General features: G+C 43.5%; 1 protein-coding gene and 1 long non-coding RNA gene across 2 annotated transcripts in view; one reads left to right on the top strand and one right to left on the bottom strand.

Moving 5' to 3' along the window:
* Positions 1-49,399, bottom strand: part of LOC115099489 — a 65,298-nt gene extending 15,899 nt beyond the window's left edge. Inside the window, exon 1 of the long non-coding RNA XR_003858798.1 lies at positions 49,282-49,399. This is a non-coding gene — a long non-coding RNA (uncharacterized LOC115099489). The remainder of the gene's footprint in view (positions 1-49,281) is intronic.
* A 27,713-nt stretch (positions 49,400-77,112) lies between these two features.
* On the top strand, positions 77,113-128,873 carry LOC115099574 (vesicle-associated membrane protein 1-like). The gene is made up of 4 exons (XM_029617307.1): positions 77,113-77,279; positions 94,910-95,030; positions 122,405-122,563; positions 128,805-128,873. Exons 1-4 carry the CDS (start codon positions 77,113-77,115, stop codon positions 128,871-128,873), a joined length of 516 nt encoding a protein of 171 aa, XP_029473167.1.
* The last annotated feature ends 15,306 nt before the right edge of the window (positions 128,874-144,179 follow it).

Raw genomic sequence — 144,179 nt, 5'->3', positions numbered from 1 at the left:
TCCATCCAGAAAGAACTGTAGTCTCTAAAACCTTTCATCTTCGTCTAAAGACCAGCATCTGCAAGTCATCGCGGGAGTTATAGATAAGTACACCAAGTATTACACGTGTAAAAGTATTTAAGACTTTAAAAACCATGGAATCTGCAAACTCTATTCAACTTATTAACACAGAACTGATATTAGTAACATTAGTGGTATTAGTATTATTACAGTTATATATTTATCACATTTGCTTGAGGACACTGAAAGTTGATAACCTCTGTAAAAAAAAAACCCCATTTATATATTTAATAGCATGGTAAATATTTTATAAAATAGAATTTGAAATATTACTATACTTATCTGAAAGTAACTTGTTTGGAATGTTTTAAAACCCGGGAGCGATCTCCCGTTCTCGGGCCGTCGGCTGCCACTCATAAAGATGGCGCCGGTGGCCCTTTGCCCTTACCATGTGACAGGGAATCCGTGCCATTGGCCGGCTCTTGTCACATGGTAGGAGCACTGGATGGCCGGTGCCATCTTTAAAGATGGCGGTGGCCATCTTTACGATGGTGGCGGCCATCTTTAAATATGGTGGTGGCCATCTTTACGATGGTGGAGGCCATCTTTAAAGATGGTGCCGGCCAGACAGTGCTCCTACCATGTGACAGGGGCCGGCCAATAGCATGGATACCCTGTCATATGGTAAGGGCAAAGGGCCATCGGTGCCATCTTTATGAGTGGCAGCCGACGGCCTGAGAACGGGAGATCGCTCCCGGGACCACCACTAGACCACCAGGTAATTTTAAAATGTTTTGGGGGGATCGGGACGGTGGGAGAAGCTAAGGGGTCATTTTTAAAGGGTCGGGTGGGTTTTTTTTTATCGGGCCATCGGCGCCATTTTTGAGTGGCAGCCAAAATGGCGCCGATGGACCGAGAGCATAAGAACATAAGAAAATGCCATACTGGGTCAGACCAAGGGTCCATCAAGCCCAGCATCCTGTTTCCAACAGTGGCCAATCCAGGCCATAAGAACCTGGCAAGTACCCAAAAACTAAGTCTATTCCATGTAACCATTGCTAATGGCAGTGGCTATTCTCTAAGTGAACTTAATAGCAGGTAATGGACTTCTCCTCCAAGAACTTATCTAATCCCCGCGCCCCCACTGGACCACCAGGTACTCATAAAAAGCTTTGGGGGGGGGGGGTTCGGGAGGGTGGGGGAAGGTAAGGGATTCGTTTTATAGGGTCGGGGTGGGTTTAAGGGTTTTTTTGGTGTGCCAGTTTTCCACGCCCTCCCCCCTCCCCCGATTTACGATTTTTCATGATAAATCGGGGGAATTTCTATTGTATTGCGACTCAACGATTTTTGACGATTTAAAATATATCTGACGATTGTTTTAAATCGTCAAAAAACGATTCACATCCCTATCACTAATGAAGAAGTTTATGCAAGATTTCTTCCAGAGTCCAGCCTGAATTTATCATATGATTACCCTAAGACAGCTAATGGTGCCACAGTCCCTTATTCTTTCTTTGGTAATTGTTTGTCTCTGTTCTGTATGTGTGATCGAGGTGAAAAATTCTGCTAGTGTATGGTTTCTGTGTAGGGTTCTGTTTTCAATAGGAGTTGTATAAGACTTCTAGATCCTCATGTAATAGTTGAAGGGCTCTCTTTCCTGGATAGGGTTGTTGTTGTTTGAGAACTGGGAGTTAATATTATTTTGACATTGCAGATATGTTTCTTGGGGTAAACTATATTCTTGGCAGGCTGTGATAGCTTATATTGGATTTATCCAATAAAAATACTGTATATGAGCTAATGAGACAATATAGGTCCCATTATTAAAGCTGTTAAAACTTTTGAAATCCAATATTATTTATACTATTTTCGCACAGACACACTTGGCTCATAACACACAAATTTGAACTCATCTTATAAAAAAAAAATTGCATGATGCTTTTGGTGCTACAATAATTAAGAATTCAAGACCCATCTACAGATTTAACATTAATCCTGTTGATCCCTACCGATGCAGTTGTTGCGGTCAGGGGTGGACCTTTGTCCTGGGGCAGAGGTGGAATGCCTCCTGAAAGAGAACAGGAGGAAACTGCCCCCAGGGGGCAGAGCACTGAAGGAGACAGAGGCTAGGAAGAGCTTCACCACTGGAAGCCCGAGGTTCCCCCAGGAGTAGCCTGTAGGGACCCGGGCCGCTTGGACTTAGATGGGCCTCGCAGAGTCTCCTAAGAGAGTGAAAGTCTGGTGTGTCCACGGAGACAGGGGGAGCACGATTGGGTTCAAAGGTGGCTGCTGGTTGGAACAGGAAGAATCAGAACAGAATGAGGAACAGAGCCAGAATCTGGAGACTAGGTCAGGCAGGCAAAGGTCAATGTCCAGAGGTCAGTCCGAGGATTGGTCAGTAAAGCAGAGGTCAGGTACCGGAGGTCAGACAAGGTCAAAGGCAGGCTGAGGTCTTGAGGCAGGCAGCAGGCAGGTCAAGAGCAAGCTGAGGTCTTTGAGGCAGGCGGCAGGCAGGTAGGTCTGGAACAAGCTGAGGTCAGTACCAGTAAGACAGTCCGAGGGTACTACCTTGGTAGACAGACAGACAAACACAGGAACACGCAGGATGCAGAAACGAGTCAGGAACAGAAGGATCCTGGAACGAGACTAGGAACAAGTACAAGCACAGAGGCAATCTCAGAACAAACTGACCCGATTGCCAAAGCAAGGAAGCAGAGACAGGAACTTCCTTATTTCGGGAGGTCAATCAGGGCGCGCCGCGGAGCTAGGACCCGCCCTTAGCCCTACATGAGTCTAGGCAGTCTGCGCACACATATGGGTGTGCCCAACATGGCCAAGGACGCCAAACCTTGGCGTGAGGCCCGGCGTGCAGTGGAAGGCCCGGCAACTGCTGCCACAGGACGCCAGGGCTTAGCAGGACTGGCAACTACCATGAGGGAGATTGTCCCGGGACCCGCTGTGGAACCATGAAGGTAAGCAGGCCCGCACGCGGGGCGTGTAACAGCAGTTCTTCCAGCAAAACATGACTGTGTTGAGGGACTGTACTGCTAAAGAATGCACCTTTTGTATTTAAGTATTGTGAATAAAAAAATTATTAGAGGAACTTATCAAGTGCGTTGTGCAATATTGAACAGCTTCTTACAGATTATCACATATTCCTTATTGACAGCTTCACTTGCATTTGTGATTTTGTCACTCAAATGTTTCATTGTACATTAGTTCATTCCAGCTAGGACTATGTATTAAAAATTCCCTCCTCCCAAAAGAAGAGCTCTCTTCATTTTGGTTGCAATAGCTAAAGTTGAAGTTATACAATTGCTCCCAAGTTACAAACTTGTGTTAATTCAACCCTTTTATATGTCTTTATTTTGTTCAACGATTTCCCTTCCTTTACAAAAGCATGGAGATCCCAGTAAAGCTTTGCTGCAAAAATATATAGAAAAGGAAACCTGGTGTAGCTAAGCCACTGTGAATCAGAGAGAGACATTAGATGGTAGACAGCACCTTATTCTCATGTTAAGCAGATTCAACATAGCCCTAGCAAAAGCATAAATATTTATATGACTTACAGTAATACGTGCTGTAATAAATGTATATTTATGCTTCACTTTAACTGCCTGGTATGTACTTGTGAAACGTCGCATGCTCAGTATGCTCTCTGTTCCTTCTGAAATCAGTAACAATGCCTTAGCTAGCATACTAGGATCTTGCTTACATCAGAGCTAGAAAGCCATCTTTACTGCCTGACCAACGTGAGAAAAGCAGCAGATTAAAGAGGTGCACCAGAATCTTTCCGAACAGAACAAAAAAAAATATGTGAGTACTTCTGAGACTAAGCGGTTAATTCTGAACTTAATAGCAGGGCTTTAAAAGTGTACGTTATTTGTGAGATGCTGCCGACGTGAAGAAAGGTGCGGCAGCCTGGACCGCTGTCCATCATTCGTGGTGCTGAAACTCACGCTACTGTGCTGACAGACTCTTAACTTACATTTCTCTCTCCACAGATCACATAAAAATAGCACTGTGACTTGTGGAATACCTCTGTTCGTATAGAGTAATAAATATTCCCAGCTTATATGGATGAATTCCTGTATGCAAACTTTCTCTTTAATATTTTAGCTACCGTTAGATCATTGTATCAGAGCTTACAGTTTTCTTTTGTTTTACCGACAAAGTTGTTCATATTCTTTTGCTATTCTGAAATGTTTAATTTGAGGGGGCTTTTTGGTCGAAGAAATAATACATGTAATAGTAAACTGAGAGGTGGATTAGCCAGTGGATTGGAGATCTACAGGTTGCCTCCATGGCAATTAAACACGGAAACCTATTTAACTACTAAGAGCAGTTACTCTCTCTCTATTTTTTTTTAAACTTCCTGGTTAATGTTTGATTTTATAGGGTGAGCAACTACAGTACTTTCCAGAATTTCCACTAATATACCACTATAGTGTAGTACTTGTGAATTTCTAAACACTGTACATCTACATGAAAAATAACTGGTATGGACTATAGATACTATGAGAGAATATGAGCTGTATGAATCTGGCAATCATGTGTAAACAATTCTTCATAACTGGAATAGTTCACTCAGATGTAGGATAAATATTATTTTGGAGCTATTCAGCTACATATATAGATATTTAGGAAGTCAAAGCATCTCAGACAGAGATGCCATTTCAACTATTAGTGATTCTGATAGAATTCAAAGCAAATATAGGTTATGTATGCAACACAGCAGGAAGCATTGTATCGGAGCAATGCTGTATTTAATTGCTGTATTTAATTAAAATGACACTAATGCTCTGCATTGTATGTTCTCATAGATTAGATTTGGAAATGTTGCCTAGGTCTGTATAAGTATGTGCTGATCCTGTTAATTACCCAGTAAGATAACTTTTACATCTCAAGAGGCAAGAGTTTAGAAAAGTGAAGTAATATTATAAGTATTGTACCATAGTTGATTTAAAAACCTTGGTTTAATATGATTTCTCTACTGATTATTAATTGTTCACCAATTCACTGTGTTTAATTTATTAGGGATGTACACACATTTTTTTTTTCGTTGGTGTTTCATTTTTGGGTCTGGGGTGGGCCATTTCGGTCCACTCTCTGAACCTGAAATCTTTTTTCGTTCCTATTTCAGAAAAACCCAGAAAAAACAAAATAAAACCCCACCCAACCCTTCAAATTATTTAACTATAATCCCCTCCACCCTCCTGACCCCCCCCCCCCCCAAGACTTACCAAAAGTCCCTGGTGGTCCAGCGGGGTCCCTGGAGGGATCTTCCCCTCTCAGGCCATCGGCTGCCAGTCATCAAAATGGTGCCAGTGGCCCTTTGCCCTTACCATGTGACAGGGGCTACCAGTGCCATTGGCTGGCCCCATCACATAGGAGCAATGGTTAGCCCATGCCATTTTTTAATTTTTTAAGTTGGCACGGGTCATCCATTGCTCCTACCATGTGACAGGGGCTGACCAATGGCACCGGTAGCCCCTGTCACATGGTAAGGGCAAAGGGCCACTGGCACCATTTTGATGACTGGCAGCCGATGGCCTGAGAGGGGAAGATCCCTCCAGGGACCCCGCTGGACCACCAGGGACTTTTGGTAAGTCTTGGGGGGGGGGGTCAGGAGGGTGGAGGGGATTATAGTTAAATAATTTGAAGGGTTGGGTGGGGTTTTATTTTGTTTTTTCTGGGTTTTTCGGCTGCCAGTCATTTTGATGACTGGCAGCCGATGGCCTGAGAGGGGGAGATTGCTCCTGGGACCCCTGTTGGACCACCAGGGACTTTTGGCAAGTCTTGGGGGGTTGGGATGGTGGGGGTTTGTAATTAATTAAATTTGAAGGGTTGGGGTGGGTTTGGGTTTTTTAAAATGTGTCCTTTCTCCCCCCCCCCCCCCCCCAAAATAAAAATGATAGGAAAACCACACAAAATTTCGTGGGTTTTCCTTTCGTTTTGTCAGCCCCCCGAAATACAACGATATAGGAAATACCGTCTTTATTTCCTATTTCATTGCAAACAAATGCACATCCCTGTTATTTATATCTGAAATTATGCAGAAATGTCAACACACATAGTTACTAACAGATGTAATGTCTTTGATAAAATAATATTGAATATTTCAATAAATGTCATGGATTTTTTTGGATGGGAAAATATATCTAGTTATCAAGTCATTTTTGTAAACAAATGTAAGTTTAGCAGTAATAGTAGGTTGCCCTTATTTTTATCCTAGCTTGACTATGTCAGTTTCTATACAATATGCAGCTAGGATAAGTTGTATTGAAAAGCTAAAAAGAAAATGTATGTTCCTGGTTTAATTGCACAACTATCCTCATGTTCCACATACATTAAGTTTTTGATTTGTATTTTACTATGATTTTTTTGTCCTGGCTTGCATTTCCTCCATACCTTAGCTTTCTGCCCTGACCATGCTTACTGCCATGCATGTTGGGTGGGGGTGGAGGGGGAGAGGAAGAAGGGAGGATTAAAGCTAAAGACACCTTGCACCCTCATTCATGGCCAACATAGACTTTCCCCTGATTATACTCCACCCTGCCCCTCTATATCCCAGTCATGCAGCAACTGTTTTTGGTAGGGGACAGACACTAGCTCCCTTCAGAACCCAGTACAAGAGAACACTGAATCTTATTTGTAAGTACCACTTTAGTGCAATGGCTGAAACTCCCTCCCCTTACCCCCCCCCCCCCCCCCAGCTGCTGTAATCATTGTCTCTTCAATGCTTCCTGGCCCTGATAAGCAAATGGTCAGTTAGGGACTTACTCATTTAATTCTGTATGACAGCACTGGCAGTGGGCCTGCCCCCACAGTGAAATTTAATATTTCTCTATATCACAAAATAAATCCTTGAACCTTTTATTTTATAGCTGTATAATAGTGAATCTGAGTTTATATCTTTGATGAGAAGAAACTTTAGCTAGGTAGTTGAAAGTATCCAAGCTGTGGCTTAAGATGTCATTATCACATATGGAATTAAATTATTACCAAATAGTCTTACTTCTAGAGGTATAATAATATATAAGAAAATATTGACTCCCTTAGTTCCTAGATGTACGATTACCAAATGGAAAGATACCAATAGTATTGCCTTTTTTTACCATTTTACTAAAATTTAACATTTGACATATATATTGATAAACCAAAGTGCATCAATGTTAGGAAATTGACTGTTGTAGTTTGAGGCAACCACTAGAATGTGAGCTATTATGAGTTGTTCTTGAGCCTTCTTCTGAAATGAGCAATCTGTAAGTATGTTGCATTCCAACATTTGTCAATATTTTTTTTCCACAATGAATGTAGTATTCCAGCCTTTTAATGCCTACATGTAGTTTCAGTACAATTAGTCTTTAGTTAGTATGTTGGATAATAGTCTAATGAATAACACTGTATTGTACTACATAGGACCACTTGAGTTTGAATCCCAAACCCATCTCCTGTCCTTGGGCCAGCAGGTATTGAGTGCACTATGGAGACATCAAACATATTCCCAGATGATCACGTGCCAAGCAGTTAGAGCATACTTGAACTAGGCTCTGAAGAAAGTTCTGGTCTATTCTCTTTAGAGTAGTTAAGGGTACATGCACAGAGATTTAAAAAAATCCCTGGCTGCTATAAATCAAATCTCATTGAGGCTCAGTTTCAGACCCTCCCCTCTCCTGCCATACATGGCATTGAGTATGGTTAGATTAAGAAGCTGCTGGACTGGAAGCCCAGGAGTTAGAGAAAACTAGTCAATCCTCTAGGAAAAAATATTCAATTAGGATTCTCACTAATGCTGTTAGTTTACTTTCATGGATCATTAAATAGAAATTTTGTATTTGCCATTTTAAAAACAGCAGTTCTTTGACCAACAGTAGATGCCCCTTCCAATTTAGAGTTTAGGAACGCTTGTTTTAGAAACCTCTGATTTCATCTGATTTGTAGAGATAAAAACTAGTACACTTTTATTTCCAATGCTGTCCTTCATCCTCCAACAGTATAGATATATGTTCACTAAAGGAATTCACAGTTTCAATTGATAAAACATTCTCTTTCTGAGGATCTTTTCCACTTCTAGTCCAACAAGTGATAGCTAATGGCTTACATCATAAAGACACCAGGCTTTCATTACAAATGCAGGACTTTTTTAATTGCCAGTTTAGGTGGAAGTACTTCCAATATAAAGCCAGTTGTATTTCTCTCTGGGATAAGAGGCACAGATTACCCTGTTTACAGTGAACAGCTGTATTCCAGCAGTTGCTAGATGGCTGGTAAAGAAAAAGCTCAGGTTTAAATCTAATACATCAGAGATGTTCTGGTTGGGCAAATCACAAGTACCAGATCAAGAACGAGGAGTGCTTATGACGACTCCCCCCCTTGCTATCAGCCAGACTGTTTGGACTCAAAGATATTTTTGGAGGCAGAAAATGCCTCTTTGACCCAGGCAACATTCGGAAGCCTTTAAAAGATTAGAAAGCTCAAAGCTTATCTAGAAACACCTGATTTAGAAACAAGAATGGTCAAGAGGCTTTGTCCTTTTTTAGATTCTTGATTTTTTAAAACTGGGATGCAGGCTCTGGTCATTGCTCAGTTGGATTTCTGTAATGGTCTGTGTGTGGGCCTCCCTGAGAAACTCATGCAATGGCTAAAATGCAAACACCCAGATTGTATCTCAGAGCTCTTGTAGGACATCTATGGCTCCAGTGTTGCATGCACTTTGTTGGTTAGCATGTTTTCTGCACATAAATCTAGATTACAGATCCCATTGTCAGAATTTCTGCTTTTGCCCATAGACTGACACAAGCACTGGAAACTTTACTCCAACACAGGGGTAAAATTGCCAGTGCTAAGAAAACACGAGTTAAGTGGTGCAATTCTCTGCATTGGGGGGTAATAGTTAATGCCTTCATTTGCATGGGATTTCCAGGTGAGGGTAATAAGCAGGATGCATATTTTTACATGCATATTTTTTTGTGTGCAAAACTCCTTTCCACATCAGGAGTAACATTTGCACCCAAAATATTTAAGTACAACTAAGGGTAAAACTGTGTGCTCTGCTGAATGGACCTTATTGCATTGGTCTCTTATGTAGGAAACAAATCCAGAACCTCCATGGCTACAGTCTCAAAAATGCTTCCCATTCCAAGCGCAGGACCCCAGATGCAGGTTGAGCTCCATAGTCTCAATGCGTGGATGAGATGATGGTGCAGGGAAGAGGGGAACTGGGGAATATTTTGGGGAAGGGACAGGCTATTCTGCTGAGATGGGATCTATCTTAACCAGAGTGGAGCCAGGCTTCTGGCATTAACATTTAAAAAAGAGATAGATCAGATTTTAAACTAGCCTATTGGGAAAAGCCAACAGTTGCTCAGAAGTGCATGGTTTGTAGGGATGTAACTTCCGAAGATACTTGCAAAATAGGGAAGTTAGAATATCCCAGATGAGAGGTTATTATTATGGCTGAAGTAGGCCAGACAGACATAGACAAAGAGCACCCAGATGTGAATGACTTTAAACTGCCTATATCATTTGCTAATAAGCAGGTTGTGAAAAAGAAATTAAAGTACAAATAAAAAACATACTTTAAATGTTGCATGTGAATGTCAGAACTCTAAACAGTAAGATTGGTGAGTTAGAATATATGGCATTATAGAAGGATGTAGACATTATAGGCATTTCAGAGTCATGGTGGAAGGAGGATAATCAACAGGACACTGTGATACCAGAGTATAAATTATACTGATGTGATAGGCAGATCAAATTGCTGGAGGGGTAGCACTAAATATAAAATATGGCATAGAAGGAAACATAATAAAAATCCTGAATGAAACAAAGTACACTGTGGAGTTTTCATGGATACATATTCTATGTGTGATGGGTGAGCATATGGCAGTGGTGTATATTACTGGCCACATGGCCAAAATGAAGAAACAGACTGTGAAATGCTAGCTGAAATTTAAAAAAACTCAATTACATTTGACAATAATAATGGGAGATTTAAACTACCCCGGTAAGGACTTGGTCAAGGTCTCATCAGGACATGCTAGAGCAGTTGTTTCCACATGCCATAAATGACTGCTTCATGGAGTACCTGGCCCTAGAACTGATGAGAGGTGCAGCTACTTTAGATTTAGTTCTCAGTGGGGAATTGCATGACCTGGTGCAAGGGGTTACAGTGATGGTGGCCTTTAAGCAATAGCCATCCTCGTGCAATTAAATGTGATATATTCACTGGAGGGGAGGGTGTTATGTAAAACTACTACAGTAGCATATAACTTTAAAAAGGAAGACCATGACAGAATGAAAAAATTAGAAAAAAAACTAAAAGGAGCAATTGTAAGGGTTATAAAACTGCATGAGATGTGAACATTGTTTAAAAATATCATTTTTGGAATCCCAGATAAAATGAATATCATGCATTAAAAAAGGTTGAAGGAAGATGAAACGATTGCCAGTGTGGTTTAATGGTGAGGTAAAAGAGGCAGTTAAAGCTAAAAGCGCATTGTTCAAAAACTGAAAACAAATCCAAACAATGAAAATAGGCATGAGCAAAAGTACTGGCAAGTTAGATGTAAAACAGTAATTAGACAGGCCAAGAGAGACTTTGAGAAAAAGCTTGCCAGTGAGGCAAAAACTAATAATAACTTTTACAGATATATTTGAAGTAAAAAGTCTGTGAAAGAGTCAGTTGAGCTGCAGATAACTGAGGAACAAAACACATGCTCAGATAGGGCAAGGAAAGAGCAGAAAAATGGAATGAGTTCTTTGCCTCAGTCTTTACGGAGGAGGAGGTTGGGAACATACACACAACTGAAATATTCGTTAATGGTAGAGATTCTGAACAACTACAACAAATATCTGTGACAACAGAGGATGTAATAGATCAAATTGGCAAACAAGAGAAATTACTGGGACCAGATGGCATCCACCCCAGAGTTCTAAAAGAACTAAAACATGAGATTGCTAAACTGTTAATAGTAATCTGTAACCTATCATTTAAAACAACTATAATTCCTGAAGACTGGAAGGTGACCAATGCAATGATTTTTCAAAAAGGCTCCAGGGCTGATCTGGGAAATTATAGACCGGTGAGCCAGATGTTGGTGCCGAGAAAAATGGTAGAAGCCCTTGTTAAAACCAAAATCACTGGCCACATAGTTGGACATGGCTTAATGGGGAAGAATTAATATGGTTTTAGCAAGGGGAAGTCTTGTCTTACCAATTTCTTTTTAGACTTTTTTGAAAATGTAAATAAAAAGAATGTGCGTTTGTTTGAAACAAAAATGGAAAATGGGATGAATGAGTCCATTTTTGTTTCAAAACAACCAAACAAATTCAAGCCCCAAAACCTGCAAACTTGTTCCAATTTGTTTTCTGCAAATAGTGCACACAGTTTGCAAACTATGAGCTCAATATTCAGTAGAGCAGTTAGTGGACAAGTTATATGGCTAAAGTTAGTCGATAATTGGTCCTGTATGTTCAGTGGGATAAACGTCCCACTGAATGTACTTGTTTAAATTTATTCGGCTACATGTAGCTGGATAGCTTAAAAACCTAATTGGAAATGTTTGAATATAGCTAGATATGTGCTGGAAGCGTAAGCTACTTGTAGCTTATGCTTCCAGCACTTGTCTTATCAGATTAACACTGGAAATGCACTCCACCCATAAACATACGCTCCATCCTCTCAGGCATATATACAAACATCCCCATCCTCCCTTATATGCACTCACACCGACACCCACCATAGGGAATTGGAAATAATGGACACAGCCTCTAAAATCACACCCTTCCTCGCATTCATACACACTCTCTCTCTCACACACACACACACACACATACACACACTCCCAAACCACACCTCCATAGCCAAAGCCCCTATCTACATAATTATTTACAAATTTTTATATACCGTCATTCGGTGGGTTCCATTATAATGGTTTACAACATTTTTATAAAAGTATCTAATCCAAGTTTAAATTCCTATTACAATACATTTCATACATATAACAAGTGCTAAACACATAAAAGTAATTAAGATTAAAATATACGTAAAAAAAAACTAAGTACAAATAAAACATTTCAAATTATAATGATAGTTGGATGATAAATGGTAGGTAATATTGGCATAAGTAAAGAGTTATAGGACCCATGTAATAGTTCTACATAAAATATAATAAAACATTTCAATGATAGAAATAAAATCAACTAATAGTATATACATACAGCCATACACCTAAAAACCCCCAGCCACAACTCTGCTTACATACACACAGAGACCTGCTGCACTTTAACCCTCATCAATTACCCTTGCATACCTCAAATATGCACATCCATCTCTCCTCAACACCTCCTACAACTAAACATCCCATTTACATCCCCCCCATATACATGCACACAATCCCTGAACATATCACAGTCCTCCCAAAATATACCTACACACATAATTCCCCAGCCACAAATTCTCCCCACACTCTCTCACAACCACATTTGCTACATACAGACACACAGTCATAGCCAAAAAAAGCGCACATCCCACAACCCCAAACATGTACAATTCAGCCACAAGTCCCTCCAACCCACAAAAATCTACGCGCACCTTTGTACATCCATCCATCCAGATACAGTCCACACTACACAGAGCCCTGTACCCTCCAAATATACAAACCCAAACACACAACCACCACACATCCTTCCCCCACATACACGCACAAATCTGCACACATTCATTCCTTCCCCCAACATCCCACCTCATGCACCCTCATGCACGCCAAGTACATCCCTCACACACACACGCATGCATACCCTTTCTAAGAATCTATTTTGGGAAGCATTTCCACAGCCCTGTCTCTTCTGTCTTTCACTACTTGGTATCCCTTGCAGGAGGAGAAACTTAGCTTGGCATTGCATTTAACTCTGCACAGTCCCTCTGTTCCTTCTCTGCCTTTGCTTGCTATTTCGTTTTCTCCAAGCTGACTGCTGCCCCATTGGCTATATTATGGTCTCTTGCATAAAACCAAATGACTGTAAAAGTATTTCAGTGGCTCAGTGCTGATGCAGGCATGCACAGTACATCAGGGAACCGCAATAGAAAAAAAATGTTTTTTCAGGTATATGCCAGAATTTCACTGCTGAAAACTTCTAGCTATTTTGTTTGAATCAGGTGTGTTACCACCACTACACCAGCAGTTTAATCCAAGTAACCCAGCAATCCACAATGGACTCTTTTGAATGCAGTGGAGTCAGAACATCTGGTATTTCATCAGGAATTTGCCTGCAAACCCATGGGAGCAGCCATGTCCAGAAGAAAGGCTTCTATGACCTGCTATGGAACACAATCTGATTAGTTTGTGCAATAGATGTGATGTCATCTTGTATAGTTGCCAGAATGATCAACCAGTCAGTTGAACATGAGTCAATTTGCGATCTCTGTTAATATGAGTTAACCCCAAAATACAGAGAATGAAGGAACTTTAAGAAATGACTTAGCATTGAAATGTTGAATGTATATTGCATGAAATACTATACAGAACACAGTGGGGAAAGATTTCTATGCACGCTATCCCAAAAGAAAATGGAGAAAGCACCTGTGAATGATAGAGGTTTGCCAGCTGCATTCATTTGAGAGAAGAGACTAAGAAAGGGAGAAAAATGCCAGGGAGATCTGTAACTATGGATAGGTATTTGTTCAGTTAGTTTGTTTTGCAATTTAAAAATAGAACTTATTTGCATGAATTCTAATTAAAACAAGGGCGAGAAGAAGCAAAAATAGAGAGAGCATATTGTGCAAAATTAGTTCTGTCTTGTAAATTCACACTTTTTTTATATTAATCAACCTTGGGAAAAGAGGGATATGAAATGTGTTTTGATCTGGAAGTGTGTCTCAGTTAACTCTACTGTAGGACAACGTGAAAATATTGCCAGACATGTGGTAGCCTTCTGTCATGCCCCCAGACCATTGTGAATTTCATTATGGACATCTGGGTAGATCTTTGATGAAAGCAGAATATTGCAGATGTGCACTGCACAGGATAGAACCCATTAATCCTCAGGAAAGGAAAATAATAGACTTCCAGCTCTCGATCAGCTTGCAGTATAATTATCCTTATTTACTGTTATGACAATATTTTACAACAATGAAGAAACAGTGAATGCTAGAGTAGAATGGAAATGGGTAAAATAGGAAGCCGAGTTCAGGGATCAGAATGAAACTCCGTTCACTTTTGCTTCAGAGCAATGGGCTGACACTCGGCTTCTGCATGTCTCACAGATTATTTATTAGTGTTGTCCCTGGCACTTTCCTCCTGCTTCTTTGGGCTTCCAGCTCAGTTGCAACCAGGGCTGGGATTTTGCACCAAAGTGGATACACAGGGGTTTATTCCCTTATTAATTTTCTGTCACCTCCCGCAAGTGACCATCCTCGGCCGGGGACCGTGCTCCAGGGCTCCTTCTGGAACCCTCCTTTAATAGGGCTGGACCAGACATCTAGCCTGGTCTACCTTAAAAACCATAGACAGCCAGGTAGCTCTGAGGGTGGGTCCCAGAGAGCAGGAAAAAGAGCTTAGGCCCAGTGGAGAACAGAGAGGTCCTGGGTTCCCAGGAGAAGGCAGTTTGTGTAAGATTCCTGTCCTGAAGGTGAATACTGTGCTTTTGCTGCTGGAGGTAAGCAGTTTGGATGGGCTACTATTTTGTGTTATAAATAAACCATTTATTAAGAAGAGAAGGCTGGAGTTTTGTGTATGTCCATGTCTTCAGCTTAATTCAGCTCGGCTATGACACACCTGCCATAAGGAGCCCTGAATCCATCCATCGTGTCTCCATTTCATGATGTCTACAATGCTGCACCCATCCAGAGGTTATGAATGCTGTCTCCTTGGCGTCCTGAAGCCACAGCTGAGCCAGGAAGTGGAAGGATTGAGCTGGGAGTCAAACCTAGGTGCCTCTGCATGGCAGCGCCACCTACACTGAGCTACTGGGCCACCCCTGACTCCAATTCTACATTATTGCAGCAATATGATTAGCCAGTATTTTTTTGCTTACTAATTTCTGTCTATTGCAGCTTCTGGAAGAGGAAAAAAGTACAGAATCCTCTTTCCACCCATGGTGCAAGCAAAATATGCTGTGAAACCTTTGCCCTTAAGGTTTAAATGACAAAAGCCTTACTGTATATGTTTGTATTATGAGATGACTGAAAAGGATTTTCTATTATTATTATGTTATTGTATGATGATGTTTTATGTATTGTTTTAAGACTTGTATTTATTGTTATATTGTTAAGCACCTCGAGCACATGTTTTAAGAAATGAAATAAATGAAAGGAAATGAAAATAAGGAAAAAGTAACTTCCGAGCAAATTTTTACAAGTATGTCTTATTTCTGTGGAACTTTATTTCTCTCCGAAAAACTTCAGGAAATGAACCCCTAGCTTCATCATTCTGCAGAATGATGAGGTGTGAAAAAAAGGGCCTGGGGGGGGGGGCGATAGTGGGCAGCCGGCCGCATCATGGTGGGGCGGTTTTGCCCGCCGCGGTGCAGCCACACCACAAACTATCGCCCCCATAGCGCCACAAGAAAAGGTGTAGTTATTTCCCACTGTGCTGCCGGAGATAAGGTGAAAAACATTATCGCTCGCAGTGCTGCCGGGAGATAACTCCGCCCAAACCCCACTCACACTCCTCCCCTTCCCCTAATTAGAATAATACCACATGCCATACCGGCACATTGCAGAGTAAAGAATAACCCTGTTAATGCTTTATTAAAGATAAAGTGATGATAATAAAATCATTAAAGGCTTGGGGAATAGATGCCCTATTTCAAGTGTTGCTGGTGGCTTGTACTTTTATGCTCAGTCCTTAACGCAGGCCCACATACACAGCAGATTCTATTTTCAACCCAATTTGCTTAGGACAGTACAAACCCTTCCTGTAGCACGTATTTAGATGGCAATTTTCAAAGGCATTTACCCTTGGAGATCGGTATTTACTTGATTAAACAGAACATTGCCCTTCTCAAAAGCAGCAAGAAGCATACATTGAGCCCCAGGAAAGAGAGGTATTCTGTGGGCATGTTTAGCTCAGGGATGGTTAGGGGCGATATAGCTTGTGCACAATTGATTTTCCAATGTGCACACTCTATTTTGCTCCTCTGCCACTCCCAGGTACAAAGCATATGGAGTCTTTTAAGGCACACATTTCGTACTTGCTAATTTCCAAAGAAAGATAACGCAGGTCTTTGAAACATTTCCTGAAGTACATATGTGGTGCTGGGCCAGTGCGCAGATCCTGGCACTGCTCCTGGAGTGTGGGGGATGCAGGGCCCAGCTCACCTGAGTTGTGGAGACCAAGGAGTCCCTGGCAGGCTGCTTTGCATGGGTGGCAGGGTTGGCACTGCATTAATGGCGTCATCACATCTAGTGACGTCATTGCCTTGAGGTGAGGTTCCGGCGGTGACATGCCAGGGTACTGGGGATGGGCCAGACTGGGTGGACTAGGCAGGATGAGGTGCCAATAAGGCAAGGGACGAGCAGGTGACACCCACGGGTTGCACATTGGACACTGTGAATCAGTGAGATCGGGCAGGGGCAGAGCAGAGAGGTTAAACCTCGGGATGGCATAAGTGAGCATTTTTACCTGATGAGTGCATTCCCTCCCCATAAGGCTGCTCAAAACCTCAATTACTCAAACAGTAGTCGATTCACTGATATTAAGCTATAATCTGGACTTTCTAAAAATAAATAAATAAATAATAATAATAATAATAATAATAAAACAAAGGTGTTTGAGTCCTTCCTAAAAGAAAAAAAATCTATTGGCAGAGATCAGCCCCGGGACTAAAACAACTTATGCCCAATAGCATCAAATCAGTAGCCCTGGGCCATCGCTCGTCCTGGCAGAGGAGGGAATGGGCCACCAGCACTGCATCACCCTCTGAGAAGTCAGGGAGTATGCTGCACACCATTCCACCTCCAGTGGGGAAGGGCAAGACGGACACAGGGGATATCGAGGAGGAGGTAGGACCCTGTCTTGTGTCCCAGTAGTGAGTGCATTTGTGGAGAGGTCACGACAGGATTTGGGCTGAGCAGCAAGGGTAGAGGGACCTGAGCCTAATGGGGAGTTGACTTCCACAGGTGGTGACTGCGACTTTTGGTCACACTAGCCAGCTCTTCTGCCAGCCAGGTGGACATTGTCATGGGGGAAGCATGCTTCGTCCCACCCCTGCAGTTTCACTCCAACTGAGAATGGGTGGTACACAGCTGGGGGAGCCCAGCTATCCAGCTCCTTCCTACTTGGTACCATCCAGCCAAGCATCAGAGTGGAGGAGTAGCCTAGTGGTTAGAGCAGCGGGTTATGACCCAGGTTTCAAATCCCACTGTCGCTCCTTGTGATCTCGGGCATGACACTTTACCCTCTGTTCCCTCAGGTAGAAAATTAGATTGTAAGCCCTGTAGGGGTAGGAAAATACCTATAGTACCTGAATGTAATCTGCCCTGATGAACACTTTGAAGTGCCGAAAAGTGGATTATAAAAATAAATAAATAAGCATCAGTCTGGAGACCAGCTGAAGCCGTGTCCACTGCCTGGCCGTGCACTGGGCCCCATTGTTTTTACCCCAGCCATCCGTCACAGGGATGGCAATTTGGAGCTTTTCTGGTATCAGGATCCTGGTCTGTTGCGTAGACCCTATAGCCTCAGCCCGAGCCTGGGGATTCCATGGCATCGACCCCACAGCTCCTGCGGGTTCTGATTGCCCCGGTGACTTGTGGGGAGGTTCTCTCTGATCCAGGATTGGTCCCAGCATCAGGAGTGGCTGTAGGCCGCTCTGGATGCTGTTCTTGACCCTCCAGCTGACCAGGCAGTGGCAACTCAGGAGTTGGAGGGTGAGTCTCATGTCACTGCTGTGGTGATCGAAGATGTTAAGGGTGTGGGGTGCAAATACAAACACAGGGGCAGGAAGCACTCCTGCTATTCCAATTCATCTGGCAGTCGGAGTTTCTCCTCGGTGTCTTCCTCAAGTTGAAGATGTTCTTCGCTGGTGGAGGACATGGGGAGCACTGCTGCTTACAAGGGCAGGGCTGCCTGCACTAAACACCTCTAAGCAGTTTTGGCAGGCTGTTCCGTGTTCCCTCTGGCACCGCATCAGGCGCTGACAGTATGTATACATTAGCTTGCTAGAGGAGTACACGAAGAGAAGAACTTGTGAAAAGGGTGTAGGGAGCATGATCCACTTGCCCGTATCAAGAGGGCAGTGAGGAACATAAACAACTGAGTACGTTCTTTCGCTTACCTGTCATTGATAGTGGGCAGGGCAGATCCCTCTCAGCAGCTGGTGATGTGTTCCTACTTGGACATGGTTGTCAGCGCCGATTCAGCATATCAGAGGTTTGCCTGGCTCAAGTATCAGAAGCGGTTCAGGGAAAGGGTGGTGGAAATGCTGAACATGTCCTGGGGCTCCAATGATGTAGAGTTATGGCTTACATGACAGCGAGGAGTTCGGATGCACCAGCGAGCAGCCACTCCTATTGAGGCTAGGGGAACTACCAGGGTCGGGGGGGGGGGGGGGGGGGGCTCAGGGCACGCTGCCTCAGAGACCTGTTGGCGTTTCAACAAAGGGGGGATCTATGATACAGGATTGCAAATACAAGCACATCTGCCCCACTTGTGCTGACAGTCCCCCTGCCACCAAATACCCCAGAAAGAGTCCTGGAAGTAAAGGGAAGTGATGCCTTTGGAAGAGCCCCCAACCCCAGTACAGTGGCCCCTGAATCAGCAGGCCACTTTTACATTGCAGGAGAGATTCAAAGATGGATTTAGGCTATGCTATGGGGCCTTTTGGCCACAGCCCTGTGCAAACATGTGCCTTTTACGGCCTGGTTCACTGCTGTAGTGAGGGAGAGGTTGGCTGCTGAGCTGAGCTTGGTCAGGATAGCGGGCCCTTTCCCACGGCCCCCTGTCCTGAGATGGTCATTTCACTCCTTGTGTGGTGTCCAAGAAGGAGTCGGATAAGGATAGATTGATATGCAACCTCTCTTGCCCAGATGGCAGAGCCGTCAACGACTTCGTCCCACAGCAGTCGTGCTTGGTGGAGTTACGCATCCTTCAATAGCGCACTGGACTGTTTGGAGAAGGCCTTCATGGCAAAAGTGAACATTGAGTCGGCTTTCAGGGTCCTCCCTATGCACCAGACAGCTTCCCTCTGCTGGGCTTTTCCTTTGATGGTGCATTTTATTTCGATAAGGGAATGCCGGTGGATTGCTCTATCTCTTGCGCTTACTTAGAGGCTTTCAGCAACCTTCCTTCATTGGGAGCTATCTTGTCGCACGGGTTTAACAAGCCAACTCCACTATTTGGACAATTTTCTATTAGTCTGTCTCAGCAACTCTGACACGTGCTGGGATTTATTCAGTGACTTTCAGAGTATGGCATAAGACCTTGATGTCCTGCTGGCTGCTGACAAATTGGAACTGCTGACCAGGTTTTAACATTCCTCGGCATTCAGCTGGACTCCATTCAGATGATGTTCAGACTCCCTGCTGACAAAATCCAGAAGATGCATGTGCTGATCAGCAGTATGCGCCAGACCTGCCAGTGATGCTAGTGTAACCTTGTAATATATGTATGACACTGTTTTCCTGTAGTTTATTACTTCAGGGTTAACCATACAAGGTTAAGGCTGTAGAGACCTGCAGTTCAACTGATAGCCCAGCACCAATAATGAAGTTACATACCACATTAGCATATAACAGCATTAAACTTTACTGAACAATTAACAGATAATCATTCTGCTCACTCCGCAAACACATGCAAACTGTAGTAGCTTAGACATGAAATACTGCTCACAGATTTCAACTGGTGACAATTCAGCAGCTATCTCCAATCTTTACACAGTCTTTGCATTTATTTCAAAGTCCCAGCTGGTGTCCTACTGTGAAGCCGTTTGAATGCTGAAGGGCGGGAAATGACGTCAGCGCTTCTTTTGGTCCTAACGGCTGAACCCTCAGTTGCAAAGGGAGCTCTCAGTCCCTGGCAATTCAAATTACTAATCCTTCACAGCATGGACCCTTAATTAAAAGAGACAACTTTCTTTTAGTTTCAGGGCAGAGCAGAGAACTTCCTCCGTCTTGCTCAGGAAGCAATGATCTGTTTGCACATGCTTAAATCCTAACAATTTGGACCATTATACAGGCAAAATAATAATGAAACTCCATTTCAAGGCTCCTAAATAATCATAACTAACTACAATACAATTCACATCAATGCACATATGAATGGACTTTTTTATCCTTTACCTTAATTAAAACAGACAACTTTCTTTTAGTTTCAGAGCAGAGCAGAGAACTTTCTCCATCTTGCCCAGGAAGCAATGATCTGTTTGCAAATGCCCCAAACTGACTGCAGTGTGAGTTTGCACCCAATTGGCAGTTCTTCAGTGTCATTCTTCTTTTTAATTAAATGGGTTACACTAGCATTCGCGCACTCTCTCATTGTGAGTCTGGCTTTTGTATGTAGGGAGTGCATTTTTATGGGGAGGGTGTTTTTTGTGTAGGCTGATCTTGGCATTCATGACAGTCAAGAAGAGGCATCACCAGATAAGAGTCACGTGCTCACAGCAGGAGGTCTGACAGTATGGGAATGATTCCTTGCTAATTTTAATGGCACAGTAGTTTGATTGCCTCCCCCATTTCCAGCGCTGACATAGAACTAGATTCAGATATCTCAGGTAGCGTGGGGTTTGGCTTGTATTGTCAGGGGTCCTAGCGTGCGAAAACATGGCTGGAGGACTGGACTCAGTCAGGGATCACCTCAAATTTCACCTTCCTGGAATTGTTCCTGGTTGTGATATTGGTTCAGATCTAGGGTGAGTGTTTGGCCAACAGGAGGTTGATATTTTGGTGCAATAACCTCATTGTGGTCCAGATCATCAACCACCAATCTTCTAAATGTGCACCTGCATCTGAATTGCCAAGGGTGATGATCTTTTGCAGCTGAACTTAGTAGCATGGGCGAGGTACAACCCTGGGTTGCACAACAAAATTGCTGATTGTTTTTCTCGTTGGAAGTGGGAAGAGTTCTGGAGGTTGGCATCAGATGCTGAGGAGTTGGGGACACCAGTGCTGATACACCTTTGGACCATTGGAGTGAGGATACACTCAATTTGCTGCACCAGTCCACCACACCATCCATCTGGTGAGCAAATGTGAGGGGTTACAATACGGTTATGGACTTTCTGGACACTACAGACCGGTAGCACAGAATGTCCAAGGGTACTGTGCAGGCCAATCTAGATGGCTTTACCTTTTTTGCCAAGGCTCAAGGTTGGCCTTACCAAGTCAGGGACTTCGTGATTAGGCGAGTTCTGGCAGGTTGGGCCAGATCAATGCCTAGCATCCTGGACAACTGTAGACTGATCCTGCATGATCACTTGTTGGAGCTCTGGTGCATTTTTCCATCAGTGGTGACAGATCCTTTTGAGTTAGCTCTGTTTCACGCTGCTTTCACCATCACCTTCTTTGCTGCAATCAGAGTTGGTGAGCTGGTGGCAGCAGCAAGCTGCAACAATGACAGTTCCAGCCTCCACACCTCGAACATCTTGGTCTGTGAGATAGGTTGCTGCTCAGGATCCCAAAAGGGTCAGGGAGCTTTGATTGTCTTGGCAGGGATGCAGGGTCCTCCCATATACCTGGTGGTAAATGCCTCACACTTAACTACCCTTAGGTAGGCTGGGGGGGATGCATTACTTAATGCTTGTGAATCTGCTCCCATTGAGCAGATAAACCCCCAAATGCCATTTCGAAGTGCACACTATGTGTTACTGGGATGCAGATGGACCAGTTTGCAATGCACACCTTCTGAATTGGGCCACCTCTAGCACTGCTGCATCTGGTCTCCTAAGCTCCACTATATAGTGCATTGGCAGGTGGCACTCTTCCACTTAACTGTCTTATATCAGACAGATGAATGGCTACCTGGGTCATTGCTCATCCTAGCGAGTTAGTTCAGGGCAGCAGCAGATTAGGTTAGGTTGCGTGAAACGCCTATGGTTGCATGTATTGACAGTTTGTGGTGTTCTAGGGTTTTTCCAGTGGCGATGGATAGTATGGATCACAGGGCACTCTTTTATGTTCTGGGTGGAGCAAGAGGGTTGTGTGGTTGACATCATAACCCGCTGCCAGTTTTTGCACTCTTGGTTGTGAGGGCAGTGGATGCAGAAGCTGAACAAACACATAGGCAACTTAATCAAGCATCGCTGTGGTCATCATATCAGGCACAATTGGCTTTGCATTGAGTACAAGACCTGTTCCACATGGCTCAGGACCTCTTCTTGTGCTTTGAAATAGACCATTCATAGGGTGCTGTTTTGGGTTTGTAACCAGGGACTACAGCTGTAGCATGGGGGGATGGTCCTGGGAAAGCCATTCTGGCTACCTGGGCCCTATGGTGGGGATACCTGAGCAGGGATGGGGGTTTATTATTGGAAGTAATGCACTGAATGGCTGTTATATTCTCATCTATCCCAATAGGGAATGTCTGCCATCAGGGTCGGGCAGCCCCAGTATGGCAGCAGACCATATGTCCCATATGATTGGGCAGTCACCTTGCTTGTGTGTGGTGGGATGACCAGAACGTCCATGAGGAACGCCTCTCAGAAGGACAGGGCTTTGCTTGCCAGTGGTGGGCCCGGGGTCCAGAGGTGACGCACTGCCTGCCAATCTCTGTTAAGGCTCGGGTACTTAGGATTTTACTGTACCACTGTTTACCTACAATAAAGCTGCGGCCATTTTTCATCAGTATGTAGTCAGTTTTGATTACTGTGTGTGGTTCATTGGGAGTACTGCCTTCACCCCTCACCTTGATGACAAGCTGGTCGCAGCTACCCAGGTAAATATGTTAAAAAAAAATTCCAGTTATTTGCAGCTAACTAGGCTATTTGAAAATGCACTTTCTTTATTTCTTTCTATATAACTATCTCAAAGGAAATGTATGTATGTATTTAATTTTCTTTTATTTAAAATATTTAACTGCCTATCATTCATTCTAGGCAGGTTATAAAATAAAACATTCACAAAATTTTATATTGAACAATATAAACAATAACAACTGAACAATAAATCAAATTTTCCTCTCCTGCATAAGCACTTATGATTAATAAACAAAACCCTCCCTTGTCCAGGTAGAATGCCACAAATGCCAGGAGAAATTAGACATACTACATTAAAAAGTAACCTAACTTGCAATCACTTTCATACTTCCAAATGCATGACTCAAGTAGAATGTGTTCAGCTTTTTTCTGCAAGATTTCAGGCATGACTGCCTTCAGATCAGCTGGTAAAGCATTCCATAATACTAGGCCTGACACTATAAAGGTTCTATCCCTTGTGTGACAAAGATGTAGTGTACACACAGAGAGAATCTCAAAAAAGACCACTGGAACAACCACTCCCAAAATTACCATTACCCCAAATGGTAATTGTCATTATGAAGGAATCAGGTTGAGAGAATGATGGCAATGGTTGACAGCAAAAGAAATGGGTTTGAAGAAGATACAATCTTTTTAGGGAATCTGGAATCCGATTCTGGCTTCTATGCTTGTCATGTCAAGGCTAGATTTAACATAGATAATTGTCTGAAGACAATAGAATTTTAAATCTAAAGTTTAGAATGCTTATTTGTAAAGCTAATTTTGAGATAGAGATACAATATATTCACCATTACTATAAGTCGGGTTTAATGTACCAGGTGAAGCTGTATAGGTAAAAGAGAATATGGGTGGGAAAGAAATTGGTTATGGTTAATGTTAGTATAAATATGTTTACAATTTTTTAGGTCAATTTTCAAAAGCATTTAGTTAGATAACTGTGAAGTTACCCATCTAAATGAAAACTTAGGGACTTCTCCGGCTAAATTTTAGCTGGATAAGTTAGGAGCTAACTTGGATCAGCCCATACACCTGTTCCTAAAATTTGCCATTATCCGGCTAACTTTAAGGTAGGTGGGCATATTCTGTGCCACTGAATATACAACACTAGTTAGCCAGATAAGTTTATCCAGCTAACTAGCCAAGCTGTACAGCAGCTGAATATGGACTGTCCTATGTTTTTAGCTTTCATTTAAAATGTGAACATCCATTTTAACAGTGAGTGAAGGTAAGACTGTAATTTATTTTGCAAAATCTAATAAAATACAAGAATCTTGCAAATTTAGTTTACAATTTAAGGGGAAGAAACACATGATAAAAGAGAATAAAGGAAATACCTAATATGGAAATTTAGATAAAGCTGGACTGGTGATGACTTACAAAAAGCTATGCAGTCTTAACATCTCCATCAATGGTCATATCTTGGGAGGAGGAGCATCCACTGCTATTTTACTAGACAAAAAAATAATGTGGAAGATCAAAAAATATAAAACTAATGTCCTGATACTTAATACTTTTAAAAGGAATATGTAATAGAAGGCGGTCCCAGCCGTGATACCTTAGGCCTCATTAACAAAAATTGTTTTTTCTTTTTTGTGTAGAATGAGCTACGTCAGGAAACACAAATCTTAAAACCCATAATCAAGACATCTCTCTGCCTAAAAAAACCAGTATACGCCCACATTGTCTGTCTGAATCCAGAGCCAATTGTACCAACAATCTAGCAGGGACTGGTGCATCAGACCCCAACTTTTCCAGGAAACCAGATAAATCCAGACTGTCAAAGGACAGTTAAAATTGTTGAACCCCAAGGAAACTCCTCTTGATCTGAGGAAGGTAATATATTTTTGTTGTTTCTGGGGGGACTTCTCATGGAAAAGGTCAAGTAGGATCAGATTAGTTCTCATCACTGCAATCCAAGTGGGGTTGGGGGGGGATCTAAAAGCCTCCCCACTCTGTTCAAGTCCAAAAAATACTTCAAAAGTTAAACTGGATACATCTTCTGCCCTCACTGTCTCTCGCAGCAGGATCCATCACTGGTGCTCACAGGTCTTTGGTCCCCTGGTGAGAGCTCTTTCACCCCAAAAGGGCATCAGGTGTAAAAATGTATCTCTTTGTAAATTAGGAAGAGAAGGACCCTCTGGCAGAGAGTGCATGAAACCTGGAGGCCTCACCAGAGTGTAAACCTTAAATATCCTTACTGTTCAAAGGCTTCCACAAACTGATCCCCAAAGAGTTCTAGAGTGGCTGGGCTAAACTGAGGCATGGTTATTCCGCTGTGCATATGCAGAACCCAATTAAAGAAAATGACCTTGTAACTCTTGCTCCTACTTTTAAGAGTTGGTATTATCTTTTATTTATATCTTTTATCTCACCTATTTTTTCTAATTTTTATCCTCTATCAACTTAATAGTTTGTTTTGTATTTTTTGTTTAATTATTTATTATTTTATAGTTACAAATTTGTTTGAAATTTATTGTATTGACAATTGTATTTTACTCTTTTATATTGTAAACCATTGTGATTGAATACCCGATACGACGATATATAAAACTTAATAAACTAAACTAAACAATCACAGCCATCCATGTGTGAGGAGCTGATGGGGGAATGGAAGGCTCATGTTAGAGTGTTCTATGCAGAGACTGAGTCACTTCTCGTGGCCAGACTGAGGGTTGGGTTGGGGGGTTGCCACATAGAAATAATGACATTTGGGAAAACTGATCAGACAGATTCCCATGCCTGACCATATTCTCCAAACTTTCATTCTTATTGTAAAAATTCAAATCTTTAATTAAAATCTGGTTATTAACTTCCAGTTATTTTATCTGTTCTTTGCAAGTGTCACATTTATTCTCTTTTTTTCACTTCAATACACTCCAAAGACACTTTTAAGATTGGTCAGACAATTGTTTAATTTGTCCAGTCAGAGAAAGCTCTATTACCATGATGGCCATCCAAAGCATGGTAAAATTAGGAGTTGAGAGCACTTTAGATAACCTTCTTCTATTAACTGCAAACCTTCATGGAGAAACTGCCCAGAATGTTTTGTTCCTTCACAAAATTCATCCTGCTGAGCTGCTCTGGATCCTACCAACTCTTCCAGCTTTTCTGTCTCTGCTGTTATACTGCATTGATCTTCTGAAGCTCCAGCGTCTTGCTCAGTACTTCCTCCCTTGATGGCACAGTCTGTAAAACTTCATTGGTATGTGACCATGTCAAGAAGACAGGACCCACGTTCTCTGAAGATGCTGCTAGGGGATACCATGCTTTGGGAGAAAGAATCACCACTTCTAGGAAGGACGATAGGCTCGCCATTCCTTGCACCACTCCCAATTAGCACATCCCAGAAGCCTTGAGAGTTCCAAATGTTTCAATCAGGCCCTGGAGAGCAGTTGTTTCATATCTGGGTTCAGAGGAGAAAACTTGAAGCTTCCCCTTGCACTTTACCATGGTAGGTAAACACTCCAGTCCATATAGATGCATGCAACCCAAGCTAGGTTGCTATCTCAACTCTTCTCCTTCTGGCGCTTTTAAACTGCACTCATTTTTTAAAATCAAATCCACAGAAAGTCATTCATTTAAGATATAAAACAATGTATTTTCTCATCTTTTTAGAAGCAGTGCTTAAAAATGTATTTTAGCAGTCCGTATTCTTTGGAACAGAGCAGTCTTCTGCATATCTTCTTTGCACTAAAGTTGAAACTATGTGTAAACTTTTTATTTTACAAACAAATTCCACCAAGCCACCAAGTTATTCTCTATAGATTTTAATGTTATAAATTCTACTTGATCTATGGAAAAGTTAGTATTTACCAGATTTGCGGCTATTAGCACAATTTGTGCAGCATTCTACATATGACCGGCAAATATTGTTTCCTCACATTCCCCAGCATTTTCTACATCTTCTGCAAACATTCTGTCATAATGTCCCTCTTTTCACTTGTAACCCATCTGATACCTTTTATCTTTTACTCTCTTCTCGACTATTGTTATCCTCTGGCCATTGGTGATGTCACACGCTATCCACATCAGCTCTTAGAGAGCTCTGCTGTGTGCAGTTCTTTACCATCTTTCTCCTCTTCTCCTACATCTCTCCTACTGCCTTTGTTGCATCAGATTCTGGTCAGAGATAATGCTGTTAAAAGTTCTATAATCCCTTAGAAATGTATCTGTGGCCTTGCTCCTCATTATTTCCCTTCTTTTGTCGATCTCATTCTTTCTGTTCACAATCCTCCCTTGTACAAAAGGACAGCTTCTCATTTTCCTGCCCCAGACTTAGCCAGCTAACTTTTTAGATGGGTAAAGAGTTAGCCGACTAAATTCAGGCTGATTAGATTGGTGGAAGTCTAAATCACTCGTTTTGTCCAGCTAAATCTGGGTCTTATCTGGACAAACTACTTTGCAATGTTTTCTTTTTCTCAGTATTTCATTTATATTCTTTTATATTTTACTGAGGAGTATGATTAATAGAAATCAGACTTGTGGATTCCAGTTCAGATTTTAAAGATTTTAAGCATTATCTAGAGAAGAACAAAATCTGGTGGCATATAAACTCTTGCAACCTTCTTGCAAAAATAATAGACTGCTTGAAAGATATTTCTAAGCATATTTTCTCAGAATCACCTCTGGAAGCATCACAGGCTGAAATCACAGAGCCCAGTCTGCAAGTGAGGCAAGCTTCTCGAACTGTTCTCTTTCCTTGTTGGTGGTCCAGCCATGAAGCATTAGATTCTGATTGAACTTTCAAAGGACGAGTTTACTTTATTCACTGCCTTTGTTAGGTTAGTTCCTTGAATAGCGGAGGTTTTTTTCATAGCGAAAAGAATATGTAGTTAACATAAGGTATTGCTCATATCATGTCATTATTTCAGCATTAAAGAAATATCTAGCAAGCTTAATGCGCTTTGGTACAATTGGCCTATGGAGAATCCTACCAGCCAAAGCCTTATTTTTTTTTTAATTTCGTACCCAAGTAAAGAAATCCTCTGCTAAGCAAAGCACTGGCATTCCATCAGTTTGCATGGGAGCGGGCAGATGCACGAGCATCAACGTGCTGCTAACACAGAGTTGCTTCCGATCGCTTTAAAGGCCAAAGTCACAGAACCCAATTTGCAAGTGAAACAAGCTTCTCAGTTGGTGTGAGTCACAGATTGAATCTGACCTGCATGGCTGCTGCAGCCTGGTCTTTTGCTTTCCTTGCAGATGGTCTGCCCATGCAACAAGGTTATTTTGTGCTAGGCCAGTGACTAACACATTACATTTGTGTCCGACTGGAATGCAATCCTGATGCTATCTTTACAGCGCCACAAGGATGAATTGTTTTTCTTGTCTATTTTAAATTTTCCATTCGAAAATGATTCTGAATCTGACATCTGTATAGTGCTTAATATGAACCTCTGCAATTTTCATGAAACATAGAACCATATGAACATTGAGCAATATGCCTTATGCATTATTACTATAAAATGATTAGCCATTGTGTGAGAACTGCTAGAGGAAGGGGATCTCTCCATGAATCATATTGCGTGGTTGCTTTTCACATTTTGCTCTGAGATTGAAATAAAATAGTTCTATACCAAAAGAGGTACACAAACTATTCTCTGCACCCATAGTGGAGCCATTTGTTGTGCTGCTGTTTCATCTCAAACACTAGCATACATACTTTGAACTTTGATGAGCATAGGAAGGCAGCTTATCAACAGCACCATTTTTAACAGCAGGGAGGATAACTTTCAAACAACTCTGCATGGACCCATATACACACACATATATACATCTGTGCAGATTGCTATAGTACTTTAGAATCTGCATGGATGCATCTGGGTAGCTTCCAAAATTTGTGTATCCATGTCCCCATAAGTATATACATATGTTTCTGTATGGACTTCTGATTTTGCCAGAGTGGGCTCATTTCAAAATGGCCCCTCTGCAAGGCAACCTAATTTTACCAACAGGGACATGGCTAAGCTGGCATTCCCATTGGTGAGAAATGAGTACCAGTTCCTTTCTATCTGGGGGGAGGGGGGGGGGGGGGTGTTCCACCGGAATGCCAGATCCATACAGCAGGCCTGGCAAGGCCTACAGGAAGAGTTCAATCGTGAAGCTTCCTACCCTTCAGGGTAAATACTTAGGGGTGGATTTTAAAACCCCTGCGCGTGCCGGCGCGCCTAAGTCCCAGGGCTTTCGAAACAGGAAGGGAGGGGGCGTGTCCGGGGGCGTTCCCGAAACGACACGGCATTTTGGGGGCGGGCCTGGGGGCGTGGCGCCAGCCCGGGGGCGTGGTCAAGGCCTCCGGACCACGTCCCCGGGACCGGAGGACGGAGCGGGGATGCCGGCGACGCGTGCAAAGTTAAAGGGGGGGTTTAGATAGGGCCGGGGGGGTGGGTTAGGTAGGGGAAGGGAGGGGAAGGTGGGGGGAGGGCAAAGAAAAGTTCCCTCCGAGGCCGCTCCGAGGCCGCGCTGGGCTCGGCGCGCGCAGGTTGCACAAATGTGCACCCCCTTGCGCGCGCCGATCCCGGATTTTATAAGATACGCGCGGCTACGCGAGTATCTTATAAAATCTGGTGTACTTTTGTTTGCGCCGGTGGCGCGAACAAAAGTACCGGCGCGCGTATTGTTTTAAAATCCGCCCTTTAGTGTGAAATAGGAAGGTGGGTAGGGATTAAGAGGGGTATAAAATCCCAGGCTCATGGGCAGCACTGGCATGAAGCATTAATTGAATGCACTCACAGGCCTCCTGTCAAAGTAAAGAAGAGTGTTAAAAACCTACCTCCTTATAACCTTGCCATGGATTGACAATACCTCTCTCCCAGCAAGGACCCACTGATTTGTGGCTGCATCATGGCCATTGATGGTTTGGAATCTAAGAAATACTCCAACATATACCTGCCTGACACTGCTTCCAGCACATAACAAACCCTTAGCACTAGGTAGACACCATGCTATAAAGAAGCACTGTTCAGAAACCAACACATATCTGGGAACCTATATATAGCCTTTCAACTCCCTATAGCAATTGGATGTTTCTCAGTTGGGATCACTTCCCATTGGCTCCACCTCTCCCATAAAAGGAATGCACTTTAACAGTTTCTATGCTGCTGCATATCACACCCCTGAGGACACCAACAGATGACATGACACACTCTTTGTTTCTGTTCAAACACCACTAGCTTGGAGGAGGAGAAAAAGGAGGAAGAGGGCCAAGCCCTCCTGCTACAGCAGCAGCAATAGCTGTGCCTGCTACAGGAGACCAATAGACACAATCACTCCCACCACCATAACAAGTGGATCCTGCAGCAACCTTTCCCTATTTGGTCACCCTAGGCCTCAGCCTGAGGAGGCAACACTTCATCTCCCTACCTAGTAGGACCACCTCCTTGTTTTGCCCCGGGATCTCTGAAAGTCATTTCTGAGGCTGCCCAGCCATTGCTGATCAGAGATGGCCAGATCATTGGGCAACTTCCTCCAGATTTAAGCCTGCAAGCTCTGTGACTGGATCACCCATTCCTAGTTCTGGCGCCTGGGCTCTAGTTGCTATCAGATAAGTAGTTCAGAGGATGGGGTAGGATATCTGTTGCCTGAGGGCCAACTTTTGGAGGCTAGTGAAGGTGGTGGAGTACATTGCCAAGCCTCAAGAGGGCTTCCTAGCCACTCTTAAACTGTTGGGCATGAGGTGATCACCATAGTTCCCAACCCATTAAGCCAATCAGGATCTTATTTATTTATTTTAAAGTTTTTATATACCGCACTGTGGGGTAGAAGTCTATCCATCTAGGCGGTTTACAATAAGACATACACAGTATTGTAACATACATCATTTAAAATACATCACATTTACATTAAATTATTAATCGTGCAAATGCTGTAAGGTTCAGAGTAGAAAAGTTTGTTATTGTATATTAGAAGCACGTGTGAAAAGGTAGGTTTTTAGCATTGTTTAAAATTCTTTACGATCTTGTCTTCAGAGGTTCATGGACCCTTTTCTTTTATGTAAATATTTTAATCCCTTTCCTCTTTTTTTGTTTTACATTTTGTAAATAATTTCACAGTTTAACATTTTACAAGCAAGTTAATTTAAAATGTGTGTCTTTTTCTTATGCATGCAATAGACCATGTCCTCCAAGAGTCTAGCCCCTTTCAGGACAGCCCACTGTACTCCCCCTCTCATCCACACACTTGCATGTGTGTTGCTTGCCTTGCTGCTCTGTCTTCCACTCATCTACCCTTACAGCTGCATCTCTTAAACTCCAAGTTATTTGGGTGAATATTCAATACTTAGTCCCCCTGAATGATCTTGCTGAAATGGGCACAACATATCCAAGCTGCCAGTAATCACTTCGCTCTTATCTCCTCAAAGTGCCAGAGCCGTGAGTGCTGATAAGCCATGGCTATAGTCTCTAGGGGGAAACATTGTCTCTGCTTCTCCACTACTAACTACATTGCACAAGGAGACAAGATGCTGACTTTTAGTGACCTTTTCACCAACAGCAAATATTCCAGCAGAGAAGAGTTGTCATATAGATGTGCAGGTAAGAGCTCCTGTCACCAGAAGCTGTCTATGTCAAGTTCTAATCATTCCCCTCTGCCTTCCAAAAGCTGTTGATGTGATTGAAAGTTAAAAGGAACAAAGTAATCTTATTCCACAAATGCCAAAGTGGAGTACTGCAGGTGTCCGACGTCATTATAGGATGGGCCCTAAACATTCTCCCTGCTTTCAGCAGCTTTCCTTCCTGATAGGGGCCAGCTTACCTCCACAAACATTCATCTGCAAATCCCCGCATTACCATGCCCACCCTTATATCTCTAAAAGTCCCACATGCCAAAGGAGCTCTGTCCTCCAGAGCACCCACTTCCCCTGGCCTTTATCATCTACCAGACATGTAGGCTAAAGGAGTATTTCAGGGCTTTCACATTAAAGCTCCCAGCTTTGAGTCATGAAGGACTCCTTGCTGTTTCCATTACCTCATCCTCTCACCCACCCATACCACTTATAATTTAGAAGGAGCCAGAGAAAGCAAACCTTCAGAGTTTGAGGGAAATCAGCTGAAGTAGGGTCAGAACAATCAGTTCCCTCAGCTGATTCCCATCCAGATCTCAGTTACACTAAATGAAGATTGTAAGGTAGAAATAGCTAATGAAATCCAGTAGAATGAAAAATGTCATAATGCCTCTGCATCGCTCCATGGTGAGGCCGCACCTTGAATACTATGTACAATTCTGGTCACCGCATCTCAGAAAAGATATAGTTGCGATGGAGAAGGTATAGAGAAGGGCAACAAAAATGATAAAGGGGATGGAACAGCTCCCCTATGAGGAAAGGCTGAAGAGGTTAGGGCTGTTCAGCTTGGAGAAGAGACAACTGAGGAGGGATATGATAGAGTTATCTAAAATCATGAGAGGTCTAGAATGGGTAAATGTGAATCAGTTATTTACTTTTTCAGATAATAGAAGGACTAGAGTGCACTCCATGAAGTTAGCATGGGGCACATTTAAAACTAATCAGAGAAAATTCTTTTTCACTCAAGGCACAATTAAGTTCTGGAATTTGTTGCCAGAGGATGTGGTTAGTGCAGTTAGTGTAGCTGGGTTTAAAAAAGATTTGGATACGTTCTTGGAGGAGAAGTCCATTAACTGCTATTGATTAAGTTGTCATAGAGAATAGCCACTGTTATTACTGGAATTAGTAGCATGGGATCTACTTAGTGTTTGGGTAGTTGCCAGGTACTTGTAGCCTGGATTGGCCACTGTTGGAAACAGGATGCTGGACTTTGTGGACCCAGTAAGGCAATTTCTTATGTTCTTATGTTATTAGAAACTAACACCCAGATGTCTTGTAATACACAGGATTCCTATAGTACCCAAATAGTTTATAGTAAATGAAGGCTCTCGCTCTCTCGCTCTCTCTCTCTGATGTAGTAGAAACAACAGAGAATAAATCTAAACCAATTAAAGAAAATACAAGAATTCAGATAGTTTTCATCCACATGTCTTGCTTTACTTACACCTAATATAAAGCTTATGGACTTGGGTTAGCAGATGGCTCCAGGTCATCAAACTAGGACTGGCTTGTCCTGTCCTAATGACCTGGAGCCATCAGCTTATCCTTTTATGCACCAACACAACACAAGCATATAAGAACAATGTCCATGTAATACCCTTATTTTAAAGGCACTTTACAAATGTGTATATATATAGTGAATATTTGCATGTATAAGTTCCACGTGAAAAAATGCCATTTTATAAAACTTCACATGTACTTTTTATATGCATATATCCTGCACCTTTATACATGTATTTATATTTGTTTTATGCACAAATGCGGATATATAAAGGCAGTTTTTATAGCCTATCTTCATAACTGCACCATGTCTGGAAGAAGGGGAGACCTGCTTAGTCAAATTTTCAGCCACGGGAGGTAGACCACCTTGTGAAGGAAGTCATGAAAGTCAGCATATCTTGTATGGGAAGGAGATTTGGAAAGTGGGACTACTGAATAAAGTGGACATGGAGGAATGTTATCTTCCACCATAACAAGAGATTGCAAGACCTCTGTTACAAGTGGCAAGACCTCTGATCCAAGGTCAAAGATAAGCAGTCCACAAGATTAAATTCACCCAAGCTGAATGATTGATCCTCAGCACCATTTCAGAGGCCACAGTGACAAGGGTTGGAGAGCTGGACACCTCATGTTCTCAAGGCTGACAAGGTGAGCAATGCTTGTAAGAAAGACGTAAAAAGGTGCTTGCATATCAATAGTATTATAATCTGTCTACCATACATTTATATACATATGCACCATTTTAGAAATCGTCCATGGTCCAAATGGCAGACAGGGCTTGCAGTCAAGAGCTACACCTGTCAGTCCTCCTTCTGTCCATGCTTGTAGGTGACTAAAAACTGCATAATGGTAGCTTTGACACTTAAGGGAATGCTAGATTTGAAGTTTGTAGAATTGCAGAAGTCCATAGAATGGAGCCCATTGAGCTGTCCTCCATACCAATAAGGAAGGTCCAGTGCTGAGAAGAGGAAAGAGCAGATAGCAACAGTTTGAACATTTTACCTCTTTGCAGGCGATCAGATGGATGATGAATCAGATGGGCCTGGACCCAGTGGCCTTGGAAGGACTGAGCAACATCAATGAGTGCTGCAGGAAAACCTGGAGAAAGTGAGTATGAAGAGGATGGATCAGTACATTCCAGTGCACTGAGGGGATGTAACAACAGAAGCTGAACACTTTCAGGCTTTGTTGGAGGAGGAGGAGCCCAGGCCCAGATATGGCCAGCTAGGTACTGCAGAAGTCATGTGGCATGCTGTATATGAGGGGGAAGGCAGACCATTTGAATAGGGCAGCTTCTTAGGTTGCGAAGATGAAGAGGTGCATTGCATTTCAGTGGAGAGCTGCAAGCTGCTACTTATTAATAGTGTGGCAGACCAGATAGGAGGTCTAAGGGAATACATCCAGGGCCTGAAGGAAGTGGTGTGGGAAGAAATGCAGGGTGTCAGAGAAGAGAAGCAGAGCCTTGGGCAGATGCGGCAGGAGGAAATTCAGGGCATGATAGCAATCTGAAGGGAAATGCTGCAGTAGATGCCACCATGCCAACCATAGCCTGCATGGAATGTTCCATGGTAGCCACTGAGCCCCTGAATGCAGCCTCCACCAGCATTTGCACCACCATCACCCACTGCTGCTGTAGTGATGCCAGCTTGGTGGGATGCTATCCTCATTGTCCACCACCATCCTTCTATAGCCACACCACCTATGGAGGAGCACCAGGCTGGGCCACTCCAAGGGACTCGAACCACCCCCCTAAAAAAGAGGGTGGCCTAGGAAGCATTAAAATATTGTATTCTATGCACTTGTAAATATATGTACAATTACCACTGAAAATTTCTTTGAGTCAGTGTTCCTTTCCTCGACAGATAGCAAACAGCAACACAAATGGAGCAGTATGAGGAGTAAAGGAGATTGTGTTATAGCAGTGGTTCTCAAACCTGTCCTGGAGGAACCCCAAGCCAGTCAGGTTTTCAGGATATCCGCAATGAATATACCATGCTGAGCAGCCACCAATTAGCCAGTATACTGTTTATCCATCTAAATAGCTGGAAAAGTGAGGAGTGAGATGGAGGCATTTCAGAGCACAGCTACTTATCAGCTAGCTTAGTCAAATAAGTGCTGATTTTTAGCCTTATCTGACTTAGCTGGATAAGTCTAGGACAGCCGAATAAGAAATAGGGGTGTTGGAGGTGTTCCGGGGCAGGACAGAGTTAGGCGAGTAACTTATCCAGCTAAATGTGACTTTAAGAGTTACCCGGCTAAGTTTTTGGCCTAATTCTAGACATGCCCGAAAACAGGTCTAAACATGGCTCAAAATATAGTGTAAAGAAAGTGGATTTGGATACATTGGAGGCTGGGGTTGTATATGGAGCAGTAAAAGACTATACTGCAAAGATGAATTATATTTGTCAGTGGCAGGAAAGAAGATCCTAAGTGAAAACTTCAGGCCATACTTCATCAGACATTTAAACTAGAGGTTGGGGGTGGCAGAAGAAGGCCAATGAAATTGGAATGTCACCCCCAAGCATTACAGGAAGTGAAAGGAGAAAATAAAATCAGTCTACTCAATATTCCATGCTTAAGCAAAGGAACAGCAAACCAAAGGAAAACATGTTAGAAAGCTATGACCATAAATGCTTGTAGTCTGGGTAATTAAATTCCAGACCTGTAAGACCTAATGGTAGATGAGACATGGTAGATGAGACATGATTCAACGAGTCTAATGATTGGGGTAAAGCCATCCCAGGCTATAACTTGTTAAGTAAGGACAGAGAAGACCAAAAAGGGGGAAGAGTAGCTCTTTATGTCTGGAAGAAGCATTATGGGCTGTTTCCATTTATACTGGTGTTGTCTACAGGCCTCCGATTCAAATAGAAGAACTGGACAGAGACCTGATCAAAGATGTCCAAAAGGTGGGAAAGAAAGAAGAAGTGTTGCTCATTGTAGATTTTAATCTGTGAAATTGTAATCTGCTGGACGTGGCTTGCAATATCCCTGCTGCAGAATCTGCAAGAATTAGAGAGATAGTGGATGCCCTTCAAGGGACTCTGCTCAAAAAATTGATAGTGGGACCCATGAGAGAGTAAGTGACACTCAACCTGATACTCACAAATGGGGATAATATCTCTAATGTCTGGATAGGTGCTCAGTTGCTTTGGCACTAGATTACAGCCAGGACAGAAAGAAGTCACACGAAGACCCAAGTTTTGAATTTAAAAATGCAGACTTTGACAAAATGGGGACATACCTGCACAAAAAAACTAGAAGTCTGGGAGAAAATGGATGAGGTGAAATAACAGTGGGCCAAATTAAAAGGAGCTAATACAAAGGTAACAAGCCTGTATGTTTGACCGTTATTGGTTGACAAGACCTTGGGTGGGAGTGGGGTAGATGCAATCTAATTTACAGAAGAGAATCTATGGGAAGAGTTAGGAAAGCTGAACATGGACAAGGCCATAGAGCCGGATGAGGTACATCCCAGAATACTAAGGAAACTCAGAGACATACTGATGGGTCTGTTGAAAGACCTATTCAATAGATCCCTGGAAACAGGAATGGTGCAGCAAGACTGAGAAGTGCGGTTATGGTCCCACTTCACAAATGTGAAGCAGAGAGGAAGCTGGAAACTATAGACCAGTTAGCCTCACCTTGGTAGTGGGAAAATTAATGGAGACTCTACTGAAGGAAACAATAGTGAACTATCTATAATCTGATAGGTTGCCGGACCCGAGGCAGCATGGATTCATAAGAAGGTCCTGTCGGACAAATCTGATTGATTTTTTTGATTGGATGACTAGAGAACTGGATCAAGGAGGAGCACTTGTTATGATTTACTTGGATTTCAGCAGAGCTTTTGATACAGTTGAAAATGAAATAAGAGGTGCATGGGGTAATCTGCACAGATTTTCGGTTACTACCCTTAACAAAAGGCATGGAGGTAACCTGCGTACAGCACCATTTACTATCCTTAACAGATGGGGGTAACTGCATGCAGCAGCTGTTACTACTCTTAAAAGAAGGCATGGGAGTAACCTGCATGGAGTGGAAGCTACTACCCTTAACAGAAGGCATGGAGATAACCTGCGTACAGCCACATTTACTATCCTTAAAAGATGGGGGTAACTGCATGCCGCAGCTGTTACTACCCTTAACAAGGCATGGGGTAACCTGCATGAAGTGGCTGTTACTACCCTTAACAGAAGGCATGCGGTAACCTGCACGAAGTGGCTGTTAATACCATGAGCAACTTGCTGGGCAGACTGACTGGATCATTTATCTTTATCTGCTGTCATTACTATGTTGCTTATGTAACACGTGATAGTGAACTCCATCCTGTGGTTGCCTTTTTTTAAAGGGTCTGTAATGCCTTGTAAGAGCCCCTCCCCTGTATCCAAATGCCCTGATGATCCATGTGGGAACGCGACCGACCTCCCTTGAGACCTACGCCCAGCTCATAAATGTAAGCAAAAGGATATTAGTAATCAAGCCCAGCCCTCAGATTTAAACTCCTCCCCTTTTGTCCAAAGTGTACTTCCCCCCTTCAGGAAGCCCACCTCCACACTCTCTGGACCATTTATCATGGGGGGTTTTCTGGGGCAGAAGCAAACCCCATTCCCTCCTGTCCTGCCAGCTCCATCTATCAAAATGGCATCAGCTGATGCCAAACAGTACTTTGCTTAAGGAAGTCTTATATTTGTTCACAGTTAAACAGAGTAAACATGGGAGATAAAGATCAAATGGTCCATCCAGTCTAGCCAGCAAGTTGCTCTTGGTAATAACTGCCACTCCATGCAGGTTACCCCCATACCTTCTGTTGTTTGAATTGAGCCTGTAATATTTGCAGGGTACAGATTTTTGCCCAGGCCATTTCCTGGTAGACTTGAAGTTCCGGACATTACAAAACAAAAATATACAACAAAACCAGTATGACCAACAAATCTGCATCTACACCCAGTTGATGGCTCAATTATATATGAACTCTACACATAATACCATACATTTTCTTTCTTATTTCTGAGTAGCGTGCCTTAAAGATAATGAGAAAATGTGCTGGGAATTTCTTTATTCAGAACCAAAATAAATGCAGTGAGCTGCTTTTAACTACATTTCCTAGACCTGGCCTGCATTTACCTTTAATTAGAATTCTTTTTCTTTTTGGGAAAGCTAAAATGTTTCTTTATGGAGCTCATAGAAAAAAGTGTAATAGTTCTGAAGGAAAAGTGTGAAGGAAGGTGAGAATATATGCACTGTTTAAAAGCAACACCTCTGGCTGTCAGCCTGATGATGACGCTAGATTTTTACAATTTTAATGAGGTCAATAATCAAAATTAAAGCAAAATTAAAAGAGATAACTTATCTGACTAAAGTTATCCAATAAGTTATCTGGGATATTCAGCAGGATAAATGTTCCACTGAATATTGACAAAATTATCTGGTTACTTTTAGCTGGAATTACTTTAAACTCAACCATCAATGTTTGAATATAGCCAGGTGGTTTTAAAGTTATCTGGCTCGATAACTTTAAGCTTATATGTCTATATTAAAATGAAAAACAAGTTTGGGCCAGCAGCCAGAGCTCCCTCTTCCCTTCCGAGCAGAATAAAGGTTGTAGCCAGCAGGCTAAGGCCTAGATTTTCTAACCTACCGCGGCGTCATGAATCGTGGGGGGCGGGCCTGCGATAGCTTTCTCACCCAATAGCGCCATCATAAAAGATGGCGCTATTGGGCGCGAAATAGGCAGCGAAAATGCTCCTTACCTTTTCGCCATCCATGCTGTCTTCGAGGCGTCCTCCCCGGTGCCTCCCCGACTCCTCCTGTTCCGGTCTTGACGCTGCCCCTTTTTGCGTGCGATTGCTTTGAAAAATGACCCCCTAACTCCCCTTCCTCCCTCAAGTCTCCCAAAATCTTGGAAATTTGGCAGGCCAGTCACTCCTCGGCAATTCAATTTGTGGCAAATATGAGTTCCCCTCACCTGCCACTTCCTTTTCATCCCCCAAACCAACCCCAACCCTTCCACCCCTGCCAGTACCTCCTAATATAGCCACATAAAATTAAAGTTATCTGGGAACATGTTCATGGATAACTTTAATCCTCCATTTGTGCCCATGTCTAGAGATAGTTGATTAACTTATTTGACTAATTCCAAATATTGGAATTAACCAAATAAGTTATTTGACTAGCTCAACTCCACCCTGAAATGCCTCCAAAATACCTCCCACTTATCCAGATAAACTTTATCTGTATAATGACTTATCTGTATAAAATTTATCCAGTTAATTCTGGTGTTATTCAAAAGTTGGCATTTACACAGAAAATTCTAAAGTTATCCGGATAAATGCCTTGGAATACTGAGCTCAATGTGAATCTATATTCACAACCACAAGTAGCAAGGACAGCACTTCACCTTGGCTCTAAAGGAACTGGTGAGCATACAAGGGTCTAGGTATGAAATGTGCCTTATCTTTAGAGCTAAAGCCTGAAGAGAGGTGATCCGCAGTACTGGATTATTTTATTTTATTTTAAATAATATTTTTATTTATCCGATCTGAGTCAGAATCAATACAATGCCCAACTCGAACTATTTTGAATATAAATTTTCAGATTTTATTAAATTACAGAAATTTTAACAATTATTAGATTAGATTATTTTTTTTTACTTTTAATTGTCCAAATTTCTCGATCCGTTTCGTATTCACCCACATTCAGATTTATCCATTCCTTATTCATTCTTCCACTCGTTACAGTAATATATTATCTTCTGACATTTTGTAATATAACTCAGCTATATTGTGACATTTATCATTCCATTTGTTAATTGTGACTAAAATAGGTGTTCCAGAACATTCCAGATCATGGGATCCCAATTTTCAAATGATGGGGGGGTGCTAAACTCACCACAAATAACCCCTCCCTGGACTTAGTAAAGGAGTTTGTTCAGTAATGGGGATGCTCAAGCACCCATGTGACCCACCCAGTTCACACAATATGCCTTTAAATGATGTGCATGGGTTGGGCCCCTAATGTAGAAACTGTTATGTTCTTGATCTAGCATGAGAAATCTCATCCAGTCTCCTAATCTGGGCCTGCTTCCAGTCCACTAGGATAATTGTGCTGTACACCACCTTTCTAGGAACTAGGTCTTGGTTGATCACCTAAGAACCATGACTATTATATTTTCTGCTCCTGAAGGAGGGTCAGGATCTCCTGTTGTAGGCATTGCCCACCACTGAAAGAAACACTTAATACCGACAGCCAGCAAAAGAGAAAAATCTTTATTAATAAGATATCTTAGGAAGGAGGTAGTGCAGTGAGGAAAGAGCTGCTAATAACGATCCAGGGGTGAGGTTTGCTTACCCAGCCCCGTTGGAGCACCTGAGGATATTTTGCCTGCTGAAATCTCTAGACTGACATCATTAACTTGAGACGCAGGAGGGCTTTAAAAACGCCCTTCCTGTGAAGTATTCCTGAGGTGGTGCGGTGAGGAAAGAGCTGCTAATAACGACCCAGGGGTGAGGTTTGCTTACCCGGCCCCGTTGGAGCACCTGAGGATATTTTGCCTGCTGAAATTGCTGGACTGACGTCATTAACCTGAGACGCAGAAGGGCTTTGTCTCATTTGGTCGGTATTTTGTCCTTTTACTCTTAAAAGGGACTGAGTTGGTTTACCTTGAATATCTGTAACTTCACCGAGGCCTCCACTTGATTGATCCAGTATTTTTTCAACAAAGAAGAGTGGGAAATAAAACCTCTTAAAATACCTTAAGTGTGAAATTGATTGGAAAGCCTCATACTAAGCGTAAGGGCAGGATACAAGCCGAGGCCTCAACAGCTCAGGTCCCAACGCAGCCTACAATAGAAGGGATTTTTTTTCCCCTCCAAATAAATATCTCCGGGAGTGCTGTCTGTTACGTCTGTACTGCCTGGTGAGGAACGCATCCAGGCCCTGTTGGACTCACAAACATCATTAAGCCCCGGAGCTCCTGAGACCCCCATCTCACCCCTGCAGCAGGCAAACCCAGCAATCAGGTACATTTGACAATTGGAAGTCGGTGAGTGAATTGTTACCTGTTGAGGCAATTACTGAGAATAAACCTGCTGATATTGTGTCTATTGGAGGCATGGTAAATCCACTCCAGCAGTGATAGCAAGAGCTGGGCGCGACTGGAGGGGAAGAACCACAGCCAATACCGAAGACTTCAACACTTTTGAGGCAAATGGATCGGACAGTGCTAGCCCTGAAAGGGCAGGAATACTGTCAAGAAGCTACAGTAGAAACACGCACTTCAGTACCCTTGAGAATATCTGGAAGGCACTAGTCTCCCTTGAAACCTCAATTAGTAATTTATCCAATATAGGGCCTCATTTTCCAATATCGCATTGGTAATGCATTAGGGGGCGTTACCAATGCAAATGAGGCTTCTTTCGTGCAGTGGGGAAACATCGCGTGCGGCGATGTTTTCGCCATTCACGAAAACATTAGCGCCGCACACGATGTTTTCCCAGTGTGCAATGATTCTTTCATCGCGGTGCACGATATTTGCTAGAGAGAGAGAGAGAGAGAGAGAGAGAGAGAGAGAGAGAGAGAGAGAGAGAGAGAGAGAGAGAGAGAGAGAGAGAGAGAGAACCTTACTATAGTGCCTATGCCCTAGACAGGTATTTGAATCCCTATGGGAGGGCCACCTACTAACTCGGGGTGGGGATTAGGTAATGAGCGTCGGGGGTTGGGGGCCACTTTCGCATTCCACATGAGATCTACGGACAGAACAGTGGTCTCTAGTGCAGATTTGCTGGCCGTCGGAGTGAGGACGCTCACTCCAAGAAGTGGTTTGGGCAACGTTCTCTCTACCTAGCTTGATGGACACTCTACCTGGGCAACAACATGCTAGGTGGAGAGAATGTTGCCCAAATCTCCTCTTGGAGTGAGCGTCCTCACTCCGACGGCCAGCAAATCTGCACTAGAGACCACTGTTCTGTCCGTAGATCTCATGTGGAATGTGAAAGTGGCCCCCAACCCCCGACGCTCATTACCTAATCCCCACCCCGAGTTAGTAGGTGGCCCTCCCATAGGGATTCAAATACCTGTCTAGGGCATAGGCACTATAGTAAGGTTCTCTCTCTCTCTCTCTCTCTCTCTCTCTCTCTCTCTCTCTCTCTCTCTCTCTCTCTCTCTCTCTAGCAAATATCGTGCACCGCGATGAAAGAATCATTGCACACTGGGAAAACATCGTGTGCGGCGCTAATGTTTTCGTGAATGGCGAAAACATCGCCGCACGCGAATGAGGCCCTATAGCCTATCATGGGGCCTACACGTCTTATCAGTTTTAGTTTTTATTATGCTGCCATTATCTTTCTGCCTCTTCATTGCCTCCAACAGGTTTATCTCCACAGAGACCCCTCGAGGCATTAACACATTTCCCCGTTTGTCATATTTAGTATGACAATCTTATGCTCCAGTATCACTGGCCTCCATCTCGTGTTGTACCCAAGTAGCTAAGGGTTAGGCTAAAACTTGTACCCATCATAGGGGTGGAAGCTCTGGGCATCTGGATGGGCTTTAGGTTTAATTGAGGATGATTTGTAACATCTGGAATTCTTATTCTCCTTGGGGCTCTAAATTATCATAAAAGGCAAAAGGCTGGAGGAGGATCATTATGCCTGAACACAAACCCAGGGGCCTATTCCCAGTGTCACTCCTCACCTCAGTTACTCATCTACTTCTCAGCCTGGTCAGCCATTGTCTACTTTACTTCCTTGTCTGGTGTTGCAGGCTTTAATGTGTGAAGAGTGGATCTGAGCTTTTTTCCCTTTAACTTTCACTGCTGTTGGTATAATGAGCAGGACTTGGTAGGGCCCCTCCCAACGTGGTTTAAGAGCGTTTGCCTGGAGGATGTTTTGGATCAAAACAGCATCCCTAGGCTGTAGTCCATGTACAAAGTCAACTCGAGGTTTAGCAGTGCAGCATTGATCTATTGAAATATCTTAGAAATAGCTTCAGATAATACTATGTAATAGGAAATCATTGAATCTGTTAATGAAGATGTCACATTCCATTAAGTATTGGCATGGGGTGCCCAATAACCATTTCAAATAAGCTCAGGTTGGTGGTCTAGGCTGCTATACTTCTCATACTAAATAAGACTGCTGGCAGTACCTCCGATCAGGGCAACCCAGTTTTATTTTTCACAGCTTTTGCCAGTCTAATTTTAATAGTCTGGTTTATCCTTTCAGCTTGGCCAGAAGACTGGATGTGGAATGCATAGTGAAGCCTATGTTTCATACCATAGCGGTAGTCACTTATTATGAAATTAGGTATACCCCACATAGGTATATATTCTCTTAGCAAAACTTTGGCCACTGTAACAGTTGTAAAGATAGCCTCAACCCATTAACTGAATTGTTTCACAATGACTAGATAGTACTGGTATCCTTGGACTTTTATTTTTATTTTTTTTAATTCTGAAGGTCATGCATTCTCTTCTATATGAGATCTTACAAGTCTGCATGAATGAAATCCTAGGAATGTCATGTGATGTGAGTGTATGTTTTTCTTTTTTCTTTTTTTTGTGGATTAGCCCTGAGGTGAAAGCCTCTTGGAACATCCTTTCTCTGCATCAGCCCAGAGGTAAATCCGGCCCTAGGAAAGGTGATTCCCTTGCTGCATTCAGTGGAAAAAGCCTCATGCTTTTAACATGTGTCTCGGTGTTAATCTTGTGCACAGGGTTAGTACAGGATGTTATAGAAGTGTATGATGGTGTTTCTTTATTTTAACTTGGACTTTGCTTTTCATATCAGGAAGTAATCCATAACAGTATTATCTACAAACATCTGTGCTGGTGGTAGAGTTGCGTGGGCCCCTGCCTTGACAGCTTCGCGGATACAGAAATAAATTTATCAGTTGCCCTGCAAGAACGTCTCATGTCCTGATCTTTAATTAATATGTATTTGAGAATTAAATTGACAGATGTTAAGGTCTGTTTACGAATACTTCCTATGTTATCCATTATTCTCTGCTGATTTATACCTATGAAGGTCATTATTGTAAACCTTGTGATCTTTACATGGAAGGACAATATATAAAATGTCTAAATAAATAAATAGATAGGTATGTATAAAATAGAACTGCAATTGCACAAATGGGCCCCAAGTGACCATGTAGTTTGCTGAGGAATTTTAGTTCCAGTAGTAACATTATGTTTTGCCCAAATTATACAGTCTTGCACAAATTTTACTGCAATTAGCTGAAACCCAGGGCTGTAACCATACCTTACGAAAAGCTGAAACCATCCCATTTTTTTTCCATTTGTTCCATTGTATGATACATTGGAGCAAGATAAGGTCCCAAAGATTGGGAAGCAACTGGGTGACCATAACGGGTAGGGGTGCCATCAGTTCCAGCATGACAGCTGAGCATCCCTATTACTGTGTGATCAAGATCACACATGTGCCTCCATCATCTCTTTTGTAAAATCTGTAATGCAATGTAACAGGACAATCAGTACATGGTAAGCTCTTTGGGGATGGAAAAATGAAGATGACTGGCAAAGTAGGAGTGGAAAACTTTATAGAAGATATAGGAACACAGCACATGCAAGGCCTTGCTTTAAAGAGTACCTCAGAAGCAGGCCGATACAGTAAGATGTGCGGGAGAGCCGGCGAGTGCCCAGGCCACTCTCCTGGGTGCGTGATTCAGTAAATAAAGATATGCAAATTATTTATTTATTTATCTATCTATTTATTTATTTATTTTTCTATACCAACATTCTATATGGTATATCACATCGGTTTACATATAACAGAATGTCTAAGGCTGGCCTTAATGACAAGATACAGTATAACATATTAAATTGAGAACCTAGTTAACTATATACAGCAGGTTAACTGATAGTATAATAAAATACCATGTTTGTTAACTTAACTTATTACAATATATTCAGGTTAAGGTTAATTATGTACAAGGCTGGACTGGGATTAGGTTAAGGTTAATTATGTACAAGGCTGGACTGAATTATGTACAAGGTTAATTATGTACAAGGCAAGGTTAAGGTTAATTATGTACAAGGCTGGACTGAATTAGGGCCCACGGCAGCTGTCAGCGGGTTTGACAGCCGACGCTCAATTTTACTGGCGTTGGTTCTGGAACCCGCTGACAGCCATGGGCTCAGAAAATGGACGCCGGCAAAATTGAGCGTCCGTCTTCCAACCCACGGGCCATGGGCAGATTTTTAATTTTTTTTTATGTTTGGGGCATCCGACAATATCGCTATGATATTAAGTCGGAGGGTGTACAGAAAAGCAGTTTTTTATGCTTTTCTGTACACTTTCCCTGTGCCGGCCAAAATTCTGCCTTTGGACAGGCGTTAATTTCTGAAAGATAAATGTGCGGCTTCCCGCTGCACATTTTACTTTCTATATCGCGTGGGAATAACTAATAGGCCCATCAACATGCATTTGCATGTTGCGGGCGCTAATAGTTTCGGGGGGGGGGGGGGGGGTTGGCTGCGCGTTTTTGACGCGCTATTACCCCTTACTGTATAAGGGGTAAAAATAGCGCGTCAAAAAAGCATGGCCAAACTGGGGCTAATCGGCCCGATGGTGAGACATTCAGCATCGTGCTCCATTCTACAGTACTCACCAAAACCTTTTCATTGAAGGCAGAATTCCACAAGTAGCCCATGAACCACATTTTTCAAGATGCGGTCTGTGGTGCATCTTCCTTGTCCACAGTATGCAACCCCCCTCTCTGGTTTAGGGGCCAGAAGGACAGGGACACACAAGGACCCCAGGGCCAATCCTTTCACTCTCTCCCACTCCAATACAATCCCAGACCCCAGGACAGAGTACTCTTCCAATTGGGGGTGGGGGTGGGGTGGGAGGAATAAATCCTCCAAGGCCCAGATGGACTGGGGTGACTCTTAATTCAGTGCTTTCAACTTCCAGGGATGTGAGTGCCAACCAAGTACACTCTAGGCTCAGAGTGAGGGTCCAAATGAAATCTTCATTTTCTGAATTCCTAAATAGCAGGGATGGCACTTTCACATCGGATCTTGGCATGAAAAGGTGAAACTGACACTTCTCCAGTTGTTTCTGTGCAAATGTCTCTTGGAATTAGGCAGGGCAATTCTCCCCCTCCCGGGCTTGGAATAGCACGGTCCCCAGCTGGACAGGTATCCTTAGTTGGGCGGAAAAATACTTCCAAAACTACTGATGGCAGAAAAGATTACAGTCTTTGCACAAACATCTCCCCAAGGTGAAGACTCTGCTGGGGGCCTCCAAAGGTTACAAAAGCTTCTGTTCTTCATCTGTCATGTTTGAAAATTCTGCCTAAAGTTTGCAGATAAAAAAAAAAAATCCGACTTTTATCCTGTGCAAGTGATATGACAATTCCCCTCCTATCTGTCTTTGTGGACAGTTGTAGAATTACCCCTATGTGTCTCTGTACAGTGCTGCATATATCTGGAATAAATCCTAATAATAATAATGAGCAGTTCTTCCATCTGAAAGCCCAGCAGGAAATGTTGATATCCCAACCTGAAACTAATGATCTTTAAAACTTGCCACGTCTCCATTGCCCACTCAGCAATTCATATCTGCTATTATAAAATGTCTAGAGTACATGAAAAGGGGGTGGGGGAGAAACTTTGTGACCATCTGTTGTTGCTCTGAGCACTGCTGGCAGTGCTGGTTGTCATGGAAACCATGGTTTCTGCAAGTGGTGGCCACCGCTGGTGCCATTCTCGCCAATCAGAACCCAGGACCCTCTTCCTGCTCTTCCAGGCCACACCCCCGCCCGCTGGCTAATTTTTGTAATTTGTAAGGAGCTTTGCTCAAATCTTCTCATTCTCATCCTGGCACCACATGGCCAAATAAATTGGAAGACTGCTCTGCATGTTGGATTTGTCTGAAGAGCACGGTACAGGAAGCAGATCCATGCCATTTCATAAACATTTGCAAGGGAAAGGGTCTGCAAATGCAAACCTTCGGATAGGAGGGCAGAGACTTTCCTTGATCACCAGCGTTAAGGGAAGGACCGGGGCCACCACGGAACACGGCCTGTATTGCTGCATTCTGAGTTTCTATCAAAACTGCCGAGAATTAGTTTCTGTGGCTGATGAGTGTTTGTATAAGAGAATGAACCATCTGGTGCAAGCTATGGGTTAAAATGATCAACATAATTCTTTTGCGCTCTGGTGACTGTTCCAGAATTCAAAGTATTTACTTCTTTTTCAATGTTTTCACTGTGCACAGAACAAAAAAAAAAAAAACACAAAAAAAAACCCTGAGCTGTAATGTTTTCTTTCATTTTAAATGATAGACGGACTAAGCCTTTGCAACATTAAAAGGTGCACCTACACTGAAATTTCTCTCAATTATGCTGATGCACACTGAAATAGAAAATTCATGTGAAAACACTTAGAATGATCGAGCGTGTACTGATTTTGCTTGTTTTTTTTTAACGTTAGTTTTCTATGGATATGTCCTTCTGGAGTATGCAGATGTAAAACAAACGACTCTGACATTTGTGTTTCATGCTCTCCGGTACTGAGTGCTCTTCTGCCTCAGGGCTTAATGTGGGGGAATGGCCTGGAGTGCAGTTCTGGCTCTTCTTTTCAGGCTTAAGAGGCAGAGCAGCAGGGGTTTTCTGCCCCAGCCCTTCCCCCTCCAGGCAGCTGCAAGGAAGAGGAAGAGGAGGGGGAGAGCCTGGAGCACTCTGCTCCCTAAAGCAGCGTCTCCCCTCTTATTCCCCCTCCCGTTTTGCAGGGAACAGAAAGGAAAGGGGTGATACTGAGGCAAAGATTGCAGAGCAAAGAACAGACACAAGCATAGTTTGAGTTAGCACAAGTCTGAAACTCGCAGGCAGTAGTGCCATTTGACAAGGCTTCACTCCTGGGCTTGAGGAGTGGCCACTACTGCACGCAACTTTCAAACTTGTGCCAATCCTACCCCTTTTTTGTATCCGTTACCGAGGGCTTAATTTCTGGCAGAACACATTCTGCCACCTTTGTTTCCGGGACCCAAAAAAAAACCAAAGCTGGTGGTGTAAATCAGTTCTGGCTCTCCTGAGGAAACAAAGCAGAGCCGGTAGTTACATGGATAATTTATGGCCCCCTAGCCCTTGGAAGAAGCAGAGAGTGCTGGAGCTGCTTACCCAGAGACATGACTTTCTCAGCTATTGGTGTGTGTGTGTGTGTGTGTGTGTGAGGAGAGAATTCACATCCGGCCCTGGCACCGCCCATGTCACCTCCATCCACAGATCCACTTCCTTAATATGGGTAGCCAGGACTGACGCTTCTGCCAACGCCCGTCCCTTCAAAACCAATAAATACACTTAATACAGGTTGGGATCAACAGGCCGCAGCTATTATTAAAAAACATCCCGGAGCCCGAGCCAGCTCACTGTAACAACCAATTACCCACCCATCTGCCACAAAACCAGCAAGACGGGTAATAAGAGGCTATCCCAGCCTGTATGCAAGTTATAAAATCGGGCGTACATGTGTGCTTGCTCCTTTTAAAATCTACCCCATACTGAATAGCTCAATAGGTATGAATAAGTTAGCAGAAGCATTACGCATCCTCTTACCTGGAACTTGCTTAAAATATATAAACAATTCTAACTGACTAGACCCTAGGCATGAACAGGAACTAAACCACAGTCTCACCAATTAAAGGAAACATAGTCCATATGCCTATATGTAAAAAATCACCTGAGGTAAAGATTTCCAAATTATCCCTATCAACTGAAAAGCAGGTTGTTAATACAAACAAAAAACACACTTTGAAATGTCTGTATTGCAATGCCAGAAGTCTAAGAAGTAAGATAGGGGAGTTAGAGTGTATAGCAGTAAATGAAGAGATATACATAATTGGTATCTCAGAGACCTGGTGAAAGAGGGTAATCAATGGGACAGTGCTATATCAGGAAACAAATTATATCGCAATGATAGGGAGGATCAACTTGGTGGGAGTGTGACACTTTATGTCCAGGAGGGTATAGAGTCCAACAGAATAAAGATCGTACAAGAGACTAAATGTTCAGTAGAATCTTTCTGGGTAGAAATCCCATGTGTGTTAGGTAAGAGTATAGTGATAGGAGTAAACTACCGTGCACCAGGCCAAAATGGTCAGACAGACGATGAAATGCTAAGAGAAATCAGGGAAGCTAATCAATTTGGCAGTGCAGTAATAATGGGAGATTTCAATTTCCACAACAGTATCGAAGCAAAGCCTTGCACATCAGCAAGTAACCAACAATAATGGTGCAGGGACAAATCTTCAATTCCACAAGTTCTGAATTTATTATGTATAATAACTCACAAAGATGAAGATGGCAACTCCACAGATCAAACAGCAATCATTTGTACAAAGTCCCCCGATACGGTCCCATGTTTCGCGGCGGCTGCATCGGGAGGGACCACAGGAGTTTTAAACAATCTGTAAACAAGGATAAACATATAGTGGAATACAAACATACGCTACTATACTCAAACCATTCAAAAGAGAAGTGTACATACCATTTTCAGCAGTCAAGGAGCGCAAGCGCCCTCAGTCTGACAGACATTTAAAACAGAAATTGGTGCGAAACCGAGATCCCTCGCGAGATCCTTCAACCAATCATAACAGAGCACATATCAGCAAAATAAATACCACTCAATCTCCTTATTGAGGCCTCCCAGGCTTACTGTATCCAACATATAAATCCATCTCTGTTCTCTTCTCCCCAGTACCTCAGAAAAGTCTCCTCCCCGGGATGGGGGGGGAGACCACCTCAAGCATGGTGAAAGAGAGATCCGAGATGGAATGATTAAACTGGGACCAGTGAGTAACAAGGGGTTCATCCATTCTAAGATATCATATGTTGGAACAGTGTTCAGACATCCTTGTCTTAACCATTCTCATAGTCTTTCCTACATATATGAATGGGCAAGGACAGTGCACTAAGTATACCACACCTTTGGTTGTGCAATCAGACTTAGATCGTAGACGAAATGTAGGTCCAGTTTTTGGATGTTTAAATGCAGTAGCCACCTCGGTGTGTTCACACATGGTGCAGTGCCCACAAGGGCCATGCCTCCCTTCCAAACTAGACCCTGTTTGGTGCCTCAAAAAATTGGCATGTACAAGTTGGTCATGTAAGTTCCTTCCCCTCCGGAACATGAATCGGAGGGGACCCTGAAACAGATTGGAAAGTGAAAGTGCGTTCCAATGTCTGCGAATCATGTCTGCAATAATTTTTCCTACAGTAGAAAACGGGAGAATACAATTGTAACTAACATCCTCCTCCGCGTCACCCGAGGGAAGGAAAAGCCAATCCCTATTTGAATAAAGGGCACGTTTAAATGCCTTTCTGACCACCCGTGCCGGGTATCCCCTCTGCATAAATCTGGCAGTCATACTTTTTGCTTGGTTCAAAAATTCAGAACGGGAGGTGCATAATCTCCGCAGCCGTAGGAATTGTCCAATGGGGATATTATCACGGAGAGCCCTCGGATGACAACTTGAATATGCTAAAAGCGTGTTCCGGTCAGTGTCTTTCCGGTAGAGAATGGTAATGAAATGGCCCTCCCCTTTTGAAATAAGAATATCCAAAAAGGCTATTTCAGAAGGGTGGATACAAACATTAAACTGTAGATGAGTGTTAAGAGAGTTTACCCAGTCCATAAACATATAAAACTGGATGTCTGTGCCCACCCATATCAAAAACACATCGTCTATATAACATAGCCATAAGGGAATAAAAGAGAACCATTCCGAAGGGTAAATCAAAGAGGACTCAAAATAATCCATATACAGGCAAGCGAGACTGGGGGCCATAGTAGCCCCCATCGCTGTGCCTTTAATTTGCTGGTAGTAAGTTTTGTCAAATCCAAAAAAATTTTTGTCAGGGCTAATTCCGCAAGTTGTAGCAAAAACGATGAGGGGATACAGTAGGGCTCAGGACGAGAATTTAGGACATTTTCAATAACCCGGAGGGCTTCTCCCTGAGGGATGTTCGAATATAGGGAGATGACATCCAAGGTCACAAAAAAGAAACTTCCCGAGGGCACAGGCAATGCAGCCAAAATGGAAATGAGGTGGGCAGAATCTCTCACATAGGATTTGATCCTCAATACAAATGGCTTCAAGAAGATGTCCACGAATTTAGATAAAGGCTCCAGAAGGGAGCCAATGCCCGAGACAATGGGGCGGCCTGGGGGATGAGGTAGGGTTTTATGAATTTTAGGGAGGGTATAGAAAACCGGCATAATCGGATGAGATGTCACCAGGAATTTCCCTTCCCTGTTGGTAATAATATTACGGTCAAGCGCCCCTTGCACCAATGTTTTTATTTCCCTCAATAGTGACTCAGTCGGGTCATCGACCAACGGTGTATAAAAAGAGGAGTCATTTAGCTGACGTAATACTTCAGTCTCGTATGCTACCCTGTCTAAAACGACTATACCCCCTCCCTTGTCCGCGGGTTTTATAACGATCGAGTTATCACTAGCTAAATCCCTGATAGCTACCATCTCCTGTCTCGTCAGATTATAGTGAATATATTGTTTGTTGGATGTAAGTGTCTGTGCATCTGAACATACCAAGCGTTCAAAGGCCCCTAATAGTGGATCAACCGGCCCAGGAGGCATCCAACGAGATTTCTTAGAGATTACAGAGGAGTCCGGAGCGGAAGGAGACTCCGCAAAAAACAGTTTCAATTTTAATATGCGAAAAAAACGATGTAAGTGAACCTGTACATCAAACGCATCACATTTAATAGTTGGTACAAAAGATAGTCCCTTGTGTAGGGCCCCCATTTCTATATCTGTTAACTGGAGAGAAGATAGGTTGAACACCGTCCCAAGATCTATTGCCATGGATCAGGAGAAGGCCGAGGTGTTCGTGTAACTTTCTGAGACATTGGAGGGCCTGGCCGGGAGCGCATGCTGCGGGTTTCCCGGAGCATCTGGCCAGAGTCTTAAAAAAGAGGCAGCAATGGATGAGTAGCATGCAGATGCAGGAGCAATAGTTGAAGGTGGTGGTTCCGTTTGAGCAGGGATAGTAGCGGCCCGGGGTTTTTGAAATTGCCCCCGACTTCGTTGTATATCTTCGCCGGATGAGTCTTCTGATGATGAAGTGTCCTGCGCAAAGGTCACCTTTTTCTGCGGTTTCTTTGCCGTCCATTTATAGACGTATCCCGTCCTGTAATCAGTCTCGTTGCGTTGAAATTTGCTAAATTTAACAGCCTTCAAATCACTGCGAAATTTAGTAAGGTTATCTTGAAACTCTTGATGTTGTTGATCAAAAACTTGCACAGCCGTCGAATGTTTAATCAAATCTAATTTTTGTGATACCTCCTCCTGTAGAGACTGCAAAAGATCTTTGTTGGTCTCAATAATGAGAACCATTAGATCCAAGGAGCACTTATTTAAGATTTGGTTCCAGCGGGTCAAAAAAGATGAATTTTCAGTATGTAATCTGGGTTCCTTTTGTATACGGAGACCTCTCGGTATCCGTCTTACCCGGCAGTATTCGATTAATGTAGATGATTTCAATTTCCCCAATATTGACTGGGTAAATGTAACATCAGGACATGCTAGAGACATAAAGTTCCTGGATGGAATAAACAACTGCTTCATGAAGCAATTGGTTCAGGAACCAATGAGAGAGGGAGATATTTTAGATTTAATTCTTAGTGGATTGCAGGATTTGGTGAGAGAGATAATGATGGTAGGGCCACCTGGCAATAGTGATTATATCATAATCAAATTTGAACTAATGACTGGAAGGGGGACAATATGTAAATCTACAGCTCTAACACTAAATTTTCAAAAGGGAAACTTTGATAAAATAAGGAAAATAATTAGAACAAAACTGAAAGGTATAGCTGCAAAGGTTAAAAGTGTTCAACAGGCGTGGACATTGTTTAAACATACAATATTAGAAGAGCAATCCAGATGTATTCCACGCATTAAGAAAGATGCAAAGAAGGTAAAACAATTACTGGCATGGTTAAAATGCGAGGTAAAAGAGTCTATTTTAGCCAAAAACCATCCTTCAAAAATCTGAAGAAGGATCCATCTGAAGAAAATATGAAAAAGCATAAGCATTATCAAGTTAAGTGTAAAACATTGATAAGACAGGCTGTAGAGGCAAAAACTCATAATAAAATTTTTTAAAAATATATCCAAAGCAAGAAACCTGTGAGGGAGTCAATTGAACCATTAGATGACCAAGGTTAAAGAGGGTCTTAAGGAAGATAATAATGTCATCAGATTTCCGAGGTGTTGTCATGAATAATAAATCATGGTTGATATATAGTGCACTCTTAAAGGCCTGTTTGATGAACTTATTGAGGTAACCACATCTTTAAAAATTACCATACATAATGCAGGCTTCAGACAAAAATTCCTAACATGTGGAAGATAAATGGCTTAACCTGAAAAATTGTCCGACTGGCATGTAATTGTGAATATGGGTGACAACTGGCATATGAAAGCAGAGTGTTTTTAATCAGTGGTTTTTCTAAAAATGGTTGTAGAAAAAGAAGTGGCTGTTTTATGAAGAGAAAAGTGCAGGAGCAAAATCGGAAAAGGATGTACTACAGGACAGAACTGAAGATGGTCATTACATGAATTGAGCCAGTTGAGGAACATAAAAAATTGAAACTCTAAGCCTTTCCAAACCATAAACACTTCATCTACATAAAGTGACCATGTTATACGTAGGGGCCAAAAATGAGAGTGGTACAAAAAATTGGCTTCGAAATTAGAAACATAAAGGCAGGCAATGTTGGGAACCATGGTGCTCCCCCCCCCCCCCCCCATAGCCATGCCTTTGATTTGTTGAAAAAAAGAATTATTGAAAGTAAAAAAAAACAACAATTGTGAGCGCAATGCATGTAAGTTCAGTGAGGAAAGGCACTAGAGCTTGTGGTACATCAGAGCGGTCGAATAAAGTTGTGTTAACGATGTTAATGGCTTCAGGTTGGGGGATATTTGTGTATAATGATTCTATGTCCAATTAGCCAAGATACAACCAGAGGATGTTAAAGTGAGTTGATTAATGACGGAGATAAAATGATTGGAGTCATATATATAGGAAAGAGCTTCAGAAGTTTAGGTATCTAAATTTATGTGAAATTTCAGCTGAAAACATAGGCCCCTAAGTTTGGCTAAGAATAGGTACCAAACTTAAGTCTAAATTTAGGGACTCAGCTTTGTATGAATATTGGCCTCACAAAGTAACTTGCAGAAGTCTCATAGGGGGTCATTTACCAGATGGATCGTACGCGATTAGGGATGTTTCGCACGCGAAAAGTCCCTTATCGCGTGCGATACCAAGATGGGGGCGGAGTCGGCCCCGGAAGAGGAGGAGTCGGGGTGTCACCGGGGCCGACTCTGCGAAGGCGCCGCGGACGATGAAAAGGTAAGGGCCTTTTCGTGTCCTATTTCTCGCCCAATAGCTACACCTTCTATGGTGGCGCTATTGGGTGCGAAACCGGAAGCGATCGCACCGCGGTGGTGCGATCGCTGCCGGCTAGCGCAGGACCACCCCCCGTTTCGGCCCCCCACCCCTCATTACCTAAAGTATCGCAGGCCTGCGATACTTTAGAAAATGAGGCCCACAGAGAGCCAGTCAAGGCAGAGGTTAAGAATAATACTCTAGATTTCCTGAAATTAGTCCCATGCTTCTAACTTCTCGCCTTCCCCCTCTAATTCTTGCACAAACCTACACACAAACACATTCAATCAATGTGTGGCATCAAGTTAGCTCACAGTTTATGAAAAAGGATTTTACATGGTCTCCAAAGCCACTAGCACCTCTGCTGCAACATGCTTTATGTTAGCTCAATAAAAGGTACCACAGACTACAAAAGTTCAGGAGCCAAAGATTTTTTAAGAACTATAAACTCATTGCCCAGTGCCCCACAATGAACTGCTACATCTCAGATCAGACCTTAGAATATTCTTTCTTCATAATCCCAGTTTACTATATATTTACAGGTTTATTTTTATTTCAAATGTGTCACTGAGTTTTGTTTAGCTTACCAAAATGGGTAGGCTAGAGAGGAAAGAAAAAATTAAATATAAAAGGATCAAACTGAAGACTAGCTTTTATAGCTGTTCACAACTCTTTGGATTTTTTTTCATTAAGTCTCTTCAGTGGTTCATTAATCACTTTACACTTGATAATTATGAAAAAAAGAAGTTGTGACTGCATAAATAGATTTTCATTTTCACAGATGCAAACAAGAAGATTACAGTCTTAACACTGCCCGAAAGTGAAATTCTGTATAAATTAAATGTTTATGCTCAAAGCTAACAGCTGTTGACTGAAGACAATATACTATATTATGAAAAAATGTCTTCTTAGCAACTAACATACTCTTTTATGTATGGCAGTCTTTTTTCCTTTCAGTGAGTAGTAGGGCCTACTCTTCGGCTGCTGTGTGGTATGGCATCTCTCCCACCATAGGCTCGTGGCATGAAGGGGGTGTTAGCCGATGATGATGAAGCAACTCTCTCCCCATAATTAGACTAGTTTGCCATTAACTCCTTGTTTAAGGGCACACTCCTTTTAGTAAGAACATTGATACTCATGGTCAACACATATAGGCTCTAGGTCAGGGGTCAGGAACCTTTTTGGCTGAGAGAGCCATAAACGCCACATATTTTAAAATGTAATTCCATGAGAGCCATACAATATGTTTAAAACTAAATACAAGTAAATGTGTGCATTTTATGTAAGATCACACTTTTAAAGTACAATAAGTCTCTGAAAATATTACACCAGGCCTTAAGACACCAATACATCTCCTATTAGGAAAACGGACCAAGTCAGGCTGCTATAGAGTCCTACACAGAAACTACACGCCAGCAGAAAACCTCACCTGAATCACGTGCTGTCCCTCACCTAACATAGAATAAAGAGACCAAAACGCATAACAAGAAGCATGCAGACAAAAACTGAATTGGAAACTGCAACAAGCCAGAGTCTCTGTATGCAGTGTAACAAAGGAAAAAAGAAACATCACACATCCTTATAAAACAAATCAAGAAATATAAAATCATCAGCAGTAAAACTGTACTAACAAAAAGAACATATTTCGAAACAGCTGATGAGTGGAATATCCAATAATTAAAAACTCATATAAAACATTTCCAGATACCAACAAAATATTTCAAAATAGCAGACACAAAGATCCAGTAATGAAAAATAATAAGGATACAAAAATTTTTTTGCTCTGCATACCTGGGAACGTTTGATATCCAGGTGTCCTGAGATTGTTCTGAATTAGCAGGAGGTGGGGTGGTTTGCTTGGAACTTTCTCCTCTCTCAGTCACATACCAGCGCTCTCTCTCACACTGGCTCTCAATGACACACCTATACACACATGCTCTCAGTCACTCACATATACAAATGTTTTTTCTCTCTCACTTATATAGGCTCTTAATTACACATTTACACACATGCTGTCTATCTTTTCACGCTTACACACACACAGGCTTTCAATCACATAAATACATGCTGTCTTTTTCTCTCACACACAGACTCTCATTCACATGCTTACAAACATGTCCTCTCTTTCTCTCATTTACACACAGGCTCTCAATCACATACTCACATGCTCCCTCACCTAAATCAGCTCTCAATCACACACAGACACACATGGTCTCTCTCTCTCATTTAAACACAGGCTCTCAATCACATACTCACATGCTCCCTCACCTAAATCAGCTCTCAATCACACAGACACACATGGTCTCTCTCTCTCATTTAAACACAGGCTCTCAATCACATACTCACATGCTCCATCACCTAAACCAGCTGTCAGTCAGACACAGACACACATGATCTCTCTCTTACTTATACACACAGGCTCTTAATCATACATACACATGATCTCTCTCACACACAAAGGATCTCAATCATACACACATACTCTTTCACACAAACAGGTTTTCAATCACAAACTTACACATACAGGTTCCCAATTGTAAACTTACATTCATGCTCTCTCTCTCTCTCTCACAGGCAGGCTCTCAATCACAGACATACTCTCTTTCACATATACAGGCTCTCAATCATTCACATACATGCAATCTCTCACTCACACACACAGGATCTCAAACACACATGCTTGCTCGCTCATTCACTCTCTCTCTCCCCCTTCCCCCCCCCCCCCCCCGGGAACTCGCGGCGGCAGCAGCAGCAGCCACCTCCCAACGCTAACCTCCTTCATTTTCAGCCCTCGCGGAGGCGAAGGCGGAGTCCCATCGGCCGCGGTTGAAGATTTTCATTTTCCTCCGAGCCGCGCTGCAGTCACCGGCGTGCTCTCTTCTTCCCGCGGCCCGGAAGAGGAAGTGGAGAGCATCGGGTGCCTGCGCGGGAAGACCCGCGCAGGCACCCGATGACTCCAGCGCTAGCACCCGGCTGACACCCGATGACTCCCGCGCAGGCACCCGGATGACTCCAGTCGGCGTGCTCTCTTCTCCTCCCCCCCGCGGCCCGGAAGAGGAAGTGGTGAGCATCGGGTGCCTGCGCGGAAGAAGAGACCACGCTAGTGTGGTCTCTTCTTCCCGCGCAGGCACCCGATGCTCTCCACTTCCTCTTCCGGGCCGCGGGGGGGGGGGGGGGGGGAGGAGAAGAGAGCACGCCGGTGCCGCTGACTCCAGCTGTCCTGCCGCGTTCCGCCCGGGCTGACAGCATTTTAAGCCCGGGCGGCGGAGGACCGGGGAGCAGCTGGGTCAGCGGGGAACCGCGAAGTATGGCGACACTTGTCTGCGAGCCAGATGCAGCCCTCAAAAGAGCCATATCTGGCTCGCGAGCCATGGGTTCCCGACCCCTGCTCTAGGTTATATTGTTAATATATATTTTCATTCCTACCAGAGGACTAAGGATAGCACCTTAACCTTTTTTTAACTGTAATGCCCCTTACCTCTCCAGTGGCACCTGCTTGACTGCAGTCTCCCCTGACATAGCTCCTGGCACATGCAATATCCAGTGGCTCTGAATGGGAAGTAGACTGCAGCTTCTGACCCTTTATAGGCTCTGTGGGCACCAGATGATGATATTGCCACTCTCCCTGGATGTAAGAAAGATCAATACAGTGAGCCAATGCCTCTGCAACAGGTCCTTCTGGATACTTCTGCCTAGGTAATATTGATAATCCCTTGTCCTGGTCATCTGCCTGCCTGTCCGCCATGTTCCTGCCTCTGTTCCAGAACTTGCCTACTTCCAGCCTTGCTCTGTTCCTGTTTCCTTGTATGAACTGGTTTCTGCCTGCCCTTCTTTTCTTCCACCTTGAACTGACTTCTCGTTGCGACCCGGCCTGACCATAGTCTGTCTTCGTCTCTGCCTGAACTTTGCCACATCCGACCGCAGCCTGCATCACCTCAGCTGCCGCCTGTTGGAGCCTGGTCCCTGTTTGCATGAACCAGATTATGCCAACATGAAAGTGGCCCAAAAGCTTATCCCCTTGAAGCGTGACAGGAACAGAATTCTTTAACCAACATAGTGCACTTTATTGTTTCTGGATAAGAAGCTCTATTTCTATTACTGGAAGAAGTATTTTAGTAGTGTAGGACATACAAAAATGGGAGTAAGATGACGTCTCAGACATATGAATTGTGTTCAGGAAACACAAAAAAATACTCTTTTTTTTTCTCTAATGATAGGGGATTTCCTTTGCTTTTGTTTTTTATTGTTCTGCTCTGCATATACTATATGACAACATCTAAAACAGAAAAAAATTTGGGGCTTATTTATGAAAATGTAGCCTGCATGCTAAAGCTATCTATCATGGCTCATATCATATTTAACTGGCTGCTCCCAGCAAATTCAGAGAGGCAGTAATACATCGAATTGGGACAGCACTCGCAGCTTCATTATTCAGTATTTACCTATCTCCTCTATGTAAGTTATTGGGTGGCTTGGGCCTTAACATTTGCATATATGCAGATGATATATAGTTTTTTCTTCCAGTTTGTAATTCTATCCCCAACACTTTTAAACATCTGAGAATTTACTTGACAACAATTCAGCGATGTTTATTCCATAATTGACTAAACCTAAATGTATCAAAAGCTAAGATAATTTACCTGGCACGATGCCCTCAATCTAAAGAGGTACTGTAGTACCTCAGTTCTTCTTGCCTTTTCTCTTGTATCCATTAATTGGAACATCTCTTGTCTCTGTCTGTTGCGTTGACGCAACCCTTAGGCGAGGACCTACAGGTCCCCACCGTCAGCAGGTGGAGTGGGCTGAAGCTAGAGGCCGCTGGAGCTTCACCTATACCAGCCCTCATTTCCCTCGGGTTGAGCCTTTAGGTGCCGGGACCGGCAGGACTTAGGTGGGCCTCAAGGTTAGCAAGAGGTGAGTAGCTATACAACCCAGAGAGAAGCGGAGGAGTAGTCAGGCATGGTGGAGGTCCGGGGCTGGAGAGAAGCTTGAAGAGTAGTCGGGCGTAGTGGAGGTCCGGGGCTGGAGAGAAGCTTGAAGAGTAGTCGGGCGTAGCGGAGGTCTGGGGCTGGAGAGAAGCTGAAGAGTAGTCAGGCATAGCAAAGGTCAAGTCCAGGGAGTCAATCCAACACATAGACAAAAAGGAACTAGGAGAACAGGAACCGGGAACCACAGGAAGACAGGAACACATGATGAGATGATCCAAAGGATAGCAGGAGTACGAGGAGACCTGTTGCAAAGGCAACGCTAGGGAGCGAGGCCTGAGCCTTTATACGCTGAAGAGTCTGACGTCAGCATCCGGGACTGTGGCCAGGTTCCCACCTCGGGCCCTTTAAAAGAATCACTGATGTGTGCGCGCGCCTAGGAAAGGGCGTGGCGCTGGTGGCAGCCTCTCTCCACGGGCCACATGGAGAGGCCTGATGAACAGGGACATCCCGGTCGGCATCACTGGGCAACGTGGCAGGGCCGGAGGAAACCTGAGGTCGGAGCTGGTGGCCCACCGCCACCAGTGAAGAGGAGCCAGCAGCTGGAGTCTGTCTGAAGAGGTGAGAGGACCGTGCCGTGGGGACGGCCGCGGGCGGCACGCATAACACTGTCCAGCAATATTCTGCAAGCATTCATGGGCTCCATTGCCCTGATACCATTTTTCCATTGCTGCCATGCCCATTGCTCACTGCACCACAGTTTGGTGAAAAAATGTCTAGATAAGAGTGCAAAAAATGTTTCTTTAGTGACATGTTGCAGCCAAGGCTTTCAGGAGGTTTTCCACCAACTCCTTGTAGTTGTCTTCCTAGTTGTTTCTGAGAATTTCCACGCTGTCTTTTCCTTGTTATGCATCATTTCTGGTTTAATTTGAGATCCTTTCCCTTCTTAATTCACTTATCCTTCGCAATTCCCAAGTAGCACATCTTGAAAATTAAAGCCAATTAACAGTTTTAAGCATCATTTTCATTCTCAGTGACCCATATTTAGTAAAGTTTGACTACATTCATTTCGGAAGCATTTTGGCTGTTGCCCAGTGTATTCAGCCATTGTGTGGCTTGGCAAGTTAGACGGATAACCACAGACTTGTAACAGTGAACAAGCAATGGAAACCTATTGCACAAATAGGGTCCCTCTCCTCATCCTCTGTTCTCCTTACAGCTCCTGTGGTCCAGTTGCTTTCCTGCTCATCGAGTTAGTACTGAAAACCAGTCCCCTGTGTTGTGCTTCCTTTTCTATTTCTTTTTTTTAAGGAGAAGGAGTGATGAGGAAAAGGGGGCTGAGCATGCTCAGCTTAGTGCATGCATGCTATTTGTGTAGCAGCCACACCTTATTTCGCATTCAGGTGGATAAAGTGCTGAGATGCTTTGCATTTTTAGGTTTACTTGCATGACAAAACTAGGTATACATGTAAGAGGGACCCAGAATTTGCCCCTTACTAGTGAGAATAAATAGTTTTAACAGAACCTGAATGCAGTAGATAGAATAGAGTGGGAGTGTTTTAGAGCATTTAGACACTCCCCAGTGAGAGGTGTCATAGACTTAATAAAACTCCTCTGCCCATGTGAGTGCAGGGTAAGTCGTGAGTTGCCTTTCCCACAGAAATGTGCTGGTTGAAGGTGCCTCTCTTCACAGAGAGGTGCTGACGTGTGGGGCCTTTCCCTCCACAGGAAGAGGACCAGGAGAAAGGTCAGGAGTTGGGAGGACTGCCTAGTGCGGTACCCTGTCGTGGCAAAATGGTTGAGACCCAAAGTTGGGATGGCCAGGCTTTGAGGTTCCAGAGAGTGAATTCCTGAGAGTTTGGTGAAGACAAGAAGTATTCTCAAGGAAGAGAGATTTTAGTCCATATTCCTCATCTGTCCAAGGGGAGTAATTCTAAGTTGGAAAATGAGGATTTTCCTTTGTAGGAATCAGAGGGAAGACTACCTAACAGGAAGAAGAGTTGCTGACAAAAGAAATCAACCAACGGCTCATCTGAGTTTGAGAAGTTACAGAGGGGAAGAAGAATGAGCTGTATCCAGAAACAGATATCAGAGTAGAGCCAAGCGTAGAAGGTTCCATACCAAGGAGCTTACCTGACAAGGGTATGCAGTCTATACTAATCTGAGAGACTGTTATTTTGGTACTTTTGGACTCTATTTTCTGAACTGTTTGGTGCACTGAGCCATCATGTGCTGCTGTGGATTTTACTTTCCAGTAAAGATTTTTATTTTTGAACGATAGCTTTTGTGTGCAGTGTTGTTTTTTTGTGACTTTGACTGGACTGATGTGCAGAATGTTACATACGGGTTTTTCGTGTGCCCTTGGGCCTTGGCCCGACCCCAGACAGATTCAGGACCGAACCGAGGGTTGGCGACATGTCCCAGCATGGCAGAGACACGGTCTTACCCTCCGCCAGGCCTGCAAGCTCCCAGAGCCAACAAGATGATGTTGGAAGGTGAACAGTCCTCCGACCGTTCAAAGCCCTTTCGGACCTGCCACTTAGGATCGGCATGGAGCAGCAGGCCGGCCTGAGGATGAGGGCAGACGGAGGCCTTGACACGAAGACTTGAGACTATGACTGCGGCGAAGACATCACAGACGAAGGACTGATGCGATGGCATCACAGACGAAGGACTGATGCGACGGCATCACAGACGAAGGACTGATGCGATGGCATCACAGACGAAGGACTGATGCGACGGCATCACAGATGAAGGACTGATGCGACGGCATCACAGACGAGGAACTGACGCGAAGACATCACAGATGAGGAACTGATGCGACGGCATCACAGGCAAGACAAGAAGCTGGGAAGGTAGACATTGGCACTGTCTCTCAGGGCACCCTACTCAGCTCACCTTCACGGGCGGACCCAATGGGATGGTCGCTGACCACCCTGTTCCACTACGCGCCCTACACAGCCCAAGGAGGCTGATCATGGACCACGAGGAGAGCGGGACGAGTGCAGGAAGGAATCCAGCCGAGGCGGAACTTCGATGACGAAGCCGGTGTCATCCGGAGCACCACAAAGGCTGGCAGGACAGGATGGCTCAGGAGCACAGGACACAAGTCCACTGCAGGCAACTCCAATGACGAAGATGCGTCACCTTGGAGAACCAAAGCGCCTGCAGAACAGAAGGCTCAAGAGCACAGGAGAAGGACACCAAGGAACCCGGAACATCAGGAAGCGGAACATCAGATGACGAGACATCAGGAGACCTGGACGAGGACCTCAGGCGACGAAGACATGGCACAAGAAGCAGACGACACTTGGAGCTCCAACGAGGAAACACAAAGGACCTGATGGAGCGCTGGAAGGCAGGAGCTTCCAGAGGCGAAATAACTCCGATGCAAGGCAAAGACGAAATGCAGGAGCAGCCCTTTTATAGGGCTGGTACAGGAAACAGTCTGAAGGTGGGGCCCAGGGCATATCCGGCCATAGGCCCTTTAAATTTTGAAGAGAGGCACGGCCGCGCGCCTAGGAGAGGAAACAGGAACTGTGTAGGACCGTGGACAGCGGCCCTGCACCGACGTCAACGTGACAAGGCAGGGCTGGCAGGAGGAGCAGGCCCCGACATCGGCAGCGGCTCCTGCCGCTGCAGGACGCCCCAAGGGCAGTTCCAGCTATCAAGCCAGCTCGGGGCTTGCGGCCTCCAGTCCCGGAGATGAGCGGGACGTCGGCGGTGGTTCCGAGCTGCGTTGAAGGCAGAGAGGTCCGTGGCTCCGGCCGCGGTGAAGAGACATGATGGGCGGCCTCCGGGCCGCAAGAGGAAACAAGAGTCCGCGGCTCTGGCCGTGTGGGAGGCCCGACATCGGTGGCGTCCGGCCGCGTCAGGAGCAGCAGCAGTAGCATGAGGTAAGGTGCCTGCTCGCGGGGGACCACGGGCAGGATTAATAACACAGAAGACCACTAAAAGAGAAAAACTCTAAGGGTCTTGACTTTTTTTTCTTACGGTGCAGGAAGAACCCACATAGCTCTGGCCCATGACAAACCAAATGAGCCCCAATGTTTGGATAGGAATCAGGGCAGAGGCTACATACACTACAGAAGTAAGTTTTCAAGCATACAACGTAAAATTTAGTGCATAGTCTGTTAAGTAGCATTTTAGTGTTCAGGTTACATTTTTGGTGATGTGCGTTGTTAAAATAAATTTAGTGTGAGCTTTAGTGCATAGTTGTTTTTTTTTGTTTGAGATTTGCCATGATTCACTGCTCTGTCACCCGAGGTTCCCACATGCAGGCTCTGAGTGGGTGTGTTGCATGTGCAAGAATACCGATGTGATGGTCACTGATGTCCAACATTTATTACCCTGGGATTGCAGCAAATGTATTGTATCAAAGCTTCCTGCCAAGCAGTCTTCAGTGTTTAAATTTCATATGTGCTCAGAATACTATTTTTGCTTCTTTTAGTATTGATGCAGCTGTCCATGGTCACATGGCCAGTGCACATAAAATCAACAAAACTGCCACTGATATACAATATCATGGTTCATATTTCTGATGTTATATGACGCACGCCAAGCCTACAGGAGTAATTACTTCAATTATATGCAATTATATGTATTATTCCAAATGTATTCAGAATAAAAAACATTTTAAGTGTGGTTGTGCCGCTGTATATAGCCCTTCTGCTTCCTGCCTTATCCCACATCCAACCCCTGCACTTACCCAAGCATGCACTGCTCTGTGCTTTGCCTCTAAAATGAGCTAGCTGGTATGTAGTGACAGACAATTTGGAGTGCTGGATAGCGGAGAACTAACTTAGCACCCTTTGTACAGACGTTTTCTAATGTGCTTAAGAAAGACAACTTTTGGGATTTGTCACTTCTGATTCACCCCTAGCAATATGGGCTTCCAGGAGACAGAAAAAAAGCTGAATATTTCCCGAGTATCTACTGTCATAAGAATAATATTGGTCTGTTGTTTGGTGTGTTTCCAGATTCTCAATAAAGTTATTTACAGGGGTCCAAATAAAGATATTCAGAGCAAACAGGAGACGGAGTCCACTTATACTGTTCTTCATTCCTGCCTCCACTCCTGCCACAAATGCTTATTCACTTACCTAGAGGCTGATATTTAGCATGATTTAGCTAGCTATGTGATGGCCGCTGAATATCCAGCCATCATTTAGCCAGATAAGCCACTTACTCAGTTAAGCAGATAGCTGGATGTCCAGTGGGCGGATCGGAATGGCGCTTTTTATCTGGCTGACCTAGCTGTAGAAGTGCAGATATTTGGACTTATCCAGTTAAATTAATTGCATAAGTTAGTCCTGCCATAGATCAGGTCTAAAGTAGCTGGATATAACTTATCTGGCTAAGTGGCAACAAATATGGGGATATTCAGCAGCATAGCCAGCCATACTGCTGAATATATATTTCATGTAAGTTGGCTGGATAAGTCTTATCCAGCTAACTAACATAGATGGTTTGTTTCAAATGTGTGCCTACTTGAGGCCTCTTACCCAAATATATTTGCTGCCGCTCAGAATATGAGTAGGTCTGAGTAGACTCCCTGTAGCCTGTGTAGCTCCCATTATTTCCTACAGAAGGAAAACAAGTACGTTTTATTTTCATTTTCCTCCCATGGAACACTGTGGAGGCTGAACCATGCCCTACTTTTCCTTTTACTCTATTCAATTCCATTAAAATGAAATCAGAAAAAAGACTCAGTAAAATGTAAAAGAAATCCCATTTAGAGCTATTATTGCTGGCTCTTTCTAAAGAGACAGTACCACAATGTCCTCAGGGCATTGAATCACTTGTCTGCCTACTACACAAGTAAGATCTGTATTGGGACCCTTACTTTTCAATATATTTATAAATGATCTGGAAAGAAATACCACGAGTGAGGTAATCAAATTTGCAGATGATACAAAATTGTTCAGAGTAGTTAAATCACAGATTGTGATAAATTGCAGGAAGACCTGTGAGACTGGAAAATTGGGCATCGAAATGGCAGATGAAATTTAATGTGGATAAGTGCAAGGTGATGCATATAGGGAAAAATAACCCATGCTATAATTACACAATGTTGGGTTCCATATTAGGTGCTACAACCCAAGAAAGAGATCTAGGCATCATAGTGAATAACACACTGAAATCGTCGGTTCAGTGTGCTGTGGCAGTCAAAAAAGCAAACAGAAAGTTGGGAATTATTAGAAAGGGAATGGTGAATAAAACAGAAAATGTCATAATGCCTCTGTATCGTTCCATGATGAGACCACACCTTGAATACTGTGTACAATTCTGGTCGCCGCATCTCAAAAAAGATATAATTGCAATGGACAAGGTACAGAGAAGGGCTACCAAAATGATAAGGGGAATGGAGGTTAGGACTGTTCAGCTTGGAGAAGAGACGACTGAGGGGGGGATATGATAGAGGTGTTTAAAATAACGAGAGGTCTGGAACAGGTAGATGTGAATCGGTTATTTACTCTTTCGGATAATAGAAAGACTAGGGGGCACTCCATGAAGTTAGCATGTGGCACATTTAAAACTAATCGGAGAAAGTTCTTTTTCACTCAACGCACAATTAAACTCTAGAATGTGTTGCCAGAGGATGTGGTTAGTGCAATTAGTATAGCTGTGTTTAAAAAAGGATTGGATAAGTTCTTGAAGGAGAAGTCCATTACCTGCTAATAATTAAGTTGACTTAGAAAATAGCCACTGCTATTACTAGTAACGGTAACATGGAATAGACTTAGTTTTTGGGTACTTGCCAGGTTCTTATGGCCTGGATTGGCCACTGTTGGAAACAGGATGCTGGGCTTGATGGACCCTTAGTCTGACCCAGTATGGCATGTTCTTATGTTCTTATCTCCACCAGAACTATGCATCTTCCCCCTCCCCCTCCAAGCTTCTTCTTTCTCTCCTCCCTCCCACCCAGCAGCACTGATCCCCCCCCCTTTCTCCCTTTCCCACCTAGAAGCGTCCTTCTTCCACTCTCTTTATCCCCTCTGCCCAGGAGCATCCAACGTTTTCTCTCTCTCCCTTCTCTTGGCCCTAGCATCATCCAACCTCTTCTCTCCCATCCCTGCCCAGTATCCTCCCTCCCCACGGTCTTCTCAGCATTCCTTTCTCTCTCTCACTGCTCAGCAGTATCTCCCGTGCCTCATCACCCTCTGCCCAGCAGCCCCTCTCTTTCCCCACTCTTTTTCTCAGAGCCCCCCTCTCTTTCAGCCCCACTCTCCAGCCCTCATGACAAACTGTCACCTTCCTCCCCTTCCCCAGCCTCCACTGCTCACTCTCTCTGATGTTCCCATAGACTCCTGGCTTCACGCGCCTCTCAGTTACTTTACGCTATACAGTGCCTATTTTCCCACACTTCCCAGGGATGATCATCCCAAGAACAGTGCAGAATTATGAGTACTGCCATGGCTCAAACTTCTTAGGAGCTATGTGGAGCTGTCAGTTGGCAGACTGTGATAATGTGACCAACCAAAATGCCAATAGTACATTACAATTTAAGTAAAGACTCTTAAGGTATTATTGACCAGTCATAATAGGCTTCATCATTATTGCTAGATGGGCATTCGAAACATGGTTCCATGTCGGGCATGTTTACTATCTATGGCTTCAGCGAGTTTCTCAAGTTAAGTTGTTGGGATTTTATAAACTGCATGATTCACACACTGCATATGAAAAATATAAAAATGGGACTTTGACCGATGATTAAAGATAAGGCCTATCATCTAGCAATAATGATGAAGCCTATTATGACTGGTCAATAATACCTTAAGCGTCTTTACTTAAATTGTAATGTACTATTGGCATTTTGGTTGGTCACATTTGTTTTTTGCCACAGTACCTGAACTTGCTTAAATTGGGATTCACGTGAGACTGTGATAATGCCATTTTTAGAATCTGCACTTGGGGCAGGTGGCCCCATTCACCCTGACATCATCTTGGCATTGGGTCACCTCCATCAGTTCTGACATGAATCCCTGTTCAAAATATTGCCAGCAGGAAGTGCGTCGGGGTGCCCTAACCTGGCAAGTAACTACACTAAACCATTCTGTTTGATAATTGTGCTGTAGAAAGAGGCAGAGTGCTTACGGGACTGGGATGAATAAAGACAGAATCCCCCGCATTATGGCATGACTGCAGGGATGAAATCCCTTGCGAGTAACAGATAATACTCCTGTGGCCAATGCCCCTAATCTTGCGGGTTTGCGTAGAGTGGGATTAAAAGATTATGTGGTTATGACAGTAATGCAGGGGTTAAAGATTGCATAATGTTTGTAAAGGAAAACTGTGTGGCTAGTTTCCTATGAATGCTGTCCTGTAAAGGAGTGGACTGTTATGAATGAAGGATGTGGTAAAAAAGAAAAAAAATTGCCTAGATGGCAAAAAGAAATGTGTGTCTCTGGGAGAGTTATATTTGAACCCATGCTGCCCTTTCATGCAGCTCCTCATGCCCTATAGCCTGATAAGATATTGGTGGCTTTCTTCCTGACTGCAATACGTGCTATTTGAGTGTGTATGTGTGTGTATGTGTGTGTGTGTTGTGTTTATGTGTGTGTGTGTGTGTATGTGTGTGTGTGTGTGTGTGTGTGTGTGTGTGTGTGTGTCTGTGATTTTCCCTGTAGAGCTGGGATGAATATGCTTTTCAAAGAGAGTATACCGATGAGATGGAATGCAGCCAGACATGTGAGCAGGTATTTTGGCTTCTTCCCTTTAGATCAGAGTGACTTTACATGTTCAATGGGGGACAATGGGGATCATGTGTAGGGAAATGTGGTAGGATCATGCTTTCTGTGACTCCGAGCCGAGTGGACCCAAAATACCTCATTTAATCCTAGTTGTCCTCCAACACAGCCTCTGCTCTAGCTTAATAAATAGGAACTAATGTTATGATCTGGCTAGTCTCCCCTACGGCCACAAAATGGGTGAATCGATCCCTTAGTGCGAGAGATTTTGAGAGGTAAAAAGAAAATGTCTTCTGATCTTCATCAAAGACTGTAACATTTGATATCAAACAAAAGTTATTTTTATTAATCTGTGGAATAGAAATGGTTTTTTTTTTAATCTTTTAGGTCGGTAGCCAGCTTTAAGTTTGAATGGAAACTGTCTTGCAAACCCAACGTGCAGAATGTAATAAGAATGAAAACACAAATTAAACAACCCTGCTAGGATATTCAGAGAACGAACGGGGCAGTTAATTGTTCACCTGAGGCCTTTCAATTAATTCCACTTTGAAGTATTCCATCTTCCAGAGACTGAATATATGCAAGGTAAAGTGCAGGAGGTGCAAAGCGTTCCTTTTCATGCCTTCCGTCCCTCCTGATGATACCTCCCTCTGCTTTCTTTCATCTGAAGCACATGAAGAGCAGGCAGGAAGGGGGAGCTCTGTTAAACACATGCGGCATCATGGCAGCACAAAAGCTCTTCTTCCCCCACAGATGGTTTTGTATCCTGCCTCTCTGACAGAGGATTCAAATGTTTTCAGCAGGGCAATCATATCATTTGGCCGGTTACTATAGCATTGCATTGCATTGGTCACTGACTTTTGCAAATGTTCAAAGCAGTTTCACGAAAGGGAAAGAAGCAATAAATACAGATTTGATGTCGGAAAGAAAACTGACCAAGTGTTGCTGAAGACCTGAAAGGGAGACACAAGATAAGGTCGTGTTAGGAAAACCATCACTACTGAATACTGCGTACGTGGTAATACATTTTATTGGACCAACACAGAAATTATATAAAGACGTGATACGCGAGGCTTCAAGATCTTATAGAGTATTTCCGACTTTCAGATGTGGCAACAAGGATCAAGAAAGGAAGCACTTACACCATTAATGGATGAGGAAGAGAGGAGATTGGCACCTCAGGGGTCTTTGGGTAGTAATGAGAGGATTGGCAACAGAAGCCATCAAAATGAAAAGACAAGACACTCATGTAACCCCTTGTTGGATAGGAGAATTCCAGTCCCTGCCTGGATTGCCAGGTTCTTATGTGGTGAAGCAATGGTGTAGTGGACCTCCTGAGGCAATTCTCTTCTCTAGATGGAGCTAAGCAGCCATTTCTCACTTGTTTTAGAGAAACTCCAGACTTAACCATTAAGGAAAGTAAAATACTGCTATGAACCAGATAAGACCACTTCAGGCAGTCCAGGCAAACAAAGGCAAACAGGTTGGTGGTCCTAAACAATAAAGCAAGAATCACCTAGTCCCTATTGATAGGTTTTCTTCCAAAACAAATTCCAAACAGTAGCAACACTTTCCCTCCTATGATAACTCTATTAGAGACTCTTAACGTCAGATGGTACTTCCTTTTTGCAGTCAGTTGGGGTTATATAAACCCAAAGCTGGAAATTCTGATTTACTCAGATTTTGCAGTTAACAGGGTGATGGGAGTCCTCTATACATGGGATTTTACAGTAGCTGTTTGCATAGTCCTAGAGGCTTCCTCAGTAATCCCAAATCCTAGTAGCCAGCTGAATATTCAATGGTGAATCGAGGGCAATGTAGATGCTTGCTTCTCAGTGACGAGCTGCAGAACTACACAGAGAGCCAAAGTAGAGACCTCTAGAAGTCTTATCACTCACTCACATCTCAAAAGGTTGTCCCCAGCCAAACTGCAGGGGTTTAAAAGCACAGTCCTTTTATTGTATACTAGGAGCATCTGTGAAAACTATACAAGAGGTAAATTCAGGATGGAGGTAGTTAATGTTTTCTAAACTTATTTATCAGCTCGTGGTATGATGATCTGGAAGGGGATAAGTGTAATATTCACCCTAAGAAAAGGTTGAAAATGATTTTAGAAATTGATTGATGTGATTTGATGCATTGATAGTTCTTGACTAGGCTATAAATAGAAAATGGTTGGAAGTCATTGACATGAAATCTGAAAAGTAGTACAGTTCTACAAGCATATTTACATCTGCCTGCAAGTATTGTACATTTCTAATATGTCTCACAATAATACCAGATAGTTAAGAGTATTGTGTTAGCATATCTTGGAATATGGAGAGATTTTACTTCTAAACTAATAATGGAAGCTATTTTTCTTGCTGATAGGTCTAGCATAATGAGGCAATAGTATTATATAAGATCTTTTTCTTCTTTCAGGGCTCATTTTAGTAAATGGTAAATGGGCTGACTGCCTCAGGCTGTGTGCTCATATAGGCCCTAAGCTGGCTGATTTCTTCTCTACTAGCTAATTAGGTTTGAGCCATTTCACACCAAGGCCCTTCTTACAGGGACCTGTGAATGGGTGCTCTTCACCCCACAATCCTCAATTAGTGCTGACATCTTCCCCTGGTCCTCAACCCACCCCTTGTCCTGCATCCCCTAGGACCTGCCAGGACTAGGCCTGCCTGCTTGTGCTTCTGATAAATTTAGCCAGCAGTACCTTAGTTTACTTAGATTCATAATGGTGGGAATGACTTGAATTAAGGACTTATAAAAATATTAAAACCCAAATACCTCCTCAAGAATGCAATGAATATCTGAATGAAAAAAGGGATCATAATTATTTTGTTTGTTATAGCTTCCATTTGGATTCTCACAATATTTGGTCTGTTTCCAGCTCTCACTCCACTCAGTCATCTTACTTTTTTGCTTGTGAAAGTTACAGGATTATTGGAAACTGAAGTCTCCATTTATTTATAGAACAGATATAGCATGGCAGGAATATTGTTAGGCATAGGCACACAGGGTCCATGCTCCAAATCTATTTGCCAGTGCTCCAAATTAGCAAGCTCCAAAAATGAAGTCAAAATCCTACAGCTTATAGTAGCAGATACAGCTGCAATCAGTGCAGTAAATACAATTGCCAACTTTTCCTCGAAATTTAACTGAATCCCCACATGCTTGAGGACTGGTGGTGAAGCGGGCTTTCTTCTGAGCCCAAGCACCAGGGTGGAGAGTGAGGGCTGCTTTCAGTTTTTCTACCTCATACTGTAACCGTCTCTTTTTAGTCAGTAAGGAGGTCCAGACAACTGATCCGTAAAGATAGACTTTTATTGCCAGCAAGATGCAGCTAAGACAAAGGCTTAGTACAACTGCATGCCCCTCCCCTTCAGGAACAGACTCTTATGCACTTTACAGTTCTTATCTTTTACACATGCGTTCTAAGCAAATACCATATTCAGTTCTATTGTGCCTTGCTCCATTGCCTGAATGGGAAAATGCCAGAGCTGTAAAGGCACTGAAGCAAACAGGAGCATCAGACAGCATTTTGGCATCCCCCTCCCTGCTCCCACCCATATCTTCTTTTCTCTTTCTCCCAACATTTCAACCACTTGCTCAGAATTACTCTCTCTCTCTCTCTCTCTGTGTTCCTTCCCCACCCTCTGTCTAGATTACCAAATCCTAGTAGCCAATCATTAGGAGAGCAACAGGTGTACAGTTAGGAATTGATACAAAGTATAGAGCAGGCAGCTGGTAGGACAGACATGTTGTCAAGGAAACAACAGGGATGATGTATCACAGCCAAGCACTGGGTACAATGACACTGATCTTGAAGACCGATCATGTCAGAGAGATGCTGTGCATTTCTTCTGAAGGCTTTGTCTGTGAAGAAGGATGCTATTTGAGCTCTCTAAATTCTACATTGTTTTCCCAAACAACTTTTTTGCTGATTTCCCCTTTTGTGACCTTCACTGTGCCAAGCAGCAAGGCAACAACACTGCATCAGAAGGGCACTGTGTCACAGACAGCAAACCTCTGTTGCTTGATGTTCTTTTATTTACCTTTGTGACGAATGGAGGCAGACTGGAGAGTTGCTTGCAGAGCTGGTACTATTTTTGTTTCTGCCTGGGCAATGGGCAGCGTGGGCTGGGCACAAGATTAACACTGAGGCAGGGCAGAGATCGAAGCATACCAGGCTGTGTTGTGAAACCTGTCAGTGTCAAAAAATTAGTGCCCAGGCATACTCTCAGTGCAGCAGTGTCTCTGTATTCACCATGTACACATTAGCATGGCACTGGCACAGTCAGTGGGCATTATGGTACCACTGTGGAATATTAAATCATTTAATCTTCATATCCCTAGTGACAGAATAAGTCATGACAGGGAGAGGGAAAGGCAGATTGGCAGTGCCTGCAGCAATCAAAGTAGTAGTCCTGCACCTAATTTGAAGCCCCTCTACAATCTCAGCTTGGTTCTCCCACCCTGTTTGACAAATCACTGGGTTGGTTTGTCCAAAAAAGCTCTCATTCAGAGGAAGAAATTCTGGCATAAGACAAAAGGTGCTCAAGATAAACCGTTTACTGTACTGAACGTCATAAGAGCAAAACAAAAACAAAATCAGGAAATGCAACAGCCACAGTTCAACTAAAGAATGTAGGAAATGTTTTCTATTAAAAAAAATAAAAACTCTCACAGCTATAAAAGTTGTGAAACCATTTCCATGTACTGCATGTACTATTTTCATTTGGAAAGCCTGTTTCACAAGAAAATCTAAATTCCACCCTGCATTTCAGGGGCCTTTATGCCCCTCAGCCTTGCTGTAAATGTATTGATACTGCTGTTGCTAAAGTCCCATTTCATATTGTCAGGTCATTAATCTCAGTTCTGCAGCAATTTGACCATCAGTCAGATGAGGATGAATCATCCCTAGCAAGCCTCCTGTTGCTTGGTAGCTGCTTGCAACATTTAAGGAAGATAAAATAGAAAGGTGCTTGACTGGCATGAAGAAAGGGACAGGAAGAGAGGGGGCGTCTTTAGGATTCTGCTTCTTAGTTGATTAAACACAATGCGGGGACGAGTTTGAAACAAAAAGATGTTTTTAAATCATTTAAACAAGCCTCATTTGGAAGTTTAACATATGAACTGCACTTTAATAAGTGTAGTTTATTGTGTTTTAAAGAAGGTAAATCAGGGAAAGCTTAAACACATGCTACCACAGTGTTATTTGCCCCTATTTCTGAAGCCTGGTAGTTGCCAAGGTTACCTGTTAGCCCAGCTCATTATTTCATAGTCTCTAACTGCACAGGACACTGTAGGGCGTACAGCACACTTTCTATATGAGAATGTAAGAGAGGAAGAGTGCTATGTGCCTTTGTCATCTGTGTCTGGCTGTGCACATCTGCCCTCCTCCAGCAACCTGTCAAAAGTCTGATGCATTCCCAGCAAGCAACACACTTCAAATATTTGTTTCAGACCAAATCATGTCCACCCTCTGCCTGGCGAGCAGATTCCCACCCTGTATCATTCAAGCATCTTTCTAACTTCTCCGATGTTTCTTTGAGGTGCTAGAAGGTCTACAAGCTTGTAGAATTCAAACTGCATTACCGGTAGCAGAGGAATTACGGCGGCCCCATCCAGATGTCTCCTGACTGCAAACGTTTCCATGCCCCATGAAATGCAGTAGGCTGATTGTCATCTTTTACAGCTCATTTGTGCTATTAAGAATCAAGAAAGTGTTAATGGGAAAACTTATCTTTTGGGACTGCCATGTTTATGTGCTTGTGAATATTACTCCTCACCCAAGGTGCTGGGATGGGTCAAGCTCTGCCTATAAAATACTGGCTGAGCATGTGCAGAGTGTGGTTGCAGTTATGGTTTTCTGGAAGGAGAGGCGTGGTGATTCTTGTAAGCCCCAAACTTGCAGCATTGGGTGAAAAGGACTGTGTTCTTTCTAGAGCCCTCACGAACCTAGAGTGACCTTTTCCTTGGTAGAGGAAAAAAGCAAAGAGAGATTTCTTATCTTTTGGAGAGCGCTGATTTTAACTTGACCTGTTCCCAGCTCAGGAGAGAAGTCATCCCTGCCTGAAGGGAATAGGAGGGTGCTGCTTTGCCCTGCGACCAGTTTAAGTGGGGACTGAAGTAGCACAGAAGAGAAGAGAGTTATTTTGGAAGAGTCTGGGTTTTTCTGTTTTTGTTGGGACTGGAGGACTCTTTTACCCAGTAATAATCACCAAAGAGCCTAGGATTTCCACAAGAAACAAAGCAAAATAAGGAACTCTGGATATTATCAATTTTTGCAATAACTCATTAACAAATAACGCATCAGCAAGCCTGACGGTGTACCCTGCTATGCATGGGCCACCCGGACAGCTCCATCATGTCCGAATCAAACAAAAAAAATGTTTTAAGTCTTTTTTGAATAGCAAATAAAAAACCAGTGAAAAAACAAATGTTCAAGGGTTAGTGATCATATTAGTTATGATCTAAGCTCAACAGCAGCCATAGTGTCTTGTAGCGATGTCATACATATTTCAATCAAACACGATACATGGACCGGCGGGAGGTGAACAAGCCTCTGGAGTCCTAGTCTCTTGGGGGCGGTAACTCTTAGTCTCTCACAAATCACAATCGTTCTTCCAAGTGTACCCACTCCAACTTGCTCAGCTGACATGTCCTTGTTCTTGAAAGTAGCAGGCTGAAGTGGTGTTCAAATGAAACTTTGCTGTAACTCGGGAAATACTTTATCTGATTCAAAAATCACAAAAAAAATAAATCTTCAATCTCTTGATACAATGAAGGAAAACTCCAAGTGCTGGTGCCACCCCGACTCCTCCTCTTCCGGGGGCCAAATCCGCCGCGACTTCGCCCCCAGCTAGCTATCGCACACGAAAAGGTATCGCGTGTGATACCGTTAGAGAATGATCCCCAGAGTCAATGTCTCTTCCTGGTGACAGGAAAGTAGGAAAAATAGTACTTTGGGTGGGTAGGAATATGGTGGTAAAAGATTCCTGGAATGGAGGAAAGAATCAAAGGTCTGACAAGATAATTTGGCCCTGGTACTGTGAGCGCCCGCTGCATTCTGGGGTCAACAGCCGAAGAGCGGTTACATGTGTTTATCATTTTCTTTCCCTTTATTCATCTTTTGGTATAACAGACACCTCAAATCTATGCATACTTGTTGCTTGCTTGCAATTTTAGGGTATCATTTGGTACTATTTCGGTTGCATGGAACTAGCCAGACTATTTAATCCCTTAATATTCCATGAGCAAAACCTGATGATGCCCCATTGCTGTAATCATGTTAGATGATGAACTGTGGCTCTGGATCCACTGGAGGTCCTCACACGTCTCTCATTGGTTTGGATGTGAGACCCATCTGCTCAAAAATGGATGCATACAAGCAGTGACACTGGACTCACAGTGCATCTTTATGTACCTTGCCTTAAATGGTGGAGAAGACGAGAAGAAAGTTTTTTAAATAAATAGAAGGCAACCTCTTCCCTTTTTAGTTCTAGCAAGCATAATACATAGCCCACTTTAAAGTCAGTCCCTTCTCCCCTTCCCAATTCCTATTCCTAACCCCCCTCCCCACCAAGTAAATAAAAACATATCCTGGCACGAGTCGGATACAGTCAGGCACTGCTTCCCCTCCCATCCCCTGCTGAATCATGAAGAAAGTGTCAAACGACCAACTGAAATTAAGGAAAGCAGTCTTGTGCATTATCACAGAACCTATTTGATTTTCCGTTAAAAAGGATAAAATATGACATTTTGAATCATCAAATATATATATATATATCAGATGCTATAACCTTCTGCATGTTGATTTATGTGCTTACTTTTTAAAATCAAATGTGTGTGTGTAAATTCTTTCCCTGCCCCAGCTCGGTCCCCCTAGAATATCTACTTGCAGTGTGGGTAAAAATATGCACAAAATAAGGTTTTGCATGTACATTTGCATGCACAATCCCCAGGTAAATTTTCAAAGCACCAATTACGCACATAAGATAAAATAGAAATATTAAATTAAGCAGGGTTTTCTGTGCATAAAGTTTAGATTAATTTAGTCAGGCCCTCAGAGTGCACAGAGCATGCATCCTCTCCAGCCCTCCAGCTTTGGCAGGCCTTACTTCTATTCTTGTAATGGCTATGGGCAGACTTTTATTTATGTTTAATGTTTTATGTATCACCCCTTAGCCAGGAGGCTACTTTCCCAGCCCCAGAGAGCCACTGGGTGCATTCAAACAGGGTGGAGGAATTTACTTGGAGGTCTGTGAATCGGGGGCAGGCTTACCTGCAAGGCCAAACTGAGCCAAAGATACCTTGAAGAAACACAAGGCCCACACCAAAGTAGTGTTCCAAAAGAAAAATAGTTTACGTCAAAAAAATAACCATTTAGGAAGATAAACAACATTTCACGGTTTTCAGTGCAGTACAACAGAGAAGGCAGAAAAAATAGTGTAGATCTCAAAAGCACAGTCTACATTCTCAAAAAATTAATTCCCAAAAATTAGATTTTTTTTTCTTCATCCACCCAGATCCGCTGCAGACCCACAAACAACTCAGTCTCTCTTTAAAATCTCAGTTACTCACACACAAGTCAGGATTGGCTCCAGGACAATTCATCCTTAGGCAGATGCAGCTTCCCCACCCCTATACTGAATCTCCACATAGGCACAGCAGTCTTTTCTGATCCTGCAGACCTCCAAAACAGTTTCTTCTTTTTGAATTCGATCTCCAACTTCTTGAAGTTCTCTTTTCTCAGACTCCTTAAGGTCTTGTGATAGCACCACTGTTATGAATCTGTTATGAAGTGGACCCTTGGGCCGGCTAGGAGATGATGAAAGGACCGCTGAGCAGGCACCCACAGTGGAGTCCGTAGCCGGGAGGCAGATCAAGGCCAGGAGACCAACTGGAGCTTCACCACTGGAAGCCCGAGGTCCCCCTTGGGTGGAGCCCTTGGGGAGCCGGGTCGCTTGGACTTAGGTGCGGTCTCCTGGAGAAGAAGGATCCGAAGAGAAGTCCAGAGGTCGAGGCAGGTAGCAGAAAAACACAACAAAGAAACAGACCAGAAGTCGGGGCAGACAGCAGAACAGCAAAGGCCAGAGATGAACCAAGGATCAGGACGGGCAGCAGACACGGAGTACCAGGATAAAAGCCGAAGTCAGGAACCAGGAAGACCAACTGAGAGGAATCCAGGACAGGAGCAAGGACTTGGAAGCAGGAACCGGAGCAGGATCAGGATCAGGAACGCAGCAACTAATGACTCAGAAGAGTGAACCTCATTGCAAGCCAAAGAACTGGGAGCTGGTGCTGGATATTTATATCTGCCGGCGTCTGATGTCACTCGGGGGGCCGGACTCTAGTTCCCTGCCATGGGCCCTTTACATTTGGATCTCCTGCGCACGCGCCTAGGAGGCAGGGTTTTGGAGCGGAGCTTGGCGGCGTCTCCCTCGTGGAGACACCGCCGCGGAGAGGCCTAGCTGCGGCCCTGAAGAGAGCGAGGGAATTTCGCGAGGAGCACGAAGCACACTGGGAAGAAGGTGAGAGCCTGGCCGTAGAGTCCCGTGGCCAGGATTCGTAACAACCACAGCATCTCGCATAAGTTACACCACTGTGGGTGGTTCTGGCTATGTCTCTCCACTTTTTCTGTCTCTTCACATTTCCAGAATTCCTAAATCCTCATGGAAAGCATATTTTATACTCCCCCTTAATATATACCCACTACTGAACTAGACCATATTGTCACTCAATTAATAGTCCTCATACCTCTTGTCCTTTTAGTCAATTTCCTCTTTGTAAAGCATATAAAATTCCTCATTGTAATGCATAGAACATACTTTAGAATACCGTTATACTTATACTGACCTTCCTCTGCTGGAAAATTCTCAGAAGTCCATTTTCAGTTGCTGCGGAAACAAGTTAGCTGGATAAACTTATCCATTCCCATACCTGATACCTCCTGAGGCTTCCAATAAGGACGGTAAAAGATCTTTCTGACTGGGGCTGTCACTTAGGGAGGCAGTCCTTGAATCTCTGTAAGTTACTTTTTAAAGTGATTTCTTAGAGAACAATCCACATTTCATGGAAAATTCAATAAATGTAGGTTTAATGATCTAGAAAAAGTTTCGTATTGTTCCATTTTCTGGTGCAGTGACAGATTATCCTGGATTATCTTAGAATTCACTACTTTTAAATCCTTAACCTCTTTTTGCAAACTCTCCACTCTGGTTTTGACTTCTCTCAAAGAGGAATCCTGGGCCTAAATAATTCCATCCACTCTCTGGCTTTGGCAACACAGATCTCTGGAGGATATATGTACAGATGTGTCCATCTTTACCAAGGCCTCCAAAATGGAGCCACCTCTGGCTTGACCAGTTAAGGTCAAAGGTGGGGGGGGGGGGGGGGTATTACTTTCCAACATCAAGTCAAAACTTCCACTAGATGTGCCCCAGACTACTTCCATAACCCACCACTCCTCTTTGGAAGCCCCACTCACCACCTTCTCCTCTTCAGCTGATCTTCCTGCTGCTGTGTCGACTCCAGAAAGCAGAGAAGGAGAACTGACCCATCACTCAAACATACCAGTGTTAAACACTTCTTCCTAAGCAGCAGGCTATCTGAACCCAGGTGATCTGTTTCTGGGCAGGGTCAAGGAGATAAGTATTTTATTTTTTAATTTTTATTAGGACCTGAACTGGAAGAGGAAGTCTCTGAAAATAGCATCTTCTTTTTCTACTTATTTATCAGCTAGATGAGTTGTTTAAAATGATTATGATAATTAAAGCAATGTATGGGATAAAACATTATTAGCCAGGACGATGGTAACTTTGAAACAGTCATGTGGGCGCACATGTACACGCTTATGCCAGTTCACACCAAAGGACGCAGCCATATTATAGCATAAGCGCATATATGTGCGTATGGTATAAAATAGGCTGTATGTGCATACACGTGCGCACAATTTTATATGTATGCATGCTGTCTCTATTGTGCAAGTGAGGGGATTTTAGTAGGCACCTGTGCTGACACAATTACCGGTTTCCCCAGTTCACCCAGGTAAAAGACAGGACTTCCTAACCTTCCTGGTTAAGTAGCCTACCTTTTACCCTGTTAGCCCCAATCCTTAAAACCTGCTAACCACTTTAGTTTTGTTTTTTTTTGTTTCAAGACTCTCACGCCATCCATAGAATAGCAACGCCCCTGCCCCATCCAGACCTCACCCACGCCCCACCCCTTTTTTTTTGCAAAAAAGTTTTTGTACACGCACCAGGAGATATGTGCATACTCGCATGCTTTTTAAAATCCACGCGGCACACGCCGGCCCGACTTCTGCGTGTATCTCCCAGCTTTGGTGCATGTTGGGCTTTTAAAATTCACCTTTATGTATTTAGGTTGAGGGAGGAAATTAATGCAAGTGCACAACATTTTGAAAAGTACACACATCATTTTCCCTCTTTGTTTTCTTGCACAAAAGAGTAAGCACAAAGTATACAAGCAATTGTAATGCATGTACTTTAGTCTAAGTTTCAAAAGGGAAACTATGCACATGATTTACTTTTGATAATTTTTGAATAGCATGCGCATTAAAACCACCCCCAGATTTTGCAGCTATGCAGGCTGTTTCAAAATTAATGGTGATTCAACGGCTTAAGCCTCAGATGGCTCGCTAGCACTCCCCCATACAAATTCTTAATGCCGTCTCAGTGTGGGTGCCACCTTACTGTCTGACAGTGACCTGGAACTATTTCCAGATACTTCTGGGATCATCAAGTTAAGGGTGAATTAGAGGAGCTCATACCTTGGGTGGTATCGCCTTGCCAGAGCTATTTCCCATCACGGTTTCCCTGCACATTTGAGGTGATCTCTAGAGCAGCAGGAGGGTAACATGCTGGTGTGCTAGCATGATGGTGGTCCACACTGTCAATCTTCCAAATACCTTCTCATGTCTAAGCACCTAAGGGAATGTGTGTTAAAGTGTCTGTGGCTGCATGAACTAAGCATGTCCCAAGGGTTCAAAATGAGATTGCTGATTCTTTTTCTAGTTGCAAGTGGTCCCTGTTTAGGAAGCTGGCACCCAGAGTGGATGCAATGGGATCCCCAGTCCCAACATGCCTATGTTGTGCAGATCTGTCACCTTGCAACTTTGAGAGCCTAAGTCCAGGGATGCAACCATTTGAGAAGTTTCTTCATCAGCAAAGAGTGAGAGCAGGATCCAGTCCATGAGCAACAGGTGGTTAACATCCTGTCTGCCAGGCAACCTGAGGAATGGTGTACACCTACCTGCATGGACTACCAGAACAAATGAAGACAAGCCAATTGGCACGTCCATTATCACCATCAATGCCACTGACAAATACGCAGGAAGAATGCCAGGATCATCTATGTCAATGTATTTCAAGCTGGTCCTGGAGTACCTTTTTGCCAGTCTGGTTTTCAGGATCTCTACACAAATATGCATAAGACATATTTGCATACAATGGAGGCAGTGCATGCAAATCTGTCTCATGCATATTCATTGTGGATATCCTGAAAAACCAGACTGGCTAAGGGGTACTCCAGGACTGGTTTGAAACACTGATCTATGTCATAGAGCATCACATCCTGCAATTCCACCTCAGTCTGGACAATGGGACCCTCAGCACCCTTGAGGATCTGGACAATGAGGACCAGGGCCTTATACATAGCCTATCATAACCAGCGTATATAACAGCATACTGCAAAAATCAGACACCACTTATGTGGAGATTCTGGATGCCAATGGCAATCCTCTACCATTTTTGCTGGACTGTTACCTGGTCTCAGCTGTTCCAGCTGTTGTCGGAGCCACTGAATGAGGACTTTTTAGGCTTGACCAGGGGTTTGACTATCTGATGAGGAGCAGTCTGGTTGACTCACAGTGGAGATGTGGCCTGCAGCTAGGGCTGGCAGCTTTCAGCACGATAGGCTGCCCAATGACACCTAGCCATGAACAGGTCCCCTAAGAGGATCAAGGACTTGCTTATGGGTGGCAGGCTGGAGTTTCAGAAAAACATATACCCTCAGACCACTCTGAAGTCATGAGCCCAGAGAACTGTCAAACATAAGCTTCTGCTTCATCTGTGGTAGATCCTACTGGTAGTTGTAGCATTGGCATTTACATAGTCCTCTTCCAGACAGCATTCTCTCTTGTCTTCTTCCCAGCTCTGTGTTGCTCCTGTCGGTCGCAGATGGCTGTGCCCTCTATTGCTCACCTTTTTTCTACCTGACTCAGTTGAGCAAGTCATCTCTGTATCATTATGCTTAATTTGAAAGCATGAAATAGCCCAAAACAAATCCTTCGTGTTACATGTATGACTTCTCTAAAATAAGATTCCTTAATTCTCAAAAATAGAGTATGATAGTTCAAACGTTGTGAGGCAAAAAATATTTATGGAAGGAGAGGAACGTTTCATATACAATGATCATGAATCCCCAACAGGGTGATATTGACTCTCAATTTAATCATCAACGAACCTCCTCCAACCAAAGTGTGTAGTGAATGTGCAAACGTTTTTTCAAAAATAAATTTTTCTATATATATCTTTTAAACATTAATCATTTCACTTGTTTATAAGGTGAAGTGAATCACTCCAAAATTCCAAATATTTTTTAAAAAATTTTTTTTTGAATAAACACTCCTCGCAGCTTGATGACTGATCCCAATGAAGGGTATAAAGCAATGCTTTCAAGACAACCTAGATCGGCATGCTAGACGGACTCTGAAGGCTTAAAAAAGCTCATGCAACATCCCGACTTATCTGGTGGTTGTGCGGGTCACCGACGCGGCCACGTTTCAGGTCCACTCTCGGACCTTTCATCAGGGAAATTCGTCCTCTGGCGATATCTAGTCGGTCGACGTTGAGCCGTTGCCTACTAGGTGCTTAGCGTGAATCGTCCGATTCTATCCGAGGCTGACAACGCTGCGGGCTAACGGAAGTGTCTTATTTAAACTGATCGCTGGAATAGAGAAGTCATACATGTAACACGAAGGATTTGTTTTGGGCTATTTCATGATTATTGTAATAATCCTTCTTAAATTGATTTGGTGCTCATCGATTGATATTTTGGTTTCTCACAGATTCTAGCATCTTGTTATACGTGATTCCCGATGGAATCTTGGAAACACGTATTCAGTTTTTCTGATGCTCAAATACGCAGCTATTCCAGCGATCAGTTTAAATAAGACACTTCCGTTAGCCCGCAGCGTTGTCAGCCTCGGATAGAATCGGACGATTCACGCTAAGCACCTAGTAGGCAACGGCTCAACGTCGACCGACTAGATATCGCCAGAGGACGAATTTCCCTGATGAAAGGTCCGAGAGTGGACCTGAAACGTGGCCGCGTCGGTGACCCGCACAACCACCAGATAAGTCGGGATGTTGCATGAGCTTTTTTAAGCCTTCAGAGTCCGTCTAGCATGCCGATCTAGGTTGTCTTGAAAGCATTGCTTTATACCCTTCATTGGGATCAGTCATCAAGCTGCGAGGAGTGTTTATTCAAAAAAAATTTTTTAAAAAAATATTTGGAATTTTGGAGTGATTCACTTCACCTTTATAAACAAGTGAAATGATTAATGTTTTAAAAGATATATATAGAAAAATTTATTTTTGAAAAAACGTTTGCACATTCACTACACACTTTGGTTGGAGGAGGTTCGTTGATGATTAAATTGAGAGTCAATATCACCCTGTTGGGGATTCATGATCATTGTATATGAAACGTTCCTCTCCTTCCATAAATATTTTTTGCCTCACAACGTTTGAACTATCATACTCTATTTTTGAGAATTAAGGAATCTTATTTTAGAGAAGTCATACATGTAACACGAAGGATTTGTTTTGGGCTATTTCATGATTATTGTAATAATCCTTCTTAAATTGATTTGGTGCTCATCGATTGATAATTTGAAAGCATGACATTGATTGTGCAGAATTATACAGGACATGAAACAAGACTTGTTCCTCAATGCCATTGGCAAGGCTCTGGTACAAGTGCTGGAGATATAGGACACGTGATTTGAGATGCAACCACAGCTTTTGTTAAAAAGGGACCCTGGGCTATATAAGATCCCATGGCAAGGGTATTCGAGTCCTTGTGGCTATGTGGAGAGGACATGAGTGGGTCACAAGAAGGAAGCTTCAATCACTGTCAGGCTCACTGACTGATGACTTCTCAGGCATGACCAGGGATTTAGCTGCCTCCAGAGCCCTCTCAGCTCCGGGGAGGCACAGCCTGGTTGCTCCCAATGCAGTTATGGCTTGGGGCTGTGGGCTGGCAGCCTTGCTTTGAGTGGAGGGCTGCCAAGGACCAAACTCACCTTCTGCCTTCCCCATCCCCTCACCTGCTCTGTACCCATCTTACCCCATCCATGGAGATGAACAAGTTGAAATAGTCCTAGTCAATTCCTAGTCACACCTGCCTCACTGGATCCCATTTTTTTAAATTGCACTGGCCAGCTCTGAGGTCGGTAGGCTCGGGCTGGTGGGGGGGAATCTGTGCTGTGGCTTGGTGGAGGGGCTCAGCCTGAGGGGGGGGGGGGGGGAGCAGGCTGTGCTGGGGTTAGAGGGAGGGGCTTGGCCTAGGGGTCTAGCTGTGCTGGGCCTGGAGGAGTGCAGGCTGTGCTGAGGCTGCTGGAGGGTGAGGACAGGCTATGCTGGGGCCTGGGCTATAGGGGAAAGGGCAGGCTGCTGGGTCTGGGGGAAGAGAGCAATAAAAGGAGCCTCCTGGTAATGTCCGGGGGGGGGGGGGGGGGTTTGAGAAGGCTAGCCTGGGCTGGGGCTGAGCAGGTGGGCGGGCAGTCTATGCGGCTCCGGGGCAGCAGGGGAGGGGGAGGCAGCAGACTGTGATACTGTGATGGGCTGAATAGGCCACATTGGAGCTTGGAACAGGAGGGTAGGATGTGCTGGCGGTTGGGGGGAGAGAAATTCATAGGGGCCTCTGGAGAATTTCCACTGGTATTAACTAATTGGATTATATATCTGTAAACAAGGATGAAACTGTTTGAGTCCCAAGTGCAACTTCTGATTTACCAACTCCGCATGCATGTCTTTACGGGGGCAACAATTAAACTGCCAGCCCTGATACAAACCTGGTGGGTAGTTTTTACCTGCAAGGTTAGCACCAGTAATCAAATCAAAGCCATGCACATAATTTTGCTTTGATTATTGCCGTGGGAAAAAGTATCTGCAGAGATTTGTGTCTGCTTTTTCTGCATAAAACAACATGTGTAGTGTTGGAAATTCAATACTATCTGTAGTGTTTCCTCCTTTGACCTAAACCCCCCCCCCCCCCCCCGGAGCACCTCTATTTTATGTAGGTAAAAGTATTCATGTTGTAGAACAATGGGTGTACTTTTATCCATACAGAGAGTGGGTAACTTTCAAAAAGCCCATTTTCGTAAGTAAAACGCTGTTTTACCCATGGAAACTACTTTTTTTTTATTGCCTTTCATTTTTGTTTCCATTTGTTTGTTTTGGTTTTTTTTCTCCTGCGTTAAAGAATATTGAAAATATGTTCTGAAATTTAGATAATTTGGGTACCTTGTCTTTAATTAAGTGATAATTTTTAAACCCCATGGCAAGCACATGTTCAGAGAAACACCCCAGCAGGGGCAAAGTGGGCACCATAAACCACAAGTGGGGATTTAAAAAATAAATCCCTGTGTGTTGTCTGTTGGCGCCACCCTCCACCCTGACCCTTTTCAACCAACGGTGTTACCCATGTAACTGCTTAGTTACCCAGGTAAAATAGTTTGAAAATTATTATTTTTCTCTTATTACTTCTTTTTCTTTAGTGGACCTACACCAGAGTTTGAGGACAGTTAGCTTTATTTACTGTAATAAATCAATGTGCATGAGTGCATTTATCCACTACTTCTGCCTTTGAAAAACGGAATCTTGATGTATGCATTGATTCCATTTTATAGGGAACAAGATTTAAAATAAACATACTGTGCTGTAAGGTGAAGGCAATCGTCATTCTTTGCACTGTCCATTATTGCTGCAGTAGCATACAGTCCTTTGCTAAGGCATTCAAGGACTTGCAGTGGTAAAAATAATTAAGCTGTCTTTCTGTGTGCGAGGCATGACGCTGAGTGATGATGAGCTCGACTCCAACTCCAAAGCTCACATGCATCTCATGGTCAGAGCCCTAATTTTAAGCCATTCACTCGTCTCCCCACGTCATTAACATGATTAGTCTATGGTGCTGCCCTTGGAATTAGCTCATTTTGATGAAGAAATGTCATCTTTCTGCATGATGAAGATAACAAACATCTATTTCTTGGAAGTGAATCAGCAGATGAGGAAGCAGAATATAGACACCCTGCAGAGATTCGTAGCCTTTACAAGAACAGTGATCATAAAACCAGCAAAGTAGTAGGACAGAGACAGTTCTCTGTGTAGTTAACCAATGTATAAAGGGGCAGACTTTTGGAACCACTAAGGCCTTTCCTCAGCCAGAAAAGCCTGCATTGTTGTGCATTCATTAGCCTTATGAACAGTGAAGCTATCATTGCTGCCTAAATTATTTTTTTTTTTGTGAACCAATAATTTCTACTCCCAACAATTATATCCATAGGCCTGCAACTGATTTTCAAAGGGAAACTCCCTGTAGAGTTTCCTTTTGAAAATTTGGGCCTGCAGGGGCAAGCAAGTATTTGTGTACTTTGCATTTGCTTTGAAGCAGGAAAGAATGCCTGAAAATGTCAAAATGAAATCCTCATGCTTACTTTCCCTCCCCTTAACTAACCTTGCCCCGTTTTTACTATGAGTAAAAAGTGTGTGTACTGTGAGCAATGTGCATTTTTTTACCTGCAAAGGTGGGAGGGGGAGAGAGAGAGAGGGGGGAAGGCATGATTTTCAAACAGCCTTTTAACACAGCTAAACACCTGTTTACAACATAAAAGAAATGAAAAATTACCCTCTAGAAAATCTTTGACAGTTTTTCATAATATAGACTCCAGGATGCCTAGTGATCAATTTTTATTTATTTAGTTGATTTATATTCCACCTTTCAGGAACTTCTAAGTGGATTCAATTCAGGTATTGTAAGTATTTTCCTGTTCCCCAAAGGCTTGCAATCTAAGTTGGTACCTGAGGTAATCAGAAGGAGCAGCAGCAGGATTTGAACCCTGGCTTCCAGCCCATCGCTCTAACCACTCAGCTACTCCTCCACTCTGATACTACTGAACCCTCCCAGACCTAACTGGGAGATGCATCAAGCTACAGTCATGCTCTAATGCACTTTAAACAGCGTATCTTGCGAGACAGAGGACTATCGTGGCAAAATTGTGCAATACACTTAATATTTTGCATCTCTCCACCCAAATTCAAAATGGTGCCGACCTGAACTTGCCTGAACCTTACTCCAGTCACATGGTGGGGGAAAGCCATATCAGTGCCATTTTGAAAAAATGGAGCTGACCGGGCCAGGTGCGATGGGGCACCCTTATGCAGGACTCTACTAATTTTATAGATTCAGGGGCTGTGCGAGGAAGGGTAGGGTGGAGGTCAGATCCTGGACCCCTCTTTTACATTTTGGGGAGAAGGAGGGGAGGCACTGAACCCCCCAATACTTTTATTTTTCCTTTGGGGGAGGAGCAGGGTGTACATGTGTCTATTTTTGATTTTGTGGCACTTGGGGCCACCTCAAGTGATGGCCCCAGGATGAGATGAGGGTTAGTCCTGACCCCCCTCTCAGCTTCCTTTTTTTCTGCCACACAACATTTTTTTTTTTCCTGGCAGCCCTTTAAGGCGATGACGGTCCCTGGAGGTTGGGGCAGCCATCGTGTTAAAGGACCACTAGACACATTCTTTTGCTTTGTGGTGTTTGGCTGCGAGACAAAAGAATGCGCTGTAGAGCCGCAAAGTGTTTGGATTAAATGTGAAGCCTTCTCCAATCTGGGAGGCGGGACCTCAGATTATCAAACATCTACCTTTATCACTGCTTCTTAGTCTCTTTTAGGCTACGAGCTGAGTCATGAGCAGAGGATGGTCTAATCTTGATCTTTTGATTAAGCTTGAGAACCTTGCCAGCTAACTCAATGGAGAAATGAAACTGTACCCTGACTTGTCCCCCCCCCAAAAAAAAAAAATCTAAACTACTGTTAATTCTTTCTCCCCCCTCCCCCCTCAGTTAGTGAATAGTAAATAGAAAACAGGGAATTAGGGCCAGCAGCAAAAAAGAGTGGATACCTTCAATTATTTGACTTCCAGAAATGAAACCTATCTTTACTTGCAATAACTAATAATATATACATAACAGGCATTCTTCGGAGGCTAACAATTATTGATAATAAACTTCTCAGGGTGCGTGTTTTCTGTTTAAGGTAGTAGTCAGTTATTCAGAGGTCTCCTGCCGCTTCTCCCTCCCTCTGCCAGGTGGGAGATGAAGAGTGGGAGCTGGGATCCTATTGAAATGCACAGGGAATCCCTTAGCTGTTTGGGGATTGCAGGAGGAGTAGGAGTTGGAGAAATGAGTCACATTTCTGGAGTGTAGGAGAGAAATGTCTGGTTTAAATAATCTGGGCTGCCTGTCAGGTCCAAATGATTTGTCTGCTGGAGTGCAGTACTGTAGTGATTAGATATATACGGTAATTTGTATCATAAGAAAAAGTTATGAAAAAAGCAATTGCATCAAATGAAATTTAACTGGGGTTTTGTTTCATAGTACAGGGGGGTAATTTCTTTTTGCTTGGCTAAGCCAGCATTTCACTATAACTGGAGAATTAGCTCTATGAAATATGCAATATGCATCCATTGTATTTATAATATTAGATTGCTCGCTGTATAAACATTTGTCCATTATTTATTCCTGAACATTTTGGGGGTTTACAAGATATTGTTGTCACAATGCTAGGGTACTTCATGCTCTTTCTATATATAATACGCTTAGGAGGAAGTGGTGACTGTCTATTTGCAGCTGAGGACTGGAAGGGTCATCTGCATACTTCTCCCAGCAGACGACTTCAGAGGACACTGCAAATTGTCTAGGCTTCAACTTCCACAGCCCCCACACTATTTCCAGCTACAGGAAACTAGAAGGCTCATTTGCATACTTTACCGGGTAGCAGACTCAAGAGCACAATGCGAGCCATCTAAGTTCCAGCGTTCACAATCCTGGCACTCTTTCTAGCACGAGAGGACTTGAAAGCTCATTTGCATACTTCTCATAGCAAAAGACTTCAGAGGATATTGTGATGTCTAAACTTCAGGTCCTATAGCCCCCTGAACAATTCCCATACTTTTCTCAGGAGCCCAACAGAGAACCCCAGAGAACACTGAGAGCCTTCAGGGTTTCAGCTTTCACAGCTCTAGCACTCATTTCATTTCATTTCATTTATAAAATTTATTAATCGCCTAACACTGTTAGGCCTCTTTAAGAACTAGAGGACCTGAAGGCTCATTTGCATACTTCTCTCAGCAGTGGACACCAGAGGACACTGCAAGCTGTCTAGGCTTCAACTTCCACAGTTCCCACACTTTTTCCAGTTGCAGAAAACTGGAAGACTCATTTGAATACTTTCCCCAGTAGATGACTCCAGAGGACAATGTGCACCACATAGATTTCAGCGTTCACAGGCCTGGTACTCTTTCTAGCAGTAGAGGAACTGAAGGTTCATCTGCATGCTTTTCCCAGCAGCCCCAGCAAAGGATTTCATGAATTTTCTATGTATGAGCTTCCACTGTCCTCATGCTGTTTCAAGCAGCAGAGAACTAGAAAGCTCATTTCATACTTCTGCCAACAGCCCCAGCGAAGGACACTCTAAGCCATCTAGGTTTGATCTTTCATAGCATCCATATTATTTCTAGCAACAGAGAACCAGAAGGCTCATCTGTACATCTCTACCAGCAGCCCCTGGCAGAGGACTCTGTGAGCAATCTAGGCTTCAACTCCCACATCCCAGCTTCCACATCCCCCTTCTTTCTGTTTTTGATGTTCTGAGTATGGCGTGTCAGTGTCTTCTTCTCTGTGTGGCTATGTGTCAGTGTGTCGGTTGGTATAGAAGTATTCCTTGAGCCAAACATGATGGAAGTAGGATTCCAGGTCACCGAAGAATTGTATTATCTGTGTAGATTTGGTGGGGCAGAAGGAGAGTCCCTGTGCAAGGACAGCTTCCTCTGCCTGGCTGAGTGTGTGGTTGGACAGATTGATAATGATGGTACGGTTCGGGGTATCCATTGCTTGACCTGCTTTGGTACATAGGAGGATGGATAGTTTTGCCTCTTTCTTCTTCTTGAGCATGGTGAAATATTTGTGGTAGATGGTTTGTCTCTTATTGGAAAAATTCTGTTCAGTTGGCGGGGTCAGTGATATATTGGTTCCTTATGTGATGTTCCAGGTCTGAGAGTTCTTTGTTGATTTGGCTCTGTCTGTTGAATAGGATAGTGATTAGGTGACTAAGTAATCTCTTGGAGACAGTATAGCACAATGTGTCTCCATAGATTGTTTGGTATGTGGATTTTAGATGATTTTTTATCCTTAGTCTTTTAGGGATGATGTCCTGTTGTTTGCATTTAGATAGGAAGAAGATTATTTATCTATATCTGAGCAAGCTGAAACCATTGAAACATATCATCAAGGATCTACAACCCATCCTGAACAATAATACCAACTTCTTACAGGCCAAGGGTGGCACGCCTATCCTGGCTTACTGATAGTGCCCCAACCTCAAACGGATACTCACCAGCAACCACAAATTGTACAACACCACCAACTCAGGAAGCAGACCTGCCAGAACCCCATATGCCAACTGCCCACATATTAACCCAGGCAACACCATCACAGTGCCCAACAACATCTCCTACAATATCTAAGGCTCATTCACTTGCTCTTCTTCTAATGTAATATATGCCATCATCTGCCAGCAATATCCCTCTGCTGTCTACATAGGCAAACAGGTCAATCCCTAAGGAAAAGAATAGATTTTTTTTTTATTTATAGACTGCGCTATTAACATTTCTAAGTAGTTTATAATTAAGATTCATAAAATAATCAAAAACAACATAAAACAATACATAAAAAAATAAAACATCATCAAATAATTTAAAAAGATACAATAGCTATTGTTCATTATGCACCAATCCAGAAAATGTCAATTGCCTTTGCAACAGGTCCCCTCGCTAGTCGAGTACTCGTTGCTTCTTCTGTTCTTGGTTCTTGATCCTCATTGCCTTCGTTCCTGTTTCCTTGTTCCGGTGTTCCTGTTCCTTCATCTCTCCTTCGGATTGCTACCTGGTTTGACCCTGCATTGCCTGACAACTCCGTTGCCTCTCTCCAGCCCTGGACCTCTGCATCGCCTGACTACTCCATTGCCTCTCTCCAGCCCCAGACCTCTGCATCGCCTGACTACTCTGATGCCTCTCTCCAGCCCCAGACCTCTGCATCGCCTGACTAATCTGATGCCTCTCTCCAGCCCCGGACCTCTGCATCGCCTGACTAATCTGATGCCTCTCTCCAGCCCCGGACCTCTGCATCGCCTGACTAATCTGATGCCTCTCTCCAGCCCCGGACCTCTGCATCGCCTGACTAATCTGATGCCTCTCTCCAGCCCCGGACCTCTGCATTGCTTGACCACGCCGTTGCTTCTCTCTGGTCCTGGACCTCCGCTTCGTCTGACCATCCTTTGACTCCCTCCTCATTTAGACCTCAGCCTTGCTTGCCACTGCTTCCAGACTGCCGCAAGCCCAGAACCCAGCTTGCTTAAAGACGCCACTTCAGCCTTTGTCAGCCTGGACATGGTTCATTCAGGCTTCGGCCTGATCTTGCTCGGGCACCTTCTGTCAGACTGTGTTCCTATTGGCGCCCGGGTCTCCGGGACTCTGCCTCATCCAGTACAGACTGATACTTACACCAGTTGCTGCCTCTTGGCTGACCTCGATCCACCCATCAATGACCACTGGCAGAGGCCACCTAAGTCCAGTCAGCCCCGGCACCCAAAGGCTCAATCCGCGGGGAACAAGGGCTGGTATTGGTGAAGCACCAGCCGGCCTCCATCCATCAGCCCTCTCTGCCAGCCAACAGTGGGGACCCGTAGGATCCCTCCTACGGGTAGCGTCAACCCCACCTCAGCCCAAGGGTCCACCTCCGCCGCAACACTTCTCATAATGGCTTCATTCAGTTGTAGCCCTGATGCAGCTTTGATGCAAAATGCTGGCCATTGTCAGTGGTTTTCCATTGTGAGTGGTAGTTTTATTTCAGTGAGAGCAATGTGAAACAAGGTCTCAATGCAATGAACTGAGCTGTATACTGGCTGAAATTTTTCTTCAAAGAATTGAAATCTGGCCAGTGGTCTTTTGTTCTCTGGAAGGGCAATTTAACATTTGCTGAAAGCCTGCTTTTAAAACTATTGGTCAGACTATAAAAATTAAAAACAGTAGAACACATGTGGTCATATGGTTGAATTCTGAGTTATTAATAGTTCCAATTCAAATGGCCTAGTGGTTAGGATTTGTGGCTTTTACCTGGGTGGCTTGGGTTAAATTCCCAGCCCAGAATCCAGCAAGAAACTTTAATTTTGGTCATTGTATAAAATAATAAAATTGACAGTGTATTAGAATTTATTTGTAATGAAAAGTCTTTAATTACATAGACCAGTGATTTTACAAGTTATGAATTTTGTCTGCATGATTCCTTGCATACTTCTTGTTTGAGGTTTTCTCTTAACAAGTCAGCATTTGGTTCAAGATTTTATTGATTTGATTAGTATGTAAACATTTTATTGTGTGCTAATTGAATTTTAACTGCCAAGCTACAGATGTATGTTTTTGCATAATTATTCAGGTTAACAGATGAGGCTGAGGCCAATTGCATTTCTTTTTTTTTTTTATTTTTAAATTTATTTTGGGACTTGTAGTCATGGGGTCTTTTGGGGTTTTTTTTCCTAAGGAAATAGCCGTAGAAGCTCATTTTTATAAGCCCTTTTTGCCAGTGTCTTCCAAGAGAATCTCTGAAAGCGTGATGAAGAAACTTTATCTCAAGCACATGGAGCTACTTGTCCAAAGTTTGGAGCAGGACTGGATGGGTTGAATTGGATTAAATTTTGATTATGTGATCAACATCTTTCTTCATTTCTTCCTCCAATTTATGGGACTTAATTAGAAAACAGGAAATCCAGGCAAGCAGTAAAACAGCTGGATATTTGGGATTTTTTGACTTCTAAAACAAAACTGAACGATTATTGTCTACACAGTCTTACCTCCTTGAATAGGAATGGTTTAATCAAAAGACACTTCTGAATAGACAGGAAGCAGCACTTACAGAGTTTATTTTGGAAAGCAAGAAGAATGGAAAAAGGGTTTATTGAAAGTTATAATTGTCCAAAGATACTGCATGAAGATAAATCAGCTTCTCAATCATCCAGTGACACTATGGAAACAGATTTTTGTACTGTGAGAATCAAGGTTATTTCTGATTAAATATCTGCATTATTTGTTATTCCTCATAGGCAAGTATTGAACGGTTCATTTAAGAATGTACTCACCACAAGGACTTATTCTTTTCTTTGTACTACAGTGGTAATTTATTGTCCTTGTTCTAAGGGTTGCCTAATATTCAGGCCACAGATATCATCTGCTGATGGTGTGTACATGCTTTACCAGTATCGGAACAGCACCTTAATGTACTTAGCTAGACTTGGCAATGCGTGGTAGTTTCAAAAACTCACCTCTGAACAGGGGAGTGGTCCTTTCACGGACAGTGCAGTGAACAAATGAATACTAAATGCTCCCAGCAACTGGAATTCAGCTGAGCAGGAAGGGGTTAGACCATATCCTCCTCGCGTGGATTGGAGAAACCTTTTGGGGTTCTGGGGGATGACCCTTAGGATTATGGGGAAAAGCAAATAAGGGCATAAGGAGGGGAGTCTTGGGCCACTGTCACTGTTTTAGTTTTTACAGACCAGCAGGAGATAGGGAGGGGTATAGGCTCACCTTTTTGTTTTTTTAATATGCTGGCAGGAGGATTGGAAAGGAGGGGAGTTGGATGCTGGACACCCTTCGTTTTTTTACCAAATTTAGGCCTGCTGTTGCAAATCTAAGCAGCTAAATTAGGGAGCTAGCGGGATAAAGGGCTGAATATATCCAAAACTTGCCATTTACACTGATAACTTTAAGTTATCATTCTAAATGGCTTTTGAATATTGACTGATGCAAAAAAAATGCACTGAAAGAGGGCACTGAGTGTTCAGCGCCCGCTTTCCTAACGCGCCCCCCAGGCACAAAGAATATGCACAAGATAAACTTGCATGCACTGCCTTCATTGTATACAAATCTATCGCATGCATATTCATTATGGATATCCTGAAAACCTGGTTTGTTTGTGGCTCTCGAAGACCAGAGCTGGCCACCCCTGCTATAATACTCAATATAATTTCTTATGATGAGACTGCATTTTGTAATCGCTATAATCAGTGTTGGTTGAAAGTATTTTTAAAACCAAAATATTAAATAAGATACTAATCAATTACATCCCAGTAGAAAAAAAGTTATATTATATATATATATATATATATATATACACACACACCAAAAGAACACTCCTACCGGAGTGGGATACAAGCACATACGGTACCACTATTTTTATACTGTTTCTTTATCACAAACAATTTTTATTCACTTCCACTTACTTTGTCAATACACAACAAATTTGCATTTACCATACATTAATTGTGTGGTTACAATAAAACCTTCGACATATTTTAGTTATCTCAATTAAAAACATTCTATCACTCACACCCATACATACTCAATCATGCTAACAACTCACTCATAAAAACTATCTCCTAAATCACATTCTATAGACCATAATGAACTAAACTGTTTCTAATTGCACTGTTTTTACAGTATTAGACACATTCATTAGACTAATCTCGTTTATATAGTTATTCTATCTAATGTACTCCTTATGTGGCACATATCCAACGAACTACCTAACACCAATCTCATATTAACAACAATAACCTCTATTCTGAATTTTAAACCCCCATTGCATTTAATCTATTGATTTTTTATAAATCCCACCAAAAGTTGTTTTTTTTTTAAATCCCAATCCCAATCGCTTGAACACCGAAGCCACTAAATAAACAAATTGAAAATAACTTTTCAAAAGCTTATTTTAAAAATAATATCCCACATATATTTTGAATTGCAGTATCTCCCAATATCTAATCATTAACACAGTTAAAATACCATTTGATACCTTTAATTGTAGCCACAACCACTCTATTTAATCCTCAGGATGATCTTCAACAGTTCCGTTATTTTATTTCTTCATATCTCTTAAATTGAAACATATTAGCAACCAGTCATTACTACATAAGCTTGACTAATACTATTTCAAATCCACCATAACCCTCCTTTAAACCTATTTTTCTATATTGGGGTTAGTGGTATGTGCTTGTATCCCACTCCGATAGGAGTGTTCTTTTGGTATTAAGTGTTAAGCATTGAAGAAATAGTGATATTGCCTGAATTTTGGATATATACATACACATATGACCTATGCATACATTTTTACAGAATGCAGCTTTAACTATGCTTATAGATATCATAATGTGTGCTGGTACTAATGAAAAATCAACAGAGTTGGTTGAAAATACAGTTAACAAAAAAAGGAAAGGATCAATTTCAAGGGATTTCTTAAGTGTGATAATGCACTCATAAGTGTGTCTTTTAATGGGCTTGTATTTCCCTGGTTTTTAATATTGGGACTTGTGCCTCCCAGCACACCTGGGTATGTACTAAAATCCTTTATTAACGTACCATTTTACATGCTGCTGCCTACATTACAATCCCTGATCCTTGAACTGCTAATGGGAGAACATGAATGACGAACAACTGTCTGTTCTTGCACACAGACTTACGTCTCTTCTATGTTCTTTTTTAGGTCAAATCCAGTCCCAACCCAAGGCACAGGAGGAGCTCCTGGAACAGGGGGACCTCCTCCTCTACCCCAGAATGTGACCAGTAACAAGAGACTACAGCAGACCCAGGCTCAGATGGATGAGGTAAGCTGTGGAGCATCCAGAAGATACAGGGCAGATCCTGCCAAAACCTATTTATTTAAAAGATTTGATTTCTCACCCATTCTGTTAGGTACCCTGGACAAGGACAGCATATACAATAGACAAAACACAACAGATAATATCCATTATAATAAACAACAAATATAACAATATAAAAACATTACATATTAATATCATCCTAATATGACAAAAAAAATATAAAAACAACAATATAACATAATAAAAATTAAATATTTATGCTTAGGGACAGTAACTTTCAAATGTGCACATATACACATGTGCGTCGGCATGCGCCCAGAGATTCGGCAATTTTATAACAATCATGCGTATATGCGCATATGTTACAAAATAGCCTAGGCACACATACCTGTGTGCCTAATTTTAAGCTTGATTGCCCTTGTGTGGGCTGGGCAGGGAGTGGGCATTCCTAGGAGAAGGCATTCTGAGGCAGGGCAAGTACCTACGCGTCTGGGCATGCGCCAAGTCCAGGGACAAGTAACTTTACTTCTGCTATGGAGGAGGTGTTAGTTAAAAAAAAAAAAAAAAAAGGTATCTGAGGGGTTTGAGGGGTCTGAAGTAACTGGAGGAAGTACAGGCTAAAGAACCAGGGGGTTTGAGAAGACCTAGCTGAACACTGGGCAAACTTGGGCAAACCGGTGACACTGATCCTCAGCTGGATGCCCAACTGAGGATATTTTAAAACAGGAGCGCGTCCAGCTGAGGATCAGTTTCACCGGTTTGCCCACTGGTTTACCCAGCTAGGTCCTCTCAACCTCGCTGATTCTTTAGCCCGCACTCCCCCAGTTACCTCAAACTCATAAGTTACATATTCAAAAACTTTTGAGCTTTGTGTATTTAACAGCAAAAACTTAGTTTTCCAAAAAGTATGATTCTTGTTTAGAGATTTGATAGGAACATATGCTTCATTTGTCCTGTTTTTTTCTTGGTATCTTTGGGTCTTGCCTAACAGAAGAATATTTCTTGGTTTATTAGAGAGAGTTTTTGTCACGTGTACTAAATTTTGTGAATGTTTTTTGGAGGGGAAGGTATATGCTGGATGTTATCCTTGAATATATTTGTAATACTGTATGTGACAATATGGAAAATCAATAAAGAAGAGCTAAGAAAATCAAATTCAACAAATTCCCCATCAGAGTTAATGAATGCCTCATGAAAACCTCATCCAATACTGGTAGGCATCTGATATGACAGTAACATCAGTGTATTGTATATACCCTGGCTCTTGATGCTGATGTTGAAAACAAGGATACATTTTACACTATCTTTAATCAAATCCATACTGACATTCCAGAGGGAAACGGACTTATTCTAGTGAGTTCAAAACCAGAGTTGTAAGGGAGTCAATTCTCTGGAACAAAACCATTGCAAAGGAGTGGGCAAGATCAACTCAACAACATTTTGAACCTAGCATAGTGGTTGCTAAATGCAGGGAGAATCACTCGAAAGAGGCTCCAAATATTCTGTTGTAACTTCCGTTAGGATAAAGCAATCTGAACCAAAATAATACGCTACATTCCTTGATATAGGTGTAATCTTTTGCATTACATGTGATGCTGGAAGTGATCGCCGTTTTCCGCCAGACTCATTTCGACATGGCCCTCCATGTTCCTGAACGTGTCTGCGAGCATATCGGGGGGAATAGCAGCAATTTCATATTGGATGTTTTCCTTCAAATCTTTCACAGTGCGAGGCTTGTTCCGATAGATTTTTCCTTTGAGCATACCCCAACGGATGGTGGTATCAGATCCGGCGACCGTGGTGGCGAAAGCCCCTTTGAAATTACCCTGTTGCTGAAAAGGACTCAATTTCTGCTATGCTCTTTGCCGATGTGTGACACATTGCTCCATCTCATAAACAGGGGTTAAACGTTGTGATGGCTGTCCGGCGCCTACCTCATCACTCCAACGCGGGGGCATCCCGGCTTGTTAGAAGCTCCATATAATGAGGAGCTTCGTTCTAGTGAGAGTTATTACAGAATATTCTGGGCCTCTTTCGAGTGAATGAGCACAGGTCCTTAAGCCCTCCTTTTCCCTCCCCCAAGAACAATCCTATAAAAACACAGGATTGATAGCACACAAATAATATCTGTTCTACATTCACCTACAGCTGTCTCTAGACAGAAGAACCTTCTAAGTAACAAAGAAACCTCTAGCCAGTTTCAACCATCTAGTAAAAATACCACTAAAATTATTTGAGGGAATCAATCAAATTTTTCTACATAGGGATTAAATCTGGGGTTTATAAAGGGTAGGAAAGAATCCCAATATAAAACCTGCACCTCAAGTTCTACAATATCTGCCTTCACAGAAACTCCCCCAACAATGTGTGCAAAGTAGAACAAAAACATTTTGATTTCCAGTCATCCTGAGATGTCTTGGACTAGAGGAGTGGGTGCACAAACTTTATCCTCTCTCTGTCATATACACACTTTCTGTAACACACATGCTTATTCTCTCACACACACCTCATCATGCACTCCCTGTCTCTCACACACACAGATGCTATCACAGACACACACATGCTCAGACACCCCCTTGTGCTATCATACACACTTCCTCTCTCTCACTCTTTAATATTGATTTATACTCTCCTTAGTTGCCGGTAGTCAGGTTCCATTTTCCTAACCTGTGCATGTGCGCTGTTAAATTCAGCGTCCGTTTTCCTAATCGGCGGACAGCTGCCGACAGCGGACCTCTCTCGGGCGCAAGCTGTCAAGCAGGAACTAGGGGCGCGCAATCGCCCCTAGCGCCTCCGCAACAATGCGAGCCCTAATTTAAATGTTGCATGGCGCCCCCAGCAGAGAGGTGCCTGGGAGTGCGTTAGGAAAGTGGGTGCTGAGCACTGAGCGCCCACTTTCAGTGCAACGTTTTTGCATCGGCTCCAAAGTTTCCTCAACCTAAGGCGACAGGTCTATCTTGCATTATTTCTGCTTTCTGGCTTCGATAAACCGTTTACCATTCAGAATTCAAGACATATTTACACAGGGCACACTTCCCCTAGAGGTCAACTATCCTTATATAAAAAAATATTGTTTGTGCACAGCCCACATACGCACGTATGGGGCTGTCTTGTGCAAGCAATGCTTTTAAAATCTATCCGTAAGTTAGAATCATTAACTCAAATTTTTGAATCCTCAACTTTGGAGCACCTCGGGCAAATCTAGAATCTGGAAAAGGATGTTAAAGCTATTAAATCCCTGAATGTGGCATGGCTCAAGGTAAAATTTCTACTAATCATAAACTGGAATTTTTAGAGCATCAAATACGCTATTTTAAATCTGCTATTTGAATTTCCCTAAGGTCTCAGCTTTTCTACCTCCGGACTTGTTTAAGAGATATCTGATTGAAGTGTTACATATAAAAGAGGAAGCGATCCCTCCAGTTAATAAAATGTATTTCCTTCCTATTTCTAATAAGAAAACAGATCTATAAAATTAAGAATGGGAACAAGTGTTTGATTTTCAAAATGTGACTAATTTGCTAGAACTATTAGTGTTGGAGAACAAAGAAAGATCAACTTCGTTTCCATGGTTTTTAAGCAAAATCTCAATTTGATAATGCATTTGTATTTTCTTTATTTTTTTTTTGTTAACTTTTTATTTAAGTAAACACCAGATTACAAGCATAGCCACCCTAACATTCCTCATCCAGTTTGGAGTAAAATACAGAATAATGGTTTTACCCTCCTCTAGTTACACAAAATGATAACATTTCCAATATGGGTCCCACATGTTATCGTACAATACCACTTTATCTTTTAGCATATAGGTTAGCTTTTCAATTGTAGCAACCAAGTGAGCCCGAGCTCGCCAAAGTTGGAACTGAGTTTCCAAAGTTGGAACTGATTTCCATTTCAAAGCTATTGAAAATGGGCATCATGCAACAGCTGTTGTATCAACAGTTTCTGAAAATTGCCAAGTGACTGGTTCCCCATAATCGCAAAACACACAACCCTGGTATCAATGATTTTACAATTTGCTTGGTTATTCACCCCACCCTCATCCAAAAGGCATGAATCCAGGGGAACTCCCACTATACATGCATGTAGGAGCTCTCCTGCCCACACCCACACCAACATAAGGGAGAGGCTGTGTTCGAAAATTTACAGAAGAGAATGGGATATTTATAACTATGCATGATGTCTTACCATTAATTCCGTCCTTTTCACACATTAAAGAGGACCTGTGGGCTTTATGCTAGATTGTCTTTCACATCTCTGGTTCCAACTGGATTTCCAGGTCCTCAGCCCATATCCTCTCCACCTTCAGAGTGGGATCACGGTCCAAATAAGTCTGCATAATTGTCCCATTTAATACAGAGCACACTTTTCACTTAGCCAAACCCTTTGCAAAGGCTAATTCTACTGGTGTAGGTCCAGCCATCGCCAACCCTCTCCCTGCTTTTTCCACTCAAATGATCATAGTATGACTGGAATCTCAAACTCATCTTGGAGTTCTGAAAAAGATTTAACTCTGTCCCTCTCATACAGATCATTCAAATGGCACAACTCTGCCTCCCGCCATTGTTTTGCCCCTTGACTGTATGTATGAAATGACAGTGCCAGGTTTTTCCAGAGAGGTGAGAATGCCAATGGACCCATACCACTGATGCCCAGCCCTCTACATAATGCCCTCCGGGATTTGCTCATACAAGCTATGGTGGGGCAGTTCTGACATGCCTTCCTTCCCCCGCCCCATGACAACGATGTTGATGTAATTAATGAAATAAGGTGTATCCCCTCAGCTAAGTTTCTCTCAATGCAAGCCACTGAGAAGATTTATTTTTTTTAAATACTTATATACCACGCCCTCCAACTAGGAAAAAGTCTCCACTTAAACGAGCAGCCCAGAAATATGCTTGTAAGTCTGGGAACGCCATATCCCCCCCCCCCCCCCCCCCCCATTCCTTAGGCCTGCACAGATTGCGCAGCCTTACCCTTGAAAGCTTACAATCCTGTAAGAATTCTAATAGCATACTATTCACTGCCACAAAAAACGTTTTGGAAGAAAACAGGATAAGTGCTGAAACAGGTAAAACAGCCAAGGCAGGTTATTCATCTTGATGTTAATTCTACCTCCCCAAGAAATATAGTGACCCTTCCAATCCCTTAAGTCTTGCTTGATCTTAGTAAAAACTGATTCATAATTAAGCCTATAAAGGTCCCCCATGTTACTTGGGACTAAGATGCCTAGGTATTTAATACGAGACAACACTTTTTTGAAGGAAGCAAAACATCTCGGGGTATCCTCTACCCTGCTAATACCTATAGGAAAAACCTCAGATTTTTATAATCAACCACTATGCCAAAACTGCTAACTCTGATAGCAATCTCGACCCCACTTTGCTGGGATTAGCCAAAAATGGCAGCACGTCATCTGCAAAGATATAAGATGCTGCTTCTCTTCCACATGTATCCCCTGTTTCTCCATATTGGCACGCACTCTAACCGCCAATATCTCTATAGTCAAGTCAAAAAGCAGTGTAGATCGCAGGCAACTTTGCCGAGTTCCCTTCTCAATGGGAAAGAACCCCGAGAGATATCCATTAGTAAGAACTCTAGCTCTTAGGTGATCATACAGTGCTTTAATCCAATCGCAAAACTGCATGGGGAACCCATCTTTTTGGAGAACAGCAAACAAAAAAGGCCACTTTAGCCTATCAAAGGCCTTCTCTGTATCCAAGCTAATTACCAGCCCCAAAATCTTATCCTGTCTAGCCAAAGCCATTATGTAAAATCTTCTAGTGTTGTCCACCGAAGAGCAACCTTTACCAAAACCTGACTGATCCTTCCTAATCAATGACCCCCATGCAGTTTTCTAACCTAAGGTGCAGGACCTTAGCCAAAATCTTCACATACACATTCAACAAAGATATAAGCCTATAGGATTTTGGTTCAAGGGCTTCTCAACTGGGTTTATGCAGCAATATAATAGCATCTGTTAACGTCCCTAACTGCTCTGGATGCTGATACAAATAATCACAAACATACTTCAATGTGTGAAGCATCTCTGATATAAAACACTTGTAAAAATCTACAGCATAACCATCCAACCTTGGACTCTTAGCCAGGAGACGTAAAATAACCTCCTTCAACTCTAATGTGGAGATAGGCGCCACCAATTTATCCTTCTGTGCTTGAGACAAAACAGTTACTTGTAAACCCTCCAAATAAATGACTATCATGACATCAGAAGTCTGCCCCTCCACTGAGTACAAGTGGACAAAAAATTCTTTGAACCTCTCATTAATGGCCTCATTGGAGTATACCTGAGTTCTATCTGCTCGCTTGACCCCATTATCAACATTCACTGATTCCTACACCACAACACATGTGCCAACATAGCACTGCCTTGTTCCCATATTCATAATATTCTGTCTAGAATAATGCATGACTCTTTCTACATCTTCCAGTTGTAACTCTCTAAGGGCTGCCCTACATTTTTCCAGAGCCCGGTAAAGTTGATATGACCCTGTATGTTTGTGCTCTTTCCAATTGACCTATTTTAGTCTCTATGGACTGTTCTCACCAAAGTCTGTCTTTCTTGCGATGTGAAGCAAAACTAATAATCTTCCCCTTTAATACAATTTTCAAAGTTTCCCAAAACAAAACTGGAGAGTATATATCCGAGTTATGAATTTCAAAAAACTTCTTCACTGCCTCCTGCATCATTATACAAAAAGACTTGTAACACAACAATGAGCCTCCAACCTTTGCCTACAAAAGACCATGCGGTTATCTGGATCGATAACAACACTGGATTATGGTCCGAGACATGATTTCTGCCAGATCCACCTTACTTACAAACGTGCGGGAACAGAGAAAGAAATCTATTTGACTATACAATCGAAGCCGGGGAGAATAGCAAGTGTAATCTACCTGATGGGTTTTGCTCCCTCCAGACATCCTGCAAACCTAGGCGTGTCATCAGATCCTTCAGCATATCTGCCAACCCACTTGGCTCTCCACTCAAGATTTTGTCTAACTTGGGGTCTAAGCAGACATTCCAATCTCCACCCATGACAATAGGGTGGGCCAAAAAGGCCTCAATCACATTACCCAAGTGGTCATAGAACTCCTTCTGACCTACAATAGACCCATAAATAGTGGCTAGCACAAAATGCTCCCCTTGCAAAGAACATTCCATTAGCACATACCCGCTTTCCCATCCTTTTGCAACTTGTGCACCCCTAGTGACACAGATTTGTGAATAAGTATAGATACACCTCTAGTTTTAGAATTAAATGAAGCATATTCAGAATGCCCCACCCAATCCCTTACTAATTTAGACTGCTTCACATCAGTCAGGTGCATTTCCTGAAGAAATGCACCTTATGCCCCTTTTCATTTAAATAATCTAGTATCTGCCTTTTGATCGGAGACCCTATTCCCCAAACATTTAAGGAGATAACATTAAGAGATGAGCTAGCAATAGTCTGTGTTCAGATACTTAAGAAAACTCCAAAGCTACAAAGAAGAACCATTGCTTGAATCTGACAGTTTCAACATCCATATTCCTGGTTTAAGCTCAACTAACCCACTTCCTGCCCTCCCCTGCCCACGCATTCTCAGCACTCACAACATCCAGGCACCCACCCTCAGATAAACTCAGGATGTCCCAACTCCCCTACTAACCCCGTATCTTTATCCTTCCTAACAAGAGAAAACCAGGACAAGTGGGGGAACATCCTGAGATGAGCCCTTTTCTTCTGACATCAACCCAACACCCATCCACCCCACTTCCACCCCACCCCTCCAGTCAGCCTCCCTGGCCCCTCCCCTTTATCTTGTCAGAAGTCCAACACCCCCAAACTCTGTCTAATGAAGGTATTCCAGTTCTTACTGAAAGCACAGTCCGCCTTTTGCCCACAGGAATCCTCAGCTTTAGCAAATAGGCCATTGAACCTGTTCTTGCTGCATTCCTCAGTTTCAGGTTGGAACATTGTTATCCTCTTTAAGTACCTCCATCGATTCAAGGAATCCAGGAATGCAGGTCTCTGAGACATAAGCAGGAAAAAAAAGGAACCATATTCTCCCCCAACTTCCCTCTCCCAATAACTCGCCCAACACTTTCTATTGAACCCCTGTACCCTCTCCCGCTCCTGACCCCCCCCTACATTCCTAAGACATTATATAACATAATCGAGGATAACACCTAAACCTCCATCATAAAACTGAGTCATTCGTTCAAGGCACTAAAGTTAACACCCTCCCCAAAGAAGGTTCAGAGAGAGAAAAAGAAAGGGAAGAGACCATTCCCCCAATGCTATTGATTAAGGATATTGGGCATCACATTTCTTTATAAAACATCTTCTGGAACATTTTCTTTCGCCTTTTGAGCCTTCTGCAATAGGACCTGAACCACTTGCACTGGCTTGCAAATCACTGGCTTGCCTCCATGGATCATTCATAGTTCCGCTGGGTATAGCATTGCATACTTCAGGCCCTGATTTCTCAGCTCCCGCTTGATCTCTGCGAATGCCACGTGATGCCTCTGAACCTCGCTGAGAAGTCTTGAAACAAGAAGATGCGCTGTCCCTGATATTGCAGCTCCTTCTTCTGCTTCCCCACCTCCATGAGCTGGCATTTGTCAAGAAAGTTATGTATCCGAACTATTACTGCCCTAGGCCTCTCATTTGCCTTGGACACTGGTGCTAGGGCATGATGCGCATGATCCAGTTTGATTCTGCCTCCTTTAAAGTTGGCCTTAACCAGTGATGGTAGCCAGGCAGCACAAAATCCCACCGCATCTGCTCCTTCTACTCTCTCCGGCACTCCAATTATTCTTAAATTGTTGCACCGGTTCCAATTTTCCAAGTCATCCTGTTTCTTAACTGTCCTTCTGAGAACTCGTTCCAGGGCCTCTGGTCTCTACCTCGTGGCAGTAAGGGATGTCTCCATTTCTTCGACTCGCTCAGTGTTGTTATCTAACTGCGCCATCGTCTCCCCCACAGTTGAGTTTATTTGTGACACCCAGTCTACAACTAATACTAACTTTGCATCCATGCTAGCATCTTGTCACTGAGTTGGCTGATAGCCAATTTTACTGCTTCTACGATGTCGACAGGAAGCTCACCATCAGCTATGATGTCTTCATCTGATGCAGCCTCCTTGCTACAGGCTGCTTTTTCCATCACCGACTTTCTACCTGTGCATTTGGCCTGCACCATTTGGTTCCCCAACAACATCAGCAGGGACATTTTAGTCGCCTTTTCAGCCATAGCTAACACTTTTTGCCCAAAAAAAGGGGGTAAACTCAATCAATTAGGCTCAGGGTTAGGAGCGCGAGGGATCAGTATCTGCATACCAGCACTGCATCATATGACACCCCCCCCCCCCCCCCCCCCATTTGTAATTTAATAACATTACTACTTCATTTCTGGGTCAGAAGGTTTGGACGGAATGAGCCAGAGCTACTCCATGACTAGGGGGCACTCCATGAAATTAGCAGGTGGCACATTTAAAACTAATCGGAGAAAGTTCTTTTTCACTCAACGCACAATTAAACTCTGGAATTTGTTGCCAGAGGATGTGGTTAGTGCAGTTAGTGTAGCTGGGTTTAAAAAAGGATTGGATAAGTTCTTGGAGGAGAAGTCCATTACCTGCTATTAATTAAGTTGACTTAGAAAATAGCCACTGCTATTACTAGCAACGGTAACATGGGGTAGACTTAGTTTTTGGGTACTTGCCAGGTTCTTATGGCCTGGATTGGCCACTGTTGGAAACAGGATGCTGGGCTTGATGGACCCTTGGTCTGACCCAGAATGGCATGTTCTTATGTTCTTACTCAGCTGAAAAGGAGTACATTTACTGATATGCACCAAGAGACTAGTCTCATGGTGCTTTCTTTTTGCTTTGCTGTCCCTGTAAATGTTTAGTTATAATTTCACTGATTATGTTTTTCCTTCTTCCTGAGCAATTGTTTCTTGATGCTCAAAAGTTTTCTGCTTCCACACCAGTGATGTCTAGAATGGATTTAGGGTGATCTCACCAGCCTTTGTTTTTATTGGATTAGCCCATGCTTAGTTCCAGTTTCTTTACTATAATTTCCTTTTAATCTCCATTTATTTTTGTACCTTTTCTCCCTGTGAGGGTGACCAAGCAAATTACCTAGGCCAGAACAGAAAATCACACTGACTCCAGCCTTTTCTAATGCAGTCTTAACTTTTAATAGCATACACAGCACTAACACCATAGTAGATTGCTTTACCACAGGACAGTGTACACACAAACCTTCAGAGAGGGTCAGAAGCTCCTTGCTTCTGTAGACATGGGGGCTTCCTAAATCTTTCCCCAGCTGGTCCTGCCCACAGGAGTCTCCATGCCCAGAAGAGTCCCGCCCACCGAGCTCTCTCCTCCTGTGGGATTATTATGGACCAGGCATCTAGCCTAGTCTTGCACATACAAAAAGGGGGAAAATAGGGTCACTTCATCTCATACCCCCCTCCCTTCAGCTTGGACCATTGGTCTGAGTGTTTTTCACTCCCTTCTGGATCCCATCCAAGGAAGTATCTCACATCACCAATCCCTTTCATCTGGCCTTCCCCAGCTAGGCTTGGGATCTTGTTCTCAGGTCAGGCTCATCCCCACCTACTAGAGTTACCCCAGACAACACTATGACCACCACCCACTGTGCCCTTCACCAAATGTGCATCCCCAGTCCTTTAATCAGGTTCTTTACTGGCTCCAGGTTCCTCGGTTGGACTCTTTGGACTGGCTATGGGTCATCATCTGGTTCCTTTGGTACCAGCTGCGTGTGCTCTCCAGCGACTGGTGCCTCCTCTCTGGCATTCCTCTCAGAGCCATCTGACCCCTCTGTAGTGCCATACATTGGCTTCTCAGCAGACTTGCCATCTTGTTTTTATGTAGTATTTCCATCTGGCCTCTTGGCAGTGCCTCTCTCAGGCTTCTCCCTGCTGCCTCTCCTAGGCCAATCAGTGCTCCATCCAGCAGGGCACTCTATTTTGCCTCTACTAAGCAAGGCTACAAAGCTCCACCAAGAGCTTTCTGGTACATTCAACACAGTCATTGCAGGATAATTTGCTTGGCACTCCTTCTGCTCTGTTGCCTTCCTTTCTGAGGGCTCTTTCCCCTCAGGGTCTGCTTTAGCTTCAGTGCCATTACCGCTTTCAACTCTCTCTCTGTGGGAGTCCCACTGAAGCACTGAGCCACAGTCTGGTGTCTTACTCAGTTGCTGTACTCCTTCCAGGCTTTCTCTGGAACCTCTCTCAGGGGTCTCCGCAGCCCCTCTCTTCAGGCCATTTTTAAGCTCCTCTGTGAGCTCTCGGATAACAGTCTTTTGTACTGCACTCTGCTGTGCCTTATTCACATTCCCAGTCATTTCCTCGGCACATTGCCCTGGTTCACTCAGCTTGCAGGACTACTCTGCCAGCAACTCTTCTAGCTCCGCCAGGAATTGTTGGCAATCCTTGTCCAGCCACTCTAGGCATTCACTTCTCTGCCTGATCTGGACTCTTTGGAGTAACTGAGTGCATGCTCAACATCAGCAAAACTTTGGACAGAAATGATGCAGGTCTGGAAACCCTTGAATGATCATCTGAAACCCACAGCACACTAGGTAGGCGTACCAGTCCACACAGGCAATGACACTCCCCTTTTTTAATTCTGTAACTTTGTGGGGAAAATTTGTCTTGTTTCTGGAATAGACTTATTCTGATTCTTACATGGATTTCCAAAACAAAGTTTTCTTTGGATTTTGTTTTGAAAATTCAATAAAAATTATGATTAAAAAAAAGCAGAGACTCCTATCTTATACTTAAACAAATGAATATTGTATTTGCTCAGAATTCTGTTGCCCCCATAATTCCTATATTTAGGTACATATTTTAGTTAAATAATTACTTACTCCGACGGAAGTTATGCTATATAAGTTGTTTAAATTTCATGAAGAAATATGGACCGTATTCTATTTAGAAATGTATTTCATATAATTTTGTGAAATTTTGAAAATTAAAAATTAAAAAAAAAAAAAAAGCAGAGGGAGTCTATGGTACACAACCTGGCAGAACCCCCAAAAGAAAGGTGCTGGGATGATGAGAATAAGTGAAACCAGGACACCTTAAAGGGAGCGTGAAAGATAAAGCTAACTGCAATGTATCTTACCCGGCAAATTCAGAAACTTGTTTCAAACCAATGAGGAGAAGCTTGTCAACCAAGGCAGAGTTTCTTCTGAGTGGAGGAAGCGAAAACTGAACCCCTGTCCTGTCACTTCTAGTGCTCCAATATAAGTGCCTTTGCATTAGCAAGTTTTTATATTTCAGGTTTATTTTAACCCCCATGGTCCCATGCATGGTTACTTCTGAACAAATGACACATCTGATGTTATGTTCAGTTATGACCAAATGAAAATTACTTTTCAGGGAATGTTGTTTTCAGTTTTGGGGTTTTTTTTTTTAGCATTTTTATTTTAAATTTTGCAGTGGAATAAGTTAACACTTTGAACACTAAGGGGCAGCAAACATCAAACACCAGATCACAAATATCAGATGGCTGATGTTTCCAAACCAAAACTGGGCTTTTGTTTTCTCTTCTACCACTCTAACTCCATTGTCTTTCTTCTTTCTTCACATACCTGAATCTGATGGTGTGGTTTGAAAGAGTGGTCTCACAATATGTTTCCTTTTCTACCTTCTCTAACTGACAGGATGATTTAATAGGGTGTGCTCAACTGCATACACAAGTTAATGTGCATAGCTTTATTCCTGATTTAACAGGGATTTAAACACACAAAAAAATGTTTGCACAAATTAAAGGGATATGCAAAGCCCGAATCTTTTGGTTCAGGCTTCATTTTCGGCCCACTGTGGGAAATATCATATTTCCTGCGGTTCGGGCCTTTGAAATTTGGGGGGACCCGAAAACACATTTTTCCTGAAATTTCAGGAAAAATTTGTTCGGGTTTCGGGATCCCTGAACCAGGATGGATTAGGCAATTTCGTTGAAATTACCTAATTTGTCCTGAACGAATGCACATCCCTACAAATTAGCCATCCTTCTGGTCAGAGATGAAGTAAGATTTATGGGATGAGTGTTAGTCTATGAGGCTGACTATGGAGTTGATAGTGTGTGTGTGTGTGTGGGGGGGGGGGGGGGGGGAGGGGTTCCTATCCTTGACATTTAAGTTTATAAAACTTGATTTGTGCACATAACACACTTTTTCAAATGAGAAAACATCATGTATTTGTGCACTAAGCATATATGTTTGTGCATAGATTCTCAGGCTAGCACACTGTTTAAACTCCATACCACTAGTTTACTGAATCGGGAGTTAAAAAGGTTTTTAGCACATGAGTAAAAGAAATGTGTGCTGAACCTCAATGCACATGTTTTCTCTCACATCTTATTACAATCAGGCTCTGAGTCGATATCGCTAGCTGCACTTCTCACACAAGAGCACCAGGCCAGTAATGTGTAACAGTCAGCGGGATATAATTATTAGCCGGCTATGTGGTCAGAAAGCAGAGGAAACTGCTTAACTGGATCTTTGTTCCTGTTTTGAGAGCTTATGCAGTTACCTATTTTTGAAGCTTGAGGCTTTTTTGCCATCCAACCCTTTTTTAATGCTGGAACTTGAAAGAGGCTATCCTACTCTCCAAGGGGAAGGATGTTTTGAGGTTGGACCCTGGTTCAGCTACTAGACAAACAATTTGGGAAGGCACCATGAAAAAAGAGAAATGTGTGTTCATTATTCTGCTTTTCCTGATGTTTATGATTTTTACCATTTTGGCTGGGATCTTACGTTTCAAACTTTGAGTACATTTTTAAACACCATCCTTTGTGACTCAGTTTCTTACGATCTGCATGCCCTAGAAGACCTCCCATGCTGCGAGTATACTGGTCACTTAGCGCCAGTTGGGGTGTGAGATGAGGATCGAGATTGTGCACTAGAGGACCAGGTTAAGCCTCCCTCCCACTGGATGAACTCTGGTGTCCAAGGGTTCTGTGAGAAATAATTCAGAGGGAGAAAGAGCCGGGACTTTGAGGAGCAGCTTGTGGAACTGTGACCCTGCTTTAATCAGTCACCCCATGAAAGGAGGGGTTTACACTCCTTTGAAAATTCAACTATTTGTGTTTAAGAAAATAGAAAAGTTAATTAACTCAACTTATCTCGCCAGGAATTAGAGGAACCTTAACTAATAACCTCTGACCTAGGCAGCTTGAAGGAGAAAGAGGAGAGCAGAAGTGAGGGGCAGGGGGTGGAACTCAATAGGGATGTGCAAGGAAAAAAAAATTCATTTTCGTTTTTCAGTTCATTTTCGGGAGGTTTTTTCCCCCATATATTTCGGTTTGTGGATTGCCTGATTTGTTTCATTTGTGTGAAAAAAACGAAACAAACAATTTCAAAAAAAACAAAACCACCAAAAATGAAAATGATTCCTCCATCCCACCCTCCGTGAAAAATGCCAGGGCCAGGATACCCTTCCCCCTAGTCCCCACTTACCCGGTCCAGTGGGGAACCGACAGTTCAGACTAAGCTGAAGCCTCAGACTTGCATAGGCTGAAGTTGCAACAAATCACCTGAGCCTCGGCCTAAGCTGGATCCCAGACCCGGGTCCACCGCAGCTCAGCCCAGAGGCTGGGTCCCAACGCCGGAACCTCGGCTGGACACAGACCCGACACTGCCAACCCAACCTGGAGGCTGGGTCCTGATGCTGAGGCTTCAGCCTTGGCTGGGGCACAGGCCGAGGTCAGACACCACGACCTGACCCAGAGGCTTAAGTACTGATACAGAGGCTTAGGATGTGGCTCTGGCCCATGCACAGGCCTGACACTGCAAGGCAACCCAGAGGCCGGGTCCCAACCCCAGGGCCTTGGCCCAGAACCAGATCCAATATTGTGACCCAACCCAGAGGATAGGTCCCAATGCCTGGGCCTAGGCCTAGACCGAGACCTGACACCAGGGCCTCAACCAGGAGGCCAAGTCCCAACTCCTGGGCCTCAGCCCAGGGTCAGTCCCAGGCCTGGGAGCACTTCTTCACACATCCTCTTCTTTCTTCTCTCACAAATACAATGATGGCATTCAGTAGGGTCACGTCAGACACATGCAGAGGAGCTCCCAGACCTGGGCTCCAAGGCCTGGGCCGAGGCCCAGGCTTCAGGACCTGACTTCCTGGCCAAGGCCCCAGTGTCAGACCTGGGTCTAGCGTTGGGACCCAGCCTCCAGGTCAGGTCGCAGTTTCGGACCTAGGTATGGGCCAAGGCCCTGGCATCAGGATTTGGCCTCTGGGCTGGGTCATGGCATTGGGCCTGTTTCCTGACCCTGGCCTAGGCCGAAATCCTGGCGTCATGACCTGGCCTTTGACAGATACCCGACAGATCAGGTAAGGTTTTGTGTTTTTCTATTTTTTTTTTTATTTTTGGGGGTCTCGGCTAGACCTTTGCTTCAGGCCTCCACCAAGACCCCAGCTTGCGCTCAGGCCTAGGTTGCAGTCCTTGCTTTGGGCCTCAGTTTATGACCGAGCGTAACATCGGTGCCTTGGCCTAGGCCCAAAGCTGGTACCTCGCCTAGGGCATCAGCCTATACCAAAGCTGTTACCTCGCTTTGGGTATCAGCCTATACCATAGGCGAGACCCCGGCTTTGGGCCTAAACTGAGGCCTGATGCATTTGCTTAAAACAAAACAAATGAATAAGGTTCGTTTTATTCAGGGGCCCCCTGATTTGGTTCGGAGCCCCCCCAAATGAAAATAATTAGCCTTATTCGTTGCATTTTGTACTTTCATTTTAAATGAATGCACATCCTTAGAACCCAACACACAAAGGGGCAGATTTTAAAACATATGCATGGGCATATATGCCTGATTTTATATATATGTCCAATTTTATGCCCACGCGCATGTTATAAAATCAGGGGTCTGCGCGCGCAAGGGGGTGCACAATTGTGCATCTTGCGCATGCCGAGCCGCGCTGCCTTCCTCTCTTCCTTACCCCCACCCCACCTTCCCTTCCCCTAACTCTCCCGCCCCCCAGCCCTAAGCTAAACCCCCCTAAAAAAGTTATCTTACCTAGTTGCGCCAGGCCGCTGTGCCTGGAGGCTCCGGCCCTGGACCGCCCATGCACTGCCCATGCCCCGCCCCTTTTTTCAAGCCCCGGGACTTACACGCATCCCGGGGCTTTACACACGCCGCCGGGCCTTTTGAAAATAGGCCTGGCACGCATAACCCCCCTAAGCGTGTAAATCCATCTGGATTTATGCGAGTAGGGCTTTGAAATTCTTCCCCAAATTACTTATCCACAAGCTTGACTTAAAACATCACATCAGAATGTCTGAGTTTTTCTGTCCTGAGTGGGATTAAATATGAGCTTGACTTTATTTGTCAAAATCCAAGCACAGATTGCCATTTCTGATTTATTTATTTAAGATTTCTAACTTGCTCTGTCCACAGTTCAAGGCAGGGTACAAAAATATGTTCATAAACATATACAAACATAGATTTGTAATTGAACATAAAATGTCATCATGAATATACAGTACAGGGGGCAATCTTAACTAGTTAAAGTTCGTTGAATAAAATATCCAGGATATTCAGAGAGATAAAGGTTCCACCAAATATCCGAATAAAGTTATTCGGCTAACTAACTGGATAACTTTAATCTAACTGGCCATCTTTTGAATATCGCTGAAGTCAGAATCTCAACCAAGGGAAATCTACTGAGAACCATCAATTTGTTTTTTTTTTCAGGGTTGAGCATTAATTTATTATCAGACATCCATTGTTTTACAGTAGAAAAACCTCTTGAAACCACTTCCAGAGCATCAGTCAATGTAGTTGTAACAGGCACAAAAAAGTGAATAACATCTGCATATAATCTATATTCCACACTCAAATCAACGAGTAAGCAACAAATTGGATGCAAGTAAATGTTACTTATTGCTGTTAAGGCAGAGTCTTGCAGCATGCCCTTGTCAAAGCATACCATCGAGATGTTATAGGCCCGATTCTTACCTGTTGAGCATACCTAAATTACTCAGATGAGATAATAGTATGTGATGGTTAATTATATCAAAGACTGCTGATGTATCTAAAAGCACCAGTATATATTTAGTGCCTCCTTCAAAACCCCATCTGAACACATCCAGACTTGATAACAATAGTGTTCACTGTGATTTGTTTCAGTTCTTCTGAATCATCGCCTTTAAATACTGTTTCTGGCACGGGTATCTTCCTAACATCCTTTTCAGTAAACAACAAAGCAAAGAATTAATTTAGACTTTCTTCTATGGTCTTGCCTTCTCTAGTTGCCCCTTCTACCCCTCGATCATCTAATGGTCCAACCAACTTCTTCACAGTCTTCCTGCTTTGGATATATATTATGAGTTGTTGCCTCTATGGCCAGCTTCTTTTCAAATTATCTTTGTGCTTGCCTTATCAATATTTAGCATCTGACTTGCTAATGTTTATTCTTTCTCCCATTTTCTTAAGATGGATCCTTTTTCAAAAATTTTAAAGAAGTTCTTTTGACTGTAATAGTTTCTTTCACCTTACCTTTTAACCATGCCAACAATCATTTGGCCTTCCTTCCACCATTTTTTAATGTGTAGAATATATCTTGTCTGGGCTTCCAAGATGATAATTTTAAACAATGTCCATGCCTAATGTAAATTCTTAACCTTTGTAACTGCCCCTTTTAGTTTTTGCTATTTTCCTCATTTTATCAAATTAGAGCAGCAGATTTACTTAATGTTCTCCCTCCAGTCATTAAGTGAGATTTGATCGCTTTATGATCACTATTACTGAGCAGTCCCACTTCTCTTAACTCTTGTACCAAATACTGTGTTCCACTAAAAATTAGGTCTATAATGGCTCCCTCTCTCAATGGTTCCCAGACCAGTTGCTCCATGATGCAGTAATGTATTTCAACTAGAAGCTTTACCTCTCTAGCATGTTCTGATGTGACATTTACCCAGTCAATATTTGGGAAATTGAAATCTCCCGTTATTACTGTGCTGCCAGATTTATTAGCTTCCCTAATCTCTGCTAGCATTTCATTGTCCATCTGTTCATTCTGACCAGGTGGACGGTCCCCCACCACAATATTCTTCTCCATCACACATGTAATTCTACTGTGCAATTAATCTTCTGGATCTTTATCCTGTTGGACTCTATGCCATCCCTAATATAAAGCGCCACTCTCCCACCAAGCTAATCTACCATATCATTCTGATATATTTGTACTCTGCTATAGTACTGTCCCATTGGTTATCCTCCTTCCACCAGATCTCTGAGATGCCAATTATGTCTACCTCTTCATTCAGTGCTATACGTTCTAATGCTCTCATCTTTTTTAGACTTCTGGCAATAGCAGACAGATTTCTCCTTTACTTAAAAAGCCTTCATTAGATCGTGACGATTGTTCTAGTTACAGATCAGTGACCATTAGCCACTTTTGGGCTAAAGTATAGAGGAAATGATCTGTAAGCAGCTATCTATGTATTTGGAGGAGATTGGATACTTGCCAATCAGGGTTTAGAAAGGCATGTAGCTCTGAAAAGGTGCTGGTGGCAGTTAATTATATTATTTTTCGGTTAAGAGACAAAGGCTTTTCGGCATTTTTTATTTTTTTTTTTGGATCTAACAAGCGCGTTTCATTTAAGGGCCATGAGATCCTACTAGCTCATTGTAGTCCATGGGTTTGGGAGAGGAGGTGCTAAGGTGGATTGGGTCCTTTCTTTCCAACAGAACAGCAGTAGTGGAGGTTAGGGGGGGGATTTCCAGGTTGTTTTTCATTTCAGTGTGGGATCCCTCAGGGTTCCCCTTTGATCCCCCCTTTTATTTTATGTTTTTACAACCTTTCGGCCATTTTATCCACTTCCTGGGTTTTAAAGTGTTTTTATATGCAGATGATGTGCAATTAGTTTGGCCTATGTGGGGCAAGATTTGAATCTGTCTCTGATGAAGGCTCAGGAAGGGTTAGAGAAGATTGTTCATTGGGTTGAGAGAAATCAATTGATCTTAAATGGGAAAAAGACTGAATGGATTTTTGTTCCAGGGAAAGATGATGCTTCTCCTCAAGGAGTTCTTAGGATTAAAGAGGAGAGTATAGCGCATTCGTCAAAGGTGAAGAACTTGGGAGTTGTGCATGAGAAAAAGATTTCCATTGAGCATCATATTTCTAACCAGGTTAGACAGATATTTTTTAAATTGAAATTGATGCAAAGAGTGAGAAGTCTGAGTTTTGAATCATTGCAAACTGTGGTTCAAGTGCTAGTTTCCCAGGTTTGGGATTATTGTAATGTGGTATTAGGCATATCTGAAAGATCTTTGCAGTGTCTACAAATAATGCAGAATATGGCAGCAAGGTTGCTTTCTTTCCAGCCCACGGCAGGTTAGTGCATGGCCACTATTAATACAGCTTCATTAGTTGCCAGTTAAGGAATGAATTCAGTTTAAGATCGTGGTCTTGATGTTTAAGCTCAAGCAGGGGTCTGGGCCAAAATATCTTAAAGCAGCTGGTTAAACCCTTTGTTCATACAGGAACTTGCATTCTGCACAGAGAGCTATTTTCTAACTACAACAGTTAGAGAGGTGCATACAGTGGGGTGTAGGAAGAAAGTTATTCCTGAGATGGGTCCCGAATCGTGGAACTCTGCCCCATTAGCTGTGTGGCTTGAGTCTAACTACCTGGCCCTCAGGAAAAGGGTGAAGACTTGGTTATGTTATGGTTTGTGGGTATGTGGACCCTTGGCCCGAGGTGTGAGTTGTTACAGCCCATGGGGAGGAGACCCACTGGTCCGCACCATCAGGAGGCGAGGTACCGGCACAGCGGGGAGCTCTGGGCACAGTAGTGGAGAGAGCCCCAGGGGGCGACAGATCGTTGATAGTACCTGGAGTGAGACCCTGAAAAGAGAGGCGCCAGACAGACCGTGGAGTGGTAGGTGCAGGGTTAGCCATGCAGAAGGTTCTCCGGGAGGACAGAACAGAGGGGCGGGTTTATAGCAAAGTGGGCGTAGACTTGGAGGCGCAGGCCAACCCACGAGGCAGGGAAGCCCGGGGCCGTTCTCAGCCACTGACGTAGGCAGGAACCTGGAGAGCGGAGGAATGCTGGCAGTCTAGTAGAGAAGCAGGCCCAAGGAGCGGGACAGCTGACAGTCGTTGAATAGACCGGAGCAAGCCCAATGGAGCGGGGAGGCTCTAGCTAGTCTCTTGAGTAGAGAACGTAGCCCAAGCAGTGAGAGAGCACAGACAGACAGTCTTGCTAGAACACAGGCACAACCCCGAGGAGCAGGGAAGGCTAGCCAAGGAACTCACAGGTTTCCACAGTGTTCCATGGGAGACCTGAGTAGCAGGAGCTTGTTACTGAGTAGGACTCAAGAGTCACAGGGCCAGCCTGAGGAGCGGGATAGCCAGAGGAGCAAATCCCTGTAGAAGCGCACACTGACCCCCGAGGAGCGGGTGCCAGACAGGGTCCAGGAGCAAGGCGCGTAGCGACGTCTCAGGAACACAAGGCAGGAGTTGAGGACTTGTACGGAACTTGTTGCCAAGTCGGCTAGCTGAGGGTGAAGGTGGAGCTTAAGTACAGGAATCCGATGACATCAACAATCAGGGACGCCCCCGAGGTTCCCGCTGAAGAGGCTTCAAAGGCGGGGCTTGTGACGCACGCGCGCGCGCCTAGGAAGGCCCGACATCGAAGTAGGAGCGGCGTCCATGCCTTCGTGAGGAGTCCCGAGGAACGTGGCGGTGTAGGCAGGCCCACGCTGCGAGCAGACCCGGGGAGGGCAGGAGTGCGGTGCAAGAAGTGAGTACTTACAATCACAGCTGTCTGCGACCGTCAGGCATAACAGGTTATTTCCAGTGGGGGTTTGCTAACGTAGGTGACAGAGGTTTTGGTTTTGTTAGCTTCTAGGCTGTATTGCTGATTGATTTATAGTATGTTATTTTAATATGATTTTATTATATTGTGTATATTGTGCATTTTGGCAGATGGATGTGCATCGTTCCAGTTAGCATCTGCTAAGTGTATGGTATATAAAAGCTTGTAATAAATACATTTCAAGGTACTTTTTTTATTAGTATATACAACTTTCCTAGTAATTAACAGGGATAATTTTGGAATCTTTTAATTCAATCTGATCTTTACTTGTAGGCACATGGGTTATTATTGCTTTTTTTGGAATCTCTGTATCGGAATACTCTAACTTCCCCTTTTTCTTTAAGATCTTTTGAAGATACCTCCCTTTAAACCATGCATTGCTGAGCAACTGTCAGTTTTCCCCCATGTTCTAGTTTAAAAGCTGCTCTATCTCCTTTTTAAAAGTTAGCATCAGCAGCCTGGTTCCACTCTGGATGAGGAGTCCATCCTTTCGGACTAGGCTCTCCCTTTCCAAAATGTTGCCCAGTTCCTAACAAAACTAAAGTCCTTTTTCCTGCAACATCATTTCATCCCACGTTGAGACTGTGGCAAACTTGGAGGTTCCCTTACACCTGTACAATTTTATTTTTTTTTTGTGGTTATATGGCGAAAGATGATTGAGGGTTAAATAATTTTGTGAGAAAGGTGTGCCTCATCAAGTGGTGAAGAGCTAGTGAGAGCCCTTTGATAAGAAATGGGAAGCACGTCACTGATCGTGTAAGAATCCAGCAATGGCCCTTCCAGTGTGGTCAGTAGTCAGTTTTAAATCATCCCATAAGACTAGCAGAATCTCAGTAACTCTAGGGTTGATGTGTTTTTATAGGATCATTCTCAGGAGGGGGTGGTGAGTACTGATGGTGATTGTTAAATTTACTTACCAAAATTCCAGGGGAAAACCATAGGGCAGATTTTCAAAGGCTACGGGCGTAACCCAAGTAAATCTGCCCCTGCACATGCCGAGCCTATTTTGCATAGGCTCGGCGGCGCTCGCAAGCCCTGGGACGCACGTATGTCCCAGGGCTTGCAAAAGGGGCGGGGAGTGGGCAGTCCGGGGGGCGGGGGCATGGCCGGAGCCTCCAGGGCACAGCGGCTATTTGCCGCTGTGCCCTGGATTGCGGGGCGGCCGTTGGGCGGTGTGCGTAAGCTATGCCTGCCGGGAGGCAGGCGCAACTTACCCGACAAAGGTAAGGGGGGGTTCTAGGTAGGGCTGGGGGGCAGGTTAGGTAGGGGAAGGGAGGGGAAGGTGAGGGGAGGTAGAAGGAAAGTTCCTCCGAGGCCGCTCCGATTTCGGAGCAGCCTTGGAGGGAACGGAGGAAGGCCGAGCGGCTTGGCGCACGCAAATTGCACAATTGTGCACTCCCTTGCGCACGCCGAACCTGGATTTTATAACATCTGCGCGGGGGCGCACGCATGTTATAAAATCGGACGTAGATTTGTTCGTGCCGGGTTGCGCGAACAAATCTACGCCCGCACGCACCTTATAAAATTTGGCCCATATCATGGGTCTTTGCAGCACCTATTAATGCCTCAAGTTCAAGTACCTGTGTTGGCCCAATAATGAAGACATGACAGAACATTAATTTTTGAGGCCACACTGGTCCCTTCTTTAGATGTCTTGAATGCTCATATACTGCAAAATCTTTTTTGTTGGTCCATTAATATATCACATCCTACAACGCTTCCTGTTCTAATGTCCAGATCTTTACCAAACAAGCATGGAGCAGCATAGCTTTACCATAATGCGGTAGCACAAGTTGATCTTAACATTTAAAGGTATAAAATCTTCTTGCTTGATGACTCCGTGGCTTTCACTTTACATCTTTCTATGTCTCACTCCTGGCTTTTATCTTTTTGTACTTTTTTCTTTATTGAATAATACTTTATTTAAAAAAAAAAAAAAAAAGCTTTTGCACAGGATCCATTCTCCATTTGCCTATGCTATTCATACTTTACCATATCAACGTGGTATCTGGATGAGGTGCTGAGAAAGCTCCAATCTACTTGCATTCATTATGCTGGAAGTGTCAAAGCAGGAGGAACTTTCAAAACATTTGAGCACTAGTATCACAGGAGTAAGATAAGAACTGTAAGTAAAATGATCTTCTTTAATAGCTAAGCCAAAATAAATAAAAGATTTACTATAATTGCTGCTTAATGGCACATCTCATTTCAAAAAGACTGAGTGGAGCATGAAACTAGTTCATAACTATTGTTAACAATGCTGCAACTTTTTGCAAATGTGCATCATTTTCTATACCTTTCTGTAATGTTTGAGCTCAAATTAGGAGCAAATTGGTTCTGTATAATAAACGTCTGCTATGAAAACACCAAGGGTTATATCTCTGAACAGCTTCTTTGTGCTATTCAGAGATAATTATACTTGTAAGTACAAAGTACTTACAAGTATACTGAGCAGTTCCTTTCTTCCCCACCCTTGAATCATGGTCACTAAGACATGATCATGGCAAAAAAGTGGAACCTAAACTCCAATGATGAATTAAGTTGCCACAGGAAGCAGACAGAAAAGTAGACTATTTTCATTAATCAGCTTGACCTGTCAGATGTAAACCAAATCAAGAGAGTGCCAGTCACTCTCATCAAAATGTATGTTGATGTATATTGTCTTGTCTATTTTGCTTTTATATTTCATGTCTTTGTTTATGTGTAATATTGTATATTTCTTTTAGTTGTTAGCCATTAGGAGTAAGTAGTTTTAGAACTAACTGGTTAGAAATATTTGAAAAAAATAAATAAAAGGCTGCAGATGCCTGTGGATCTTGATGGTAACCTAAAAGTACCCCAGGAAACTCCAGTGCTTCTTGGCAGTTGTTTGCTCCTCTCTTCCTTTTCTGACAGATTTGCCTACTACACTATATCTTAGAATGGAAAACTTTGGAATCGATTATTCATGAGTTGGTGATTAACAGACTCAGTTATGCACAGTACAGCCTTTGGGAGTTGCCTTGAAATGGTTACAGGTAATACAGAAGAGTGCAGTTCATTTGTTTTGAGCGAAGACTAAGAATGTAACATCTTTATTATGGAATCATCATTGGTTACCTATTTGCCAATGAATCAAATTCAAATTATTTTTTAAATATATTTGTAGAATTACTCCTGATTATTTTGCTCAGTTATTAACTCTTTATGTGCTATCAAGAGCTTTACACACTTCAATCAAGAGCTTTACACACTTCAGATTTGGAATTAACAGCAACTCATTCACTCTGACAAGCAAGGTTAAGCATATAGGTGACAGCATTTAGGAGCACGGCTCCCTAATTATGGAATAATCTCCCCTTAGAATTCAGCATGGAGTTGAATTACCTAAAATTATGCCAAATGGTAAAGCCTATCTCAGGGCTTCTCAGACCTGTCCTGGGGACCTTACAGCCAGTCAGGTTCTCAGGATAACCACAATGAATATGCATGAGATACATTTGCATGCCATGGAGACTCAGTATATGCAAATTTATCTCATGCATATTCATTGTGGATATCCTGAAAACCCGACTGGCTGAGGTGTCCCCAGAACAGGTTTAGGAAGCCCTGGCCTAACTATTCAATGAAGCATTTCCAAGCTGACAGGCCATTTGGGTACTTTTATCTCAGAGTGGAGTTTGGGGAGGGGGGTAAGTTTTGGGGGGCAATTTTACTTACACAGTAGGAGGTACAAACAAGGTAGGTAGAGAGTGCATTATACAAATCAACTCCTCTTGTACCTTTCACCACTTCAGACATTCTTCAATGATGTCAACTTTGCTGTTTGTACCTCCTACTGTGTATGTAAAACTGCCCCCCCCCCAACCTACCCCTCCCCAAACCCAACTCTGAGTTAAAAGTCTGACTCTCTCTGTCTCTCAATATGGGCTATGTGAGAGAACTACACAGTGAGTGAGATTTGCCTTGCACCCAACTTGAGGGCAGTCATTATCTTGATGCTGACCAGAAGACATTTTATCATAATTTTGTGCTTAATATTGAAGATCTTAAAAAAATCTAATCAGGCCTCACCACTTTATTGCTAATATTCAGTCTCTTGTCAAAGTTAATAAGGGAAAAATGTATCCCTTGCCTACTGTGCAATAATTTAAAAATATACTGAAAAATATTCAGAGTGGGAAATAATATAACATAATCAATTTCAAGATCCCTCTCTACTGCAATAAATATACTGAGTTGAATCAAATTGTGACAATTGTGTAGCAGAAGCAAGGTTTCATAATCTGTGTGTCCCAGAATCCACAATACTTGAATTATGTGAATAAACAGTATCTCAAAATATAATCATAGGTCACATAACCTTTTTTTTTTTTTTTTTTTAGTATTTGCAAGTGAAAAAGATTACAAAAAACGACTTAATTGTGAAAAATCCAAAGGAATGATACAAAATCCATACAATTCAACATTGGTGTGCTGTTCTGCATCAGGGGTAGAATAAGGCTGTCAAGCTCAGTGTCGTTTTCAGAGACTGGCCAGCTCAGTGTTTCTGAAAACTAAAAATTGCCATTTTTTAAATAGAAAGTTATGAAATTTCTACCAATCCTATTACATTGTTGAGAACCAATATTGATATTGGCACAATCTCCTGGCACTTATGTGTATAACCTGAAAAACATCCATACAGTAATCAAGACATTCAAAATCTAAAATAAAATACAAAAATAAACTGAAAATGGAATAGAATATATATTACAATGTGATTGCCCTTTTATTTCTATAGGACACACCAAACGAGCTATCCATACTCATTTGATTGACACTGAAGTTGCATTAGTACTTCAAACTCTGATTGTTCAAAATTGCATTAAATATCAGCACGTTTGATCAAAAGTGAACAGTGATTGAACAAGTTCAGTTGTTTCCTAGAGGTGGTGAACAGTTTTGGCTCTACACCTTAAAGAGTACATCTCTCAGGCCGATGCAATAATCTGTACATTAAAAAACTGTGCAGTGGATTTCAGCGCACAGTTTTAATGCACAGATTTAAATTGTTCTTAACTTCTGATGCAGTAAGCTAATGCTATACATTGGGAGTTAAATGAAAGCACATTGATTGGAAAATGTGCATTCAGCACAGGTTGAATGCACATTTTTACTCAGAAAGGGGGGGAAGGCTCCCTTGAAAATGGAGAGAGAAAGTGGCAGCGGCTAACCACGGCCAGATAGCTAAGTCCCTACTTATCTGGCTATCTGGCAGCAGTTTACCTGTACGTACTTTCTCTTTCTAGTCTCAAGGAATACCCCCACCTATCCTGAGCCCTGGGGTGTTTTCTTAACTTTTGGGGGGGGGGGGGGTGGTGTGTGATTTGGGGCTGAGTGGCTCAGGGCCGCCATCATGGATTCTTTGACGGCCATTTACCACCACGATATTTTTCCAAGTGGTATTTTACTGCTGGGAAAAATACTTTAGGATTTATAAAGAAGCAAGGCCATTTACCACTGCATTGTAAGTCACATATAGTGACTTATTCCCTCTGGGTAAAATAGCACAGCTTAGTGAATGAACCCCTACGTTTGTACCTGAAGCAATGAAGGGTGAAGTGAGTTGTCCAAGGTCACAAAGAGTGTCAGTGGGATTTGAGCACTGGCTTTCCTGGTTCACAGCCTGCTGCTCTAAATTTACTGATAAGCCTTTATTTTTCATAATTTTTCAAGCAATTTCCCTGCAGTGAAAATGCCCTCAAACCCCTGGGAGCAGCCATGCTTGGAACTGGTCCACAAAAGGCCTGATTTACTAAGCTGGTTTCCCCATAGACAAAGAATGGAAGAAAAAACCTTCGTACATCAAGCCCCAAACCTTTTGGATAGCCTAGGATTTGATAGGTTCATGCCCTGTGTGCATGAGATGTGATTTGTGATACCATAGCTAGGAGGGGCTTCTTTGGATATGTGTGAGGTAACTTGATGGACTATGAAATGCACCGCAAGGGTCAGATGTAGGCATAGGCAACACAGGCACCCGAAAACTGAGACTCCTACCCACCTCCAGCTGCTTTCATGTTTCCCAGGGGCAGAGCTATCCGAGTTCCAGGTGCTACCCCCATCCCTGTCATCTACCTTTGGGTGCCATAATCTTAAATCTGGTCCTGGCGAGAAGTTGCATACAAACTAGAGAAAAATGAACCACAGCATTATTTTTTTTAACCAATAGCATTTGACTACTGAATGACAGATGTACTTTAATTAAAAGCAGTTTATTAGATTTTCAAAGACTATTCTTTTTTCCCCACTCCAATCCATGAATGAGCTCGAGTGATTGTACCCTGTTTTCAGGTGGGACAATTAAGTAACTAAAAAGTAACTACGCATTACCTGGTTTATTAAGAAATAGTAACTATCACGAGTTATATTTTTCACCATTTGAAGCTGAAGATATGTTTTGTGGTAGCAGCTCGTAAACTGTAAGAGGCTAACCTTCATTTCCATGGTGGATGGGGCATTAATGCCTTTCTGGTTCCTTGTCAGGTGGTAGACATCATGCGAGTGAATGTGGATAAAGTTCTGAAGAGAGACCAGAAGCTCATGGAGCTTGATGATCGAGCAGACGCATTACAAGCCGGGGCTTCACAGTTTGAGACCAGCACTTGCAAATTAAGGAGGAAATACTGGTGGAAAAACTGCAAGGTAACAAAACTGACCGTGTTAGCTGTTCTAAACAGAGTCTTTTGCCATTCTGCTTTCTCTCTGCGTACAGGGAAGTGAAATGTGAAGTTTGAGTGAAAGGGCCAAGACATTCTGTAAAAGGCAATTTTCAAGCAAATTTCTGGAAGGGACATTGGGGGTGGGCACCTGGCAGCCATAGGGGTGGTCGCAGGCAATTAAAATCCTTTCGCCAGATTTTCCTCTTCTCTGAGGCTGGCATGAGAGCAATGCACTCTCCTCTGCCATGAAAGATCTTGAAAGACCTGCCTGTACCACATGGACAGGACCTTCGTTTTTGGTTTTTATTTTATTTGTCCTGGGAATTTTCTGATGTTTAATTAAAAAAAAAAATAGGAGAAATCAGCAGAAAAAAATGACTGGACTTTTTTTTTTCTTTAGATAAATATCTGTTTTGTTGTTGATGTTATAAACACTGATAAACTCCAAAGAGAACTAAATTAAAAAGGGAAAACGAAGACCCTGCACATTGTTCAGACACAATCAAGAAGTTAGGGCTTGTAAGCAGCTCTATGTACCTGCTAGCTTGGGGATGGAGAAAGACAAATTAGGTTGGGGAGGGGAAGAAAAGTTGAATTATATGCGGGAGCCCAAGGACCTGCACAAGGGCAATGTCACCTTCTTTTTCCTGCTGGTTATTCCTCCCTCTATCCAGGCCAGCATCTTTTGGCTTTAGCTATTGCCTTTTCACATTTCTTTGCTGCCTTCAGATCACCAGACACAATCAGCCCAAGATCTATCTCCTGGTCCATGCACATTAGTCTCACCCCCCCCCCCCCCACCCCCATCACAATCAGCTCTTTTGGATTACTGCACCCCAGATGCCTGACTCTGCACTTCTTGGCATTGAATCCCAGCTGCCAAATCTTCAACCACTCTTCAAGCTCTCTTAAATCACTTTTCATTCTATCTACTAGGGATGTGAATCGTTTTTTGACGATTTAAAAAATCGTCCGATATTTTTTAAATCGTCAAAAATCGTTAGAGTGCGCGATACAATAGAAATTCCCCCGATTTATCGTGAAAAATCGTAAATCGGGGGAGGGCGGGAAAACCGGCACACCAAAACAACCCCTAAACCCACCCCGGCCCTTTAAAACTAAACCCTTACCTTCTCCCACCCTCCCGAACCCCCCCAAAACTTTTTACGAGTACCTGGTGGTCTAGTGGAAGCCCCGGGACCAATCTCCCGCTCTCGGGCCATTGGCGCCATTTTGATACCACTAATAAAAATTACGCCAATGGCCCGATAAAAAAACAACCCACCGACCCTTTAAAAATTGACCCCTTAGCTTCCCCCACCATCCCGACCCCCCAAAAAACATTTTAAAATTACCTAGATGGCGCCGGCCATGGCCCGCGCCATTTTTAAAGATGGCACCCGAGCAAGAGCAGGCCGAAGCCTGAATAGACCAAGTCCAGGAAATAAGTTGGAGAGGCATCAAGGAATGGGCTTGAGTCAGGGCTGGCGGCAATCTGGAGGCAGTGGCAAGCAAGGCTGAGGTCTGATCATAGAGATAGTCAAGCATAGTCAAACGAAGCAGAGGTCTGAGTCTGGAGATAGGCAATAGCGTAGTCAGGTGAAGTAGAGGTCTGGGTCTGGAGATAGGCAATAGTGTAGTCAGGCAAAGTAGAGGTCTGGGTCTGGAGATAGGCAATAGCGTAGTCAGGCGAAGTAGAGGTCCGGGCTTGGAGAGAGTCAATGGCATGGTCGGGCAAAGCAGAGGTCCAGGCTTGGAGAGAGTCGATGGCGTGGTCAGGCTAAGCAGAGTCAAAGTCCGTGAAGGCACTCTGAGGTATGGAGCAAACAGGAACAAGGAGACTGGAACCAGGAACAAACGAGGAACAGGAACGCAGGAGTGAGATGAATCTCTAGGAGGCAACGAGTACTTGACCAGCGAGGAGACCTGTTGCAAAGACAAAGCTAGGGAGCGGAGCCTGCACTTAAATACTGAAGCTCCACTGACGTCATCATCCGGGGCCACTGCTAGGTTCCCGCTGCGGTCCCTACTTAAATATCAGTGATGCACGTGCGCGTGCCTAGGGAGGGGCGCGGCACTGAGAAGCAGCGTCTCTCCGCGGGCCACGCAAAGAGGCCCGACGAGAAGCAATGGACGTGGTAGCTGGACCAGGAATGCCAGGGACTGCAGCTGGGCCTGAGGCACCGGGGGAGGCCTGAGAACGGAGTTGACAGTCCACCACCGCCATCAAGGAGGAACCTGGAGCTGGAGTCACTGTAAAAAAGTGAGGGGGCCATGCCGCGGGTCTGCCGCGAACGGCACGCGTAACAGCAATAAGGGAATTAGCGCCTATTCAACGCGTGTCCGACGTGGAGTGAGTCTAATAGCGCTAATCACATGCAAATACATGTGATTGAGGCTATTAGCATTGACTTCAGATGTAAAAAAAAAAATGTGTGGAGCAGGCGTTAATTGCTGAGCGCTCCTTAAACCACTACAGAAAAGCAGCTGCTTTTCTGTACTGCCTCTTACTTAATATCGTTGCGATATTAAGTAGGAGGAAAAACAAACAAAGTTAAAGAATAGAAAAAAAAAACCACTGGCAGTCAGGTGCAGGAAAGAAACGCTCGAATGATAAGCGTCAGTTTTCCTGAACCCCCTGGCTGTGCGGCGTTTAGGGAAACCAACGCAGATAAAGTTGGCGTCGGTTTTCCTAACCGGTGGCCCGCTGACGCTGATTGGGTTCACGTTAGCAAGGAGATGCTAGGGGTGTGCAAGGAACCCTAGTGCCTCCTTACTAACACGACCCCCTAATTTAAATATTGCATGGCGCCCCCAAGGGGGGCTGTTCAGCGCCCATTTTCTACGCAAATTTATTGCATCAGCCCCAAACAGAGAAAGGGAGAAGCACTACCCACTTTGCTGCCTTTATCCGGATCCACTTCACCATTTGCATGACCCGTTTGCTGAACCCACAAAGCAAATCAGAGCGACAGACCCTTGCTATATACAGGTCAGATCCTGTATATAGCAAGGGTCTATTTCAGCAGTGATTCCAATAATTTATTCACAGAGGTCAGACTAACCCATCTGTCATTCCCACCATCTTCCTTACTTTCACTTTTGGGAATAGGAACCACATCCACCCATCTCCAGTCAGAACTACTCCTGGCTCTAAAGATTTTGCTTTAATACTTAATCAAAATTACACCAGTGAGCCAACATTAAGATGATCACTTCACATATACTGCACTGGTTTTCAAAATATATTGGAAGGCACCTGGTAAAACATGTCTGCCACCCCATGGCAGCCCTCTTAGTGCTCACTAACAGAATCCTGACACAATACCCAGAGTTCTGCTTCTGCCAGGGCCTGTAAGAAAGGGTGACCCCAGGCATGCTACTGCCAGAAGCCATGAGTGAAAGACAGATGCAATATTTGAACAGAGAACATGGAAATCATCTGGCCAGGGGCATTTCCATAATGAGACAGGGTGAGGCGGCTGCTTCAGGTGGCAAAATTTTGAAACGGCAAAACTGCCCTTCAAAACTCTCCATCCACGGCCGCCTCACCCTGCCTTCAGGCTCATCAAGGCGCAGCTCTGCCAACGAACCCGCAGGGTCCTCAGTCCCTGTAGGAAGCAAGAAAGAAAGAGGGGGCTGCACAGTAAGCCAGGCGGGAGGATCATGGGGTTTGTGTTGGTCGTTGTGGCCCCGAGCTCGTGGAGCAGCTACGACGAAACATCAGGTCCCACACATCTTTTAGCACAGAGCGGGAGCCTCCCTGGAGGCTCTGCGCTGACACTCACACTGCCATCTTTTTTTTTTTACCAGCACGGCAGAGATGGGCGCAGTAACACAGCAGCGGCGGCTTCTTGCGTCTGTGGCCGTTACCGCTGCCCAGCCCAGAGGCCAGGTCCCGATGCTGGGCTCTTGACCCAAAGCCAGGTCTGACACTGGGGCCTGGCTTGGAGGCCAGGTCTCGATGCCTGGGCCTAGGCCTCACTGATGGATCCCCACCACACTGAGCAAGTGGGGCCAGGGGGGATCCTGGCCCCTGCATTTTTTCCAGTGGGTGGGAGGAAGAGACCGGAGGCCTTGGAAGTCCCTGTTTTCATTTTATTGTCTTTTTTTTTTTTTTTATGTTTGATTCTTTTTTTTTTTCACAAGGACCACATTTGAGAAGTTAAAATAAAATTATAGGCAAAGAGAGAAGGGAATGTTAATTTGGGAGATTAAATGCATTCTTAGATTGGTACATCTTCAATGCTTTTTTAAAGCCTTCACATCCGATGACAACTTAAGAAAAGCTTAGCATCCTTTACATCAGGGGCGATTCAAAATGTGATATTACATTGTTGTGGCTGAAAGGATTTCAGTGGGATAACCTCAACATGCAACATGAAATACAATCAAAACAAACATTATACAAAAACATTCAGCAAATAATGAGACAAAAACCTATGTAAATAATAATTTAATGGCAAAATTAGCAAAGATAAAAATGGACATGATAACAAAGTCAGTTTTAAAAGCTACTATAAATAACCAGGCTTTACAAACCTTATGAAAACACAAATAATCCCTTATAGAATGAACTTCAGACAGCAAAGAGATCCAGGCACTTGAGCCTAAGTAAGAGAATGCTTGCTTTCCATTTCCTTTACTGAGGGAACCTCCAACAGAGCCTCCTGTAAAGAATGGACAAAGTGCTTAAGGACACAGCAAATCAGGCGCTCTCTCAGATAGATACTGATGATTCTGCAAAGATCTAAAAATCAAAGATAAAATCTTAAACTGGATTCTAAACACAACCTGAAACCAGTAGAGAGTTCAGAGCTGGGGTAATATGGTCACATAATCTCAGATTTAAAATATCATGGGCCGCCATATTTTGCAGAATATGTAAGCCATGAAGTTGAGACTGGGTGAGACCTGCAACAAATTACAATGTTCTAGGAGGTTTGTAATTAAAGCGTAAATCAATCTCACCAGATTTTCTCCAGAGAGGCATGTACTTAACAGATCAATAAAGCTGAGCAAAATGGATCTATACAACATTTGAGATGTGGTTCTAAAAAAGGTAATTCAGATGGAAAATAAACCCCGGTATCTAGATTTCCAATTTCATCGGGTGCTCAGAACCCTTCAGGTTTATCCTCAGAGCAGAAAAGGGAGTAGAAGGCTTTTCAGTGCAAAGTATTTCTGTCTTTTGAAAGTTAGCTTTAAGTTCATTACTCCTAGCCCATTTAATGGCTAATTGAAGGCCCGCCTGTAGAGTTTTCATTGATTGTAAACATGGCAATCCCATCTTACAATAGAGCTGCATGCCATCAGTATAAGAAAAAACTGTAAACCTTACCCATCATTATTTTGCCCAAAGGTTGTACATATGAGTATTAAATAGGATAGGGGAGAAAACTGATCCCAGAGGGATGGCAAACGTTAACTCCCATGGTGAAGAAAAAGTGTCCCCCATCTTTATTCAACAAAGAGCATTGTACAAGTAATAGAGAACTCCAAGACAGAGTGACAACTGACTATGTTTTTTTTTACGTGCGGACTGATCTAGACCTGATTTTAGCCCCACTCCTTGTACAGATGTGTCTTTCTGCTTGTCTTGGGGTGAAATCAAGACTGGATCAGCCTCTCGGGAGGAAGGGGATTGGAGTTTGTTCAAGATACGTGTTTTATTTTCTAGAAAAGGGCCACTTTAGAAAAGAGCGTATGGCCTAAGGTTTCTCTAAAAGAAAAATATCTTGACATACAAGTCTATACCTTCAATAGATAAGAAAAACAAAGATTGGACCCATTGGAAAAATAGAGCCAGCAGGCATAGCTATTTGGCAATCTTCATCTTTGCCATACTACAGGGCTGTTTTCCAACTTGCAACAAACTAGCATTTTAACAGAATTAAGAGATAACACTGCTTCCAATAAACAATTGTTTTTATATTTTGTATGTGTACAATAATAGGTATCTGCTTTCCTTGGCAAAATAGGAGTGCCAAGTCTCTAGAATTCAGTCTGGTAAGCCCGAGGCTGGCACAGCATGTCCAGTTGATACGGCATCAGCTGATTGCCCACTTGCCAGAGGTACACATTCTCTTTGGGCATGATATGCAATAGATTTATTTTATAATGAACATCATGCATAGCCTTAAAAAACAAGTTTCAGTAACAAAATTGCTAATTATTTCATGTGTATGGTAAATGTAATTCTCTTTTCCCTTTTTTTTTTCTAGATGATGATTATCCTTGGTGCAGTATGTGCAATCATGTTTATCATTATTATAAGTGAGTTTTTTTTATAGTTTAAATGTCTCTGTGTTGATTTCTTATTGTGTTTTCCACACTGAAGGTTTCTGTAACACAATACTTTTGTCATTTCTCCATATTTATCTGGATCTTTTTTGTATCCAGTGGTTTGATTTCAGATTAATGGTGTCCCTGTTTTTGGAAAGTGGATTCTCTTTGCTTTACTGATTAATGTCTAACCTTGAAGATTTAAGGTATCATTTCTCTGAGGGGAATTAACAATGTACGATCCTATCTTCAAAAGATTTTTCTCATGTCATATGCTCATTTAAATAGAAAAGGTTAGCTATGTGCAAATGCTCCCATAGTAATGTAGAACCCAAACCCAGTACCTCAAAGTGCAGTAAAATATTTGTTTCCAGGGGATCACTGGTGCTTTGAAAATTGCCCTAATTCATTTTCAACACTTGAAAGTGTGCTAAGAATGTGGGCAATTTTGAAAGGGATTTAGTTGTTTTAAAATGACCTTGTCTGAAAATTGCCCTTCTCAAATGTGGATAAATGTACGCATCACTCATACGCTTAGCCATATTAAAAGAGACATTTCCAGGGGGATATTTAGATTGGAGGAAGAAAACGGTCCATGTACTACCATCTCATCCCAGCTCCCAGTAGGTCTTGACCTCCCCCCTCCATCAAGTCAGCCTGCAACCTTGGACCCCCTACTCCCCCCATCAGCCTCAGACCCAGCTAGCCCCCAGCCTTGGACCACACCTGTTATCCTCACACTCAAGCCCTCTTGACAGCTTTTTTACCCTCCCCCAAGTCAGCCTCAGACTCCCAGTCCCCAGCCAGCCTTCAATCTCAGAATCCTCGCCACAAATCAGCCTTGAACGTCAGACCCCAGCTCCCAGCCAGCCTCAATCCAGGCAGCCTCCAGCATCTGAACACCCCCCCCCCCCCAGTCTACCTTGGGGCCCCTGTCTGCCAAGCAGCTTTCAGTCTAAAACCCCCAAGTTCCAGACCCCCCAGCTTCCAGGCCGGTTTTAGTCTCAACCCCCTCCCCAAAGTCTATATCGGGTTCTCAGCTCCCAGACAGCCTCCAGCCTCAGGCCCCCAACTGCCAGCCTACCTCCAGATTCAGACTGCCTGCCTCTTCCACCTCAGCAAGCTGCTCCATCTTGGACGTGCTCTTGTAGGCACCGCGTGACTCTCTCTGAGTTGAACCATGCCAGTGCCTGTAGTACCGCTCTGAGTTTCATGAGAGTAGTGTAAGACTCCAGTCACTAGCATGGCTCAAATTTGCAGAAAGTCACACAGTGACTGCAAGATAGGGTGACCATATAGCTCCATGCCAAGGGGGATAAGCCAATCCAGTCCTGAGTTACCCCATTGCATTCATAGAAATGTAGTTCTGATTTCTCTTTTGAGTTCCATAAGAAAAGCAGAACTATGTCTCATTGCATGCAGTAGGGTAAACCAGGAGCTGGTTCAGTTTTTTTTCCCCTTGACAAGGAGCTACTTGGTTGTTTTAAAATTTACCTTTGCATGTAGAGTGACCAAGTAGCTCCTTGTCAAGGGGAAAAAAAAACTGAACCAGCTCCTGGTTTACCCCAGTGCATGCAATGTCATCCCATTCAGACATCTATGTTTTAACTAAAGCATTGTACAGCATAATCTATGAAACACAAGTAAACAGGTATTGATTCACCCATTTTGAGGCCAAAGAAGGTGGCTAAGGTGAATAGCTATTCAGGCAGGTTAGCAAATCAAAATAATCGCCATTCAAGCAGGCCGATACAGTACAGTGGACGCGCTAGCTTTACCCCTTATTCAGTAAGGGGTAATAGCGCGTTGAAAACGCACGTCCAAACCCCCCCCCCCCCCCCAAAACTAATAGCGACCGCAACATGCAAATGCATGTTGATGGCCCTATTAGGTATTCCCGCGCGATACAGAAAGTAAAATGTGCAGCCAAGCCGCACATTTTACTTTCAGAAATTAGCACCTACCCAAAGGTAGGCGATAATTGCTCTCGGCACCAGGAAAGTGCACAGAAAAGCAGTAAAAACTGCTTTTCTGTACACCCTCTGACTTAATATCATGGCGATATTAAGTCGGAGGTCCCAAAAGTTAAAAATAATCAAAAATAAAAAAAAAATTTTAAATCGGCCTATGGCTCACGGGTTGAAAACCGGACGTTCAATTTTGCCGGCGTCCGGTTTCCGAACCCGTGGCTGTCAGCGGGTTTGAGAACCGACACCGGCAAAATTGAGCGTCGGCTGTCAAACCCACTGACAGCGGTCGCTCCTGTCCAAAAAGAGGCGCTAGGGACGCGCTATTGTCCCTAGTGCCTCTTTTTACCGCGGGCCCTAATTTGAACACATTTTTTTTCTGAATCGCGCGCACAGGAGAGCGGGTGCTCGCCCGCTCTCCCGCAATTTTTACTGTATCGGCCTGAAGGTTGGAAGAAAAGTGGTGTGGGAGGCCTAATAAAAGAGACCAGAGTAAATATGGACATAGAAAGCTTTCTCCAAGCCATAGAATTCATTGAATATACACGGGCTACGATGTCAGGACATTCTAAATACAAAAAGTAATAAAATGCTTACCTACATTTTCATTGCATCACCATTTCATTTGCCTTATTTGCAGCAGCCCCATAGAATTCAATGGAGAAAAGTCAAGAGCTAACGTGCATAGGAAAAACAAACATTTATTTCAGTCAGGTAACAAACTGCCAATGTATTTATTTAAAACCATTTATATAGCCTGCATATCTGAAAGGCTTGTTCTCAGTGGAGCACAATATACCAACAGTACAAACATAATAAAACAAACCAATGCCATAATAAGAAGCAGGGCATAAGGAAGCACTGGCATGGAAAGCCAGCATGTGCAGAGATGAATGAACACGTCTTCACATCTGCCCCGTCTTTGGGGGCCGATGCAATAGTCTTCGCGGAACACGAGCACAGACTTTTCAGCGCCCGCTTTCTTAACGCACGCAAGGCGCCCGCAAGGGGGGCACCATGCTTTATGTAAATTAGGGGGTCGCACTAGGAAGGAGGCGCTAGGGTCATTTGCACGGGCCTTAGCGCCTCCTTCCAGACGCGACCCCCTCGCAGCTGCCGGTTATGAAGACCATCGGCGGCCATTTTCATTACCGGCAAACGGCCGGTTATGAAAACCGAGGCCGAGTTTACCCGCGTCAGTCTTCATAACTCGGCGGTCTACCGAGTTATTTGTTTATTTATTTATTTTGACTTTAAAAAAGAAGTACAGAAAAGCTTTTCTGTACTTCTTTTCAATGCGCTCAGTTATTAACGCCTGCTCCAGGCATCTGAGACGCACATTTATCTTTTTGCATTTGGAGTGAATGAGTAATAGCTTCATTCACATGCATTTGCTCCACGTCGGATGCGCGTTAAATAGGCGCTAATCCCCCTATTGCATTAGGGGGTGGATTTGCATCTATTTAACCCGTGTCCAACAGCGGGTTAAACAGTATATTGCATCGGCCCCTTTATTCTGCATAGCAGTCTCCTCCATGAATTCACAGATTCCTCTTTCCGTAGGGGTGCACTCAGGGGTTCCCAAAGAATAGATAAGCAGGTCAGGATACTTGCTGCAGCATCTCCTAAATAAACTTGTATTAATCAGGCCTTCCGAGTTTCCTTATTCTGAGTGAAGACCCGACAGGAAGAAAGAAAAAGAATAAGCTGTTGGTGGTTGAAGGATTTATTCATATTGTTCAGTTGAAGAGAATTTATTTTGAACTTTCAGGGGTAGCATTTTGCTTTTACATTAACGGGTAAATATATATTCAGTAAGTCTAGGCAGACAGTATCTGCCCAGAAAGTGATAGAAAACTACTTAAAAGATGGTGACTCAAGAGAGTTTTTGTTCTGGAGCTTTGGATAAACAATTAATTATGAAAAAATGATACGTTATGTGCACCTGAAAATTCAAGGTCAACTTCTTTGTTCCCACCAAGTGGTCCTAATTAACAAAATTTAGAAAAGGGAAGAGTAGCCTTATAATCCTATGCTGTGTCAAGGGACATCCAGCAATGCCACTGTCTTTCACTTGTTTGCAATGAGTTTCAGAAAGATTTTTCAGGAGGATTTATACCTTTCAAATGAAAATACTGTTCTCCTACCTGTTGTTCTCTGTCACACTCCCTATTAGAGTGTTCTGTAGATGCAGACGGTATGTAACTGAGTGACCTGCATTGCACTGGGGTAGAGCATTCAAACTCTTCTAGCTTCTCTTCTTCTTAGTTGCATTTGCCCTCTCTTCCTCCCTCCCTCCCTCTAATAATAAAATAAATGCTGTAGAAGAGCCTACAGTATTTATTTCATTATTAGCTTTATATTCTGCCTTTCTTCTATATGACTTAAGTGTACACCATCTAGATATAAAACTAATAATAAGTAATAAATAAGCACTTCAAAGCAGATTACATTTAGGGACTGTAGGCGTTTCCCAGTTCCCAGAGGGCTCCCAATCTAAAGTTGTATTTGAGGTAATGAAGGAGGAAGTGCCGTGCCCAAGGTCACAAGGAGCAGCAGCAGATTTGATCCCTGGCTTTCATGGTTCACTTTAGGCTCCGACTTTAGGCTACTCCTTCTATGAAAGGGAAGAGGTTTTTGTGTGACCACCTGGCCGAAGGTAAAAAAAAAAAAAAAAAAAAGGAACAGGTGAGTCAGTCCTGGATTTTCAGCTCTGGTCTGTTTCAAAGAATTCTGGGAATCTCGCTATCAAAACCAGCTCATTGCAACGAGAGTTGAAAAATCAGGACTAGCTGTATTGTCCTATATAACCTGGACTTTAGGATGTATCCATTCAGTATCTCAGTTTTCAGTACCAGAGAAACATGCATTACGATTTTAATGAAAGCTCACTGGACAAATGCATTATCCATCTGTTCAGGACAGTATTGCCCTCTGTAAGCACAACAAACTAATCTTTCAAAGTTAAGAATGATTTGAATGAATAAATGGTTCTTTCTCTTTTTTTTCTTTTTCAGTTTATTTCTGCACCTGAAAAATGACCAGGAGGGCACAGCCTGACTTTGTCCATATTGTCAACCTCTTGTCCAATGTTTACTGACTGAATTCTGCTTTTGCAGTGCTTTGTGAGGGTGGGGGTGGGTGGGCCGGGAGGTCGCTTGTAATAATCCGCAGGAATTCAGTGTAGTGTGGTCACGTACTCTTTCCATATGAAACTGTACCAGCTAAAATACTGCCAAGTAGGTATGTGTTGTGTTGTCCTAATGTTCTACCAGAACCGATCTACAGAATAGTAAGTCAGAACCCCATTCCAGCCCTTCCTAGACACCAGGAATATTTCACAGCAAAAGGCAAACAGTTAACTCCGTCAGATTGTGTAAGCATGTGGGTGCAGAGACTGAGCGCCACCATCGCAGCCTGGGACGCTGCCTCTTCCCCCTCCTGCATGTGCTTCCTAAGGAGTGTGAGGAGTGAGGGGACAGGTCAGACAGCTGTGGGGACTGTGAGCCCAGAGGATCTCTCTGGCAGTGGTAGGCATTGTAAAGCTGAATGCTTGTGGTGGATGGGCAGACTAGATGGGCTGTAATGGTCTTTTTCTGCCATCAAGTTTCTATCTTTCTAATATCACTAGTACCAGGCTTTTGCACTGGCATTCCCTTTGTGTTAGTCAGTAGGAAGAGGTGGCTTATGTGATGGCCAAAAGCATGACAGGTGGGGAAGGGAAGGGGTGCCAAGACTCTCAGTTTCTACCTGTGAGACCTATGGCTTTTCTTCTAAAGCAGGATCAGTATGAAAAGTCCTGCTGCTTCTCCTTTACTGTAGTAATGCTGCACAGGTGCTGGAGGAGGCATTGCTGCCTCATTAACAGCTACTGAAAGAGATTTAGAGCTCTCTGAAGAATTGCCTTTCTCATGCATAAGCTTTCTCCTTAAGCGATTCATGGTGCTTTTTAGGTTCCCCTTCCCATCACACTTGTTCCTCTTTCTGACAGTTCTCCACTGCTTACTAGTTTTTTGCCTCTACTTCACTGAATGCTAACTGGGTAGATGTGATTACATGAGAAGCACTGTATTATTACGGCTCTTCACGGATTGGCTCTTGCAGTTTATTTGATGCTTACTGTACAACTGTTTCTTCCACCCTTACCTTCATACTATTGCTTTCAGTACCAAAACAACCGCACAGACGTGAACAAACTGCTTATCCAGAACTGCTTAGAGAACTGTAGCGTGACCTGCTATTATCTGCTGTGTTTAACTGGCACAGCCAAAGCCGTCATTAAAAAGCAGCCAAGGCCATATTCAGGCTGAGTTGTTTGCGGCTGATTTGCACGCTGAGGCTTTCCTGTTTAGGAGGAGAAAGTAATGGGAATGAACGTTTAGCATGTAATTTAGAGATGTTCTTTGTGCTCTAGTTATAGCCCACTAAAAAGAGCTTGCCATGACCCTGGCTTTTGTCCTTTGGGCCAATGGGGCTTGGGGATGCTGCAGAGGAAGCATTTCTGGCCTCTAAGGGTGCAGGGAATGTCAGCCATTGCCCTATGCCCAGACTCAGGGTACAGGTCCGCTCTGATCCCAGGGAGCCACAGCTGTAAAAGGAAGGCTCTTGGGATCTCAAAGAAGCAGGAGCAAAGTTACCTCCTGAGCAAAGAGAAAAGAAAAAGACAATGCTGGATCCAACAATGAGTTTGTCTTCTTCTCAGATACATCCTCCTGCAGCTTGTTTATCATCCTTGTATTATTAAATGCAGTAATACTTATCATTTAATCCTTGATTTGAATACTAGGGACAAAAGCTTTTTAACACTTTTACTTGAATTTGCAAACACATCTGTTTTTTTTTAATTCACATATGAAAAGGTAAAGCTGAGGAAGGACAATTTTCAAAGCAGTAGCACAAACATCATCTTTAATTTGTATGACTTTAGGAGCATAAAAACTATCCTCTTATTTTTAATTCCAAATTGCCCAACCAGTGCAATGCCCTGCTAGAGAGGGAATGCAACTCCAGAATGTTGTCCACTTAGGTCTGGGGCAAGATGTTGTTGTGGTTTGATCAGGATTTCCACCGTGGCAGCCAGGAGAATATTTTAGGCATCACTTATACACCAAATGGCCTTATCGGCTATGTCTGGTGTGTATCCTGTTGAGGGTTGTCCAGATGTTTTGCAGGAGGTGAAATCCTGATGAATTATTGGCTCAGGAACCAGATGTTTACTCAAAAAGGAGGTTTCTGCCCCAACTTTCCTGCAGGATTTTTCAGTATTATAATGTAAAAGATGCTTAGCTCTTGTCCAACAAGAAGTCTGGATGACTGTTGATACTAGGGATGTGCATTCATTGAAAATGAATGTACAGAAACACCTACAAACTTTCAGGTATTTTCATTTCTGTTAAGAAATAAATCAAGCACCCTCTCTCCCTCCAAGGTCTTAAGAATATCCGTGGTTCAACAATATAATGGCTCAGTTTTTCAACATTATGGGCTCCAGCTGCATCCGAGACAGATGCTGAAGGGACGTCACTTTAGCACCAATGTCCAGGCCACTGGTACTGTTTCTAAATCTATGGAAGGCAGGACAGGAGCAAGTGGGGATCGTTTCTGCCCTTTTCACATTCTGAATCCTATGGAAAGAGGTCAGTGGTGGCTGGGGAGGTCCCCTGCCCTGACCAATGTTTCTGGAGGAAGCAGGAGAGGTTCAGGGCGGTCCCAGCTGGGCTTGGCTAGGCCCTGCCAAGTAGGCCCAGGCCCACGGTTTCCTTCAAGGGGGATCAGAAAGGCCCTGGGAAGTTCTAACTGAGCTCAGCTCAGTCAGGTAAGCTCCAGGCCCCATGGATATTTTGGGAATGGGAAGGGGGTTGGAGGGACTAGATTAGTTTTTTCTTTTGGTTTTTTTTTTGGGGGGGGGGGAGGTTAATGATTTTTTTGGGTTTGGGAAACAAACTACCCAAAAAAAGAATTAAACAAACTGAAAACAATGAACCAAACCAAAAATGTTTGGGCTGCACGTCCCCAGTTGATACTCATTATTTCTCTATATATTGTTGCATCCTGTGGGGCAGAAGAAGGAATACTTTTTGAAGATACTTGTAACCATTGAACGGGAGTTGATTTCAAAGTTCCAAAAATGATTCTCATTACTGAGCAGAGCTGTTTGTTGATAAATTTGGTATATCGACATGAAGCCCAAGTGGGTGCACAATGCTCAACTGCTGCGATGACCAAGGCTAAAACAGAGTGGTGACAGTACCATGTGTACCCCAACATGTGCCAGCTGCCTTTATTTTTATTGCGGTCTTTTGAAAGTGATGATGGTAGATTAGAGAGGTGAAAGGTCACCCCAAGGTAGATGGGAATAGGTTCGTGACATACTGTTTCTCCACAAAACATAGCGTTGAGAGTGTTGTGTGCCTTGCAGTTTCCAAGATGGAATGTGGAAACAATAGACTTGGTTGATTTTAGTTGCAGCCTCACTTACAGAAATATTTTACCATTATTAACAAATGGGCATAAGAACAATATTTATAGAGCGACATCAGTGCTGAGCAAGATGATGCACACAGTTACACTGTCCCTGCCCAAAAGGCTGACACTCAAATGTAATAAGGAATGCTCGGCTTTGTGCAGGTTAATATAAATTTTTGTACACAATTTACTCCCGATATAACAAGCAGTTTAGCACACCAAATAATATGTGCGCAAGTGTCAGTAAACATGTGCACGCAAATTAGCACGCCTCCGTTCAAATCCCCTGTTGATCATAGCATTAACTAATACTCTCCAACACTGAAAGGTGCATAGGCTTAACTTTCTTAACACTGGAAATTTAACTGCTGGTCAGAGGTGGAATAAAGTTTCTGGAGCTAGTTTAACAATGGGAATGAACCTGGAATTCATGGTGCAAGGGTCCTGTACTCAGGATTTAGGTGCATAAAACATGATATAGTAAACCTTCCATGCCAGCACTCAAACAATAACAATCCTACCTATTAAAAGGCAACACTATAAATATTACAGCATCTCTAAAACACCAATACATATCCTATTAGGGAAACAGAATAAGCCAAGCTACTACATAACCTACACAGAACTATATGCTAGCAGAACACCTCACCTTGTTCACACATGCAGAACACAGATATAACCTCACCAAATAATGAACAAAGAGATCATAAAAGTATAAGTATAAACAGTCAGATAAAAACTGAACTGGAAAACACAGCCCGCCAGACACATCAGGCCTTAAAATAAATCAAACAATAAAATCAAGAAATGTAGAGGTCTATATTCACCAAACCTTTCAATGGTACCCTATAATTCAGAGGGATTTCTACAATATGTCAACAGAAAACAGAAATAACCTCTTAGAAAACTTTTTTACATGATATGAACTCTGAGTATCCCAATATCAGGTGATGCATATAGCGTTACCAAATAAATCTTATAACAATCCTTTTATTCAGGCACACATGTACATCAAAAACATTTTTGTGTGCCTGAATAAAAGGATTGTTATAAAATTTATTTGGTAACGCTATATGCATCACCTGATATTGAGGTCTATATTCAGACACAATCCGCCTAGCAAAGGAATAAGATAGCAAAGTTAGCCGGATAAACTTATCCGGCTAACTTTGCAGGCATATTTAACAGTGCAGCCACATTATTGAATATAGCTGGCTATCTTAATTAGTTTGCTGGCTAACTTAAGGACAGCTCTTTAACTCAACCAGACATAGCCGGCTAAGTTATCCGGCTAACTCTGAATATTGGAATTAGCCGGTTAACTTAGCCAGCTAACTCAACTCCTCCCAATGACACCCCTGGACCACCCCTAACTTGTTGGTCTAACTTTTAGCCCCCTAAGTTATTAGCCAGCTAAAATTTAGCCAAATAAAGGCTGAATATAGCCAGGTAAGCCATTTAGATGGATTAATATTGTATTATTCATCTAAATAGCTTTTGAATATGGTCCTCCCAAGTTATAATATTAAAACCATACTAATAAAAATTATAAATATATTTTTTTTAATAATTCATTCTTTATTGGATTTTCAAAAAGCTTAACAGCAATTCTTACATTATACATGCATAAATCAAGTAAATTGAATATAACAGCAATAATTTTTTTAAATTATAAATATTTTAAAAATCCTGACAAATAGAACATCCAATAATTAAAAATTCATATAAAATATTTCAAAATGCCAATAAAATATTTCAAAACAGCTGATACATAAAATATCACCCAATAATGAAAACTATAAGGATAAAATCAATCCCTTGCTTTCCATATCTGAGAACTTTTGATTTCCAGATGCCCTGAAATTATCATGGATTAGCAAGTGGGGTGGGGAAGTGGGGGGGGGGGGGGGTTGTTGCACACAAACTTTCTCCATGCTCTCTCAGTGCTTCCTGATGGCTCTACTGATAGGGGCTGATGTCAATGTGTGTCTTAGCACAACAGTCTGTGGGTTTGAGTCTTGCCCTGGTGGTTTTTGTAGGAATAAATAATCCCTATTTGTATATAAGGCTCTTCCATACCCTGTCTTAACACAGTGCACCGAATACACCCATTGTAGAAAGCGCTTAGCCTGATTTTTGAACTCATTGCTATCAGTGCACAGTCTCCATTTGGGTTATGGGGGTCTTTGGGAATAGATTTCCTTTCTCTTAGAATATCCACTGCCATTAGCAATGGTTACATGGAATAGACTTAGTTTTTGGGTACTTGCCAGGTTCTTATGGCCTGGATTGGCCACTGTTGGAAACAGGATGCTGGGCTTGATGGACCCTTGGTCTGACCCAGTATGGCATTTTCTAATGTTCTTATGTTCTTATGATCAACCACACACACACACACACACACACACACACACACACACACTCACATACACACTCATGCTCACTCACCTACACACTCATGCTCACTCTCTCCCGTACTCAATCATATACACACAAACATGCTCGTTTGGTCTTTCACTCGTGTTCAACTATATACATACCCACATTCTCGTTCCCTCTCTGTTTCACGTCCTGAACTATATACACACACACACACACACTCACATACACTCACTCATGCTCACTCTCTCACGTGCTCAATCATATACACACAAACATGCTCGTTTGGTCTTTCTCTCGTGCTCAACTATATACATACCCACATTCTCGTTCCCTTTCTGTTTCACGCCCTGAACTATACACACACACACACACACACACACACACACATTCACTCATGCACTCTCTCTCACGTGCTCAATCATATACACACAAACATGCTCGTTTGGTCTTTCTCTCGTGCTCAACTATATACATACCCACATTCTCGTTCCCTCTCTGTTTCACGCCCTGAACTATACACACACACACACACATTCACTCATGCACTCTCTCTCACGTGCTCAATCATATACACACTAGAGATGTGAATCGTGTCCTCGATCGTCTTAACGATCGATTTCGGCTGGGAGGGGGAGGGAATCGTATCGTCGCCGTTTGGGTGTTTAGAGTATCGTGAAAATTGTTAAAATCGTGAACCGGCACACTAAAACCCCCTAAAACCCACCCCCGACCCTTTAAATTAAATCCCCCACCCTCCCGAACCCCCCCAAATGCCTTAAATTACCTGGGGGTCCAGCGGCGGTCCGTAGCTAAATCGGGGGAAGGGGGAGGGCAGGAAAACCGGCACACTAAAACACCCTAAAACCCACCCCGACCCTTTAAATTAAATCCCCCACCCTCCCGAACCCCCCCAAATGCCTTAAATTACCTGGGGGTCCAGCGGCGGTCCATAGCTAAATCGGGGGAAGGGGGAGGGCAGGAAAACCGGCACACTAAAACACCCTAAAACCCACCCCCGACCCTTTAAATTAAATCCCCCACCCTCCCGAACCCCCCCCCCCAAATGCCTTAAATTACCTGGGGGTCCAGCGGTGGTCCGGAATGGCCTCCTGCAATTGAATCGTGTTGTCTTCAGCTGGCGCCATTCTGCGCCGCCATTTTGCAAAATGGCGGCGCAAAATGGCGGCAGCCATAGACCAACACGATTCGACTGCAGGAGGTCGTTCCGGACCCCCGCTGGACTTTTGGCAAGTCTTGTGGGGGTCAGGAGGCCCCCCCAAGCTGGCCAAAAGTCCCTGGGGGTCCAGCGGGGGTCCGGGAGCGATTTCCTGCCGCAAATCGTTTTCCGTACGGAAAATGGCGCCGGCAGGAGATCGACTGCAGGAGGTCGTTCAGCGGGGGTTCCGGACCGATCCCCCTCCGAAACCGGTGGGGCCTGACCCGGCTCTCAAAAAGGGGGACCCCCTCCTAGCAGGACTGCGGCCTCTAGCCAAGTCTTTTCCCACTCATCACAAGATCTTGCAGTTGATCACTCGGGAATGGGATTCCCCGGAGGCCAACCTTAGGGTCGGTAGAGCCATGGAAAAATTGTATCCTCTGCCGGCCGATTTTTTGGAAATTCTCAAAGTTCCCGCCGTAGATTCTGCAGTATCAGCGGTCACAAAGCATAGCACTATTCCTGTCACTGGAGGGACGGCGTTGAAGTATATGCAGGATCGGAAGCTGGAGGTTTACCTCAAGCATATCTTTGAGGTCTCGGCCTTAGGGATGCGGGCGGCTATCTGCAGTTCCCTCGCACAGCGAGCGGGTCTTCGGTGGGTGCAGCAGCTTCTCACCTCCCAGTCCTTACCAGACGCTGAGGCTCACCAGGCGGACAGACTGGAAGCCGTGGTTGCCTATGGAGCGGATGCTTTATATGATCTTTTAAGGGTCCTAGCCCGAACCATGGTGGCGGCGGTCTCAGCGCGTCGGCTCCTTTGGCTTCGCAATTGGTCGGCTGATGCCTCTTCCAAGACACGTTTGGGGTCCCTTCCTTTTAAGGGTAGGTATCTTTTTGGTGAAGACTTGGATCAGATCATCAAGTCCCTTAATGAGAATGCGGTGCACAAGTTGCCCGAAGATCGACCCCGTTCGTCAAGATCATATAATTACTCCAGAAACCGTTATCGTAACCAGCGGAGAGCGCGTCCTCAGAGGCAACAGCCACCTCGGGCTCCCTCTTCTCGTTCGCACTCCTGGAACCGGCCCTTTCGTGGGCGCCGCCAGGGTAAGGAAGTGCAGGGTGCTGGTACATCCGCTAAATCAACCCAATGATGCCAGATGGACCCGCGAGGTGGTCCCTCGACTGGGGGGGTCACCTTGCTCTCTTCTACAAAGAGTGGGTCCAAATCACGTCGGATCAATGGGTTCTAGATATTCTAAGACGCGGTTACGCTTTGGATTTTGTTTGCGCTCCTCGGGACCGGTTCCTGTTTTCCCCTTGCGGGTCCTTAATCAAACAGGGAGCCGTGCGGCAGACCCTCGATCATCTCCTTCAATTGGGAGCCATAGTGCCGGTGCCAGCCGCTGAACTGGGCCGGGGGCATTATTCAATCTACTTTGTGGTTCCCAAGAAGGAAGGTACTTTTCGTCCTATCCTGGACCTCAAGCAGGTCAACCGGTCCCTCAGAGTCCCTCGTTTCCGCATGGAGACACTCCGTTCAGTGTTAACGGCAGTTCATCCAGGGGAATTCTTGGCTTCGTTGGATCTCACGGAGGCGTATCTCCACATACCAATTTGTCAAGCTCATCAGCGTTACCTACGCTTCAAAATTTTGGGTCAACACTTCCAATTTCGCGCTCTTCCCTTTGGCCTGGCCACAGCTCCACGGGTTTTCACGAAGATCATGGTGGTAGTGGCGGCAACCTTGCGCAAGGAAGGCATCCTTGTGCATCCTTACCTAGACGATTGGCTCATCCGTGCAAAGTCATGAGCGCAGTGTATCCTCGCAGTCGACAGAGTGGTACAACTTCTCCAATCTCTGGGATGGATTGTCAACTTCACCAAGAGCAGCCTGGTCCCGTCCCAGTCGTTGGATTTTCTGGGAGCTCACTTTGACACCAAGAATGCCAGGGTTTTTCTGCATCCGGACAGAGCTCATTCTCTGCGTCAGCAGATTCAAGGATTTATGGCGCTCGAGACGCCCACTGCCTGGGACTACCTGCAGGTACTGGGGACCATGGCCTCGACCATCGATCTGGTTCCTTGGGCATTTGCGCATCTGAGGCCTCTGCAGAGATCCCTACTCTCCCGGTGGCAGCCGGTGTCGAGAGATTTCCAGGCAATCCTTCCGATTCCGAGAGGAACCTTCATCAGTCTCCATTGGTGGCTGGAACCGCGGCACCTAGCTCAGGGGGTGTCGCTGGAGGACCCGGATTGGGTGATTATCACCACGGACGCCAGCCTCATAGGCTGGGGAGCGGTCTGTTGGGACAGCTCAATCCAGGGTCGATGGACGGAGGAACAGTCGAAGTGGACCATCAACCGCTTGGAGACCAGGGCGGTCCGTCTGGCGTTACAGGGTTTCTTCCCCATAGTACGCCATCAAGCAGTCAGGGTGCTATTGGACAATGCGACTACAGTGGCGTACATCAATCACCAGGGAGGCATGAGAAGTCGGTTGGTCTCTCTGGAAACCGAGAAATTGATGGAGTGGGCAGAGCTTCACCTCCAACGACTAGCGGCCTCGCATATAGCGGGAGTGGACAACGTACAGGCAGACTTTCTCAGCTGACAAAACTTGGATCCCGGAGAGTGGGAGCTCTCGCAGCAGGCGATGCGGATAATAGTACGGCGATGGGGGACACCGCACGTAGACCTAATGGCAACCACCGGAAATGCAAAGGCCGCCCGCTTCTTCAGCCGCAGGCGGGAGCGCGGCGCCGAGGGCGTGGACGCGCTGGTCCTGCCCTGGGTGCGCCACTGTCTCCTATATGTTTTCCCACCGTGGCCGCTCGTGGGCAAGGTCATCCGCAGGATAGAGGCACACCAAGGGCCGGTGATCCTTGTGGCGCCAGAGTGGCCCCTCCGACCGTGGTTCACGGATCTGCGCAATTTGACGGTGGGGGGTCCCCTTCGTCTTGGTCAGCTGCCACGTCTTCTACGCCAGGGACCAATATTTTTCAAGGAGGCAGATCGCTTCTGTCTTGCGGCCTGGCTTTTTGAGAGGCTTCAGTTGAGGAGGCGCGGTTATCCGGAGCCGGTTATTTCAACGCTACTGAAAGCATGTAAGATGTCCACCTCTGTTACCTATGTTCGAGTCTGGAAGGTCTTTGAGGATTGGTGTGGAGCGAATGACATTCTTCCCATGCAGGCCTCAGTGCCACAAGTCCTTTCCTTCTTGCAGGCAGGTTTGGATTTGGGTCTTGCTTACAATTCTCTTCGGGTTCAGGTGACAGCCTTGGGGGCTTTTCTTCGCAGTGGAAATAAGGAGTTTCTGTCCTCGCATCCGGACGTCTCCC

This window comes from Rhinatrema bivittatum, chromosome 9, assembly GCF_901001135.1.
Source record: "Rhinatrema bivittatum chromosome 9, aRhiBiv1.1, whole genome shotgun sequence".
Classification (NCBI taxonomy): domain Eukaryota; kingdom Metazoa; phylum Chordata; class Amphibia; order Gymnophiona; family Rhinatrematidae; genus Rhinatrema; species Rhinatrema bivittatum.
This window is presented reverse-complemented; position numbering and strand designations above follow the sequence as displayed.

What these genes read in the sequence shown, in the direction of transcription:
- LOC115099574 (XM_029617307.1), top strand. Translation starts at nt 77,113, where the DNA reads ATGAACCAAGGATCAGGACGGGCAGCAGACACGGAGTACCAGGATAAA. An exon ending in CCCAGGCTCAGATGGATGAG is followed by an intron (nt 95,031 to 122,404) that starts GTAAGCTGTGGA and finishes GTTCCTTGTCAG; the next exon opens with GTGGTAGACATCATGCGAGT. An exon ending in ACTGGTGGAAAAACTGCAAG is followed by an intron (nt 122,564 to 128,804) that starts GTAACAAAACTG and finishes TTTTTTTTCTAG; the next exon opens with ATGATGATTATCCTTGGTGC.